The sequence below is a fragment of the Chenopodium quinoa genome, unplaced genomic scaffold (assembly GCF_001683475.1).
Source record: "Chenopodium quinoa cultivar QQ74 unplaced genomic scaffold, ASM168347v1, whole genome shotgun sequence".
In the NCBI taxonomy this organism is placed as follows: Eukaryota; Viridiplantae; Streptophyta; class Magnoliopsida; order Caryophyllales; family Amaranthaceae; genus Chenopodium; species Chenopodium quinoa.
In genome coordinates, this window is record NW_018743197.1 from 349,403 (window position 1) to 493,581 (window position 144,179).

The following is a 144,179-nucleotide window of genomic DNA, read 5'->3' on the forward strand; positions in this document are numbered from 1 at the left end:
AAGAATTTATCGATGTATTTGCTTGGTCATATGAAGATATGCCAGGCATTAATAGAGAAATAGCTCAACACACTATACCACTAATTCCAGGAATGAAACCTGTAAAACAAAAGTTACGTCGAATGAAACCCGACGTAGCTCTTAAAATAAAAGAAGAAGTTCAAAAACAAATAACTGCAGGTTTCATCAAGGTATCCAAATACCCCGAATGGGTCGCCAACGTCGTCCCAGTTCCGAAGAAAGACGGAAGGGTAAGAATGTGTGTCGACTATCGAGATCTAAATAAGGCAAGTCCAAAGGACGACTTCCCTTTTCCACACATCGATATTCTGGTAGATAACACGACGAATCACGCGCTTCTCTCGTTCATGGATGGGTACGCAGGTTACAACCAGATTCTCATGGAAGAAGAAGACATGGAGAAAACAACTTTTATAACACCATGGGGGACTTACTGCTACACGGTAATGCCATTCGGGTTGAAAAACGCGGGTGCTACTTACCAACGTGCAGCAACTGCTTTACTCCATGACATGATGCATAAAGAAGTCGAAGTATATGTCGACGACATGATTGTAAAATCAAAAGACCTTCTAGGCCATCAAGTAGCCTTAAGGAAATTTTTCGAAAGGCTAAGAAAATACAATATGAGGTTGAATCCATCTAAGTGTGCTTTTCGAGTCACTTCAGGCAAGCTTTTGGGTTATGTCATAAGCTCTAGAGGAATAGAGGTAGACCCAACCAAGATCAAAGCAATCATGTCAATGCCACCACCCAAGACTGAGAAACAGATTCGAGGATTTATTGGCCGGTTGCAATACATAAGTAGGTTCATATCAAAATTAACGACAATATGTGAACCAATCTTCAAAAAACTCAAGAAGAACGTAGCAGTAATATGGGATGACGAGTGTCAAAAAGCCTTTGAAAAGATCAAAGCCTATCTTGTAAATCCTCCCGTATTAGCACCAACACTTCCCGGAATACCTCTTAGGTTATATTTGACGGTTACCAAAGAGACAATGGGAGCTATGCTAGCACAAGAAGTAGAAGGCAAAGAGAACGCAATCTACTACCTAAGAAAAAAGATGCTTGAATACGAAGCACGTTATACACCGCTCGAGAAGTTGTGCCTCGCCTTGGTGTGGGCCACAACTAAGTTAAGACATTACATGATGGTGCATACCGTCTTCGTAGTCTCCCGATTAGATCCACTCAAGTATCTATTCGAGAAATCTACACTCAATGGACGAATATCAAGATGGATAGTCAATCTAGCCCAGTTTGATGTAAGGTTCATGCCACAAAAAGCTATCAAAGGATCCGTGGTGTCAAACTTTCTAGCAGATTTTCCAATAGAAGACTCGACGCCAATACAAGACAATGAATTTCCAGATGAAGACTTAATGGTCACTGAAGATGATACTTGGACCTTATACTTTGACGGAGCCTCAAACCAAAAGGGATGTGGCGTTGGAGTACTACTAGTATCACCTAAAGAAGAACATGTTCCAATCTCCATAAAGCTTGATTTCGACGTTACCAACAATGCTGCTGAATATGAAGCATGTGTGGTAGGCCTTGAAACAACTTTGGCATTGGGAGTAAAAAAGTTAAGGATATTCGGAGACTCTTCTTTAATTATCAATCAGATATTTAAAAGGTGGAAAGTAAGGAGCGAAAGTCTAGCCCCTTACCAAACCTATCTGGAAACTCTTACCGATCAATTAGACAAGATAGAATATACATATCTACCTAGAGAGGAAAATCAATTTGCTGATACCTTAGCAAGATTAGCCTCAATGGTTAGGATTCCCACGGAAATAGAGCAAATGCCTCTAACTATAGAAAAAAGACACAAACCAGCATACATCCAGGCTATAGAAGACGACGAAGTAGTCCAAGGCGAAGAAGAAGAAGAAGAAGAAGAAGAAGAAAAAAGAAGAAGAAGAAGAAGAAAGAAGAAAAGAAGAAGAAGAAGAAGAAGAAGAAGAAGAAGAAGAAGAAGAAGAAGAAGAAGAAGAAGAAGAAGAAGAAAGAAGAAGAAGAAGAAGAAGAAGAAGAAGAAGAAGAAGAAGAAGAAGAAGAAGAAAGAAGAAGAAGAAGAAGAAAGAAGAAGAAGAAGAAGAAGAAGAAGAAGAAGAAGAAGAAGAAGAAGAAGAAGAAGAAGAAGAAGAAGAAGAAGAAGAAAGAAGAAGAAGAAGAAGAAGAAGAAGAAGAAGAAGAAGAAGAAGAAAGAAGAAGAAGAAGAAGAAGAAGAAGAAGAAGAAGAAGAAGAAGAAGAAGAACCGTGGTACACAGACATACTCAATTATGTCACCAAAGGAGAATACCCTCCTCATGCTGACAAAAAAGCAAAACGAGCATTAAGGCTTTTGCCTTCCCAATATGTACTCATAGGCAACGAGCTACATAAAAGGGTACCTAAGGGTCGAGCTCTCCTATGTGTAGGAAAGAAGGATGCACAAAGAGCAATGAGAATAGTCCATGAAGGAATCTGTGGCACTCATATAAATGGAAAAATGCTAGTCCAAAAAATAATGCGAGAAGGATATTATTGGACTACAATGAATAGGGATTGCCATCAATACGTAAAAAGATGCCCTAAGTGCCAAATTTATGCCAATTTACAACATATCCCTCCATCCTTGCTCTATACCTACACATCGCCATGGCCATTCTCTACATGGGGAATTGACATCATTGGCAAAATCACTTTCCCAGGAACAGGAGGCCACGAATATATTCTAGTAGCAATTGATTACTTCACAAAGTGGGTCGAAGCGCAATCATACGCTAAACTCACTGCAAAACATGTAGCACTCTTTATCGAGAGAAATATTATTTGTCGATACGGAGTCCCACATGAAATGATAAGTGACAATGGAACTCACTTTCAAGCCGAATGTGAAGAATTGCTACAAAAATACGGCATTCAACATCATCATTCTTCCCCTTACAGACATCAAGAAAATGGAGCAGTCGAGGCAGCTAATAAAAACCTAAAAACTATCATTGAGAAATTGACAGAAAATTACAAGGATTGGCCTGACAAACTTCACTTCGCATTGTGGGGTTACCGCACGTCAATCCGTACATCAACAGGAAATACGCCATTTTCCTTGATATATGGAATGGATGTCGTACATCCTGTCAAACTAGAAATACCATCTCTACGCATTGCGTTGGAGAGTAAACTCGATGAAGTTGAATGGACTAGGGCAAGATATGAAGAATTAATTCTACTCGACGAGAAACGACTAGAAGCTCTACATCACACTCAGTGTTACCAGACTCGAATGGCTAGGCATTTTAATAAGAAGGTCAAGACAAGAAATATCAAAGTAGGAGACTTGGTGTTAAAAGCACTAAGGAAAAATGTTTTAGATCCAAGGGGTAAATTTAGACCTAATTGGTCTGGACCCTACATTGTCAAAACAATCCTGTCAGGAGGTGCGACAAAACTAACTGATATGGATGGCAATGAATTCTCGAACATGACAAATCTTGACCAACTTAAGAAATACTACCCATAATTACTTGAGTAGGATACTCAAGAGAGCTACATTCGGGCTGATTCCTTAAGAAAGGATACGTAGGCAACCCTTTACGGGTGCGGCCACCTTATTTTTCGACATCCCCATGTCTCAGAATTAATTAAAAATTCAACAGAAGATCGGCGAATTATCGGCGTCGCAGAGTAGAACCTGGCGTCAGCCAACAAACATCAGCGTCAGCCGATGAAATTGGTGCCTGGCGCCAGACTTCAATGACAGACGCCAATCACAAATAAGCGGCGTCAATTTCAAAATAAATTCTGGGCAAATTTCGGTGTTTTTCAGAAAATTTTCGACTTCCGTACTCGAAGAATTTCTGGAAAATTAATTTTTCGATTTTCATTGCTTTAATAAAATAAATTTAAAGTAAATAATTTAATTGAAAGCTGAAATTTCATTAATAAAATAAAATTACATTATTGGTGGAATTTAAATAAAGCTGAAAATAATTAACTTTAAATAAAAAGTAATAAACTAAGTCTAATAATTTGAAGCTAAGCAATGCTCCTAATCTTTCTTTTCCTTTCTAGCCCTTTTCCAATTTTTGTCTGCTTCCTCCTCCTCATCCATAACTTTAGCTAGTAGGCATCCTTTAGAGGACCTACATTCAATCTTAGAATAGATAGTCTCCCCTTCAGCTAGTACTCCATGTTTCTTTTCCACCCAACCCTTTTTATCTGTGGTGTTAGCTTTCCTTTTTCCTTTATCTTTGGTAGCACCTTTCTTCCTAGGCATTGCAGGTGTTTTGAATTCAATTCTTGCACCTAGACGTTCCTTGGCAGGAATCACCCTGTCACCCAGACGACTCTTCACATCAGTTTTACCCTAATCTTTCTTCGAATCCTTCGAAGGTTTCTTCATCAACCACTTCTTCACATCATTAGGCAAAGAAGGAGGAACATTTTGGGTAATCACTTCCCATAAAGGTCTAGCACTCCAGTAAGCATCAAATCTGTCTACTTCTTGGGAAACAGGGTACTCATAGGGAGGACAAAGATCCCCTGAAGGAATATTCTGAAGCAAGACATATTGTCTTTTTACCCTGCAGGGGTAATAATAAGTCACACGAGACAAGCTTGGAAGACGGCAGAAAGGTTGCTTGTTGACACCAACCATCCTTTCTATATTCCACCATGGGACGACCCTTTTGATAGCAAAATTGCGAGATTCGAAGACCTTTCTCCACCCATGGCGCCCAATCTTAGGGAAGCGTTTCTTCCTCCTCACGAAGCAATTGGGAGTATACTTCTCAATATCGTCTGGAGGGCTAATTAATTCTAGCCTTTCCATTAGCCACATCTGTAAAAAAAAATTGCAATGCAATTAAATATTATTACAATACAAAAATATATTTTTTTTTAATTTCTGTAATTAAAAATATTATTTTTCTACCTGTAATAAAATTGGAGAGCCGCGAAAAGGTGCTTTTGGGTCCCTTTTCAATTCATCAAGACTAATCATAGTCTCTCCAACTATCAATGGCATTGGATTTCTCCCTGATTCAATTTGTTCTAATACGGTGGTTATAATTGATTGGCCTTCATTATTTTTACCACTACTAAGAAAAAATTGATTAAGCATGCAAAATAAGAACGCCCTTCTTCTATATATATGAAAGGATTCAGAAAGAGGTTTATCAAAATAATGGCGTGCAAATTCTTTCAAATTCACTATGTTTCCATCTAATATTTTTTATAAATCCCTTTCTTTTAAATTAAAGAAGCGCTCAAAATCCTTATAATAATATGCATCTACTCTAGGGATCACTATGAGGTCTATTGCAGGGAAGCCTAAAATAGCACCAAATTGTTCTGGCAAAGGGCTAATCTCATCATACCCTATTCTAAAGCAATGAGTATTAACATTCCAAAATTCTAGAGCGGTATGTATGAAATCTCAGTCAAGATCTACCCCTTTGATGCCATAAATTCCCCCTAAGTGAAACAAATCTAATTCTTTTCTGTCTCTAGCATTAAGAGATCGACACCATTCATGAGTGTATTGGGTGAAGGTTTTGGTGACTAAAGACATGGTATTATTATTTTTTCTAAAGCAAAGAATTATTTTATTCGCTGGAATTATGAGAAGAATCGGCTAGGCAGGGGGCTATTTATACACAAATTGCGAGAAGTTTTAATCAGAATGAAATACGGCATCAACGTCACTTGGCGTCAAACTCCATAATTGGCGCCACACGCCAAGTGTAGCGCCTGGCGCCACACGCCATTTTGTGGCGCCAGCTGGCGCCAAGTTGCCACATCAGGCGCGCTTGCCTAAGTTGTGTTTCTATCTTAAACTCGAGTCGGCTAATGACTTTACGGCTTCGTTTATTCTTTCTAAAAAAAAATTTTATCCTTTTTTAAAATTAATTAAAATAGCTACTATATTGATTATATTATTCTTTTTTTGGACTTTATTTAAATTAATTTCCAAGTTTTTCTTTTTTTCTATACACCCGACATTTTATTTGACTTTTTCCATTTTTTTATTTTTTCTTTTTGGGGGAGAGAGTCGGATACCCTCCATCAATAATAAAAATGACGGAATTTTTGCGCAAAATTGTTTGTCACACTTCTCTTGCACACACAAACATACACATAATAATAACAAACAAATAAACTCATAGTAGCATAAATACAAAATATGTCTAAGAAAAATAGTGAGTCTAAGGCAAAGTTCTATGAAAAGTCAAAATAAAATATACACAGGAACAACCTGAGGCTGAGGCTGCGGAGGCTGCTGCGATGACGAGCCTACCTTGTACATCCCACCACCTCTGAAAGCCGAGGTAGCCTCTCCTACCGGTGCAGCATGAGCACCCTCAGAAGAAGATCCCGAGCCCTCTGCAACGTCAGCACGAGAAGCCTCAGAGCGACCACCTCTACCCCCTGACGAAGTACGACGACGTCTCGAGCTAGACCTTGCCGGATCCCTCCGCACCTCAGGTCTCGTGCGGGTGTGAGAAGCAATAGGCTGGCCCTCCAAAAAGAATTAAATCAGAAACAAGGCAAAATTGAAGCGGTAATGCACAAAATATATAAAGAAAGACTACCTCTCGGATGACATCGTCCCGACGGCAGGTGGCCGCATTCCTTATCCGGACGAGCTGGCTCCGGAAGGCATCTATACATCGTGCCATCGCCGAAACCACCTTGCGCGAAAACTGTCAGAGAAATAAGTCAGTAAACATGCATGATATATGAACAAAAAATTGTGAATAACTAGGCTTACTCGAGTCTGGTGCCGAGGAATCGACCGCTCTACGAAGCGCTCGCCCTCGGGAGCCGGAGGAATCTTCTCTTCAATCGGCCCATATGTCCCCTAGTAGTGGATAGGCATACGGGGTGGCACGAACTCAGTAGCACCGTCCTGATAAAGCAAAAAAAAAAAAAAAAGTCAGTAAAACATTACTTGGGGGCTACTTCATGGAAAGTAAAAGCTGAAAAATCTTACCCTCACATCCCCAACCGGTACGGGGGCTGGAGCTAGCAACGGTAGTAGCTCCTCAGCATAGCACCGCCCAAGGATCACGTAGGACCGCCAAGGGTTACCAGCTTTCTCAAACATGCTCAACAACCGCGCGTCGTCGAACATATGACGTGGTGGAGGAGCAGGAACGACAAAGACATCAGAGGAATGCGATCTAGCAACCCTCTCTCCTAAGTACGCGATCGCTCCATAAGTCCCCAGGAAATAGCGACGCTCAGCAGAATATTGTGCGGCTAACCCAGGACTGTCCAGCCGCCCCACGGACGGTATACCACCTCAGGCCCCTATAAAGAACATCAATCAGGCGAGAGTATACCTAAAGCATCACGAAAAAGCAAATAAATAATAAAAAGTCGTACCGCGATGATCCAGTTCCAGACATGTGTAGTAGACATATCCACATGGCGGCCACCCCAAGAAGCACTCACTGGAAATCCGCGCGGCGATGGTCTCGCTGGCGCAGCAGAGGGGAAGTGCTCGTAGAACCAGATTTATAAGGAGTTAAAATTGTGAGTAAATGCTAACTAAAATGTAGAGCTAAACTTTATAGGGAATAATGTTTATCTCTACGACCTTCCAAAAGGCAGACAAAGCGACATTCGTCCCAAAGGACCGGTGTCGACACGAGTCCTCAGTGCACGAACAAAGTCAGCATAGGCCAAGCTGGCCCTGTCATAAGTCCCGATCTGGTGAAGATCACGGATAACAGGAAGGTAGTAAAGCAATGCCCTACTACCTTTGTCAGGGGAGAACGTCCCTGGCAACAACATCAGCGCAAAGATGCGCACCCGCTGCTCTCGGGTGGTCGCATCGTCATCAAAAGCTGCTGCCAGCGTCGAGCAGCGAATTCCCCTAGCACTAAACTGAGTCGTCTCGACCTCAGCTCGGGCCCGAATAGCGATCGGCCCCAACAGCTCCTCGACCTCCGAAGAAAATACGTCGATTCCACTGTCGAACGGCAGTGGCACAAAGTTGAACTCCAGTCCTGTAATGAGACTGAAGTCCGTAGGGGTGACCATCATCTCGCCCTAGGGGAAATGGAAAGTGTTGGTGGTGTCCTAGAAGAACTCCACCAAAGCCCGCACTACATGATGACCCCCACTGGAGGCAACCATAGCCTCGGAGGTCTCGAACAGGGTAGTCAGTCCACAAGACTCCCATAGGAGTCTCGTCTCAAGATCCCCGGCGATGTACATCTTGTACAAATCGCCTGAACCATCACAGTCGGAACCGTGATAGCTCGTCCTCCCGACCGTGATGCCCCGTCTCACCCTCTCAGAAATGTGGTGGACGAGGGCAAAGAACAGGGTCCGCTCATCCCACTCGGGGAGTCGACCAAGCGAAGTGGAAGGTGTGACGTCATCCTCTACGGGCTCATGCTCCCGTCGAGTGTTTCGGGACCGTGAACCCGAGCCTCGCTGTCTAGCCATACTTCATTGTGCAAAAGCATCATAAATTAAGGTTCTATAGTATCTAAGGTTCGCCTAGCCGCATGATACTATGTTCGCAAAAAATAGAGTACGTAGTACTAAAACAGAGCACAAATTCAAATTGAGCATAACGGCATTTTTCAAGCAATCACATAATTTCTTGCAACACTATAGTAATTATTGTGACAAATTGGACAATAATTGCTAGCAAAAACATCAAGAACAAGTCACATTGTTCTTCACGACCCTAGGAGGTCCAACAATGGCAAATTGCTCATTTCTTCACCAAATTGAGTCAAACAAGTCTCAAATTATTCCCAAGGCAATATATAAACATAATCAAGCAATTTCATGGCATAAAACTTGACAAACAAAGCAAATTGAGCATAATAAATTTTGAATTTACATGAAATTCGTGAATAAACATGCCAAAAATTCATAAAAACCGATGAGAGTTTGAAGAAAACTTACATAGATCGGGAAAATAGATGAAAAGAGCTTTGATTTGCAACAAATTTGAGTGAACTTTGTTGAGAAACGAGCAAGAACCAAGCAATTGAAGTTTTCGGTTTTTTTCGAGCAGTTTCGCGACGAGCAAGCAGCGAAATGAAGAGGAAAGGGGTATTTAAGGAAATCCCCGTGCTGGCGCCAAGCCCTAAGCATTGGCGTCAAAAATTAGGCTTGGCGCCTGGCGCCAATCTCAGCGCCTGGCGCTAAGGCTAATTGTGTGGCGCTGATAACTTTTCAGCGGCGCCAGAACACCCGGCCACTTGGTGAGGTTGTTCTACCTTTTGCAACATATTTTTGGGTTCCTTGTACGCCAGTTAGCCCCTCTAAGCAATTTGACATGATTTAGTAATCGGCTTGATTACGTAAAGTGATCGACCTAATGAACGGTCGTCTCACTTAGCTTAAAGCGCCTAAGCATTGGCTCACTAACAAAAAGCACCGACATATAGGTTCAAAAGGAAAAAAGCACCAACGTACAGGTTCATTCGCAAAAAAGCACCGACGTACAGGTTCAAAGCAACAGAAGCGCCGACGTACAAGCATAGCGGAAGCAAAGTTTAGGCGAACTTTTAAAGATCGACAAGCGTGGGTCTTCGGTGTTTTCCTTTGGAAAATTATCGCATCGAATGAGGATGACTTCAAGCGAGGATATCTTCGACGGCATTCCCTAGCTTGCGGAGAGTTGTCACAAACAACTGGAGGTAATTTCAGGCGAAGTTGTCTTCGATCATGTTCCCTTAGGCATGGAAGATGGTCATAATGCGGATGGAGATTATTTCAAGAGAAATAATCTTCGATAGTATTCCCTTGGACGTGGAATATTATCAATGCGGATGAGGATTGTTTCGAGAGAAATAATCTTCGATGATGTTCCCTTGGACGTGGAATATTATCACAGCGGAAGAGGATCGTTTCAGGCGAAGCAATCTTCTAATTTGGAAGCAGTTACAGGCGTAGCGGTTTTCAGGCGGGATGGCATTCTCTAGCTTGTAGAAGGTCATCAAAACAGTAAATCGGTTACTTTCAGAGACGTGTGCTCGACGGTGCAAGATACGCGTTTCTTAACTCTTTTATCTGTTTAACTAACGCTAGTTTTGCAGGTATCGGCGTTACAAGAGTGATTTAGGATCGCAGAACGTTCTGAATCATTCTCCGTCCCTATCGATACTTTGACTTTTGTTTTCGAAACTTGCGTTTCTCCAAACTCAGTCAAAGTGGGGGCTTCTGTAGACACCCATTTGTGTCTCCCCAAAACCAAACCCAGTGATGAGTGCCTTTCACGTCGAATCATAATCGAATGAAACGAAAGTGTGGAAAGTCTGGTGTTGCGGAAAGTTTTAATTTGATTTCTCTTCTCTCTGTTTTTGAAAACTTATTTTAAGAAAATAGTCAATCCAGTTTGGTTGGTCCATGATATGGGTCCAATAATAGTGTAGTTGGATGGGGCTTGACAAGACCTTTCCGACGATATATTATAAGCCCAATTCCGATGAATATATATTAAGGAAGTTATGGCCAAATTACTAAACTGGGCCCGGTTTGAACCTTATATACGGCCCAATGATCTAGGGGAGGGCCTAATATGATTTATCATTCCTAATGCAATTAGGAATGGTTTAAGTCTTCTAGATTCTTCTAGAAGGTTCTTTTCATTCCTAATTCAATTAGCATTGATCAATTGACTTTTGTTGACTTTTCAGAGTTTTAATTAAAATCAAATAGCATTTTCGAGGAAATTATATGATTTTATCCTCCAGTACGATAAACTTATCTGATTTTCGAAAACGCGTTAAAACCAGGCTTGGCGCATGACTCCAGGCATTGGCGCCTGGAACCAGGCCTGGCGCTAGCCATTGGCGCCTGGCGCTAGTGTTGGTGCCTGGCGCCAAATAGCCAGGGTTTGCGCCAGCTCTGTTTTTTGCGCGTCAGACTCTGTTTGGTTTATTTTATCTTTTTGGCTGATTTTCTCTATAAATAACGTATTAAAAACTCCGTTTTCATTCACCAATTCTCATCATTCACGAGTTCTCATCTATAATCAGTTTTAATTAGCATTCGCCTACAATCATTCATTAATTCTCTCATTCTCTCATTCATTCATCTTTCTTTCTTTCTTTCTCTAAGCTTTGTTTTCATATACTAAATTCCGAATTCGCAAGATCTAGAAACACCTAGCATATTCGAAGTTGCCTTCGCCTAGACGTGAAAGGTTTAATTTCTGAGGGTTTTGTCCCAAATCTCTATTTCAATTATTTAATTTAATTGTTTGTTTATCATTTTCCTTGAAGTTACTAACGTGTGTATTTTGTTATTAGAAAGAGGTACGAGGCATCAAAGTAAGTACTTTAATGGTTTTTATTGATTTATTGATGTATAAATCATGTTTATATTGTTATTATGATATTCTTAGTATCATGTTTTGGGTAATTATAATATTAAATATGCTTATTATGATTCTTGCAATGCTTCCTATGCTCTTCCTAATATTTATGATTGTTAGTATCATGTTAGTGTTAAAGATTTGATTTTTATTGCTTAGTGACATGCTAGGGTTTGTTATTAATCTTGTTAGTATCATGCATAGGGTCTTGCTATTTTTATTATGCTTTAATATTAACATGAACATGATTATGATTATAATTGTTATGATTTATGAATATTATGAATACTATATTATTATTTTGATGATGATTATTTTATCTATGATGATATTATTATTATTATTATTATTATGATTATAATTATTCATGATTATTATTATGATTATTATGTTGCTTGATTTTTATTGTTATTACTTGATCACACCTTTATCGCATGTTTAAAGGGAATTTGTACTTGTAATCACTCTTAATAAGATATTTAATAATCTTGTTTAGGGTTAATTGTAATTATAATTCAAGTGATCACCAATAATAGTTTATTTGTGCATTAAATTCAACCAACATAGATAAACAGGTTTAAGGTTAATCCTATTGATTGCATGTTAATTAGAAAGCGCACATGAATACGATCAGAATAAAGTAGAGGCCTATTAGGGCAGGTTCAATCTCTTTTAGGTTGGATTTGTACCATCATCCCCGAACCCTTATTTGGTTCTAGACCTTATGGAGTTGACGATCTCTTGGATCGTTAAGGGGTGTAACCTTCATCCTATGAACGGTTTACAAGTTCCTAAAAACTTGTTGGCGACTCTTTTGCTCTATCTTCTTCCCTTTTGGACCCCACCGTACTTTAGTGTATGATCACAGTGGGGTTCAAGTTAGGGGTTAACGCTTGAAATATTCCCTACAAACGTTAATAATCCTGCAAAGAAAGCTAAGACTACACCGTCTAGTCAAACTTACTTGTGGCATTGTCGTCTTAGCCACATTAACATCAAACGCATCAAGAAGCTTCTTCAAGAAGGTATTCTTGACTCATTTGATTTAGAATCCTTTAAGAATTGCAAAGAATGTTTATTAGGCAAGACTATAAAGCAATCATTCTCCAAGTTGGGAGAAAGGGTCGGTGACTTGTTGGGACTAATACACACCGTTGTATGTGGGCCAATGAGTACACCCGCAAAGAGTGGTTATCAGTATTTCATAACCTTCACGGACGACTATAGTAGATATGGTTATGTCTATCTAATGTCGCACAAATCTGAATCGTTTGATAAACATAACGAAGTTGAAAACCAACTCGGCAAGAAAATCAAAGCGCTTCGATCGGATCGAAGTGGCAAATATTTGAGCCAAGAATTCGATGACCATCTGAAAGAACATGGAATACTTTCAGAGTTGATACCTCCGGGAACTCCTCAATGGAATGGAGTATCTAAAAGGAGGAATCGAAACCTGTTAGACATGGTCCGATCGACTATGGGTCTTAGTGAACTTCCAATCTCTTTCTGGGGACATGCACTTTTAACTGCGGCACTTACACTGAATCGTGCTCCGTCAAAGGCAGTGGAAAAGACTCCATATGAATTATGGACAAATAAACCTCCAAGGTTGTCTTTTCTCAAGATTTGGGGATGCGAAGCATATGCCTAGAAACTCATTTCTGACAAACTTCATCCGAAATCTGACAAGGTTTACTTTGTGGGTTATCCAAAAGAAACCTAAGGATATTAAATCAGAAAAAAGGCAAAATTGAAGCGGTAATGCACAAAATATATAAAGAAAGACTACCTCTCGGATGACATCGTCCCGACGGCAGGTGGCCGCATTCCTTATCCGGACGAGCTGGCTCCGGAAGGCATCTATACATCGTGCCATCGCCGAAACCACCTTGCGCGAAAACTGTCAGAGAAATAAGTCAGTAAACATGCATGATATATGAACAAAAAATTGTGAATAACTAAGCTTACTCGAGTCTGGTGCCGAGGAATCGACCGCTCTACGAAGCGCTCGCCCTCGGGAGCCGGAGGAATCTTCTCCTCAATCGGCCCATATGTCCCCTAGTAGTGGATAGGCATACGGGGTGGCACGAACTCAGTAGCACCGTCCTGATAAAGCAAAAAAAAAAAAAAAAAAAAGTCAGTAAAACATTACTTGGGGGCTACTTCATGGAAAGTAAAAGCTGAAAAATCTTACCCTCACATCCCCAACCGGTACGGGGGCTGGAGCTAGCAACGGTAGTAGCTCCTCAGCATAGCACCGCCCAAGGATCACGTAGGACCGCCAAGGGTTACCAGCTTTCTCAAACATGCTCAACAACCGCGCGTCGTCAAACATATGACGTGGTGGAGGAGCAGGAACGACAAAGACATCAGAGGAATGCGATCTAGCAACCCTCTCTCCTAAGTACGCGATCGCTCCATAAGTCCCCAGGAAATAGCGACGCTCAGCAGAATATTGTGCGGCTAACCCAGGACTGTCCAGCCGCCCCACGGACGGTATACCACCTCAGGCCCCTATAAAGAACATCAATCAGGCGAGAGTATACCTAAAGCATCACGAAAAAGCAAATAAATAATAAAAAGTCGTACCGCGATGATCCAGTTCCAGACATGTGTAGTAGACATATCCACATGGCGGCCACCCCAAGAAGCACTCACTGGAAATCCGCGCGGCGATGGTCTCGCTGGCGTAGCAGAGGGGAAGTGCTCGTAGAACCAGATTTATAAGGAGTTAAAATTGTGAGTAAATGCTAACTAAAATGTAGAGCTAAACTTTATAGGGAATAATGTTTATCTCTACGACCTTCCAAAAGGCAGACAAAGCGACATTCGTCCCAAAGGACCGGTGTCGACACGAGTCCTCAGTGCACGAACAAAGTCAGCATAGGCCAAGCTGGCCCTGTCATAAGTCCCGATCTGGTGAAGATCACGGATAACAGGAAGGTAGTAAAGCAATGCCCTACTACCTTTGTCAGGGGAGAACGTCCCTGGCAACAACATCAGCGCAAAGATGCGCACCCGCTGCTCTCGGGTGGTCGCATCGTCATCAAAAGCTGCTGCCAGCGTCGAGCAGCGAATTCCCCTAGCACTAAACTGAGTCGTCTCGACCTCAGCTCGGGCCCGAATAGCGATCGGCCCCAACAGCTCCTCGACCTCCGAAGAAAATACGTCGATTCCACTGTCGAACGGCAGTGGCACAAAGTTGAACTCCAGTCCTGTAATGAGACTGAAGTCCGTAGGGGTGACCATCATCTCGCCCTAGGGGAAATGGAAAGTGTTGGTGGTGTCCTAGAAGAACTCCACCAAAGCCCGCACTACATGATGACCCCCACTGGAGGCAACCATAGCCTCGGAGGTCTCGAACAGGGTAGTCAGTCCACAAGACTCCCATAGGAGTCTCGTCTCAAGATCCCCGGCGATGTACATCTTGTACAAATCGCCTGAACCATCACAGTCGGAACCGTGATAGCTCGTCCTCCCGACCGTGATGCCCCGTCTCACCCTCTCAGAAATGTGGTGGACGAGGGCAAAGAACAGGGTCCGCTCATCCCACTCGGGGAGTCGACCAAGCGAAGTGGAAGGTGTGACGTCATCCTCTACGGGCTCATGCTCCCGTCGAGTGTTTCGGGACCGTGAACCCGAGCCTCGCTGTCTAGCCATACTTCATTGTGCAAAAGCATCATAAATTAAGGTTCTATAGTATCTAAGGTTCGCCTAGCCGCATGATACTATGTTCGCAAAAAATAGAGTACGTAGTACTAAAACAGAGCACAAATTCAAATTGAGCATAACGGCATTTTTCAAGCAATCACATAATTTCTTGCAACACTATAGTAATTATTGTGACAAATTGGACAATAATTGCTAGCAAAAACATCAAGAACAAGTCACATTGTTCTTCACGACCCTAGGAGGTCCAACAATGGCAAATTGCTCATTTCTTCACCAAATTGAGTCAAACAAGTCTCAAATTATTCCCAAGGCAATATATAAACATAATCAAGCAATTTCATGGCATAAAACTTGACAAACAAAGCAAATTGAGCATAATAAATTTTGAATTTACATGAAATTCGTGAATAAACATGCCAAAAATTCATAAAAACCGATGAGAGTTTGAAGAAAACTTACATAGATCGGGAAAATAGATGAAAAGAGCTTTGATTTGCAACAAATTTGAGTGAACTTTGTTGAGAAACGAGCAAGAACCAAGCAATTGAAGTTTTCGGTTTTTTTCGAGCAGTTTCGCGACGAGCAAGCAGCGAAATGAAGAGGAAAGGGGTATTTAAGGAAATCCCCGTGCTGGCGCCAAGCCCTAAGCATTGGCGTCAAAAATTAGGCTTGGCGCCTGGCGCCAATCTCAGCGCCTGGCGCTAAGGCTAATTGTGTGGCGCTGATAACTTTTCAGCGGCGCCAGAACACCCGGCCACTTGGTGAGGTTGTTCTACCTTTTGCAACATATTTTTGGGTTCCTTGTACGCCAGTTAGCCCCTCTAAGCAATTTGACATGATTTAGTAATCGGCTTGATTACGTAAAGTGATCGACCTAATGAACGGTCGTCTCACTTAGCTTAAAGCGCCTAAGCATTGGCTCACTAACAAAAAGCACCGACATATAGGTTCAAAAGGAAAAAAGCACCAACGTATAGGTTCATTCGCAAAAAAGCACCGACGTACAGGTTCAAAGCAACAGAAGCGCCGACGTACAAGCATAGCGGAAGCAAAGTTTAGGCGAACTTTTAAAGATCGACAAGCGTGGGTCTTCGGTGTTTTCCTTTGGAAAATTATCGCATCGAATGAGGATGACTTCAAGCGAGGATATCTTCGACGGCATTCCCTAGCTTGCGGAGAGTTGTCACAAACAACTGGAGGTAATTTCAGGCGAAGTTGTCTTCGATCATGTTCCCTTAGGCATGGAAGATGGTCATAATGCGGATGGAGATTATTTCAAGAGAAATAATCTTCGATAGTATTCCCTTGGACGTGGAATATTATCAATGCGGATGAGGATTGTTTCGAGAGAAATAATCTTCGATGATGTTCCCTTGGACGTGGAATATTATCACAGCGGAAGAGGATCGTTTCAGGCGAAGCAATCTTCTAATTTGGAAGCAGTTACAGGCGTAGCGGTTTTCAGGCGGGATGGCATTCTCTAGCTTGTAGAAGGTCATCAAAACAGTAAATCGGTTACTTTCAGAGACGTGTGCTCGACGGTGCAAGATACGCGTTTCTTAACTCTTTTATCTGTTTAACTAACGCTAGTTTTGCAGGTATCGGCGTTACAAGAGTGATTTAGGATCGCAGAACGTTCTGAATCATTCTCCGTCCCTATCGATACTTTGACTTTTGTTTTCGAAACTTGCGTTTCTCCAAACTCAGTCAAAGTGGGGGCTTCTGTAGACACCCATTTGTGTCTCCCCAAAACCAAACCCAGTGATGAGTGCCTTTCACGTCGAATCATAATCGAATGAAACGAAAGTGTGGAAAGTCTGGTGTTGCGGAAAGTTTTAATTTGATTTCTCTTCTCTCTGTTTTTGAAAACTTATTTTAAGAAAATAGTCAATCCAGTTTGGTTGGTCCATGATATGGGTCCAATAATAGTGTAGTTGGATGGGGCTTGACAAGACCTTTCCGACGATATATTATAAGCCCAATTCCGATGAATATATATTAAGGAAGTTATGGCCAAATTACTAAACTGGGCCCGGTTTGAACCTTATATACGGCCCAATGATCTAGGGGAGGGCCTAATATGATTTATCATTCCTAATGCAATTAGGAATGGTTTAAGTCTTCTAGATTCTTCTAGAAGGTTCTTTTCATTCCTAATTCAATTAGCATTGATCAATTGACTTTTGTTGACTTTTCAGAGTTTTAATTAAAATCAAATAGCATTTTCGAGGAAATTATATGATTTTATCCTCCAGTACGATAAACTTATCTGATTTTCGAAAACGCGTTAAAACCAGGCTTGGCGCATGACTCCAGGCATTGGCGCCTGGAACCAGGCCTGGCGCTAGCCATTGGCGCCTGGCGCTAGTGTTGGTGCCTGGCGCCAAATAGCCAGGGTTTGCGCCAGCTCTGTTTTTTGCGCGTCAGACTCTGTTTGGTTTATTTTATCTTTTTGGCTGATTTTCTCTATAAATAACGTATTAAAAACTCCGTTTTCATTCACCAATTCTCATCATTCACGAGTTCTCATCTATAATCAGTTTTAATTAGCATTCGCCTACAATCATTCATTAATTCTCTCATTCTCTCATTCATTCATCTTTCTTTCTTTCTTTCTCTAAGCTTTGTTTTCATATACTAAATTCCGAATTCGCAAGATCTAGAAACACCTAGCATATTCGAAGTTGCCTTCGCCTAGACGTGAAAGGTTTAATTTCTGAGGGTTTTGTCCCAAATCTCTATTTCAATTATTTAATTTAATTGTTTGTTTATCATTTTCCTTGAAGTTACTAACGTGTGTATTTTGTTATTAGAAAGAGGTACGAGGCATCAAAGTAAGTACTTTAATGGTTTTTATTGATTTATTGATGTATAAATCATGTTTATATTGTTATTATGATATTCTTAGTATCATGTTTTGGGTAATTATAATATTAAATATGCTTATTATGATTCTTGCAATGCTTCCTATGCTCTTCCTAATATTTATGATTGTTAGTATCATGTTAGTGTTAAAGATTTGATTTTTATTGCTTAGTGACATGCTAGGGTTTGTTATTAATCTTGTTAGTATCATGCATAGGGTCTTGCTATTTTTATTATGCTTTAATATTAACATGAACATGATTATGATTATAATTGTTATGATTTATGAATATTATGAATAATATATTATTATTTTGATGATGATTATTTTATCTATGATGATATTATTATTATTATTATTATTATGATTATAATTATTCATGATTATTATTATGATTATTATGTTGCTTGATTTTTATTGTTATTACTTGATCACACCTTTATCGCATGTTTAAAGGGAATTTGTACTTGTAATCACGCTTAATAAGATATTTAATAATCTTGTTTAGGGTTAATTGTAATTATAATTCAAGTGATCACCAATAATAGTTTATTTGTGCATTAAATTCAACCAACATAGATAAACAGGTTTAAGGTTAATCCTATTGATTGCATGTTAATTAGAAAGCGCACATGAATACGATCAGAATAAAGTAGAGGCCTATTAGGGCAGGTTCAATCTCTTTTAGGTTGGATTTGTACCATCATCCCCGAACCCTTATTTGGTTCTAGACCTTATGGAGTTGACGATCTCTTGGATCGTTAAGGGGTGTAACCTTCATCCTATGAACGGTTTACAAGTTCCTAAAAACTTGTTGGCGACTCTTTTGCTCTATCTTCTTCCCTTTTGGACCCCACCGTACTTTAGTGTATGATCACAGTGGGGTTCAAGTTAGGGGTTAACGCTTGAAATATTCCCTACAAACGTTAATAATCCTGCAAAGAAAGCTAAGACTACACCGTCTAGTCAAACTTACTTGTGGCATTGTCGTCTTAGCCACATTAACATCAAACGCATCAAGAAGCTTCTTCAAGAAGGTATTCTTGACTCATTTGATTTAGAATCCTTTAAGAATTGCAAAGAATGTTTATTAGGCAAGACTATAAAGCAATCATTCTCCAAGTTGGGAGAAAGGGTCGGTGACTTGTTGGGACTAATACACACCGTTGTATGTGGGCCAATGAGTACACCCGCAAAGAGTGGTTATCAGTATTTCATAACCTTCACGGACGACTATAGTAGATATGGTTATGTCTATCTAATGTCGCACAAATCTGAATCGTTTGATAAACATAACGAAGTTGAAAACCAACTCGGCAAGAAAATCAAAGCGCTTCGATCGGATCGAAGTGGCAAATATTTGAGCCAAGAATTCGATGACCATCTGAAAGAACATGGAATACTTTCAGAGTTGATACCTCCGGGAACTCCTCAATGGAATGGAGTATCTAAAAGGAGGAATCGAAACCTGTTAGACATGGTCCGATCGACTATGGGTCTTAGTGAACTTCCAATCTCTTTCTGGGGACATGCACTTTTAACTGCGGCACTTACACTGAATCGTGCTCCGTCAAAGGCAGTGGAAAAGACTCCATATGAATTATGGACAAATAAACCTCCAAGGTTGTCTTTTCTCAAGATTTGGGGATGCGAAGCATATGCCTAGAAACTCATTTCTGACAAACTTCATCCGAAATCTGACAAGGTTTACTTTGTGGGTTATCCAAAAGAAACCTAAGGATATTACTTCTACAACAAATCCGAGAACAAAGTGTTTGTTGCTCGTGATGGTGTCTTTTTGGAGAATGAGCATCTCTCCAAAATGACAAGTGGGAGGAAAATCGAACTCGACGAAGTTCGAGAGGACGAGCAACAAGGACAAGTTGACAATCAAAGTGTTCACGAAGCATCTGTTGACATTGGTCAAAGTCAAAATATGCAAAGTCAAACCAACAATGAAAATGCTCAGTCTATTACCCTACGTAGGTCAACTCGGCCAAGATCTCAACCTGACAGATATCTCAGTGTTGTATTAACCGAAGATCAGGACATCCTAGTAGTGGATGGAGATGAGACGACAACCTACAAGCAAGCTATGACGAGCCTCGACTCTGCAAAATGGCAAGAGGTCATGAAATCCGAAATGGACTCCATGTTTGAAAATCAAGTATGGGACTTGGTTGATTTACCCGTAGGTTACACACCTATCGGATGTAAATGGATTTTCAAGATGAAAACCGACAAAGATGGAAATGTATTTCATTTACAAAGCAAGGCTGGTAGCAAAAGGTTACAGGCAAATTCACGGCGTTGATTATGATGAAACCTTTTCTCCAGTAGCTATGCTTAAGTCCGTTCGAATTCTTCTAGCGATTGTTGCATATTGCAATTATGAAATATGGCAGATGGACGTCAAAACCGCCTTCATCAATGGAAATTTGGAAGAAACTGTGTACATGACACATCCTGAAGGTTTTGTCGACCAGAACAATCCTAAGAAGGTATGCAAGCTTAAGAAGTCCATTTATGGATTAAAGCAAGCAAGCAGAAGTTGGAATCTGCGATTTGATGAAGCCATCAGTAAGTTTGGTTTTATTAAGAATCCAGATGAGTCTTGTGTTTACAAGAAGGTCAGTGGGAGTGACATCGTCTTCCTAGTCTTATATGTCAATGACATTTTGCTCATTGGAAATAGCATGCCGTTGTTAGAGTCTGTAAAGGCTTGGCTCGGGAAATGTTTTTCAATGAAAGACTTGGGAGAGGCTCAGTACATACTAGGCATCAAGATCTATAGGGATAGATCAAAGAGGATGATAGGAATGAGTCAAAGTACTTACAACGATAAGGTACTAGCTCGATTCCACATGGAAGGAGCCAAGAGAGGGCACCTACCCATGTCACATGGCATAACCTTAAGCAAGAAGCATTATCCAAAGACACCTGATGAGCGAGAAAAGATGAGTAGTATTCCATATGCTTCGCTTATTGGATCGATCATGTATGCCATGATATGTACTAGGCCGGATGTATCGTATGCCTTGAGTGCTACGAGCTGATACCAATCAGACCCAGGAGAGGCGCATTGGACTGCGGCCAAGAATATTCTGAAGTGCCTGAAAAGGAACAAGGATAAATTCCTGGTCTATGGCGGTAAAGATGAATTGGTTGTTGAGGGATATACCGACGCAAGCTTCCAGACAGAAAGAGACGACTCCAAGTCACAATCCGGATACATATTATGTCTCAATGGAAGAGCGTTTAGTTGGAAGAGTGCAAAGCAAAGCACAACCGCTGATTTTATAACTGAAGCCGAGTACTTGGCAGCGTCTGAGGCAGCCAAGGAGGCACTTTGAATTCGCAAGTTCATTGATGAACTTGGTGTTGTACCCTCCATCAAGGGTCCAATAGACCTCCATTGTGACAACAATGGAGCTATTGCTCAGGCTAGAGAGCCACGAGAACATCAGAAGGTCAAACATGACAAGAGGAGATTTCACATGTTTCGAGAATGGAAGACAGAGGGTGAAATCAGAATTTGCAAAGTGGGAACGGATGACAATGTAGCCGATCCACTTACTAAACCCTTGTCTCAAGTGAAGCACAACAAACACATTGAGGCAATGGGAATCAAGCATGTCGCGAACTGGCTTTGATTTCCATATTATAGTGTTTTAATTAAATTTTGGACAATGTTAATGTAAAGCACTATGATGAACCATTAAGTTTTTGGAGTAATTAAAATTTTTCATGCAATTTAATTCACTCCGTCTTTATTTAATTGTGGTATAGAATTAGATAATGAGTCCACTCGATTTTAATAAATATTCAAAATAGGGTATCAAGTCAATGGCTTGGATAAAGAAACACCTATTAAGTGAACATTGAATATTTTAATCGAAAATTATCCCTAATCAAGGTCATATTTTTTGTGGACGATCAATGACCATTAGAGATTAGTGTGTAGTATGATTTATAGCACCGTTTCTTGTGCTATGAGGAAATAAATCATTTGCACAGGTATTGGTTTAGAACCATACTGGATCGACCTATGAGAATACTTTAAGAGATTTAAAATCGTCATAAGTATTTTTCTCATTATTACTATCGGAACTCTTTTCCTTGACCATGAGTAGTGGGAGATCTCTTGTTTGAGTACTAGTCCTCTTAGTAAGAGAAGCTACATTACAAGACTGGAAATGTCCCCCTACTAACAATAGGGAAATTGTCTTGTTGTTTACAATGCCTCTCGAAGAGCGAGACTGTGAAAATGCATGGCCGTGCTCAGATGGATTTTAGAAATCATCTGCTTATTGACAGTCAAACTCGGATTTTGAGAAACACTTCTGGACGTAACAGAGATGGCGAGTAATCTTACTCTGTAGTTCATGAAGAGACATAGGAAAGGGGTTATACACTAAATGCACACTTGTCCGGAAGGACAAGTGGGAGATTAAAAGGAATGGTGTCCTTCGAACAAGTGTATTGTTCTTATAGCGGGTTCAGAATTATTAGAAACCTAATATATTAAGTAAGGTCAAGTGATCGGAATGCCTGGGTGGAGGCCGCTTCCGATCAGTAATATTAAAATAATTAATATTACAGCTTAATCTTGACTGAACCCTTCGGGTCACACCCAAGCAAAATATACGAACCGACTCGACGAATTAATTCGGAAGAAATTAATTCGTCGCCCGAGTGTTAAATATTTAGACGCCGGTAATTCGAGCTTGCAGCGTCGAAACCGATCGTCGGAAGTCGAGTTAAAAATAATAAAAAGACGAGACGCGCAAAATAATAATAAATCGACCATATTCCCAAAATACCCCTAGAATCGGAGTGCCCCGAGCATCCGAATGCTAGGGACAAAAAATGTCCAAGCATAGGTGGCTAGCAAGCGCACCAAGCCGAGCCTAGCATGGTTGGCTAGGTGCGTGCTAGCGCACCGTGCTAGCAGCCACGCACAGCAGCAGCTAGCAGCCGCGTGCACGTGGTGCGTGCAGCAGCTAGCTGCCGCAAGCTATGCGTGCTAGCAGCGCACGCACTAGCAGCCACGCTCAGCAGCAAGCCCGCACCAAGTGCGTGGCTTGCGCGCACAGCAGCAGCCCGCATCTTGGTGCGGGGCTGGGCTCGTGGCTGGGCCATAGGGCCGGTCACTATAGGGAAGCTTGAGGAATATGAGATAAAGTGGGTAAGGACATGTGGCACAAGGAGAGTATTGAGTGGGGAGCAAGTATGGTCCCCTACTCTCCATGTGGTCCTCACCAACCAATTTCACATGGTAATGCCACTTGTAGATTTATTATTAGTTTGCAATTTTAATTTAATTTAGCTTTAAATTAATTTGTGAAATTTCATGATCCCACATTGATGGGATAGAAATTCCCACTCATACTTTCCTCTATAAATACCAACCTTGGGATTTGGAGTAAAGTGCTTGAGTGGGAGTTAGAAAGAGCATTCCATATTTTGGAAAAACTCTTAAACTCCATTAACACTTGGGTTTTGGTCGGACCTTTCTAACTCCAAGGTAGCGGACCTAAAAAGTTGTGTTCGTCCTTTGTGGGTGGATACCGTTGGAGGCACGACATTTGCGGTGCACAAGGCTTTCAAGTAAGAGCTCGTTTTGAGAGGGCGAAGCTCGCTTCAAGGGTATGATTTGTTCTTCCTTTTCTTGTGCTTATTTATTTATGCTTTATGGTTTTATTAATTACGAGTGGTTCCTTGGGTCGGGGTTGTTTCCGCGGTGAATCGGACTCACCAAACCCCAACATGTTATACTTGTACACCATGCACTAAACATAATACATGTCTGCCGTGTGTATTATAAAACATTTTGGGTTTTAATACGCGTATGGATTCTTACCACATAATAAAAAGGATCACTACAAGATTCTTAAAGTACGCCTATAAATAGAAATAGAAATTGAGATTTTCTCTCACAACAATAACTAATGTAACTTAACTTCATACATAATAAGTTCCCCTTTCACATTAAAATATTAAGTCATAAACCAGCATACTAATGGAGGATCCGCGGAGAGTTCTGGAGACAAATATCAAAATAATTTTGCACGATATACTACTTCAAATAGGATTACCTCGAGCAGAATTTGGTATATATGTTGTCACCGACGATGAAATAAAAGCTTTCATAGATATACATGGTGTTCCTAATGTCCCATGTCCTGTGCGATTTATTGGGACACCAGCCACCCGAATTGGTCCATCACAGCAAAATACTGCTAGACAAACACTCAAATTTATGCAGCAAACTTACAATATAGATGTTGGCGACTATAACAACTTTTACAACAAATGTCAACAAATTTTACTAAACTCAAGCTTTAATTCACACACACACACACAAGGTTTTACAAAATTTAAATATTTGTTTTGCAACAAGCTTTACTTATGTAATACAATAATTGTATTGTAAAAATAAAATAATATATTCAGTTTGTACGTCTATACTATTGTTCTCACAGTTTTTTTATACTTTGTAAATATTTGTATAATACTTAAAAGGAAAATTTGTAAATATTAAGTCAACCTTTTGACTGTCCGCTTTTATTATGTCAACCTTTTGATTATTTCTAAACACGTCAACCTTGTATTAACATTAATTTTCATTATGTTTTTCTACCGGTAACCGAATAACAAGGTAAATCCTTTGTAATTTCTGATTTTGAGAAGAAAAATTGATTTTCCAGTCTGCTTGTCTCCATTGTTCCTTTCATCTTCATACTCTTAACTCCATTAAACATATCAATTTCTTCCTCTTACTCTAAAACCTACGGCCCAGCCTCCACCATTGCTTACTCGTTAGGGCTATTCACGGATCGGATATCCGATCCAAAATCACATTTCGGATCGGATCTTCGGATATCAGAAATTGATATCCGAATCCGATCCGAAAATTTTGGATATTTGATATCCGAAATCATTCGGATCGGATGTTTCGGATATCCATTATCCAATATTAATGAAAATTGATTAAAACTAGTTTATAAATCTCATTAATATTATTGCCTTTTTTTTATCGTTAAGAAACACTATGTACTTCAAATTTTAACAAGGTAGTAGTTAGTAGTCTTTTAAAAGACCATTTAATTTAATTTGTAAAAAACTAAAAAGACCATTTAATTGATATACATAATAAAGTCTATTCATCATTTAATTGCCACAAATACAAAAAACTAGCAGCTTCTTCGTTTGGCGAGAATACCCACAAATTGCCGAAATTGACGAGCAAACCCAACAACAGAGGAGACACGTACACAATTACACACATTGAAAATCAAAATTCCCAATAACAGATGAATCCTTTTATTAACCTTTATCAGAGAAAATTAATGAATGGCAATTCAGTGAATCGAACAAACCGGCAAACTAGCGATGACTAAGCGAAGAAGATCGAAAATAAAAAAGAAAATTAAGCCAACAACTAAATGAAGAAGAAGATCGGGGGGCAGGGGGTGTGAGGTGTGACTAGTAGCCACTGGTGGAGTAGGATCGGAGCAGCCGCGAGAGTGGGTGAGATGAGGGAAGCCGCCGTTAGAAGGAGAAGGAAGCCACGAGGCCCACGACCGTGAGATGACAGAAGAGGCAGTGAGGATGAGATAAAGGAGAAAGAAAGGGTGGTGAAGGGAGGTCTGAGAGAAGTTAGAGAGAAGATAGAGAGGCGGTGAGGTAATGGTCTTAGGGTTTGGGTTTTTGGGAGAATTGAATGAGGTAAATAGCGAGAGTAACTGAAAGTTTGAAACTCTAAAATAAAAATAAAATAATAATGCAAGTAATTTTTCCGGATATCGGATATCAATATCCGACTTTTTCGGATATCCAAAAAATTGAAAACCATTGTTCGAATCTGTATCCGATATCTGATTTTTTGGATCGGATATCCGATCTGAAATGAAAACTCGGATCGGATATCCTAAAATTCGGATCGGTTGCGGATTGGATTTTCGGATTCTCGGATAGTTTTGTACAGGCCTATTACTCGTTACCACATATGCTCACACTTCACACTAGCAGAATCAAAACCACATGTCGCACCGTCACCACACATCCTCCTACTAACTTACCACAACCAATTCACCTCTTTTCTCATCATCTTTTTCTTCGAATCACATGCATTTGAATATTCTAAATTGAATTATTATTATTATTTTATTATTATTATTATTATTATTATTATTATTATTATTATTATTATTTATGTTTAAGGGAGGGTAGAATATTAAACAACAAATTGTGGCTTCATTTTAGCCTAAAATTGAAATAAGAAAAATAAGGAAGAAGAAGATCGAATGGAGAAGAAAAGGTAAGAATGAGGATTAAATTGAACTTATCAAGTTATCATTGTAAATAATTGTGGAATAAGTATTGGGAAAAAAAAATTTCAAGTTTTTGTTACTTTCATCTAATAGTCTACATAAGCATTTAACTTGTTTTTATAGGTCATTTTTAATTTTAACGTAATAAAAATTAATGCGTTTACAAGGTTGACGTGTTCAAAGTTAATCAAAAGGTTAACATAATAAAAACGTATTGCCAAAAGGTTGACTTAATATATATAAATTTTCCTACTTAGGCGTTGTTCTCTTCACCTTAAAAAAATAATATTAAGTAAAAATAATTTCAGTTCAGTAAAAATAAGTCCTGTTTAGGGTAATTTTACCCTGCCACATGGTCCAATCAGAAGGTGACACGTGTTAGCCCCGGATTGGTTTAAAATGGACCAATCCCTGCTCGACACGTGTCATTCCCAAAATCAAGGGAAAAGGCGGCCTTCAGGCCCAAATCCCGAGAATGCCGCCAAACGGCGCAGCCCACCAATGATTAGGGTTCAATAACCTAATCAGGGGCACAATTCCCAAAGACCTTATAAATAGGGAGATGTCCCTCATTTTGAGGACACGTTTTATCATTTATTACACATTTTACTCTTTGATAGAGACATCCTGATCTTGAAATCCGAGCAGATCCCTACCTAAATTTCCGCACCTTTTTTCTCCCTTCAAGTTTCTAACTTGTGCGTCGGAGGCGGAGCACCACCCAACTGGTGTCTCCGTTTGTTTTGCAGGTACAGCTCACCCGGATCAGTCTTCGTGTTGTAACTCTCCCGAGCGACAAAAACACCCAAAACATTTGGCGCCGTCTGTGGGGAGAGTACCTCGAAGATGGTTCAAGAGTTTGTACCCCCTAACCGTCTGGGCGAAGACCCAGAAGTCTTTACAGACCACGAGGAGGATGAGGATCCTCAGGTCGAAACCTCCACAGCCGAAGACGGCTCTCTCAGAGTCAAGCGCATCCGGCCCAGAGAGACTCTAGAGCGGGGCGCCTCCTAGGCGGGTCCGAGCAGACCCACTGGGCAGCCGAAAGGGGCAACCCAAACGGCAGTTGGATCAGCCCCTATCACCCGAGACGAACTCATGAGGTTCATGACGAGTTTCAAGGGTGAAATTACAGAGCTGATCACCAAAAGCAGGGCTGGCCCAAGTAAAGGTCAGTCGGCGAAGAAGACTCCTCCAGAGAAGGGGAAGTCAGTCAGAAACCGGCAGCCCACTCCCCATCCAAAGGAGAAGGCAGCCGGGACCATTGATTGGTAAAAAATTCTCCTTCCTGGGGGGAACACCAATAATACTCGCCGGCCTCATCAGCCGGTGAGAAGTAAAAAATCAACTCTTGATGCCCGGGAGATTATTAACCGGAAGAGAAACCAATCGTTGTCTGAGTCGGCTTAAACGTCGAACTTTCCAGACAGCTTCAACAACATCTCTGCAGGGAGTGCACCCTCCTTGCATGAGAGCCAGACAGGCGGTAATACCGTCCATTCTGGCCCCCATATGATTGGAGCCATCCCGTATGTGCCTACTCAGGCTTACGGGCAGTATCCTCCTCACTTCATGCAGCCGGCCTTCTTTGGGGGTCAGGCGGCATATCCAAATGTCCAGCCATTGGACTGGCAGCTTCGTCTGCTGCGCCTGGGTGAACAACCTTCTGCGTTCACTCGGGAGATAACCGAGGCGGCACACCCGGCCAAGGTTAAGAATGTGTTGGTTGGTACCTATGATGGTACCACCAATCCGGAAGATCACCTCATGGCTTACACCAACCTCATGTATCTGCAGGGGTTGGACGATGCCACTTGGTGTCGATGCTTCCCGGCTACATTGAAGGGCATTGCCCAACAATGGTTTGGCAATCTGCCAGCCAGGTCCATAGATAGCTTTAGGAAGCTTGCCTTCCTGTTTGCTTCCAACTTCTCAACGAACATCCCTGCTAAGAAAACAAGCCTTGATTTGAGCATTGTTAAGCAGGGAGAGAGAGAAGGGTTGCACTCATATGTCAGGCGGTTCAACCTGATCAGAATTTAGATTCAGGGGCTGTCTGATGAGGTAGCCTTTACAGACTTTTTTAAAGGTCTGAGAGACGGGTCAACCTTTAAGTTCGACCTAGTCAGAAAAGGGGCTTTCACCCTACAGGCGGCCCTAAGGGAGGCGAAAAGCTACATTCAAGCTACCGACCTCTGCTTGCCTGGTAGCCAGTCAGACTCCAAGAAGTCTGACAAACAGAAAGACAGCCGGTCAGCTCAGCCGGCTAAAAACAAAGAAGAGAGCAAGAAAAGAAAAGAAGTCTGGGCGGTTACTGACTCTGACCAACGTCCCAGAAGAAAAAGAAAGAATTTAAACCGTACGTCCCCAAGTACGAATTTAATAAAGACTGCAACTCCATCCTCATGGAGGTAAAGGACCGGATGTCCATTGAGAAGCCGAATCCTATGAAGAGTTCTGTCCAGTCACGGAACAAGAATAAATTCTGTCAGTTCCATGAGGAGGTCGGACATGACACCAACGACTGCTTCAGTTTTCAGCGTACGTTGGACCGTCTGGCTGACAAAGGGCTGTTGAATTCCTACATTTCCAAGTCCCCAGCCGGGGCAAAAAAGAAAAACAAGGGTCAGTCCTCCAAGACTACCCCCCAGCCTGCTAGTAGTTCGGATACCGATAAGGAGTCGGTCTACACTATAGCAGGAGGATTCTCATGTGGTGGCCCTACCATCCGGGGCACCAAGAGCCATCTTCGAAAGATAGACAAAGATGATGATGAGAGGGATGACGGCTCTGTTGGTTCCTTGAATGGGGATCAGAAGACGGCCCGAGAGTGTTATCTCTCAGCCGTCCGAGATACCGTGGCCCCAGGCGGTCAGGAACCAATAGACATTGACAAAGTAAAGGATGCCGACCCAGCTCCTGCCCCATCAGCAGCCGGAAAGAAAAGATAGGCTCCTCTGCCGGTGGAGGTGAAAAAAGAGAAAAAATAGCAATCACTGACCGGTGAACGGTCAGATGAGCTCCGTCCCCAACCGGCTGACGAAAGCATTGATCTCCTTCTGGACGACAGCCGTCCAGAACACACTGTTAAGGTTGGGACGGTTGCTCATGCTACCTTGGGTGCAAGCTTGCACCTTCTGCTGAAAGAATTTAAAGACATTTTTGCCTTTGAAGTGGAAGAGATGCCAGGCGTCAGCCCGGATCTTGCTGTCCACAAACTCGCCGTGGACCCCAAAAAGAAGCCCATCCGGCAAAAGAAAAGAAACCACGGCGAGGAAAGAAGTCAGGCGGCAGCTGCCGAAGTCAAAAAGCTGCTAGACGCCAGGTTCATTCGGCCTTGTAATTTTTCCGACTGGGTGGCCAATGTGGTCCTTGTTAAGAAACCGAATGGGACCTGGCGCATGTGTGTTGATTACACAGACCTCGAAAAGGCGTGTCCAAAGGACAGTTACCCGCTTCCAAAGATCGACAGTCTGGTCGATTCTACAGCCGGCCACGCCTTGATGAGTTTTATGGATGCCTACTCCGGCTTCCATCAGATACCCCTGTGGAAAAAGGATCAAGAGAAGACGACCTTCGTCACTGATCAGGGGTTATTCTGTTATACGGTGATGCTGTTTGGCTTGAAAAATGCGCCTGCCACTTTCCAACGGATGATTAATACGGTCTTCATCAATCAGATTGGGAGGAATGTGGAGGCGTACATTGATGACATGATAGTCAAATCCAAGCTACGGACGGATCACCTGGCTGATCTCCGAGAAACATTCACCACCCTCAGGCGGCATAAGGTTATGTTAAATCCTAAGAAATGCGTCTTTGGTGTTGAGTCTGGGAAGTTTCTCGGATTCCTAATTGATCAAAGAGGGATAGAGGCTAACCCCGAAAAGATACAGGCGGTGATTGACATGAAGTCACCCCGCTCTTTCAAGGAAGTTTAGAGACTCACTGGTTGTCTGGCCGCGCTGGGGAGGTTCCTCAGCCGGTCAGGTGACAAATGCCTCTACTTCTTCCAAGCAATCAGGAAGAAGACCAGATTTGAATGGGGGGATGATGCTGAGGCGGCGTTCCAGAGGTTGAAAGAGCATTTACATTCTCTGCCTAGGTTGGTCAGTCCTTTCCTAGGGAGACGTTGTACATGTATTTAGCCGTCTCAGACCATGCCCTCAGTGCCGTTCTCCTTGCTGAGCGAGACGGCGTGCAGCTCCCGGTTTACTTCATTAGCCATGTTCTTAAAAATGTTGAACCCCGGTACCCCATGGTTGAAAAATTTGGCATTGCTTTGTATATGGCATTTAAAAAATTGAAGCCTTACTTTTTGGCACATTCGATGGTGATCTACACGGACCAGCCACTCAAGCGGCCAATGTCTACCTTGGACTCATCCGGGAGAATGTTGAAATGGGCTATTGAAATGCAGAGCCTTGAAATCACTTACGAACTAAGAAAGGCAGTGAAAGGTCAGGCATTTGCCGACTTCATTGTTAAAATGACTCGTCCGGTGGCTCCGGATAACCTTGATTAGGTTTGGAAAGTGTACGTAGACGGGAGCTCTACAAAGAACGGCTGTGGTGCCGGCGTAATTTATGAGTCTCCTGAAGGAGAAAAATTTGAATATGCACTACGCTTCAAGTTTCAAGCCTCTAACAATGAGGCGGAATATGAAGCCCTGCTAGCCGGCATACGCATGTGTAAGGCGACAGGGGCCATGAAATTGACGCCTACTCTGATTCTCAATTGGTTGTTAGCCAATATGAGGGAAGTTATGAGGCTACCCATCCGGCTATGATTAAATATCTTCAGGCAGTCAAAGAAGAGACCAAGGCACTTGAGGAATTCCGGCTGAATCAGGTGCCTAGGTCGGAAAACAACCAGGCGGATGCATTGTCAAAGCTGACATCTTCAGCCTGCCATGATACGCCTCGGTCAGTCTTCTAGGAAGTTCTTGAAAAGAGAAGCATCTATGAAGATCCCGTTGGAATTCTGGACCGAAGCTCTACCTGGATGGATGGCATCCGGGCCTATCTCTCAGACGACACACTTCCTGATTCGCCACAGGAAGCAGTCGTCCTGAAAAAGCGAGCTGCAAGATTCGAGTTGAAAAATGGAGAACTCTTCAAGGCGGGGTTTCTGAAGCCTTTGTTGAAGTGTGTCATCCCAGAAAAGGGAAAAGAAGTTCTCGAAGACTTGCACTCGAGATTCTGCGCCTCTCACATAGGCGGCAGGTCCCTAGCCGTCAGAGCCAGACGAAATTACTTTTGGCCCACTCTTGAGGCAGACGCCAAGGAGTTGGTGAAGAAATGTGACAAGTGCCAAAAATTTGGCAAACTCATTCACCGTCCGGGTACTGATCTGACGGCCATCCACAGCCCAATCCCGTTTGCAAAATGGGGCATGGACATTCTAGGTCCTTACACGCCTGCTCCAGGCGGAAAGCGCTACATCTTGGTGGCTGTGGATTACTTCACCAAGTGGGTGGAGGCTGAGGCGGTTAAAAACATCAAGACCTCAGACGTAATTTCCTTCATCTGGAAGAATGTTATCACCCGGTACGGGGTACCCATGTCTATGGTGTTTGATAATGGTCCTCAGTTTGAGACGCCTCAGCTAAAAACTTGGTTGGGAGATCAGGGGATCTCAAGCTATTTCGCATCTATTGGCCGGCCCCAAGCAAACGGCCAAGTTGAAGCTTTCAACAAACTGATCTCAGACGACATTAAAAAGAAAATAAAAAGAATCGGAGGCTTATGGGCAGAAGAATTAATCCATGTCCTGTGGGCCATCCGGACAACAGCAAAAGGGGCAACCGGTGAAACCCCATTTCTCATGGTTTACGGTGCTGAAGCCGTCTTGCCCATCGAACATTACGAGCCGACTCTCAGAGTCATGCTGTATGATGAAGAGGCAAACTAGGAAGCAATGCGCCTGACATTGGATTCACTCCCATAACGCAGGGGCAATGCCGCCTTGCGTCATGAGATTTACCGTCTGAGAATGACGAGAGCCTACAACAAAAAAGTACACAAGCGTCCTTTGAAAGTTGACGACTTAGTGTTACGAAAAATGAAGGCAACCGGTAGGGACAATGAGCTGGGAAAGCTAACCCCAAATTAGGAAGGCCCCTACCGGTTCTATGAAGAAGTAAGGGACGGCACCTACCGCCTGAAAACTCCAGACGGCAGGCGCCTGCCTAGAACTTGGAATGTAGACAATCTAAAAAAGTACTACTTCTGAGAATGTAAACTTTTTTTAAACAGTGAGTCAGTTAATGAAGATTCAGACTTTGTTTGCAAAATTATCGTTTGATTATCCATCCGGGTAATATCCAGGCGGATTCCCCATTTACCTAACTAAGTTCGATACTTAGTGAAGGTTACATTTGTTTGGCCGCCTGGGTAATACTCGGATCTCTTGTTTATTTAAGTTTGATACTTTGTTTATTCAACTGTTTGACTATCCGCCTGGGTAATACTCAGACGGATTCTCCATTTATCTAACTAAGTTTGATACTTAGTATGATCAAATATTTGCCTGTCTGGATAATATCCAGACAGACTCGTTTGTTTAAAAAACTGAGTTCGATACTTAGTGTAAATTCAATATTTTGACTAAAAACTAAGCACAAAAACGTTTAGTGGCTATACAACCGGTCTCAAACAAGACCAGAGGCTAAAATGGCCGGATCTCATTTTATAAAATCGCATGTCCCAACATGGACAAAGGCGTCCGGCAACACCCCTCCGAGTGCAATCGTCGCAGAGAACAGACTATTTGTCGGTTCTATGTACTCATGCAGACGGCAAAGACTGAACGACCTAATTGGTCAACTCATAGCCGTCTGACCAAAATAACCTACGAAGAACGAATAAGTTCCTAAATACCGGATGCCCATAGGCGTCATTCGGTCACCGGCTGAAGTTCTCACAGGTTATTTATTTTAAAATTGCACCTCACCTCAATTGGGGCAAGAGTTCAATGGCTATGAAATCTCTACCAAGACGGGCATAAGCCGTCTGGGTAGTGACCGAAACGCCTGTTGGTGTACGGCTGTGCACTTGGTTTGGGGCAATCACTACTGTGATTGATTGACTTACAATCATATCATGCTCTTTGCAGCATCAAACGTTTTTAAGTCAATCAACCAGCTCCAATTGAAACCAATCACACAGCCGTCCAGGGGCAAGGACAGCCAGACTATTGACTAGTTAGGCAAAAAATCGCCGCATGCTTTTCATAAGATAGGCAAAAATTCAAATGCAAAATGATCAAAAATGACTCAGTCGGTGCAATTCATAAAAGTCCATCCAACCAAACGGTTGTAATGGATCAAATGTTAACCGGACCTCGTCCGGGAGAAAGAAATTGTTAATTAACCCGGCTCCATAGCCGGTAAAAACACAAATACTCGGCACGCAGGCCGGAAAAAGCAAGTTTTGGCATACAGCCGCTGAATAAAAAGGAATTAAAAAAGCAAAGACTGGCATACTGCCGCTGAGGGGTCACTTCTGACTTGCAGACGGAGCCTCTTGGTTCTCCCCCTTCTCCTCATCATCTGAGGGAATTTGGTGCGCTTCGCCGGGACCAGGAAGCTTAGGCGCGGTTGGCTCATTGTTGCTGAGCCAAGCTTCAAAGGAGGCAGGCTCTAGCTCACCTTGCTCTCTCAAGTACACCACGTACTCGGCATAGCTATGTGCCATTGCCCAGATGCTATAATCAGCGTCTGGGTACAAGGCAGCCCAATCAATCTTCATACGGGCGTCGTTGTCAGCATCACTCTCTGCAACAAGGCGGTTTTACTCCGCCTCCAGGGTTGCTGCAAAGTTTTTCTGAGCTTGAGCAGCATCCTTCTCCAGCCTCTCAACCTTGGATTTCAGTTTGCCAAGGTCAGCCTAGGTCTTCTTGAGCGCCTCTTCAGCCTGTTTGGCGCTCTCGTCTGCTTTCTTCTGGGCCTCCTCCGCCCCCTTCTTGGCCGTCTTAGCATCCGTTACCCGCTGTTCGGCCGCCTTCAGATCTAGCTCCAGCTGCTGGATTTTAGACGCCTGTGTCATAATTATTGCTTTAGTTTCAAGTTCATTTACGATAGTTGAGTGGAAAGCAATATTATCAGCGTCTATGGCGGACTTCTTGGCCTTTTTACCTCTTCCCGTTTGCGGGAATAAGGACGTTTGAGCCCGTCCACCCGCAGCATGGCCTGTAAAAAGCAGGCGGTATAAGAATTACAGGCGGGATAATTACTTGGAAAAAATAACATTAAATTGACAAGTTTCTTACCTCAGCCAGAAGGGATAGAATGCGTTCAAGATTGAACGTCTCTATCCCAGGGATATTGTCCTTATCCCTCTTCCGGACGGCATCTAGCATGGCCTTGGCGTGCTTCTGGACGTCTGGCCAGCGGGGAGATTGATCTACACCACAATCAATACGTGATGAGTGCAAAACTAAGGCAACACCTATCTGTTGTCGACCGTCTGAGGATGACGTCTGTTGGGAGTGGGATTTCACCCGTAAAGGCCACCCCAGCTCAAGCGGGGATTCAAAAGGGTTCTTACCTTCTGAGCCGGCCAAGCGAGAAACGCTTGCAGGCGTGGTAAACCCCGCGGCTGCTGAGGGGTTGGCAAGATCAAGGCACAGGTTGCCGCCTACCTTCTCGAGTCGCCCCGCTATCCGCATCGTCTTAGCCCCGGCTGAGGCGCCAGGAGTTGACGCAGAGACAGACTTTTTTATTTTATTGAGAACGGCTGGGGCCTCCTCTCTAGCCCGTTTGAGATTCTTCTCAAACGATTTCCCAACTTCTCCCCCCTGTGAAAATAAAAAAGTAAAGGTTAGTATCCGGGCAAGACAGTTTATAAAATAAACTTAAGAAAGGGTCAGGCGCTCAATACCTTGGCCCTGAGCTCGGCCGCAACTTTCTCCGCAAGATCTTTGCGGATGGTCGCAGAAGACCGCTTGGGAGTTTTCTCCGACTGCAACATGTTTAGCGCTTCTTCTGCAAAAAGAAAGAAATTGATCAGAATCATAAATCAATTCCGATAGAAAAATACTACAGGCGGTGTGAACCCAGGCGCATACGTTTATTAAACATGTGCCCTAGCCCGCAGGCGGCTAGGAAACATTCATCCCTGAACCAGGCGCTCTTGGGAATCCAATTCTTAGGGACTTTTATTGTTTCCCCGGTTGACAGAGTTGCGTATGTGAGGCCGAAAAATTCTGCCTCGATTATTTTGTCAAAGTCTTCCTCTGAGATCCGGGGAAGAGCGCACTTCCTGCCCAACAAGTCGGGCTTCTTATTGTACAGACGGAATTCATAATTTTCCCGTCTGGTTGGGGCTGACATCAGGTAGAACCTGTGCTTCAAGCCATCGAACTTGGAGACCTTGTCCAAGGTCATCATGTATTGCGGCTGTGTGGTTAGAGTATACCACGCCCTCCAGCCGCCTGGGCTTCTGCTGAGGTAATGCATGCTTGCAAAGGCCTCCCAGCCGGGGTTAAGCCCTTGGAACTCGCAGGCGGCAACATACCCCAGAATGTTGGTCCAGGTGTTGGGGGTAAGTTGCCAGACCCCAAGGTCGTAGCCTCTCAAAATTGCCTTCACCGCCTAGTGAAGGGGGAAGCGAAGGCCGGCTATGAACGCCGCCTCATAACAACAAAAATAGCTGTTGGCGTTCTCTTGATCATTCCCCCAAGCGATGGTGCCCATCTCAGGCGGCACCCGGATCTTATACCCGTCTCCAAGCGGGTGCATTTTCTTAAAGTTCTCTAAGTTCTCCCCCATCTGGATTCGGTCCTTGGAGGAGACGTGGATGCTGAAGGGATCGTCCTTCTCACTCCACTTTTTCCTTTCTTCCTCCTCGCTATCCGGAAGAGGGGGCAAGTCATTGCTGCTCTCGGAGGTAGAGGCGGAGCTGTCGCTCTCCGTCTCCCCCTCTCTTTGGTCCATGGGGGCAGAGGCGGCCTCGTCGCCGCCTTGGTCACACTCTTCCAAGAAAGAGTCAGCAGGGGTTGAAGGGGCGCGCGGAGGGGACCTCTCCAAAGCCGTCTTGTCTCCCTGACCAGACGATTCTCCCTCAGGCGTTTGGCCGCCTGAGCCTTCGCTTCTATAATTTGGATCAGTGGCCGTCTGCATTGTCCGAGCCATGGTGTCCTGCACATACACATAACTGGTCGGAATCCATGGCAAAGGGTGGTCCCAACACCCCGAGCCGGCACTCCCAGTCCTAGACTCAGCCGTCCCTGGTGACCGGTTGGACTCTAACCTAGGCTGTGCCGTGTGTGTTGGTGATGCATCCATTTATTGCAAGAAATATGTACAAGCGGTGAAAAAAGAAAAGAGCTGAGAGAGACAGAGACGGTACCTTTTGATTTGGTATCTGAACGTAGGCGGGACCGGCTGTATTGCCGAAGAACAAACTTTCTTGCTCACGTCTGACTCAAACAAGTGACTTCTGCTCTCTCAAAGTTTTTCTCTCTAAGAAATTTTTGTAAACGTACAAAATTATGAGGGTAAAACGGCTATATATAGAGGGTAAATTTGGGGGCATTTCCGTAATTTACCCGGAAGGTGAACGGTTACTCTGTAACGGTAAAATTACCGCCAACCGGAGCGTGACAAGTGTCACAGATGCCACGCGGCGTGCCACGTCACATCTGTGAGGGGCAAATATTTAGGGTAATTTTACCCTGCCACGTGGTCCAATCAGAAGGTGACACGTGTCAGCCCCAGATTGGTTTAAAATGGACCAATCCCTGCTCGACACGTGTCATTCCCGAAATCAAGGGAAAAGGCGGCCTTCAGGCCCAAATCCCGAGAATGCCGCCAAACGGCGCAGCCCACCAATGATTAGGGTTCAATAACCTAATCAGGGGCACAATTCCCAAAGACCCTATAAATAGGGAGATGTCCCTCATTTTGAGGACACGTTTTATCATTTATTACACATTTTACTCTTTGATAGAGACATCCTGAGCTTGGAATCCGAGCAGATCCCTACCTAAATTTCCGCACCTTTTTTCTCCCTTCAAGTTTCTAACTTGTGCGTCGGAGGCGGAGCACCACCCAACTGGTGTCTCCGTTTGTTTTGCAGGTACAGCTCACCCCGGATCAGTCTTCGTGTTGTAACTCTCCCGAGGAACAAAAACACCCAAAACAAGTCCAGTTCAGTAAAATTAATTTTAGTTCAGTAAAAATAAGTTCAGTTCAGTAAAAATAAGTTCAGTTCAATAAAATTCAGTTTTCTTAAAGAAGAATTATAATAGAAAATCAGTAAAAAATAAGTCCAGTTCAGCAAAATTAAAGTGAATCAGGCCTTAATATTTACTTCCTCCGTTTTCTTTTAGATGCAACACACCCTTTAGCGCGGTAATTAAGAAAGGTGGGGTTTACATGATATAATAAACTTTAAAATAGGATGAGTGGTTGTTAGAAGTGTAATTTAGTGGGCCATGTGTTTTGAATAAGGAAAATAGTATAGTTTTTTCCTAAAATAACTTTCATTTTATAACGTGTTGCAAGTATTGTGACATTTCATTTTTAGAAAAGTGTTACAAGTAAAAGAAAACGGAGAAAGTATAAAATAACAATACTTATATACACTAATTAAGTGCACGTACGCGGTACCACAACTAGTTTTAACAAAAGAAATCTGAAATATTAAACTCTTATCCACTTCGTCTCTCTTGCCACATTTGGCCACTGAACATTCTGGTCTCCATACCAAGTAATTGAGCTTCCGGCGACAACGCTAAAGCATTAAAAATACAGTAGCAGCGATAATCAAAGTAATTAAGATGGAATCCTGCGCAAGAAGTGCGTTACAATTGTCATCTTTGTATGCTTCTTCATGCTGTTCTTCTTCATTCAATCACAACCAATTCAGCTACGTTTGGATTAGTACTCGTCGTCGAATTGATCATGAAAGAGGAAGAACAAGAAAAAATGGGGAATTGCCGCATTTTCAAGTTAGAGCGTCGGCACAAGGCGGACTACTACACCTGGGAAACATGTTGTTCAACCTTAAGGGTGGCGATCCTGCTGAATCCACCAGACAGCAGTATGCAGCCACCGTCTCGCTTATCAATCAGTTAGAACCCCAGATATCCAGTTTATCAGATGCTCAGCTCAAAGACCGCACCTCTGTACTTAGGCAGCGCGCTCTTTCCGGAGAATCTCTTGATTCTCTTCTTCCTGTAAATTTATGCACCTCTATTCCTCGTTTTTTTTTTTTTACTGTACTTTCTAATTCAATCTGTGATGAGAATGGATGTCAGGATCATCTGGAACTGGAGGGAAGCTTTAACCACTCGAGTTAACCTCACTAAATCAATCTTGCTTTTTAATTGCTGCTTTTTTCTGTATATATAGGAAGCTTTTGCTGTTGTTAGGGAGGCTTCCAAGAGGGTTTTAGGCCTTCGTCCATTTGATGTCCAACTTATTGGTATTATGAAGCAACTTGTGCTAGGATTATTGTTTTATTTTTAGAAGTGCTCGAATTTACGATACAATAATGTGGAAAAAATCGATACGCAGGAGGCATGGTGTTACATAAAGGAGAAATAGCAGAAATGCGAACTGGAGAAGGGAAGACATTAGTTGCCATATTACCAGCATATCTCAATGCTTTGATGGGTAAAGGGGTTCATGTTGTTACTGTTAATGATTATTTAGCTCGCCGTGATTGTGAATGGGTTGGTCAAGTAGCTCGATTTCTTGGTCTCAAGGTTGGCCTTGTTCAGCGTATGTGCTACTCCCTTTTTGTCAAATTTATTGTCCATATCTATTTATGTATGCTTAATGTTTGTTTAGGGACTTTGAATTATTTAGTCGGAGTTTGTAATGTGACTGACTAAGTTTGTACACGTTCACATCAGTTGGGGTTCATTAATTCATTGCAAAATGCAAATAGACAATCCAATTTACAGCATAGTCTGTCATAAGCATAATGAGCTATGTGTCCTGATTAATTTGCTCTTTGTCCTGCTACAATTTGCCTGTTTCGCCCAAATGTCTGCATGTTATCAACTTTTCAGCAATTATCTGACAATTGACGATTTTTTGTGTTACAGAGAACATGACAAGTGAAGTGAGGAGGGAAAATTACTTATGTGACATCACCTACGTCACTAACAGTGAGCTTGGATTTGATTTTTTGAGAGATAATCTTTCCACGGAAAGTAGCTTCTATGGTTACCAATTTCACGAGTTATTGCGTTCATTTTGGCCTTTTCATACTTGCAAAACAACTCTCTCGTAGGTAGGATGATCTAGCTAAATGCCTAAATGTACTCTTGGATGCTGCAGAGTGTTGATGAGCTCGTACTGAGGGCTTTCAATTTCTGCGTAATTGATGAGGTTGATTCTATACTAATTGATGAGGCAAGAACTCCTTTGATCATATCTGGACCTGCTGAGAAGCCTAGTGAGCGATACTACAAAGCTGCCAAAATAGCTTCTGCCTTCGAACGGGACATACACTATACGGTAGGAAATTAGACATAGTGAGTCAGTGGCACTATATATTGCTCACTTCTGTTTTCCGGAGCAAATTGCAATCTTCAAGAAATACAAGGATAGTGTTTATCATGTAGGATACTTTAACTGTGACACAGGTGTGCTTGATTTATATTATTCATGGCAACATTTTAGGTTGATGAGAAGCAAAAATCAGTTTTACTCATGGAACAAGGGTATCAAGATGCTGAAGAGATTCTAGATGTAAAGGATTTATACGACCCTCGAGAGCAATGGGCACTATACATTTTGAATGCAATCAAGGCAAAAGAGCTCTTTTTAAAAGACGTAAACTACATAATTCGAGGCAAGGAGATCCTTATAGTGGATGAGTTTACTGGCCGTGTAATGCAGGTTAGCCTAACATCTTGATTTTGGAGTAACTGACTTTGCAAATTGATTCATGGTTCTGTTTATCCATATTCTTTTTTTTTACCCTCCCCCAAGGGCCCTAATCACAGAGCTTCTGTAGTGATATTTTAGGAGTTGCTTCGGGGGGGTGGGGGGGGGGGGTGGGGGAATAATTATATAATATATGGATAATTGGTTGTCGGTTGTGCTTGGCTGGTTTGCATTGATGTTTTGCAAAAGTAAATGCAGGAAGACCTCAAAGGACATTAATATACTTTAGGGAAATTCTATGTGGTGGCCTTGTACTTTTGCAAAATGACCTTGATGTTACCTTTTGCTGATAATGGAAGTAGCTTCAGTATTCAATATATTTATGATTTTTTGTTAGGGGAGGCGTTGGAGTGATGGGCTTCACCAGGCTGTTGAAGCAAAAGAAGGCCTGCCTATACAAAATGAAACAATAACATTGGCTTCAATTAGCTATCAGAACTTTTTTCTTCAGGTCCCTGCTTCACATTCTTGAGATTTTCATTAATGCTGCACGATTTTAAACTCTAAGGTATCTTACTGTGATCTTTTCCCTTGTGCAGTTCCCCAAACTCTGTGGGATGACCGGCACAGCAGCTACTGAGAGTGCAGAATTTGAGAGTATATACAAGCTTAAAGTTACAATTGTTCCCACAAACAAACCCATGCTACGAAAGGTCTCTTCAATCTCCTCTTCCTTAATCATTTGGTTTTGTTTTGTTTACATTTACAGTGATGTCTGAGAGAGGAGAGCAGCAACAAGTCAACAACAAGAAAACCTTAGTTCCAAAATGATTTGGAGCCAGCTAATATAATCGTCCACAGTAATGAAACGAAGAAGTGAGAGTGATAAAATGAAAGTGGATGACAAGACTAGAAAAATATAGTGAAAAAACTAGGTTAGTGTAAAGTGAAAACCCAAATGAGGATATAATATAAAATCTGAGAAAGTTTTATTAAAGAGGATTAAGGTGTAACACCCCCGATTTACTAACCAATAATAAATAAGAATTAAAGGAAAAATAAACAACCTTTGAACAAAATAGCGGAAGCATACACTTAAATCAGAGGTATTACCGCCACACTCGACAACCTGTTAAGTGTTAAGGCTTACAAAATCCCAATAATTACAACCCAATAAACTAGGTGAGCTATTTATACAACTTTACAAACTTGTTATAGCAAACTAATCGAAACACTTGAGCTCCTTAGCTACTTGATAAACCTGCTTAGAAAATCTTGACTGCTCACTATTAAGGACAAATTCCAAAATAGATCGTCGCAGGGCCACCATAAGAAAAGTCATGGCCGCAAACACAAATAGCACAACAAAGTAACACACACGTCAGCTGAGTAATCACCACATATCAGAATACAAAAGATAATATAATAATTAACATTACTAGTTCAATTAAACAATGTAGCTCAAAACTACATTACACATTGTAGTCTGAAAAAAATAACCTTTATCAACTCAACTTCGAATAATAATACGAACTTTTACTCAATTAACTCATATAACCCATAAGAGTGCCATGCTCTTTGTTTTATACCTAGTCTTGGACATGGGTAATTCGAATAAAACCATCAAGTATAAAAATTTGAATACTCATAATAACTAGAAAACACCTTGAACCAGACAACATACGGGCCAATTCCCACTGTAGGGGACCATAGAAAAATAAATAATAAAGATTGTACCTCATTCTTAACTCATGATTATTACCCTCTTACCAACAAGCCAAGGACTAAGTTATATAACGCCGAGCCTCAAACCAAGAACAAAATAAATAATTCTCAACCTTTTGATCTCATACATCGATCAAATAAGCATTCACAACTAATAAATAGTATCTCAATAATGGCACATGTTCCCAATTAACATGACAATTCGATTCATAATATCTCAACTCTTAAAACACATACTAATAACCCAAATATAATCATATCTCAACCCAAAAATAATACTCTGCATTAATAACACTAAAACCTCAAAAACAATATTCCCTATAGCAACAACATGAAAAACCCTAGAAATAAAACACAATCAATCCTATACAACAATAACAAGACAATTAAATCTGATCAAATCATAAAATTATATACATAAATCATACATATGAATAGCAAATCATACAATAATTATATAAAACAATTATACCCTAGATCGTGTGATTACCTTTAACTACGGCAAGAAATAGCGCTGGGAAACACTGCAGTTCGTAAGCTTTGATTTTACGAAGAAAAATAAATTCTTGAGGCTTCTCTATTGATGACAACGTGATGTAATCATCATATGAAACATTAGATATGATGATGGAGATTGGTTAATCAAAAACAAATTAAAGAGAACAAAAGTTAGTTTTGGTAAAGAATAAAACGCATAAAAAAAAAAAAAAAAAAAACGGCCAGCTGCTTTTTTTTTTTAATCAATATTTTTTTAAGGGTTAACAATACTTATAGGGTTTAAAATAGCTTATATACGTTTTGAATTGTACAGTGCTATTTAAACAAGATAGGGTTTTAAAACTTTACAAACTCTAAATAAAATTATTATATTAGAAAAGTTATATAATAAATAAAAATAATTTTTCTTTTTTATAAAATATATTATATAAAATCATAAAATATTCGGGTATTACATAAGGGGAGTTAAAAGAGAGGAAGAACAAGCGAGTATGAACTTAGAAAAAGTTTGAAATAACTGTGACATATGAAAATAAATAGAGTTTGGAAAATACAATGAGTTTAGGTAAAAGAAAAATAGAAAAAGTATATAAATTTAGATTTTCTCCATCCATTCCGCCCTTTCCAATACCATATTTCCTCATTCACCCTCCAAGGTTTCTTTGGTCTGCCACCCCTACACATCACGACTCCTTAACTTTGTCACTCTTCAAGCATCTTTATAGGAGCATCATTCAATCCCCATCTTAGATTGTGAAACCACCTCAGGCGATCTCCTTCGTCCTGTTCGCAGTAGATTTAACCCTTACTTTCTTCCTAATTATCTCATTCCTTAACCAATCCTTTCTTGTATGAGAGAGGAGAGCAATGGGCAAAAATTGTTAAGTGTTGACCTTAATGGCTTTATTTTATTAGCATGTTTGTACAAATTACATGCTACTTTTCTAGCATATGAAGTTCATGACATCTAGTTGATAATCTTGATATACGAGCTGACCACTATATACTTCTTTCATCAAAACATAATATTCTCTTCATTTGAATATATAAACCTCCATATGGTGATAAAAAAAAAGGGAAATTCTCAATGGTGACCCCCTAGTTTTGCTATGCACCAACGGTGAGTCGGTGACCTCCCCTTTTTTTCTATTATACAAAATGACCTCAATTGTAGAATTTATCTCACTTATGACATTAATGATAGTTAATTAATTAAAAAAAACTAACTATGGTTAGCTTTGAAAAAAAAAAAAACTAAAAAAAAAAACCACCAACCCAACCACCACTTCCACCCTCATCCCCACCAGATCTAGCCAGCACCACCTCCACTTTCACCAGAGCCACCAAACCCCCTTCGCCTATACCCGAACCCTAACCTCACAACTCTCTCTCCTCTGACCTTCGATTCTCGCCGCCTCGCCGTGGGTTGGTTTTGATCGAGGTCGCAGGAGGGGTGGTGGGTTTAGAGTTTGAGATTTTGATTCTGGGTGGAGATCGAGAAGATAAGGAGATCGAGAGAGGGTGGAGGAGAAGGTGGATAAGAAAGAGATCTAGATAGATCCGTAGTCGGTTCGGGGGGTGGTCGTGGTTTGGGTTTGGCGGTCTGGGGGTGGTCGGGGTTCTTAGTTTGGCAATGGTCATGGTTTGGGTTCTAGTGGTGGTGACGTTGAGAAGGAGAAGAGAGAGGAAAGGTTGTGGGCGGGAATTTGAGAACCTGACTTGGCGGTGGTCGAGGGAGTCTGGCAGCGTTACTGGCGGTCGTTGGGCGACTCTGGGTAGCGTTGCCGGCGTTCGGACGAACATGGGTAGTGTTGTCGGAAAAGGAGATGGTGGCTGGCAGGTGGTGGCTGGTTTTTGGTGGTTTGGTTGATTGTTTTAGTTTTTTTTCTTTTTTAAAAAAATATAAATCTAACCATAGTTGGTATTTAATGGAATAAGGTTATGATTGAGATGAATTTTTTGACTAAGGTCATTTTTTATAATAAATCTTCAAGAGGGTCACCATACGTGCGTAGCAGAAGTTGAGGGTCACCGTTGAGAAATTCCCTAAAAAAAATGTAGCATTACATATGCTAAAATGTCATGTTTGGGTTTAGAACAAAGTTCAACTTTACAGCCTTTAGTCCTTTGCTCTCACTGAAGCCCAAGAAGGTGAAGTGCTTCTTCTTGACTAAGACCTTGAACTTTGTAAATGGGACCTCATCTTGCTGTGGACTGGTAAATCACAATATGTCTCTCTTTAGTCGTTAATTACTTGAATATCCTAATTCATCCATCCTTAGGGATTCTCGTCTGTAAGGTAACTCTTTTTAGGGGTTGACTCTATTGTATAGCACTTTGCTTTCTCTAAGGGGAGAGAGATGGCTGGTACGATTACATATCTATAATTATAAAATTGTGCCCTGCCTATCGATTTGCTGGATACTTCTGAGCAGATTTCATCTCCTATACCTTGTCATACCAAAATCAATGGCAGATGGGCCTGACATTAACTTGACAGGTTGTTAAACCTGTTCAGTCCTTGTCAAATCAAAGAAAAAAATTCGCAGTCGTTGTGATTGTTAATCTCTCAAAAGTGACAGGTTGCAGATGTTGTGACATGCTTTGCAGCCTTGCAATGAATTGACAAATTGAAAAAGTCCACTTTATCATTATAATTTCAAGAGTTTAGGAAATCGTGTTTTAGCGTATAGCATAATTAATTTTATACAGTGAGAGCATGATAATTTCCACGAGTTTAGGGCTGTTTCCATCACTTTCTTCCTGTGAGAGCCACCTAGTATTGGAATATTTGCTGCATCTCAGAAAATTTAAAACAATCACCCAAAAACACAAAAGGTGTGTCCCCTACTTTTTTAGACTAGGGTAATGTCATAGCTAACTTCCTGACATTGGCTAAGGAAAAACTTAAGTTGCAAGTGATTATTGTTGCATAGTACTACACTAATTAGTTTGTTTGTTCAGGTTTCTTTTATTATTATTTTTTAGTAAGAAGTTTGCTCAACTTTATTGAGAGCAAGCAACACCATGTGGGTAACAGATTTTCGTTTGATTCTGCAATATAAAGCCTTTTTTCGAAATTGTTGAACTTCAAAGTTTAAATTATTATATTAGAAGAGACATTCTAGGAGTCCTAATTTCATGACTTTCATCAGTAATAGGATCAGAATCATCAAGATGAACTTAGGTCTTTCTCTCCAACAAATTCTTCTTGTGCTAACTAATCTGAAATTCTGTTTTTGTAGGATGAATCCGATGTTGTTTTTAGGGCAACTGCAGGCAAATGGCGGGCAGTTGTAGTAGAAATTTCAAGAATGCATAAGACGGGCCGGCCCGTGCTTGTAGGAACAACAAGTGTTGAGCAGAGTGAGTCACTGTCTGAGCAATTACAACAAGCTGGTATCCCTCACGAGGTAAGGTAAATCAAATTGGATGAAATTAAGAATATTTTTACTATTGTAATGACCTTATAATAATTTAAAAAAAAAAAAAAAATTGATAGATGGATGGTGACATTAATTGATTGTTGTTTTATGTGGAGGTTCTGAATGCTAAACCTGAGAATGTTGAAAGAGAGGCAGAGATTGTGGCCCAAAGTGGTCGCGTTGGAGCTGTTACTATTGCTACAAATATGGCTGGTCGTGGAACAGACATCATTCTTGGGGGTAATGCTGAATTTATGGCAAGGCTGAAAATTCGTGAGATGCTTATGCCAAGGTACTGCTGTGAAGTCTCTCAAATTGTTCAACTTTCAAGCAGTGTCTGAAATTGATGGTGTCATACTATGAAGAAGGTTTCTAAGATGTAACTACCATGCTGTGATTAACTATATTGCGTATCCGGGGTCAAAGCTATAGACTTTAAATTTTAACTTTGCAACAATGTACTTCCTCAGGTTTTTATTTTAGTTCTACCACGACTTCATAGTTTCATGTTTGCCAATACACAACTTTGACTATTAGTATATTTAACTATCTACTAGTATTAGTAAAAGTTATAAAAAGTTCAAAATTCGCTCCATTAACATTCAAGTTCATCCTGTTGAGATAAGATCACTTGATTTGTAATACTTTGCACTTGTCATTTTTGTATTATTGTTATCCATTCTTCCATTAATATTTTGCAACTGCAGGGTAGTTAGGCCAGGTGATGGAGGATTTGTTTCCATGAAGAACCCACCTCCTATGAAAACGTGGAAGGTGTGCTCTTAATTTTGTATACTATTGATGTTGGTAGAGTTCATTATATCTTGCTTCTATAATCCATGGTATGGACTTGTCTTTTCATTTAGGTTAAAGAAACTTTGTTTCCATGCAAACTATCACAAAAAAATGCCAAATTGGTTGACGAAGCAGTACAGTTGGCTGTCAAAACTTGGGGGCGGAAATCATTAAGTGAGCTTGAAGCAGAGGAGCGTCTCTCTTATTCATGTGAAAAGGTAAGGAGTTTGAAATTGTTAATATATACTTTAAACCCCTCCCCCTCTCCTTCCCTCTTCAGTCGTTATCCTGTGCACCCGTTGTTACGCTCCTGGTTAATTTTCATTTATTATACCTGCATGTTTCATTATACATAGGTCTGATCAAGTGGGCCTAGTTGATATATTTTGAGTGGGTTAAGTAAGAGCGTTTGTGTCATTTCACCAAAAAAAATTTAAAAAGCGAAACAATGCATCTATTGTGAAACATCCAAAAAAGGAATGCAGTGCACATAATGGCCCAAAAAGGTAAGAGCTGTAAGAGTGTAAGACAGTCATTGTTTATACTGCTGAAAAATATGTGTGTGGGTGGGGGGGGGGGTGGGATGGATATGCAGGCCATGTGGCAGTTTATCAGTGGTTTTCTCATTCTAGTCACTCATATATATAATCAATAATTGGGTTTGCAAAAGATCAATCACATGCAAATACCAAATGAGATGCCACAAGCTGTTGCGATTGTGGCATTGAGCCTCTCCTATCCAACAATTCTGTATAAGTTTCCATATTAACCAAGCGACTGAAGGATGCGGTCACAAGGTTATATTATAACAAAGATGGGATCATCTCCTAATAGCCTCCTGGCAAAATATATTTCTCATCTGCTTTAGAGATATATGGGACATTTCAAAGAAACATGATACACCTATATATCCAACACCTCCCATTGAGTTACAGTGAATAAAAGCAAATTCTAGGCAATGAAGCTATCTACTGGGCCTCTACTAAGTTACAGAACTCTGTATCTGTAGCTGCTTGTTGTCATATCAAATGTACACTTGATAACACCTCAAGTTCCAAGTTGAAGAGAGCTAGGGAAGTGATTAGAGAGTATTTGGGGTAACTTGTTAAAATCCCTGAAAGTGTTCCTCCCAATAAATGGGAAGAGGATGAAATGTTCAACTTTAAAGCACTAAACTACTCCATGCTAGACGAAGTGATTCATTTAAGAAATTCAATGATCGATGAAGTTGAAATACTCTGAATATTATTGTGCCTGATTATGATTGTGGGTAAATGTCAGGGTCCTGCTCAGGATGAAGTCATTGCAAAGCTCCGACATGCGTTTTTGGAAATTGCAGAAGAGTATAAGACTTATACTAATGAAGAGAAAAACACGGTATGCAATCTTATGTTTGACCTACAAGCCATTGATGTATATTGCATTTCCTTATGTAATTTTCTGTGACAGGTGGTATTAGCTGGTGGTCTTCATGTCATTGGAACTGAACGCCATGAATCACGTCGTATTGACAATCAGGTGACTTCAAATCAATTTATGATAAAGTTTTTATCTTTGTTTTTCTTTGCTTGGTTTTCTATGCTGCAAAAATGTGGAATGTTAGCTGAATTAATTATCTTTACGTCATTTAGTTACGTGGTAGAAGTGGCAGGCAGGGGGATCCAGGAAGTTCCCGCTTTTTCCTTAGCCTTGAAGATAACATCTTTCGAATATTTGGTGGTGACCGCATTCAAGTATATCCTTTCTTGTATCCCTACTTTTTGTTTGAAAACTCTTTATCATGAATGTAGTATCCAACACTCTTCATTGTTACCACTAGGGTCTAATGAGAGCTTTCAGAGTTGAAGACTTGCCCATTGAGTCTAAGATGCTGACTAGAGCACTAGATGAAGCTCAAAGGAAAGTGGAAAATTATTTTTTTGATATAAGGAAGCAGTTATTTGAGTATGATGAAGTCTTGAACAGCCAAAGAGACCGAGTTTATGCAGAGAGAAGGCGAGCCCTGGAGTCAGACAATCTTGAATCTCTTCTTATTGAGTACGCTGAATTAACGATGGATGATATACTAGAGGTGATCTCAGTTGAATTTTGTACAGAATGAATGATTTCTCCATCTCCTTTCCTTTTTTTTTCTCTTCTAATGTTTGATTGCCCTCTGTAAATGTACAGGCAAATATTGGTTCTGAGTCCCCACAGGAAAGTTGGGATCTTGAAAAGCTCATCGCTAAAATTCAACAGTGAGATAAACTATGTCGACTTCATTTTTGAAATTGATCTTTGTAACAATAATGCAAAAATGTGTGTGTGTGCGCGCGCGCGCGTGTGTGTCACTGTGTGTGTGAGAGAGAGTGATTGTGTGTGTGTCACTGGCTTTGAGCTTTACAGATGTGCTTCCAGTCACCACAGTGTGTCGCTTTGATTGTTTTTTAGTTTCACAATTCAGGCAGTACTACTCTCCCAAATATGGAGACATCAAAATTGCGGATCCTTGCCTAGATAGTTTAGATTGACTTTTCATAAATTAGCATCACACTTGATCTTTCAAGCAATGATTGTGCATGTTAACAAAAGTTTCTGATATGATAGTTGCAATCCTCAGTGATTTGTCATATCTACTTATTGACAAGTTAAATTTTGGAATAGTTTTTTAGGGGGTGTGGTTACTTTTCTATTTTTGCTGCTTCTACTTATTGCTTCTTTAGCAAGAAAGGCAGCTGGTTGTACCAAGCTCTGTGACACTCTTGGCATCTGTAAGTCGTTTTTATCTATTTGACAGTTATTTGTTTTTTCTAGGTATTGCTATCTGCTGAATGACTTAACCCCACAGTTGCTCTCAAACAACTGCTCAACTTATGAAGATCTGCAAGATTACCTTCGTCGTTGTGGTCGTGAGGCATATTTGCAGAAAAAGGTTTTGTTGCTTTCTTGCCATTAAAATATCCCCTACTTTTTTTTCCCTTTGTGTAATCGTTATGCACCCATTAAAGTACTCTTTGTATGTTGGTGTCTTCCCCATGTTCTCTCTATCTGTGTTGCTTGATTTTCTGTTCACTTTGTCCTTCCTGTTGGCTGTATAAATAGTTGCTAAAGCATTTCATCATGTGTGGCATTTGGTCAGTAAAGTTATTAATTGCCATCTACCTCTCTCCAAACAAAAATAGGGATTACTGGGATATGCACTTATGCTTGGATTCTTATTAATGTCATTATGGGGTTCTCTGATAGGCAGAAACACACTTCCAATTAGTGTAGAGGGAGGTGATTTTGCAGCATTAGTTTGTTTGACTTTTGGCTATAGCCCATAAATTTCTATGGGAGTGTTGAAGGCTAATGGTCTATTCCATTGCTTAACATTTATAAAGCTACCATGATAAATTTAACCATAATGCCTCACCTTGTTTCATAATTTCCATCTACTTTTCCATGGAAACTGTGTGTCTTGGTGGCTTTGGCTGCATGGCTGTTCTGACCTTTTGAGCTGGCTTGAACAATGATTCCATTGAGCTAAATAGAAAGATTAGGGTGGAATTTTTCTGTTGTTCCAGAATATTTTTCTTAGTCACCTGTTATATCTGTAGAGGAATGTGGATACAACATTGTAATATAAATCTTTCAGCATTTTCATGTATCTTTTGTACAGATGTAGATAATGTTTCAATTTGCTTCAGGACATGGTGGAGAAACAGGCACCAGGCCTGATGAAGGAAGCAGAGCGATTTCTTATCTTGAGCAACATTGATCGCCTTTGGAAGGAACATTTGCAGGCTATCAAATTTGTTCAGCAAGCAGTAGGCCTGCGTGGATATGCACAAAGAGATCCACTCATAGAATACAAACTCGAGGGCTACAACCTTTTCCTAGAAATGATGGCTCAGATAAGAAGAAATGTTATCTACTCTGTATACCAGGTCCTTATCAGAACTGATATTTGGTCAATTGTGTGCTTACAGAATGTTATGTGTCCACATTGTGTTTCTTCTTGAGTTTTTCTAAACATTTTAACCACCTCTTTAAAACTTTCTTGACTTTTATTTTTTGTTCTCTTTTAAAACTCCCTTTATTTTTCTTGGATTCTGTTTCTTTTATTATTATTATTATTATTATTATTATTATTATTATTATTATTATTATTATTATTATTATTATTAATAATATTTTTTTTTATTCACTTTACTCACCTTTTTTCAAACTCATTCAACTGATTACCTTGTTATGTCTCTATTCATATCGTACGGTTCCTTTTGATGATTCATGTTAGCCGACCCCAAATCATTTTGGGAATAAAGCTTTTGTTGTATGTTTTTTCACATTATTTGGGGGGTGGGAGGGGGAGGAGTTGGGGGTGGGGGAGTTCCTTAAAGTACTCTCCATACTTGTTTTATAGATATAATAATTAATAAGTCTGGTTTAGGCTCTACTAGATGAAGTGTTCTTTATCATGGATATCTTAAAAGATTTTTGCTCATCTTTTGCAGTTTCAACCTGTCCTGGTGAAGGATCAGGAGCAGCAGCAAAAGGGAAAATTAGATAGCAGTGTGGAGAATAAAAGAATTGGTGATGCAAATCCTAATCCAGTCAGTGCTATGGAATCCTCTTCATCTGCTAGTCCTCGGAATACATAGAAGTCTTTGAGAAAGTATATATGCAACAATTTGGCCCTTGGACTAAATCACTCCTCACAGCTTATAGTTTTCCTTACATATGATTGCTTGATGTTCTTTGTAAATTAGGGCTACTGGAAATTGTAAAGATCTGCTGGATTTCAATTTATTCAGAAGAACAACCATTTGATGTGCTGTGATATACTGATATACTACTATGCAAAAGCTATACAGATTTCAGTCTTAGTTGTCAGCTATTCAAATAGTTCAATAAGCTGTACACTGGTAGCTTGTCTTATTTTCCCAGTCCACACTTTTTCATACACTGGTTTGAGGTGAAACGAATCAAGCAGAGGGAAGCAATGAAAAGTGTGTTTCTTGAGCATCCATACTTTACCGCCAAAATACACTATCAGCAGTGAGATGCAGGAATAACAGGTGCAGCGTGCAACACAGTCAGGTTGAATTCTTCCGTGTTGTATAATATTGCCTAAAAGTTATGGAATTGGAATCCTTTCCAAGTTTATTTAAAGTGGAGGTTTCTTCCTTGGACAATGTACCAGCCAGCTGGTGATTAGCTTGTTTTAGAAGAGTTACTTGATGCCTCAAGGACTACTGGAAATTGATGGGGTTTTATTCCTTGACAATGTAGCCATTGAAAATATATTACCAAGCGTCAAAGCTAGATGCTTTTGTAATTTGGAAAGATGCTTCTGCATCTCCAAAAAATTTATCTTTTTGGCAACACACCCACGATGGTGGAAAGCCCCAATAAGCGGAGAGAGTATTTTCCTCTTCATATGCCATGGTTGGCCTTCTTGTCCTCTTAATCCTTGCATCACATAGACATTGCTAGAGGCGACTCAAACATTGGCCTCAATGCAACCCGTTATAGCAAAACATCAAAGCAAGCACCACCCACAAGACCAAGCTAGAATTGAACTCGCCTAGGTGTTAATGCTCTTCAATTGAAGTGTATTGTTGACAAGATGGTATAAAGAATGTGTACTATTATCAAAGGTCAATATTCATTAGGTTTAAAAAAAAATATTCTTTAATAAAACTTTGGAAAATTTGACACATTTAATCTCAACTTTGCTCCATCCGCCGATATTAATATCAAATTCGGTATATTCACTATCATTACCAACTTTGTACCCTATTAATTTTTATCACCTAAGTGACTTGAAACTGGTTGAAGAGATAAACCTTGTTGACTTGGGATTACTTGTGTACTCATGTTGTGACCTAATTGGTTAAAAAGTAAAAAAAAAAAAAAAATTAAATTAAAAATTAAAAAACAAAAAACAAAAAAAAATCCAAAACCACCCAACGACAACCCGCAGCCTAGCCAACTCCTTCCCCCGGAGCGCCAGCCACCACCAAGACCCCCTTTTCCTGCCTGGTGTCGTTGTTGCCTCGGCCACCGCAGACCTACCCCACCTACCCATCCCTAAACCACAGTTTCCCCACCCAAAACAACCCCTCCCCCCTAAGAATGACAAAATTGGCCACAAACAGCCAAAATTGGCGGGTTTTGGGGCTGATTTCGTGGCCAATGGTTGGGATTTGGGGGATTTTGGCTGGTTTGCGTGGTGAAGGGGAAAGGAAAGGTGGTAAGGGCAGCACCAGCACCGGGGTATAGGCAGGGGAAATGGTCGACGACCGGAGGTCCGGGAGGAAGGGGGTAGACTTGGCTGGCCGTGGGTGGCAGTGGCTAGTTATTGGTGGTTTTGGATTTTTATTTTTTATTTTTTATTTTAGACTTTTATTTTTTAAAAACATTTCAAACCTACCACGCATTGACACTTGTTTAATAACCTTCTACATCAAGTTGGATGACTGGTTGGAGGTGATGAAAATTAATAGGGTATGAAGTTGGGAGCGATGATGAATAAACTAAAGTTGGGATTAATATTGGCGGATGAAGCAAAGTTGAGATTAATTGTGGCAATTTTTCGTAAAATTTTTACTTGTGGAAATTTTCATTCACAAATTCTAATAAAAATTCTCAATCCTCATCCCGAACTCCAATTTTTATACAACGTACACCTGATATATATACGTGATAAGGGTAAATATTTAAGACTTCAGGTTATGATGAGGTCATTTCATGAAACTTTATTCAATTCAAAAATAACTAGCAAATGTTGTACATAGTCTAGAGACGCTAATAATGAGAACAAGTAAAAGGTGACAAAAGAATTCCTAGCTCAACCACTCTCTAACTTAGGCTTCATCCGCGGCTCTACTAGCTTAATTAGGTAAAAGGAAAATGAAACAGGTTACCTAACTTAAAAGGCTTAAAGAACAACTCATTTACAACAATTAATCATAAATATAGTTACAAAGAACTCAACAAGCATACTCAAACTAACTTGTGTAGCTTGCTTTACGTTTTTGGTCTACAAATTAAGGACGGAATTTATCCTTAAGTTTTCAGTATGCCTTCAGATCGGATACCGGTGAATCCGAGAATCTATCCAACTTCCATTGTCATAGACCAGGCAACAAAACCTACAGTTCCTTTAGTTCCTAGAAACAGTTCGATTTCATCAGATAAAGGGCACACAATGGGCAACAATCCACCCCCTTATCCACAGTCATTACCGCCTTTTCGTTCTCTTGCCAGACAGCCAAAGGGCCGAAGCTGCTGTTGCAGAGTCATCTGTTGCATATTTTCTTTACTGGCTACCTTCTTACTTGTCGTTGGGATTCTTGCCCTCGTTTTCTTCTTGGTTTTTCATCCTAAAGTTCCTAGCTACTCGGTTGACAGGCTAAGAATAACCGACTTCAGGCTCAATCTGGACCTTAGCCTGTATGCTAGGTTCAACGTGAGGGTAACAGCAAAGAATCCGAATAAAAAGATTGGTATATACTATGAAAAAGGAGGTAAAATGAGTGTTTGGTACAAGAAAACTAACCTGTGTCAAGGGTCTTTTCCAGCATTCTATCAGAGTCCGCTTAATACAACAGCAACTGATGTCTCCCTTTCGGGGCAAAACCAGTATGGGAACACGTTGATGCAAGCGTTGCAGCAGCAACAGCAGACGGGAAACATTCCTTTGGAGCTTAAAGTGGATCAACCTGTTTCGATTAAAGTCCAGAGTATGAAGCTTGGGAAAGTGAGGTTTTTGGTTAACTGCCAGTTGACAGTGGATAGCTTGAGCTCCAATAATGCCATTAGTATTAAAGCTAGCAATTGCAAAATCAGGGTGAAACTTTGAATCGATTCATTTTCCTAGATTTCAGCAATTAAGAAATAATGAATTAATCTATATCTTCAATTGTTTGACTATTTGTCGTTTTTGTTCATGTATATCTCAGCTTTATTTTCTTTCTTTGTTTTTTTCTACCCAGATTAACGTCTCTTTATTTGTATTTGTATACTATAAAAGCTTTTTCTCAACTTAGTATAAACTAGTGTCTTTTGTTTACGTAACTGGAGATTTTACTATAGTCTACGATAACCAAATAAATTCTCGTGTTTTATCTTCCCTGTAAATCTGTAATTACTAGACTACACGTTCAAATTGCAAATGAGTTGGCTAGACCGTGGCTAATTGTCTGAATGCACAACATATATTCGAGCTCGACTCAAGGGCATAAACCCAGAATCTCCATGCAAGATCCACATTCCTCCTCACACCACCCCTTGGGTCCCCAAACAACCCTATTAAGGCCTAAAATGCACATCATAAATAATTAAATATATAAATTTGGCAACACTGCTACCCGACCATGTTCAGCTCTTTTAAAATTGACCAAAACTTTACTGAAGTTGATGAAATTACTTAATGGTTCATACTATATGGTAGACATTGATTATCTTCTTCTACGGAGAGTAGTTTTATTTTAAAATTTACAGTAGTAATTTCAGCATCTATAATATATATTAAAATATTAAATTCCACTGTATTTCTAGCCAAATAGGGTTTTTTTTGCTCTCAGGGAAAAGTTAGTGAATATAACGCTCAAGTAATTTAATAAAGTGTCCATTAGAACATAAGATGAAACTTCTTTGGAGCGATGCAATTCTCAATGTTGTTTTGACACTAGCGTAGCTAGGTACTTTTTGTTAAACTGTATAGTACTTCAAGTAAAGCAAGACTAAATGTTACAGCTTACCTTGATTTTGTCAAATTTATCAGCTTTGTCAACTCACCAACATATTTTTCAGCAAGGCAACGATATGCCACAAGAAGTATTGTTGGAGGCCACACCAACTGGCGTTAGTGTTCAAGAATTAATAACTTCCCTCTAAAGTTTGCAGTTCTTAAGTGCCAAGCATTTGATTGTTACAACCTACAGGAGTGTTGATATAAAAACTCATATGACCAGGTGACCAGGCTTTTGATAACAGATGGTCATTATAAACATGATCTAGCAACTTTCTATAAGTTATTTTGAAAATTCTAGTCACCAACAAGAGCCCGTGGTCTATGTTCAAAAGTGAATAAAGACATTCCAGTTTGGGAGACAGCTCTCACATATCCCATGTTTGCCGTCAAAGTTGGAACACCCCAATAATCTCCAGTGCCAAAAGTAACCTTATTCTTCATGGCTAGCTTCCTGGTGACTGGGAGGGCCATCATGCGTGGTGATGGAGTATCAGGGACAACCCTGTGAGATTATTACCAGTTATCAATAAAAGCACGATAAAATAGATGTATTCAGATGTTTAAATCACAGGGCTAAGGAGTTTCAGCTATATATTGATTGAAGTTCACACTTCACACAATTACCCCAAAACCACTTAGTGATTGCATTCATCTCACCCTAAACTGGACTAAAACCATCTGACATTAAGATCTGGGTCTAACAGTTATCTGAACTAGTTAGAACTTATCTAAATTTATTTTAGTTGTCAATACAACTCATTAGCCTTAATCTCATCTAATTTAAATGAACTTACTAAATTAATTCTGTTGCCTAATTGCTTACAAATGTAATAGTACTCTACTATGACATCATTAAGTAACCGATGGAGAATCTTACAAGTCTAAAACTATTACTATGGAATTTCTTACCTCACAAATATGGACTTTAACATTAATCAATTGTCCACCAACACCCCCCCCCCCCTCTTCAAACTTTTTTCCTTACCTGTTTTGATCTCTAAGAACAAAAAAATTCCCGCTAGACCTTAAAATGGTTCCCCAAGATGCCAAAACTGTAAAAGCAGTAACTATGACTGGCTTAGCTCAGTAAACAATCTAAATTCAACTGGCCAATTTACATACACCCTGACCCCAACTGTCATTTGCATAGTTCTCTTGAATACCAACTTTCTGCAGGGATGTCTAGGGGTGTCTTGACCTGTGGAACAAGTATTTGTAAACATCTCCGGGTCCTTGAGAAAAGACTGGCTGGGTCCACTTCTTCCAATAACAGCTAAGAAACGGGTTTAGGAAAGATAGCAAAAACATGATTTTGAATTCTCGTCACCTCCTTGCTTCTGTCATCGTACAATCCTCTTCCCGACGAGCCCGCCTTCTCCTCGATCCAAGAGACAAAATGTGGGGAAAATAACATGTGGAGCTTATGCATTGGAAGGCCAAGTATCCCCCAAAACTCCCCTAATTATCCTTTTTTTTTTACTCCCTCCGTTCTAAATTGTTTACCCCATAGCCATAGTTTACTTTATTACATTCTGGTTGAGTGAAATGGATGAGAAATATTGGCAGGATCTTCAATGATTTTGGTGAAGATACAGTTGTATTCCCTTGTGGACATTTATGGTGTGAGGAAATCTTTTAGGGATGGCCTTAAAAGGAAAGTGGGGCAAACTTCAAGGAATGGAGGGAGAAGTAAACTGTGCATTGCTTTTCGCAGGACTTTGCCTAAGTAACAAAGTTAACCAAAAAAGAAAAAGAAAAAGTAAAAGAAAAGGAAGATTTTAAAGAAAGCCAAAGTACTCTCACAGTCATACAAAAATAAAAAGCAATAAGATTGAAAAAAAAATCTCTTGATTCAACCGAAAAGGCAGAAGTATCAAACAATAAAATCAATAAAAACAAAGAATTATTGTAATGAAAGTCTCAGTAAGCAAAGTACTAGGCTTGTTTGTTGCCTTTTGGTTCAAGGGTTTACTAGAAATAATCTACTCAAAATGGTAAAGTGGAGCTAAATAAAAGCTTAGTGCAATGCAAGGGTGAAGGGTATGCAGCATAAATGCCTTCCTCCCCCCCCCCCCCCCAACCAAAAAAAAAAGTCAATGGTATGGCATGGCACTAAACAAAAATGTGATCATGAAGTAGATAAAAGTATAAGGGCAATTTAGAGCAGATAACCAAAAGCATAACAGAAAATCAACAAATCCAAGATTTTGATATATTGCACAGGAGGGAGAAGAGCATAGGTAAGGAAAAAGCTTACTTGAGAAGCTTGACCAATTGAGTGGCTCTTGTCTTCTCATTAGGGCCTCCAAACATAGAAACCAACTCCATAAATTCTATATGAACACTTTTACATACAATGCCCTTTTCGCCAGATAATGCAGAATACATTTCCTCATGGATTGGACTCTCAATTTCAGACTTTGCCTGGGTATTAAAAGACATTTTTCAGCACCATTAGGAGAAACTTTATCAGTGAAAACCCATAGTACATCACCGATGCTAATGAAGTCTTCAATTCAATTGTGCCAGAAAGGCCTAAAGTAAATGCAGGAATATTTTCACATTAAAAGTTCAGCCAATCAGTAAGCTTCTGGATATTATCAATCATGCTACCCAATGTTACACGGAACGTGGTACGTTTTGGAATGTGGTACGGGAACGGGAATGGGGTATGTGGGGTCTGAAGTTCCCAGAACGTTAGGTTATTTTTTGAGTTGACTTTTAATTTTATAATTAGTAAATTTTATAAGAGTAACGTTTACTAGAACCAATATTAATATGTGATTTCCTTAAAAAAAAAAAAAAGGAATTAATCTAATATATATAAATAAAGTAGGCATTTTTGAAGAGAATTCGGCACGCCACATAAGAAAGGGTATTATTTTGACCAATAAAAAATTAGATTAATAATTTATTTTAGAATTAAAAAATTCACTTGCCACCTAAGTAAAAGTGACGAATAAGATTTTAAAATTTTGCTACATATGTAAAAACAACGAATAGTAAATAATTAAAATTTAAACTATTAAAAAAAAATAATAATTATCTTTTTTTACATATATCAATGCAAATCTTTGATCGCAAATATATTTAATCGTTCCCTAGCAAATATTACAAAAATTAGATATTAATAATGTAGTCATCGAGACGAATAAAACTAAATCTCATAGGACTATGTTTGTCCTTATATAGAGGGAGAAATTTAGAAAATTCTCTCTAATTTTTAATAATTAAAAGATTCTAAACGAGAATAACATTTTGAAACAAAACGAGCATATAAAAAAACGCATAAGCAAAGGGCTTATTTTAATCAATAAAAAAAGATGTCATTTAGGGCCTGTTCACTTCAGCTTAATTTCAGTTCAGTTTAGTTTAGTTCGTCTTCAATCAGTTCAATTCAGTTCAGCTCTTAATTTCCATCTCTCATAAATTAATCATTTCAGCTCTACTAAGTTCAGTTCAGTAAATATGAACAGACCCTTATTTTTGAATGAAAAATTTAAATTGTCACCTAAAGCAATATTAATGGCATGTACAATAAATTTATTATTTAATGTATATTTAATTACATATTTGGGATTTTAAATTCAAGCACCACGTAAAATAAATAAAATAACGAAATATATATCTTTAGTGTTAAATTAACAAAAAATATCTTATGATATTAGGAATTTTATCCAAATATTTCATGAATGATCTTCATAAATGTACAAAATCTTATATTAAATAAAATAATTTACTAGAACCGTGCATCGCACGGGCTTACATCTATTTTGTATTATGACTTGTAGACTACACAATTATCCATGCCATTCTTCCCAATGAGACAGCCAAATTTTAACAAAGTAACATTATAGCTGTACACACTAATAGATGCCAACTTGCCTATAAACATTATAAAAAATTTAAAATAATAATTAAAAAAAAAAGATAAAAAGAAAGGGTCCACAACTTCTTTTTTTCATTAGGTTAGGTTTGCATGTGACTTGTCCGTCATCTTCTTCCCTTTATCAATTCTTCATCTCCCTCCATTAATGTAAGTATGTATCTATTAAAAACTTCCAATAAACTTGAAATTTCAAACAAAATACAGTTGTTGCGCAAGAAAATAGAAGGTTGTTACACCCATAAATGGGTACTCCATCAATGACGTTCCAGATTGCGAACCACCACGAACCGGAACGAGTCCGTTCCGCGTTTCGGGACACACGACCTGGTGCGCGGATCGCGCTGCCGTCCCGCGTTCCGTGTATCTTTGATGCTACTTATGAAAGTCTTAGTAAGAAAGAGATTATGTAATGCACCACCCTAGGCCACCCATTGTTCGTACCTACAGCAGAAGGAAGCAGCAACAACAGGGCACAAACAACCCACAACAACAGGGCACAAACAACCCACAACAACATGTGGTAGTAGCAGACAACTAAAGCAACAACGCAGAATATGGTTTGGCTTTTCAGAGTTCTATTTTGGCCTATTGCGGAAGAAGACAAATTAGTTATAGTAGCAATTAAAGCTTTGTCACATGAGTAGATAGTGTATGGAGTTAAATAGCAGCAAGTGAAGGGAGAGGGGAATCATTTAGAGAATTGTAATAGCCTAGTTTATTAGCTAGTTGTAAACCTTAAAGCCTTTGGCTAATTTTCAATCTATCAATCAATTGTCTTCTTCCTATCTACCTTCTATTTCACTCTCTAAGTACTAACCCGAGCGCAGTCTGTTGCAAGTGGTATCAGAGCAGGCATGGCTCCGGCGACAGGAACCAACACGCAGCGAATTGAGGCTCTTAAGGGGCACGTGTTAGAGGTGGTGTCGAAGGTGAACAACGGAAAGAACTCCATTCAGGCCATTCTGACCAATACTATCATTGCTCTCCGGAGATCCCTCACGGAGCAATTTACCAAGCAGCAAGACACCGAGGCGCAACGACTTGAGGGGCAGATCAACCATTTCCGGGATGACCACACCCAACAAGCCGCCTTAGTAAGGCGCAACCAGGACAAATTCTTCGAGGAGATGCGTGAAGTGATGACGTCTCTACGTGATAGACAGAAACAACCTATCCCAGTGGAGCAGACGAGGGTGAGGTCTCCGGCGCCGGCGGCGGTGGTGTTCCTCAAAGACCGTTCGAACTGGATAATGGAGGCGGGCCATAACCTTTTCAACCAATCAGGGGGATGGAGAGTGGTGAGAGGTATGGCGGCTAAAACAACTGGAAATATTGGAAGCTCGATTTACCGATATTTTCGGGCTCCGACCTGGACTGTTGCTGTTGAGGGCGGAATAATACTTCCAATTCTACAAGAGTAGTTACAGGCGGCGATGGTAACGATGGAAAGCGACGCCCTAAGGTGGTATCAATGGGAAAGCCGTCGGCGACCCTTGCGTGGGTGGGAGGACCTAAAACAGAGGAATGTCACTCAATTCCGACCCACCAACGCTGGTACTCTAAATGAGCAGTGGTTGGCCTTGACTCAGACCACCATGGTGGCCGAGTACCGCCGTGAGTTTCTTGACAAGGCCGTGAGTTTCGGAGAGCCTAATGAAGGGTAAATTCGTCAACATTTTGAAGGAAGATATAGGAAGATATAAGAGCCGAGATCCGGATGCTCAACCCGTTTACCCTTGAGCAAGCCATGGATTTGGCAACTCGAGTTGAGGAGAGGAGCCAGATCCATAGGTTGAAGAAATCGGGTGGAGCTTTTAGCAAACCCGGTCCGTACTCGTTTTTTGATAGAAGCCCAGCCAATACTATCCTTTTGATGAAATGGGTCGGCCAGTCCACACCTTATAACTCCCGAGCATCATCCAACAAATTTACCCAGAGCTTCTTTTTACATTAAGTCCACTAGAAGCACATCTTGTTTTAATGGGGAAGTAAAGAGATTGACTAGGAAGGAAATTCAAGAGAAGAGGGCAAAGAACTAGTGTTTTAAATGTGATGGGAGGTGGGGACCGAATCATGTTTGTAGAGCCAAGGAACTCAGTATTTTGTTGGTACAGGATGAAGAGGAGGGAGTTAAGGAAGGTGAGTTTTCCACTTTAGAAGGACCAACTCTAGAAGAGGAATTGGGGCCAGTCAATGAATTACACAGTGGGGATTTCGAATCTGAAGACTATGAAGCTTTAAGGGAAAACTAGGTGAAGAAGTAGTGATAATGATCGATCCGGGTGCGACTCATAATTTCATTTCCTTGAGTACGGAGGAGAAGTTAGGAATTTTGGTTGTGGGAAGTGGTTCATTTGGGGTTTCGTTGGGGAACGGAGAGACGGTTAAGGGGCAGGAGCTGTGCTCCGGGGTACGGCTCGAACTAGAAGGGGGAGTAGTGGTGGTAGAAGATTTTCTCCCTCTCCATTTGGGAAATTCCGACGTCATATTGGGAGTGCAATGGCTTGAGAAGCTTGGGGCCGTGCTCACCAATTGCTAGAAGGAAAAACCGTAAGCCTCAAAGGTGAATCTTCCTTGTGCCGCACCATGGTAACCTTGCGCAAGGAGAAAGAGCAATTGTTAGTTGAGCTCAACCGAATTGAAGAGGAGATAGAGGAGCTTGATGGAGGGGACCCTGAATTCTTGAAGGAAGCTCTCATGAAATTTCCGGAAGTTTTCAAGAGTCCACAAGGATACCTCCTAGTAGAGGACATGAGCACGCCATAGTGCTTAAAGAAGGTAGTGACCCGGTGAGTGTTCAATCGTACCGATATCCACAATTTCAAAAGGATGAAATTGAGAAACTTATCCGGGAAATGCTTGAAGCGTGGATAATTCGGCCCTCTACTAGTCCTTTCTTGAGCCTGGTCCTCTTGATCAAAAAGAAAGATGGGTCTTGGCGTTTTTGTGTGGACTATCGAGCTCTCAACAAGGAAACCCTCAAGGACAAGTACCTCACTCCGGTGATTGATGAGTTACTTGATGAGTTACATGGTGCTCAAGTTTTCTCCAAACTCAATCTTAAGGCCGACTATCAACAAATATTGGTGAAACCTGAGGAAACTCACAAAACGACTTTTCGTACTCATGAGGGCCACTATGAATTTTTGGTTATGTCGTTCGATCTAACTAATGCTCCGGCAACTTTGCAATCACTCATGAACAAGGTATTTCGGGCCTATCTTCGTAAATTTGTACTCGCTTTCTTTGATGATATCCTTGTATATAGTAGTAGTCAAGATGAGCATATGAAACATTTACAAATTGTGTTAGCCACGTTGAAAGATCACAAGTTGTTTGCAAATAGGAAGAAATGTGAATTTGGTAAGCATGAAGTTGCATACTTAGGCCATGTAATTTCGAAACATGGGGTTGCTGTGGACCAAAGTACGGTGGAGTCCATGTTAATTTGGCCCATTCCAAAAACACTAAGTGAGCTTAGAGGCTTTTTGGGCCTAACGGGCTACTATAGGAAATTTATCTCTCACCATGCCCATATTGCTCACCCTGGTCAACTTAAAAAGGATTTTAAGTGGTCAGAGGAGGCAACTCAAGCATTTGAGAAATTGAAGCACGTAATGACAGTAGCTCCGGTATTAGCGATGGCCAATTTCCACAGAGAGTTTGTGGTGGAAACCGATGCATCGGGGTTCGGATTGGGCGCATTCTTGATGCAAAGGGGAAGACCGATAACTTTAAAAGTGTTGGGCCTCGGAGGTAAGTCGGTGTATGAGAAAGAGTTAATGGCAGTGTGCTTGGCGGTGCAATGGTGGAAACACTATTTGTTAGGCCGAAAATTCGTGGTGAGAAGTGATCAACAAAGCCTACGACACATCACCCAAAGCACCGTGAGTTTGGAATGGTGTATCAAAAATGGATTCACAAAATGATCGGGTTTGATTTCGATCTCCAATATAAACCGGGTTCTTCAAATCGAGTCGCGGACGCTTTGTCCCATAGAGGTGAAGAGAGGCCAAAATTGGGGGCGTTAGTGACTACTCAAGGGGTCGATTGGGAATTGTTGGAACAAGAAATCACCAATGATGGACTATTAGGAACGTTAAAGAAGGAGATCTTGGAAGGAAAAGATATGCGCGGCTATGTGATTGAAGGCGATAGGCTGCTGTACAAGGGGAGGGTGGTAATCCCACGAAATTCGAGTATGAAGGCAACCTTGCTAAGTGCTTATCACAATTCACCGGCGGAGGTCATCCGGAAGAAACAAAAACTTATTAAAAATGGCCGGAGAATGGTTTTGGCAAGGGATGCGGCGTGACGTGGCTGACCATGTGAAGGCGTGTATAGTTTGCCAGAAACATTCTCAACAAAGTCCAACGAGTTTTTTGCAACCGCTACCAATACCGGAGAGCGTTTAGGAGGATATCACCATGGATTTCGTTGAAGGGCTGCCCGTGTAATACCTGAATATTTTATGATTTTATATAATATATTTTAATAAAAATATAGTTTATTTTTATTTTTTATATAACTTTTCTAAGCTCATATTTTTATTTAGAGTTCGTAAAGTTTTAAAACTCTATCTTGTTTAAATAGCACTGTACAATTCAAAACGTATATAAACTATTTTAAACCCTAAAATTATTCTTAACTCTCAAAAGATATTTTATTTAAGAAAAAAAAAAAAACCTTGCCGTACGAATCTCTTTTTGTGCGTGATGACTTCCATGATCCAACCCCAAAACTTGATTTTCCATTAAAGTTTTTCTTTCATTAGTATTCTCTAATCTCCATTCAATATTTACTTCTCCAAACTCCATTGGATTTCCAAAATCAAAGCCCACAAATTGCAATGTTAGTGCACATACTTTGTCTTGAATGTTGTGGTCCGATTGTAACTAGTCGGAAGGTAATCACACGAATCTTAATCCTTGGAGTTGTTTATTTGATAATTGATTATTGTTTGCATTGATTATATTTTGTATTATTATTTGTAAATTTTATTATTTATTTGTATGATCAAGATTTATATATATGTGATTAAAGTGTTGTATTATATGATTTGATTGTCGTATTAATTGATTGTGTTATTTTTCTAGGGTTTTTAATGTTGTTTCTATAGGGAGCATTGTTTTATCGAGGTTTTAGGGTTGTTAATACAGAGTATTATTTTGAGTTGAGAATTAAATTTTGGGTACTAGTATTAGCCCTATAAGAGTTGAGACATTTATAAACCAAATATGTCGTCATATATAAATTGGGAACCTGTGCCAATATTGAGATATTATTTTTTATCATGTGAATGATTATTTGATAGATGTATGAGATCAAAAGGTTAAGAATTATTATTTTGTTCTTGGTTTGAGGATCGGCGTTAAAGACCTTAGTCCTTGGCATGTTGGTAATGAGATAATGATCATAAGTTAAGAATGAGGTACAATCTTTATTATTTATTTTTCTATGGTCCCCTACACTGGAAATTGGCACGTATGTGGTCTGGTTCAAGGTATTCTCTAGTTATTGGGAGTATTCAAGTTTTTATACTTGTTGGTTTTATTCGAATTACCCATGTCCAAAGCTAAGTATAGAACAACGAGCATGGCACACTTATTGGTTACGAGTTAATTGAGTGAAAGATTGTATTATTCGAGATTGAGTTGATAAAGATTATTTTTCAAAGTACAATGTGTAATGTAGTTTCGAACTACATTGTTTAACTGAGCTAGTATTGTCAATTATTCAATTATACCCTATATTCTGATATGTGGTGATTACTCAGCTTTTGCTGACATGTGTGTTATTTTGTTTTGCTAGTTGTGTTTGCGGCCATGTCTTTTCTTATGGTGGCCCTGCGACGATCTATTTTGGAATTTGTCCTTAATGGTGAGCAGTCAAGATTTTTTTAAGCAGGTTGATCAAGTGGTCGTAGCTAATGGAGCTCAAGTGTTTCGATTAGTATGATGTCATGAGTTTATAAAGTTATATAAATAGCTCACCTAGTTTATTGGGTTGTAATTATTGGGATTTTGTAAGCCTTAACACTCGACAGGTTGTTGAGTGTGGCGGTAATACCTCCGATTTAGGTGTATTCTTCCGTAAATTGTATTTAAAGGTCGTTTATTTTCCTTTAATTCTGGTTTATTATTAATTAGTAAATCGGGGGTGTTACAACCCGTTCTAAAGGGATTGATACAATCTTAGTTGTGGATCGATTATCGAAATATGCGCATTTGGTATCCATTCTCGGCAATCACAGTGGCTAAAGCGTTTGTGAGAGAAGTAGTCAGGTTACACGGGTTCCCTCACCGGGATAGGGTATTTTTGAGTATATTTTGGAAAGAGATGTTCCGCTTACGGGGGACTGCTTGAAGCGCAACACGTCTTATCATCCTCAGACCGATGGTCGAGGTCGTGAACAAAGGGCTCGAAACTTATCTTCGATGTTTTGCGGGAGACCAACCCAAATCATGGGCCAAATGGCTGCCGTGGTTTTCCTATAATTTAGTTGTGCATTCCTCTACTAATATGTCACCATTTCGCGCATTATACAGCACAGAACCGCCTAAATTGATAAAATTAGGGGTGGGGGCACTCAAGTGGAGTCGTTAGAAGAGGCATTGCAGGAGAGAGATATAATGCTAGATGAGTTAAAGCTTAATTTTAACTCGAGCTCAGCAAGTTATGTAACAAAATGCAAATACAAGGAGGGAGGATGAATTCCGAGTTGGGGACTATGTTTTTCTCAAATTACAACTGTATCGGCAACGATCCCTAGCTAAGAGGGATAGACGCCTTTTGAGAAACTGTGAGCACGTTTTTATGGGCCATTCGAAGTCATTCAGCGTGTGGGCAAGGTGGCTTACAAGCTGAACCTGCCGGATAATTGTCCTGTCATTCATGTCTCACAATTGAAGAGAGCAATCGGTAATCTACCACACTCACTCACTATCCCTGACCAAATCACACCGGAGATGGAATTAGTGGTAGAACCAAAGGAAATCAGAGACAGCCAAATGCGGCAAGGGAAAGAAGTAGTCCGAAAGGTGTTGGTTAAATGGAAGGGCTTACGGATTTTGAGGCTAAATGGAAGGAGACAAATACGATTCTTAAGCGCTTTCCCGACTTCCACCTTGAGGACAAGGTGGTGCTTTGGGGGGGAGTAATGCAATGCACCACCCTAGGCCACCCATTGTCTGTACCTACAGCAGAAGGAAGCAGCAACAACAGGGCACAAACAACCCACAACAACATGCGCAGCAGCAGACAACTAAAGCAACAAGACAGAATATGGTTTGGCTTTTCAGAGTTCTATTTTGGCCTATTGCGGAATAAGACAAATTAGTTAGAGTAGCAATTAAAGCTTTGTCACATGAGTAGTTAGTGTATGGAGTTAAATAGCAGCAAGTGAAGGGATAGGGGATTCATTCAGAGAATTGTAATAGCTTGGTTTATTAGTTAGTTGTAAACCTTAAAGCCTTTGGCAAACTTTCAATCTATCAATCAAATGTCTTCTTCCTATCTATCTTCTATTTCACTCTCTAAGTACTAACCCGAGAGCGCAGCTAGTTGCAGATTAGCGCCAAGAACACAAAATATGCCCAATTACTTTTTGAACCTAATTGAAAAGGACTCAAAATGCAAGGCCATAAATGTATCATACTATAGAAATATTAGAAAAACAAAAACATAATATTAATTTTCTAAACAAATACAATGTTATTCTAATCAGAAATAATCCTCAACTTATGATGATATATCAAGAGCTCCAAGTCCACAGCATTTACGACAAAATATTCTTGTACTTTGGTTGGCCATGGCTGTCAGAACATTCTATCTAAGCTAGTCATTAGATAATAGATATTTAAAAAAAAAATTATCTAAATCCAATGGAAGAAGAAAAATTAGTATCAAAGATATCAAACTGTAATACTATATTGATAAAGAGGGTGATAATACCAAATACTGGTAGTGCAGTCAGCAAATAATTGACTAATAATATAGCTCACACTGATTAAATTAATATATAAATAAAAATTTAAAATAAAAATATAATAAATAATAAAAGGAAAAAAAATCTCTCTCGAGACTTGACACATAGTATCAAGTAAATCCTATATCCCCCACAGAATCTTACGGTTTCCTGTTTCATTTTCCATAGCATATCCACTATCACAGATAAATTGTAATGGCATCTGCAATATTCTGGAAAAAAAATAGAAAAAGGAAAATTTTGACTAAGTCATCCTCAGACTGAAATCTGTTACGAGAGAAAGCCAACATATATCTGTGCCTCGGTGTAACAGAAAAAAGGAATCAAGTTTCCACCGTAAGTTCCAGCTTTTATATGCCTGATCAATTACAAATTTACGAGAAACAGTAGAATAGAAAACCAAAATTTGAAACAGAAACCTCTCAAAACCCACAATAGAATCCAATGATTCCAATCATCCCACTCATATAAGTTTTAGACATTCAACAAAGACCAGAAAGTTGTATATGATTTTTTTTCTTTCCCATTACCTGAGTACCTATATAGCAAAGTGATTGACAAAAACATAACCGCTGAAAATGTGTATTCAAAACTTTTAGCTCCACTAGGGCACTAAATCAAGAATTATCCTAGGCTAACCAGCTGCAGATCCAAGACCATGCAGGTTTGCCAGAAAAGTAAAATGCTTACCTTAAGAAAAGAAACATGTGGCACAGCTTGGGCATGGTTATGCTACTCATCTTTAGTCCATTCTTGTTCAGTAACTACCCCTTTTAGAAACAATAAGAGGCAAAATAAAGAACCCAAGCCCTAAGCGTAACTGTTGTGTATTGTGATTTTGTCAACCTCATCAACAAAAATTGCTGAGTTTTCAGAAGCTACAATAGGCTAATAGAAAATAAAAAAAATCCTTGCTTGTGTATTGAGCCTAATTGAATATTTCCTGACCACGTGAATTTAACAATCAATTTTGAATTTCAGGTTCTCATTTCAAAAGTGTATCTAGTTCTTAATTAATTTGTACTCCCAAATAAGTAGTTTAAGCCAATCAAATTCACTCAATAAATATAAGAATTATGGCAAAAGCTGTTTAGGGTATTTTTACCCTAGACACGTGGACCAATGAGAGGTCGCCACGTGTCGAGCTCAGGATGGCCCATGTGGCTCAACATCCTCTTGACACTTGGCGCCCTCAGATACAAATAACGGCTTTCAAAGGCCCAAACTCTTAGGAGCGCCGTAAAACGGCGCAGCCCACTAAACCCTAGGTCAAGTGACCTAGGTAGGGGCACATTTTCCAACGAGCCTATAAATAGGGAGATATTTCCCCATTTTGGGGACACATTCAATCATTTATTACACCCTTATTCTCTTACATCAGAGAAAGACCTGAGCTTGGAATCCAAGCAGATACCCACCTAGTTTCCGTTCTTTTTATTCCGTTTCAAGTTACTAACTTGTGCGTCGGAGGCGGAGCACCACCCAACCGGTGTCTCCGTTTGTTTTGCAGGTACAGCTCACTGCGGATCAGTCTTCGTGTTGTAACTCTCCCAAGGGACAAAAACACCCAAAACATTTGGCGCCGTATGTGGGGAGAGTACCTCGAAGATGGTTCAAGAGTCTGTACCACCCTCTAACCGTCTGGGCGATGACCCAGAAGTTTTTACAGACCAGGAGGATGAAGATCTTTACAGCCGAAGACGGCTCTCTCAGAATCAAGCGCATCCGGCCCAGAGAGACTCTGGAGCGGGGTGCCTCCCAGGCGGGTCCAAGCAGATCCACTGGCAGCCGGAAGGGGAAACCCAAACGGAAGCCGGATCAGCCCCTGTCACCCGAGACGAACTCATGAGATTCATGACAAGTTTCAAGGGTGAAATTAAAGAGCTGATCACCAAAAGCCGGGCTGGCCCAAGTAAAGGTTAGTCGGCGAAGAAGACTCCTCCAGAGAAGGGGAAGTCAGTCAGAAACCAGCAGCCCACTCCTCATCCAAAGGAGAAGGCAGCCGGGACCATTGATTGGTCAAGGATTCTCCTTCCTGGGAAGAATACCAACAACACTCGCCGGACTAAACAGCCGGTGAGAAGTAAAAAAATCAACTCTTGATGCCCGGAAGATCATTAACCGGAAGAGAAACCAGTCGCTGTCTGAGTCGGCTTCAACGTCGAACTTTCCAGACAGCTTCAACAATACCTCAGCCGGGAATGCATCTTCCTTGCATGAGAGTCAGACGGGCGGTAATACTGTCCATTCTGGTCCTCATATGATTGGAGTTGTCCCGTATGTGCCTACTCAGGCTTACAGACAGTATCCCCCTCACTTCATGCAGCCGACCTTCTTTGGGGGTCAGGCGGCATATCCAAATGTCCAGCCATTGGACTGGCAGCTTCGTCTGCTATGCCTGGGTGAACAACCTTCTGCGTTCTGCGTTCACCCGGGAGATAACCGAGACGACTCAGGCCAAGGTTAAGAACGTGTTGGTTGGTACCTATGATGGTACCACCAATCCGGAAGACCACCTCATGGCTTACACCAACCTCATGTATCTGCAGGGGTTGGATGATGCCACTTGGTGTCGATGCTTCCCGGCTACATTGAAGGGCATTGCCCAACAATGGTTTGGCAATCTGCCAGCCGGGTCCATCGATAGTTTCAGGAAGCTTGCCTTCCTGTTTGCTTCCAACTTCTCAATGAACATCCCTGCTAAGAAAACAAGCCTTGATTTGAGCACTGTTAAGCAGGGAGAGAGAGAAGGGCTGCGCTCATATGTCAGGCGGTTCAACCTGATTAGAATTCAGATTCAGGGGTTGTCTGATGAGGTAGCTTTTACAGACTTTTTTCAAAGGTCTGAGAGACGGGTCGACCTTTAAGTTCGACCTAGTCAGAAAAGGGGCTTTCACCCTGCAGGCGGCCGAGGGAGGCGGAAAGCTACATTCAAGCTACCGACCTTTGCTCGCCTGGAGGCCAGTCGGACTCTAAGAAGTCTGACAAGCAGAAAGACAACCGGCCTGCTCAGCCAGCCAAAAGGAAAGAAGAGAGCAAGAAGAGGAAAGAGGTCTGGGCGGTTGGTGACTCTGATCAGCCGTCCTAGAAGAAGAAGAAAGAATTTAAACCGTACGCCCCAAAGTACGAGTTTAATAAGGACTGCAACTCCATCCTCATGGAGATAAAGGACCGGCTGTCCCTAGAGAAGCCGAATCCAATGAAAAGTTCCTTTCAATCCAGGAACAAAAATAAATTTTGTCAATACCATGAGGAAGTTGGCCATGACACCAACGACTGCTTCAGTCTTCAGCGGGCATTGGACCGTCTGACAAAGGGCTGTTGAAGTCCTACATTTCCAAGTCCCCAGCCGGGGCAAAAAAGAAAAACAAGGGTCAGTCCTCCAAGACTACCCCCCAGCCTGCTAGTAGCTCGGATACCGACAAGGAGCCGGTCTACACTATAGCAGGCGGGTTCTCATGTGGTGGCCCTACCATCCGGGGCACCAAGAGCCATCTTCGAAAGATGGACAAAGAAGATGATGAGCAGGCGTCTGCTAGCTCTTCCTTCCCAGACGTCTTGATCACTGAGAAGGATAGGGGCAGCGTCCGCTGCCCTCATGATGACCCGGTGGTCATTGAATGTAAGGTTGCCAACCAGCTGGTTGGACGGATCCTTATAGACACCGGTAGCTCATCAGACATCATCAGCCTCCGGTGCCTGCAAAAGCTGAAATACAATGTCAGCAGCATGCATCCGGTCACACACCCCTCCGGCTGGGGGAGAAAGGCCAGGGACGACATATTGTCGTCAGATTCTTGGTCGTTGAGGAGTTGACTGCCTACAACATCATCCTTGGCCGGCCAACTCTCAACGTAGCCAAGGCAGTAATCATCCCATCTCTCATGCTCATCAAGTATGAGAGGGATGACGGCACTGTGGGTTCCCTGAATGGGGATCAGAAGACGGCCCGGGAGTGTTATCTCTCAGCCGTCCGAGATACCGTGGCCCCAAGCGGTCAAGAACCCATAGACCTTGACAATGTCAAGGATGCCGACCCAGCTCCTGCCCCACCAGCAGCCGAAAAGAAAAGAAAAGCACCTCTGCTGGTGGAGGTGAAGAAAGAGAAAAAATAGCAATCATTGGCCGGTGAACGGTCAGATGAGCTCCGTCCCCAACCGGCTGGTGCAAGCATTGATCTTGTTCTGGATGACGGCCGTCCGGAACGTACTGTAAAGGTTGGGACGGTTGCTCATGCTACTTTGGGTGCAGACTTGCACCTTGTGCTGAAAGAATTCAAAGACATTTTTGCCTTTGAAGTGGAAGAGATGCCAGGCGTCAGCCCGGATCTTGCTGTCCACAAGCTCGCCGTGGATCCTAAAAAGAAGCCCATCCGACAAAAGAAAAGAAACCACGGCGAGGAAAGAAGTCAGGCGGCAGCTGCCGAAGTCAAAAAGCTCTTAGACGCCAGGTTCATTCGGCCTTGTAATTTTCTCGACTGGGTGGCCAATGTGGTCCTTGTTAAGAAACCGAATGGGACCTGACGCATGTGTGTTGATTACACGGACCTCAACAAGGCGTGTCCAAAGGAAGTTATCCGCTTCCAAAGATCGACAGTCTGGTCGACTCTACAGCCGGTCACGCCTTGATGAGTTTTATGGATGCCTACTCCGGCTTCCATCAGATACCCCTGTGGAAGAAAGATCAAGAAAAGACGACCTTCGTCACTAATCAGGGGCTATTCTGTTACACGGTGATGCCGTTTGGCTTGAAAAATGCGCCGGCTATATTCTAACGGATGATTAACACTGTCTTTGTTAATCAAATAGGGAGGAATGAAGAGGCATACATTGATGACATGATAGTCAAATCCAAACGGCAGACGGATCACCTTGCTAATCTCCGAGAAACCTTCACCACACTCAGGCGGCATAAGGTCATGTTAAATCCTAAGAAATGCGTCTTTGGTGTTGAGTCTGGGAAGTTTCTCGGATTCCTGATTGATCAAAGGGGGATAGAGGCTAACCCTGAGAAGATACAGGCGGTGATTGACATGAAGTCACCCCGCACTGTCAAGGAAGCATAGAGACTAACCGGTTGCCTGGTTGCTCTGGGGAGGTTCCTCGCCGGTTAGGTGACAAATGCCTTTACTTCTTCCAAGCAATCAGGAAGAAGACCAGATTTGAATGGGGAGATGAGGCTGAGGCGGCCTTTCAACGGCTGAAAGAACACCTCCACTCTTTGCCAAGACTTGTTAGTCCATTGCCTAGGGAGGTGTTATATATGTACTTAGCCGTCTCAAATCATGCTCTCAGTGTCGTGTCGTTCTCCTTGCTGAGAGAGACGGTGTTCAGCTTCCGGTCTATTTCATTAGCCATGTCTTAAAAAATGCTGAGCTCCGGTACCCCATGGTAGAAAAATTTAGACTGGCTCTGTATATGGTTTTCAAGAAATTGAAGTCATATTTCTTGGCTCATCCGGTGGTAATCTACACCGACCAGCCCCTCAAGCGGCCAATGTCTACTTTGGAGTCATCCGGAAGAATGTTGAAATGGGCTATTGAAACGGCACACTTCCTGATTCACCACAGGAAGCAGCCGTCCTGAAGAAGCGAGCCGCAAGCTTCGAGTTGAAAAATGGAGAACTCTTCTAGGCAGGATTTCTTAAGCCCCTGTTGAAGTGTGTCACCCCAGAAAAGGGGAAGGAAGTTCTCGGAGACTTGCACTCGGGATTCTGCGCCTCTCATATAGGCTTACTTTTAGCCCACTCTTGAGGCAGACGCCAAGGAATTGGTGAAGAAATGTGACAAGTGCCAAAAGTTTGGTAAACTCATTCACCGTCCGGCTACTGATCTGACGGCCATCCACAGCCCAATCCCGTTTGCAAAATGGGGCATGGAGATTCTAGGTCCTTACACACCTGCTCCAAGCGGAAAGCGTTACATCTTGGTGGCTGTGGATTATTTCACCAAGTGGGTGGAGGCTGAGGCGGTTAAAAACATCAACACCTCAGACGTAATTTCCTTCATTTGGAAGAGCATCATCACCCGGTATGGGGTACCTATGTCTATGGTGTTTGATAATGGTCCTCAGTTTGAGACGCCTCAGCTAAAAACTTGGTTGGGGGATCAGGGGATCTCAAGCTATTTTGCATCTGTTGGCCGGCCCCAAGCAAACGGCCAAGTTGAAGCCTTCAACAAACTCATCTCAGACGGCATTAAAAAGAAAATAGAAAGAGCCGGTGGCTTATGGGCAGAAGAATTAATCCATGTCCTATGGGCCATCCGGACAACAGCCAAAGGGGCAACCGGTGAAACCTCATTTCTCATGGTTTACGGTGCTGAAGCCGTCTTGCCCATCAAACATTACAAGCCGACTCTCACAGTCATGCTGTATGATGAAGAGGCAAACTGGGAAGCAATGCGCCTGGCATTGGATTCACTCCCAGAGCGCAGGGGCAATGCCGCCTTGCGTCATGAGATTTACCGTCTGAAAATGACTAGAGCCTACAACAAAAAAGTACACAAGCGTCCTTTGAAAGTTGACGACTTAGTGTTACGGAAAATGGAGGCAACCGGTAGGGCCAATGAGCTGGGAAAGCTAACTCCAAATTGGGAAGGCCCCTACCGGATCTATGAAGAAGTAAGGGATGGCACCTACCGCCTGGAAACTCCAGAAGGCAGGCGTCTGCCTAGAACTTGGAATGTAGACAATCTAAAAAAGTACTACCTCTGAGAATGTAAACTTTTTGTAAACAGTGAGTCAATTAATGAAGATTCAGACTTTGTTTGCAAAATTGAGTTATCGTTTGATTATCCATCCGGGTAATATCCAGGCGGATTCCCCATTTGCCTAACTAAGTTCGATACTTAGTGAAGGTTACATTTGTTTATCCGCCTGGGTAATACTCGGATCTCTTGTTTATTTAAGTTTGATACTTTGTTTATTCAACTGCTTGACTATCCGCCTGGGTAATACTCAGACGGATCCTCCACTTATCTAACTAAGATTGATACTTAGTATGATCAAATATTTGCCTGTCCGTCTGGGTAATACCCAGACAGACTCGTTTGCTTAAAAAACTAAGTTCAATACTTAGTGTAAATTCAATACTCCGACTAAAAACTAAGCGCAAAAACGTTTAGTGGCTATACAACCGGTCTCAAACAAGGCCAGAGGCTAAGATGGCCGGATGGTTGCTCATTTTATAAAATCGCCTGTCCCAACATGGACAAAGGCGTCCGGCGACACCCCTCCGGGTGCAATCGTCGCAGAGAACAGACTATTTGTCGGTTCTACCCATGCAGACGACAAAAATTGAACGACCAAATTGGTCAAATCATAGCCGTCTGACCAAAATAACCTAGGAAGAACGAATAAGTTTCCAGATACCGGATGCCCATAGGCATCAGTCGGTCATTGATAAAGATTCTTGGGTTATTTATTCCAAAGTTGCACTCACTTCCCTATTGGGGCAAAGGATTGTGTAATGGCTACGCGTTAACCCCAGATGGAATATAACCGCCTAGGTAAGAAGCTCAAAGCACCCGCTTTTATGGCCGGCTGTGCACTTGGTTTGGGGCAATCACCATTGTGATTGATTGGCCTAAAAACACTCCATACTTCTCCAAGTATCAAGTGTTTTCAAGCCAATCAATCAGCCTGACATAAAACCAACCACACAGCCGCCCAGGGGCAAGAGCACCCGGATTGCAAATTGCCGCATGCTTTTTTAAGTTAGGCAAAATACTAAAGAATTGCATACACATAAAAAATTCAAATTGAAAAAACTCAAAACAGACATATATAAAATCCGACTGTGTCGGAATACTTCATTTATATTTGAAATGGCATAAAGGCCAGAATAATTGTTAACCGGACACATCTGGTGAAGAAAGAAAGTGGAAATGTTAATCCAACCCCATGGTTGGTAAAAAGATAAAACAAAACACGGCATGCAAGCCGGTAAACAACATTGATTGGCATATTGCTGCAGAAAGGTGGGAGGCTCGCCTAAGGCTGAGGCGGAGTCTTCTCTGGCTGAGTTTGGCTGGCTTGGCCCTCTTGATGATCATCCGCCGGCTCCTCATCATCCGAGACTTCATATCCCTCCTCAGCAGCCCAGTCTTGGAAGCGAGGCGGAGGAGCATCACCCAGTTGCTGGGCATCATACACCTCAGTGGCATAATCATACCTCAGCTTATAGACCTCAAAGTCTATTTCTAGGTAGAGGAGGCCCCTCTTCAGCCGGGCCAAGTTGTCCCGTTCATTCTCCTCAGTCAGCCGGGTCTGCTCCTGGGCCAGCTCATCCGACTGCTTGTTGCGCAAGGTCATGAGCTCAAGCTTTAGGCGGTCATTGTCAATCCGGAGTTGGGGATTCTCCTTGTCAGCATCTTCTAATGCCTTGAGATTAGATTTGGCATCTTTCAGCTGCTTATCAAGGTCATCAGCCCGGTTGTTAGCTTCATCGTTTGCAGCCGTCAAACTCCGGATCAGCTCCTCCTGTTTCAACTCTACTGCTTTAATCTTTAAATTACACATATAATCAGAATGTTCAGCAAAGTTGAGGTTTTCTAGGGCCCTCCGTTTGGCGTCATTTACCTCTTCTTGCTTCCGCCTAAGGGACCCGGAGATTGTCCACTCTCACCATAGCCTGAATCAATAACAGCCGGTTTATGAGTTACTTAGTCAGAATAAAGATTAAAGACATCAAGATAGAGGAATCTTGTACCTCAGCCAGAGAGCCCATTATCCGGTCAAAGTCCACGACCTGCAGATCAGGTACGGAGGCCTTCTCAGACCGGGTGAGGGTCCTCACCATCCGCTTCGCGAAGCCGGCGAGATCCGGCGGGTTAGGAAGCAGATCTGCATCAAAAGTAGTTCTTTGTGAGATAGAAGCAGCGTAGCTGGCATTCATTCGTTGCCGGCTGACCCTTTTGAAGAATCAACCTTAGTCTTAATTCTCATAAAATTAAGTGGCCAAGGTATTTCAGTTCGTTCCTTACCGTAAACTTCCGGATGGGTCTCCGGCTTGTCCTCCCCCCAGCGGTTGCCGCACCGCCTGCAACCTTAGGTGGCTCGCCACCCTTCGAAGCCGTAGAGGCCTCCGGCGCTTTCTGCTGTTCTGAGCTTTCACTCAGTTTCTTCAGAACAGCAGGGGGATTTGCCCCCAGTCGTTGGACGACCAGATTGGGCAGAACTTTGCTTCTGGGGGGGATCCTTCCTTGTGGCTTTGGCAGCCGGAGCCTTCTCCAGATCATCTCCCTGCCTTTTGAGAAGCTTGGAGAATGATCGAGGGATTCTTTTGGCGGACTCCTGAGAAAGAAGCAAAATATAAGTATACCCAACCGGTATGTTAAAAAAAAAAAAAAAAAATGCAAACATAAAGTCAGGCGGTCTTACCCCGCCTTTCTTCGTAGCCTCGACGGCTGCCTTTTTGACAAGGGTCGCCTCCTTGCGCAGTTGCGCCGCAGATTTAGCAGGAGTCTTATCCTGGTCAACCATCCTCAGGGCTTCTTCTGCAAAAACAAGAATGTCAAGTTAGAAAGAATTAAGGCAAGTTTGCAATAAAAATAAAATGACAATCATTCCGGATGAGAAGTATTCTACCCCTGGAAAACATCGTACTCAGTCCGCAGGCGGACAAGAAGCACTCATCTTTGAAGAAGTCCGAATGGGGGATCCAGTTCTTGGGAACTATGATGTGAGTCCCATCCCCCATGGGCTCAGTGTTGTCTCAAAAAATCCCGGCTCCATGATTTGCTCCCGGGCTTTAGTAGATAGTGCCGGGAGAGGGCATTTACGTCCAAGAAGAGCCGACTCAGTGTTATACCGGCGTAGTGTCCGGTTGTGTCTTAGGGTTGGAGAGGAAATCAAATAGAACTTGTCCTTCCACTCGGACCACTTGGACACTTTGTCCAAAGTCATCAGATATTGGGGCAGGGTAGTCAGCGTATACCATGCCCCATGGCCGCCTGGAGCCTTGCTCAAGTAGTGCATGTGAGCGAAGGCAGAGAAGCTGGGGTTCAAGTTTTGGAACTCGCAGGCGGCAATGTAACTTAATATGTTCACCCACGAATTAGGGGTGAGCTGCCAAACCCCCAGATCATACCCCTTAAGGATTTTCCTAATCCCGAGGTGGAGGGGGAACCGGAGGCCGACTTCTATTACCGCCTCATAGCAGATGAAGTAGTCATCTGCATGGTCAATGTCATCCCCCAAGGCCATCACAACATCAGCCGGAGGGACAATAACCTCCCAACCCTTTCCAAATGGATGTTTCTCTTTAAAAGCCCTGAACCCGCTATTAAGAAGGGCAATGTTACTCGGCAGCATCCAGGTTCTTTTGGGGTTGGGATAGTCAGCAACTTTGGGCGGCTGCTGATAGTCAGCCGCAAAATCTCCTTGGTCAGAGCCGGAGGATTCCGCTCTTGGTCCCTGGCCGGCTTCAGCGTCGCCAGCTTCATTTGAGGAGGCGGCTCCTTCGCCGTCCACCTCTCTTAATCCCGAGCTCCCGGAGGTAGAGGGAGCCTCTTCGTCAGATCCGCTCTCCTCCAAATTCCTCGGATCCCCTTCCGGGAAAACCTCATCGGCTGGCACTCTCATGGTGCGCCGGCTTTTAGTCCGCTTGGCCGTTTGTTTCGTTTTGGCCATTGTGTCCTGCACAGACACAGAGAGGGAGGAATTCGGAGATGAGCATATTGGTTCCGGGGGATCGGCTGAGTGTCCTAGGCAGTGCCGAGTGGTTGGATTGGGAACTCATTTATATTTTCTATTTTCTAAAGAAAGCCGGGCATACAGGCGAAAAAAAGAAAAATGGTATGTAAATTGAAGGGGAGGAAAGCTAAAATGGTACAGGCGGTTACCTTGCTTTGACTCTGGAAAATCTGAAAACCGCTACAGCCGGTGAACCGGGTGATGTACTGCTAGCACTCGGAAGCTTGAAACTTGTTGTTATGCAGGTGGGAGCAGAGAAAACTCTCTCTAGAAATCTCTCTTTCTCTCTCAAAAAAGTCAATATGAGCGTAAAGTGTGAAAAGGAGGGGGGGTAACTTTCTATTTATAGAAAGTAAAAGCGGGGGGAAAATTTTGATTTGAAATTCAAAATTTTACCCGTTACTGTTCACCTATGAAAGGTGGATACGTGTCACAGGCCCCACGTGACATGCACGTGCGACCTGTGAGGGGCAAATGTTTAAGGTATTTTTACCCTAGACACGTGGACCAATGAGAGGTCGCCACGTGTCGAGCTCAGGATGGCCCATGTGGCTCAACATCTTCTTGACACTTGGCGCCTTCAGATATGTCTCTGAAATAACGGCTTTCAAAGGCCCAAACTCTTAGGAGCGCCGTAAAACGGCGCAGCCCACTAAACCCTAGGTCAAGTGACGTAGGTAGGGGCACATTTTCCAACGACCCTATAAATAGGGAGATATTTCCCCATTTTGGGGACACATTCAATCATTTATTACACCCTTATTCTCTTACATCAGAGAAAGACCTGAGCTTGGAATCCAATCAGATACCCACCTAGTTTCCGTTCTTTTTATTCCGTTTCAAGTTACTAACTTGTGCGTCGGAGGCGGAGCACCACCCAACCGGTGTCTCCGTTTGTTTTGCAGGTACAGCTCACTGCGGATCAGTCTTCGTGTTGTAACTCTCCTAAGGGACAAAAACACCCAAAACAAAAGCCATCCATGGATTCAACACTAAATCCATTACAAGTAGCAACTTCACCCAATTGGTTATCCTCTTACAAAAGGTTTAAAAGAGATTTTTCTCAGGTAAAAAAAAGTTTTCCACTAAGTGAAAAGGAAGATCTACAAGGATGGGGACCAAGATCAACCAAATCAAGCTAAAAGGTTAAAAGAACTCCTACAGCAATTCAAGGAAAGCCAAGTGTTCCCTAATGAGCAAAAAGAAATGTATATACACAAACTGTCTCACAAAGATGGTAGAGAAGACATTTGACCCCAAATAGCATAAAAATGCAAAACCAAGTTCCATAGCCAAAAAATGTACTTCACCACACTCCTTAAAGGTGCAACACAAACTACCCCAGCTACACTGGAAAAGCCTGTGGTAAATACTACATTGATACTACAACGACACTTAAAACAATTAATCACTACAGGTGCTTTCATTAAAAAAAAAAAATGACTGCTGTCACCCATGACGGTGAGAGGGAAGAAAAAAAAAATAGGGCTGAAAGATAAGATCTAGTCAGTCTATCCTATGGCAACTGAGATAGAATATTAAAAAAAAAAAAAAAAAAAAAAAAAAAAAAAAAAAAAAAAAAGGACTGCAGTCACCCAGCAAGTACAGAAAATATCAAGGAAAGTAACCAAAAAGGAATTGAAATATATCAAGGAAAACATAAAAGATGAGACATAAGAATATACCCTCTGGAATGGAACATTTAAGGATATAAAGAGTATCCATTCAGCAAGAAAAAATGACAATTTTAGAGAAAGTAACAAGGTACAAAATGAAAATGAAACAAATATATACCTGAGAAATCACAAACTCAGTGTTGTTTTTAAATCGGTGTTTTAGTTCATGCTCCGGTTTTTCCAAAAGCTTTTCAGCACCACCGTTACTTATGCCCGATATAATAGCAATTAATGCTGTTGCATCAAAATTGACTATGTCATAATCTCCTAAGGGGTCTTCTCTTCTGCAAGATGGCAAATCTTCATCATCCAAAGGCCAAGCTTTCATGTTCAGAATTAGATAAAGGAATGAAGATCCCAATTCCAACTCATTGTATGTCTCTGCAAACTCTTCATGAACATTACTAGTACTCAACTCTGCTACACTATCAATGCTTTGACAAGGCGTTGCACATTGATCAACATCCATTATCAGAATGCATGCCCCTTGATATGATTTTCCAAGAACATTGACCCATTCACCTTCTAATGCATCAGAGAAAACAAAGTCAAAATGTGAAAAATCCAAGTTGACTTCTCTAAATCCAAAATTCATCAACAGCTTCTCACGAATTGTAACGTCTAGTCCATTTGCGAAGAAGAGAACAATAGAAACAGGCTTCAGTACCAAGGAAACCTGAGCAGTGCTAACTATTTGTTCAATCCGCATTTTCAGACCCTTGTTTCTCTCTGAACTATCCCAAGTAATGTACTTTGGGTTCCGATCAGATACAATAAACCAGGTGGGATTATTATGGAGACTGCAAACAATATCAACATGTACAGCTTCACATTGTGAATTGGTTTTCTCCCTATGGCCAGTTGTAGGTGACAAAGGAATAGGTTTGCACACACGTGACACTCCCATTATGTATGGCTGCTAAAGTATGTGAACAATGGCCTCAAAATAGCCCACATTACAACTGCAAAAAGAATGCATAAACCTTCCACTTAATAATGACAACATGAAGCTGCTCATCCAAAAGCATTATAATATATTGTATATAATTGTGTGGGTAGAATGCATATAAGATGATGGATGGATGTAAAAGAAAAGGTGTAAGTGATGCCAAACAGTTGACAAAAGACATCTCAGCCTTGAAATTACAATGACATTGACATCTTACACTGATTACTCAATCCATTTGACATTTTAACGGTTCTAAAAATGTAAAAAGGATTAAAGGAAGTTTAGTTTAATGTTGAAATCAATGAATGAAATAAGTCCAAGGTGCACTGAAGCAATTAAAATCCGTGAAAAAACAATTGTGAAAATAAAAAATAAAAAATTGTGCACCTAGCCCTATGCATGTGGTGTTAAAATCGCCTCACCTAGAAGAAAAAAATAATTAAAAATTAAAAAAAAAAAAAAAAAAGGATAATCCCGGTGCTTACTCAAAGCACATCATATCCAATTATCCATAGTATCCTTAGTAATGTATCACTACAAGCTTCATTCATGTTGAAATCCACTAAAACTCAACCTTCTTAGCTTTATATATTACAGAAAGTACAGTATTACAATCCTCTCCATTGTCAAGTTAGCACCACGCCACCACCACCCATATTGTTCCCATATGCCCCACTTTAGCCAGTTTAAGACATATACAGTCTTATTCTCACAAATAATGAGGCAATTTCGGATATACCCGCCTTTTACAACCAACTACTTCTCTTTTTTCCACATATTTATTGGTAAAACCTCCTCATTAATGTAATTTTGCACAGCCTTTCCTAACAAATATTTGTAAATCAACATATTGCAAAAGTACAACAATTAATTATTGCATTCTAACAGCCCATTTGGTGTTGATTATAAATAATGTGATGTTAAGTACAATTTAGCAACTAAAGTAGCATCTTAATGCCAATACTAATGCAATCCCATCTCCAACTTGTAATTTTTTTCACATATCTCCATTAACATCTAACACCCACCAATGGCAAGCAATAATAATTAAAATTTGTGAAGAATAACATTGATTTTTCTTATAAATTTATAATTATATAAATCTCACATCACCGTAGTTTATTACTGCTTACAAAAAAAAAGGGTCCTTATTAAAATTCATAACGCGCATCATGCTCACGAAAGAACATACATACATGTACTTCGTATACTTTTCCAATCAAATTAGATAGTTCGAATGTATTATCAAATGGAATTGACGGAATAATAATGATTACATATGCTAAACAAATAAATAAGAAAATACAAAACCCAAAGCAAAAACATTAAATAAAGTTGTATAAAAGAAGGAAAAGAGAAGAAGAAAACCTGAATGATGAAGAAGGGGTTGAAGTAGAAAGAGAAAGACGACAAAGAAATCTGAGCTCAGAATTGACGAGACGAAGAAGAGTGCCCTTGCAAGAGGTAGTGATTTTGGAGAGTGGCAAGCGCTGGATTCTGTCCAACACTGCTTCGCATCTTCTGGTTGCTTCCATTGATTTGTTTTCGGTCAAGCCTCCCACCATTGACCATACTGGGTTCAACGGAAACATGTTCATAATCGCAAGGGTAAATTTACGGTTTTTTCAGCACATATCCTTGATTTTTTTTTTATTCACCATACCCACCAAAATTTTCAAATTCACCTAAGTTGTTACAAAAATTCACTATATACCCCTAATAAAAATAAGATGAGTTGAATTTTGTTAATTATACCTCGAAACCACCTTAACATCTCTCCCCCTCATCTCTGAAACCAATTCTCTCCTTTTTCCAGCCCCTAAAATCACTCCAAATCTCCATAACCATATTTGTATGAATGTTTTTGAGGATGAGAAAAGAAAATTTAGGTGGTTTTGGTGGTGGAAAAAAAGGAATGTGGGCAGGGATGGCAATGGATCTGGACCCGACCCGGATCCGTGGATCCAGATCCGTTTTTCACGGATCTGGGTCTTCAAATTTTGGACCCGGCGGATTCGGGTCGGATCCGGGTCCTGCTGACAAAAACGGATCTGGATCTGGGTCTGGGCCCTAGACCCGGATCCAGATCCGTAGACCCGTTTTTTTAATTTTTCCTATTAAAAAAACTAAAATTGTTTGTTTCTTTATTAAAAATGTTGATAATGTTAGTAATGATAAAGATTAACCCTTTCAAGAGATGAATTTTGGATGCTCATATTATATACAGCATCGTTGTTTTTTCACTAGCTTATATGTAACATCGTATTTTTTTTTTATGTTTATAATTTTTATTCAAAATATGAGTGTATAAGTTGGTTAATTTGGGGTTGAACTTAATTAATAACCAACAACGTAAGTTTGAAATAATTTTTTTGACCCGAACATTACATTTATTGCAAAAAATTAGGCAAAATATATTGGACCCTTTTTGGACCCGGATCCGTTGGACCCGATGGATCCGGATCCGGGTCGGATCTGGATCCTATATACCAAAACGGATTTGGATTCGGGTCCATCCGGACCCGGTCCAGATCCGACCCGTTGTCATCCCTAAATGTGGGTGGTTTTTGGGTGATGGAATGTATTTAGGATGGTTTTAATTCATAATTAACTTTAATGATTGACAAAATTAACAATCATTAATCATCAATGGTATATGTTTATATTTGTGAAAACTTGAGGGTATATGATGAATTTAAAAAAGTTCAGGGGTATACAGTAAATAAAAGAAAAACTCAGGGGCATATGATGAAAAATCCGGTAAATTTATATACTACATCCGTTACAGGTTATATAAATTTATCGCAAGGGTAAACTTATCGTTGCACCTAATCTGTAACGCATGTAGTACTATCTTGTTTCACATTAATTGCAATTTTTATCAAAATATCCACTACTCCCTCCGTCCTTTATTTACTACTTTATTTTCCATTTATTTCCGGGAATTAACTTAGAGATTTCTTAACATGATTTATACTCCCACTGTGTTTTAATAAGTGTTAAAGTTTGACTTTTTCACTATTCACATAATAGTTTTAACTTAATTAATTGATAATACATGGTTGGATACGTCATAATTGTATACTTTCATATTATAAAATTTCCTATGATTTTATTAACATATAATTAGATAAATTAATGGTCAAAGTAGTGTTTCGACATGTGATAAGTGTCATTTATGTCGCTATTTTTAGGAGTTTTCTAGTTAGTTTTTCATAGTTTTTCTATCTTTTTACTTGGTTTTAATAACGTTTTACTACATTTGTCATGTTTATGTGTGAAATGTCGTTATTGCTCAATTTTGGCTTTTCTTGCATATTTTGGTGGCTTATGACATTAGATTAAACTTTATTGGTTTACTCTTATGTTTAGGAACACTTGGATAAGTTCATTGCTCAAGATTGAAGAAATATAAAGCATAAAAGAACAAGTAATGAAGAAATGTGCACTTGATTTGCAAAGATCATACTTCAAACTCCTATATCTTTTGATCTACAAAACATTTTGGGGCGATTCCAATTGGAGATGAAAGCTTATCTTGAGAGCTTTCCAACGACAGGTCATATGCTCAATTCCGATGTAAAACGTGGGAGATATGCTCATTTGAAGCTGAGCAGTTTGCCCAGTCCGCAGCCAGGAGCGCCCGCTCCTCAAGGCTGCACGCCCGCTCCTCACAGGGTGTGCAATTTTGAAGTTTGGCAGAAGGTTTGGAGCGCCCGCTCCTGAGGGGTGCACGCCCGCTCCTCTACGCGCTGCTCGACTTTTTGCGGAGCTTCCTAGGCAATTTAGTAAGGGCTATAAATAGATTTTTTGCTCATTTTAGAAGAGAAAATTCATATTTTCAGTAGTTTTAGGTTAGTTTTAGGTTTTTAGAGAGAGAAACTCTCAAGTTTTGGAGAGAGAAAGTGAGAGAAACAATGGTTTTCATGGATTTTGGATAATCAAAGGAGGAATTTGATGATTTAAAGATCTCCATTTTATATCAATGAGCATTTCTTACTCTCTTCTCTCTTTATGCTTTATTAATTGCTTTGTTAATCATGTTTGAGTAGATTTCCTTCTACTAGGTGTTGAGTGAAGCTTTGTTATGGTTAATTGAGTTATTTGAGATAAATTTGATGATAATTGTGTGATTAAATTGATTGAGTTGATGATGGCATGTTGTTTGTTTTAGATTGGATTGATCTCCCAAGATAGCAAACTTAATTGCATGTTAGTTCTAGTTTGACAAGGGATTGTGAATTAGAATTTATATATTTGATTGCATTTTGGGTAAATTTCTTCTATGCACCTAGTCAATGAGGGATCTAGGCTAGGAATTTGAGAGATTGCTCTTGATGGTAATTAATTCCCATTTTAATTCTTTCTTTGCATGATTGATTATCAAATCGATTCCCATTAACTTGTTAATTGTTCAAAGTGGATCTTTGCCCCTAGTAGACTTTGTAATATCTTGATCTTTATATGTGTGTTAGTGTAGTTGTAGTGTCCACTATCCATAAACCGACTTCGGCGTAGCTTAAGCATTAGATCGAGAACAATCCAACATTACCGTTCCTTGTGGTTCGACTCCGAACTTACCACTAGACTTGTTTAGGGGTTAGTTTAGGATTATAATAATTTTGTTTGGCCGTGAGGAGGTTAGTCAACGACATAATTTCCCCGCGCTCAAAATGGCGCCGTTGCCGGGGAACGGTGTCAATGCTTGATTGTTTTTTATTGCTTGAGTCTAGGTCTTTGTGTATACTTTTCTTTTTATTTTATTTTTTCAATTTTTGCTTGTTTTGGTAAAAAAAATGGCAAGTAACTCGTTTCCTCAATATGACAATGAACCTTTTTGTGAATATTTCAATAGACTTGAGGGATATTTGGATTTTGATTGTTGTAGTCTTTGGGAGGCTTGTGAGATTTGTTATTTTGGTTTGAATGAGCAAACTAGGGATGAAGTTGAATGCATGCATAATGGTGAATTTAGAGCATTATCAATTGATGATGCTTAGGATTTTTATGTTTGGTTTGCTTGGGATGTCTATAATAAGGGTAATCATGATTCTATTATTGATATGCAATGTGTTGATACTTCTAATATTAGTATGAATTCCCATGATTTGTTACATGATCCCTTAAGTGAACCTAAAACACATGATTTCAACTCTATTTCCTCTTTTGTTCATGATGATGAGGTACATGCTCAAGTTATTGCTAATGGTGTGTTTCAATATTCTTCATTATTTACCATGCCTTCTTGTGATGTGCTTCGTTCCCTTAATGATGAATCTCATGTGTTTGATTGTGCCCCCACTCCCCAATGTGATGTATATGCTCATGATCTTAATGTTGATTTTTCCAATCTTGGTTGTACTTCTTCTTCTCTTGTTGAGCCTCAACCTTCAACACCTTTTGAATCCCTTATTGCTACTTTTGAATCTCAAATTAGGTGCATTGAGCTTGATAATGAGCTTGGGCCTAGTAAGGAAATGATTCTTAATTCTATGAGAGGTCAATTAGAGATAATGAAAAAGAATGAGGAGCGTCTTGAGGAGGGAAGGAGAAGAAAAGAAGAGTTAGAAAGCCAATTGTCACCCTTGATGCTTGTTTGTGAAAAATCCCAATTTAATGTGTGTGTTGAGGATGATGATGATGATTTTGAGCAACCAAGAGAGTGTGAGGATCCCATTGGTGAGCATATGAGTGATGGTGAAGGAGTTGAGAATGAAGAGAGTGTTGATTTTGAAAATCCTAACCCTTTTTCCCATCTTGATGAGTCTCAAGTGCATGATTGTGATCCTTTTATCCATGAGTATTTGGATTCATTTAAGGTTATGTCTAATGTGTTTATTGAGTGTCAAATGAAAACCCATAGCCTTTTGAGTGAGTTCATTAAGAATGCTTTATGGGAGAGAGATGATTTTGAAATGAATTTGCATCCATTCATGCATGACTTTGAGATTTTAGGCTTTAAGGAAGTTGAGGGAGTTGTTGTTCATGATTGTAGTGAAGGGGATTATGTAGTTCCTCTTGGAAGTTGGATGTTTGAGGGAGATCATGATCATGAGTGTTCTTCTTTTGAGGATTCTATGATTGATTTTCATGCTCAAATTGGTGATTTGAGGAATGGTGGTGAAGAAGAGACCATTTGTAAGACCATTGCTCCTATCCCCTTCTCTCATGTCCCTTTTTCAAGGAATTTCAACCATATTTCCTACACTCCTATATCCCTTCCTTCCTTTGTTAATGAGCCTATTGGGGACCCCCTTGCCTATGAAGATTTTTATGTCCCTCATTCGTCTTCAATTGAGGAAAAGGGTGATTTTGCCACCCAAAAAGATTTTTGTGAAGAGAGTTTGCCTTTCTATTCTTTTTCTGATTTTCTTGAATTTTCTTTTGATTCTTCTTCTTCTTGGAAACTCCCTCTTCACCTTCTTTTGCGTGCACTAATCTTGGTGCATGCCCTTCTTATATCATTTGCTTACTTGTTATCTTATGAGATGTGTAGTAGTGCATTTGACAAGCTCTTGCGATCGTTGCAATATTATTTACTAGAGCGGTCAAGCTTGGACCTTAAGCAAGCCTTTCTCGGGAAGTAACCCGTGTTTTATTGCTTTCATTTTCTTTTCTTTTTAGAATAGATTTTCTCTCATGGAAATGTTTGTGTGCCTTTTTCTAGGTACATAACTTGATATACTTTGGTGCATGATTTGGATCAAGAATCAAGGAAGTTTGGCACCACAATTGCTATCATATGGAAAACAAGATTCAATTCTTGAGAAGAGTGGCTTTGAAAATTTTAATTGGGTCATTTGCGGGTATATACACCCACCTAAAATCCGGTAATATCTTTCCTTGCTCTTTCTCCATTGGTTGATACCTAAAGTGGCTTTGAAACAAGAGATATGTTGGGTTGTTGGATTGATCTCCTTGTTTTCCCCTCCCATGGATTATTTGATTTATGTTTGAGCATGTTGTCTCATTCAAGCTTGGGGGAGGGTATTCTATCATATTTGTTAGATTTTGATTCATATATATTCCATGCACATTTGTATATGCTTTTCCATTTTCTATGTCTTGAAAATCACAAAAAGATTTTTGTTTCTATCAAGGCAAATTTGCAATGTATTTTCTTTTGTTCTTGCTTTGGACATAATACTTTTGGACTTGTATTCTTGAATGTCTTTCTTCCTAAATTTTAGAGGTGTGCACGGTTTGAGAATGTGTTAGGTTGACTCTAGGATATGGTATGCTAAGGTAGTTGGCTAAGAACTTTGGGACCATGAAGCTCTAGTTCACTTGCTTGTGGTAAGATGGAGTTGCTCTCTATAGTGGATATGAAATCAAGAGTTAGTTATTGCTATCCCTAGTGATGTATAATTGTTCTAGCCTTCATCATACTTTGTTGAGCGGCATATTTGGATCCTTGGCTATTACATTCTCATATCTAAAACTTGACTTTTAGCTCCCAAGATCGCGACTGAGCCACTTTAGGGGATGACAAAGACATTTCTCTTTTTATAGGATTAATTTTCAATTTTGGATTTGGTTTGCAATTGCCCCTATTACTAGCCCATTTGAGCCATATACATTCTTTTCTCTAACCTTAATACAAGCCTTCCAGCCTTGGTTTCACTTTAAATCCTACCTTTAGTTTGTGAATCAATTTTGTTTTGGAGCTTGTTTTATTGTTTATGGTGCAAGTTTAGAATTATAAGTTCATTTGCAAAGCAAGTATGTGTTGTATATAATTTTTTGCATAAAACCAAATACATTTTGAGAAAAAGCCGTCCAAAGTTAAAAGAGGCAAGGACATTTAAAAAAAAAAAAAAAAGCTTGGAAAAAGGAATTATTGAAAAAAAAAAGTAAAGAAGAATGTAAAGCACAAAAAAAAAGGGTTTTGTTATTGTTGTTCTCCCTGTTTTTGTTATTTTGTGTTAAATAAGCTTGGGGGAAAGTTATTTAATAAGCATACTTGGCACTTTTGTTTTGGAATCGTTTGGATCTTGTGGAAGAAGTTCCACCCGTGCTTCACATAGGTTTACCACCAATTTCAAGAGTTCTCCACACCTTTACTCTCCTAGATTATATGTTAATACCTTGAAAGTCCTTTTGATCCTAGAGGGTTAAGTCATTCAATGATGGCGGGAAATAGGAATCAAGCCTATAGAGCGAGTTTGCATAGCCAAGATGTCGGGTAACCTTCTCAATGTTTTTAATTTCTTATTTATTTTCCGGTTTCTTCGTGGAATCATGAGAAGCTAACTTGAAAGTGGATTTGAAACTAGTAGAGAGAACGTGGTTTGATTGGTTGAAACAAAAGGTGGAATGTGTTTCCTTTAGTTCTCTATGCTTAGCATATGTTATGTTTCAATCAACCTTGGACATCTTAGAACGTGCATACCTTTATTATTTTAGAAAGATTGACATTCATTAGTGTTTGTTCCATCATAAAAGTCCACTCTAGAACGCTTGTAACTTTTCTCTTACTTCGATTTATTTTATTTTATTTATTTATTGCCTTGCCTTGATTTTTGTCAAGAGTTATGGGTTAAACTCTTAGGACACCCTTACGAGAGCTTACTCGTCCTCTAGAGCAATCTAAGGGTTTAAAGTGCTTGATGCATACGCTAAATGTATTCGTGATTCCTACGAAAGTGAGTTAGTGTATATTCTTTCCCTTCTAGTTTTCTTTGTATAAAATGCATCACATTCCCTTGTGTTTCTTTTGTTTTGCTCGAGGGCGAGCAAAAGTTAAGCTTGGGGGAATTTTATAAGTGTCATTTATGTCGCTATTTTTAGGAGTTTTCTAGTTAGTTTTTCATAGTTTTTCTATCTTTTTACTTGGTTTTAATAACGTTTTACTACATTTGTCATGTTTATGTGTGAAATGTCGTTATTGCTCAATTTTGGCTTTTCTTGCATATTTTGGTGGCTTATGACATTAGATTAAACTTTATTGGTTTACTCTTATGTTTAGAAACACTTGGATAAGTTCATTGCTCAAGATTGAAGAAATATAAAGCATAAAAGAACAAGTAATGAAGAAATGTGCACTTGATTTGCAAAGATCATACTTCAAACGCCTGTATCTTTTGATCTACAAAACATTTTGGGGCGATTCTAATTGGAGATGAAAGCTTATCTTGAGAGCTTTCCAACGACAGGTCATATGCTCAATTCCGATGTAAAACGTGGGAGATATGCTCATTTGAAGCTGAGCAGTTTGCCCAGTCCGCAGCCAGGAGCGCCCGCTCCTCAAGGCTGCACGCCCGCTCCTCACAGGGTGTGCAATTTTGAAGTTTGGCAGAAGGTTTGGAGCGCCCGCTCCTGAGGGGTGCACGCCCGCTCCTCTACGCGCTGCTCGACTTTTTGCGGAGCTTCCTAGGCAATTTAGTAAGGGCTATAAATAGATTTTTTGCTCATTTTAGAAGAGAAAATTATATTTTCAGTAGTTTTAGGTTAGTTTTAGGTTTTTAGAGCGAGAAACTCTCAAGTTTTGGAGAGAGAAAGTGAGAGAAACAATGGTTTTCATGGATTTTGGATAATCAAAGGAGGAATTTGATGATTTAAAGATCTCCATTTTATATCAATGAGCATTTCTTACTCTCTTCTCTCTTTATGCTTTATTAATTGCTTTGTTAATCATGTTTGAGTAGATTTCCTTCTACTAGGTGTTGAGTGAAGCTTTGTTATGGTTAATTGAGTTATTTGAGATAAATTTGATGATAATTGTGTGATTAAATTGATTGAGTTGATGATGGCATGTTGTTTGTTTTAGATTGGATTGATCTCCCAAGATAGCAAACTTAATTGCATGTTAGTTCTAGTTTGACAAGGGATTGTGAATTAGAATTTATATATTTGATTGCATTTTGGGTAAATTTCTTCTATGCACCTAGTCAATGAGGGATCTAGGCTAGGAATTTGAGAGATTGCTCTTGATGGTAATTAATTCCCATTTTAATTCTTTCTTTGCATGATTGATTATCAAATCGATTCCCATTAACTTGTTAATTGTTCAAAGTGGATCTTTGCCCCTAGTAGACTTTGTAATATCTTGATCTTTATATGTGTGTTAGTGTAGTTGTAGTGTCCACTATCCATAAACCGACTTCGGCGTAGCTTAAGCATTAGATCGAGAACAATCCAACATTACCGTTCCTTGTGGTTCGACTCCGAACTTACCACTAGACTTGTTTAGGGGTTAGTTTAGGATTATAATAATTTTGTTTGGCCGTGAGGAGGTTAGTCAACGACATAATTTCCCCGCGCTCAAAATGACATTTTGATGGGCGTTGGAACGGTCGTACATTCCACACTCAATCAAACACATTTATTAACAAACACCTTACAAACCAAGCATAATGACAAGTAAGAGTTCGGTCCACAAGGAACGGGATATGATTGCCAAAGATCTTTACACTTAAGCTAACTCGAAGTCAATTGGTGAATTGGGGTTCGTCTAGAAGACAAACAAACTATGGTTCTAAATCAATGAATTAAAGATACTAGGGAATGAGATCCACTCAACCAAGGCAAATAGGCAAACGGGGAGTAAAATAGACAAGATATAGCAAGGACTATATGTAAAATCAACCTCATGCAATTAGAAAACAACTCACACTACTAAACTTAGATTCCTCATTAGTTTAGCAATAGATGATACATAATCAAATTACAATAAGTAATGACGTACTCAATTTACACTTCCATGTCAAATTAGGCATATCATACTATCAAGCTCCTTAGTCAAGGGTAGCTAAACCTATCATGAGGAACTAACAAGCAATCTTATATAATCAATTTAATTGCAATTCAAACATCAATGCTTCTCCCACATTTGCATAGTTAACCCAAAAGGTCGAGCTTCACCCAACCCCTAGCAAGAAGACTATTCACAACTCATGTTTATCAACATGCAATCAAGAATTAGGGTTCTAAATACTTCAATAATTGGGGAAAAGTGGTTAACAATTGAAATAACTATCATCCAATAACAAATTACCAAGAACTAGGAAGATTTAAATAACATGCAAATACCAAATAAAATCTGAAATTAAAAGGAAGAAGGTTGGAGAAATTACTAATTGAAGCTTCAAATGTTGAATACAAATTGCCAAACTTTGAGAATAATTCTTGAATTTCACTAATACAATGATTTGATTTGATGAAAACTAAGCTAAATTAATCCTAAGGAATGTTTCAAACTAAGAGAGGTTTTTGAAAACTAGGCTACTGTCCCCCCCCTTTCTAAATGAGCTAAAGGGGAAGTATTTATACTCCCCGAAACACATAGGGAAATCCGTCAAAAGAAAACGGATTCCCAGCGAGGAGCGCCCGCTCCACAATGAGGAGCGCCCGCTCCTAAGCTGGGAGCGCCCGCTCCTTTCGGCTGCACGCCCTCTCCAGAATGCTTCAATGAAGGATCAGATTTGAAAGTGTCAGGGAGGAGCGCCCGCTCCTCACATGATGCACGCCCGCTCCTAACAGCACCTGAACTTGGGCAGAATGTGGCTAGAGTCGAGGAGCTCCCGCTCCATGAGAGGTGCACGCCCGCTCCTAACAGCACCTGAACTTGGGCAGAATGTGGCTAGAGTCGAGGAGCGCCCGCTCCATGAGAGGGGCACGCCCGCTCCCCTGGAGCGCCCTCTCCAATCTTCAATCCTCTTGTCTTAAACACGATTCATGCACCGAAAGCCTGCCTAATTGAGCTCATAGACTTGCAAAACATGGACAAACACAAACCAAGAGGGGGGGAAAGCCGAGAAAAAACATTTTCATTCAAAATTGGGTTAGAAGGAGGGGAAATGATCGCAAAATCGGGTTTAAATTTACACAATAAGTGGTCAAATAAACCACTTATCAAATCCCCCCAAGCTAGCCAAATGCTTGTCCTCAAGTAATTCACATTGCCCAAAAACAAACCCAAAGATCAATTTGCTCAAAGAAAAGCACATGCATAGATATGAGAATCCTTAAGCAATAAAACTCGAGCATGAGGTATATGCCTAAGATCAACCACGGTCATGACTAGCCGAGGCCTAGCTAACCTTCCCGAATGTACTCAACTTTGGTCCATTCAACCAATCTTACCGCGTCCCCAACACAAAGTTCAAATTCCCCCTAATGGTAATGTCTCATGACTCCTCGAAGGAGCCGAAAGAAAAATAGACCCAAGAAGGTTTAGAGCACTCGACATCTCAATGATAAATACCCTCTCCATATGCTTGTGAACCAACTCCCTCCACCGTCTATGGCTTCAACTATTCTACTAACATTACAAGACTCAAGGAATACGGCACAAAGTTAAGGCATAGAGAAAACTAGAAGTGCTTTGCAATTAAAGTCAAGCTAAGATATATAGCACTAAGAGCAAACCTAAAGAGGTTTCTAACTTTGACCCAAAATACAAACTATGAATAAACTTGAAACAAAAACGCACCCCCAAGCTTGTTTCATCGCTAGGGTGGTGGCTATTCATTACTTCTTTTTATTTTTTTTTATTTTTTTTTTCAAACTTGGGTATTTACATCACAAACTATTATTTATAACAACTTAAAGATTGAACTAAGGAAACAAGAATGACATGCCTTAACTTTGTGCGAATGAACAATACATAACAACTTCATATTACTAAGAGTAGTTTAGGCCGCGATCTTGGGAGTCAGGACTCAAGTTCTCGATCTAGGTACTAAATCAAAGAGGATCCTTGCCACTCATTCAAATGTAGTAGGCTTGAAAAAATAATATTACACCCTCACTTTTGGGAACAATGTGGGATCAATTACTACCTTTCGGGGTTCAAATTCCTTTGATATGGGCGACCCCATCTTACCACAAACCTAGACTTTAAGTTTCGCACATTCGGGAAAGTTATTCTCACACTAGCCTAAACTAACCAATTCTATGTTCCACCAAGGGCATCTAAACCATGCTCGAAATTTTATTACGAAAAGAAAACAAACATCCACCACATACAATTCAATATCATCATTGCAAACCGATCAAAGGCAAACAAAATCCTTTTTAAATTTTTTTTTTTTTTTTTTTGAATAAAGGTTGAAAATGGGGGAAAGAGAAACTAATTAAAGAATTTGGATATTAGGGATTTGGATATTAGGGAATTTGGATGTTAGAGGGGTTAGAGGATAAGAAAAAGAAATTTGGATATTAAGGGAAATCATCATCAAAATTCACCATCAAGCAAGACCAAGAACAATGCCAATCAACCATGATACCAACCAACAATCAAACCAACCAAAGCATGATCATATCAAAGCCATAGATAAGATGCTCCAAATAGCACATACATAAAGAGAAGTGAGACAAAAACATCAATATGCAATTGTTCTAGCCTAGGCATGCCATAAAAACGTGAAAAGGGGTAACAACCAACCTAATATAGGCATGCAAACTAGAACATAATACCTTATGAATCCTACCACAAGTCCCAAAGGCTAGACTAAGCCTTTCATGCCAAACATTCCACATACAATCTCAAATTTCTCCATACATAACACAAAAGGCATCACAAGAAAGCACATTTCCTACCAAAACCGAAAACTACCCTAGACACAAAGACCCCAAGACTTCCCCCAAGCTAGACATTTGATTACCGTTCCCACGATAGATGGACACAATGAGAAACATCTCCCCCCCAAGCTAGAACTCGACACCGGCCTCGGTGTTACACATGATGGGAAAAGAAGAGAAGGGAACGGTAAAAACAAATGTCTAAAGGCTACTCCCGATCATCCTCCCTAGGCGGTGATGGCATGTAGTTATAGTTGAGGTCTACATCGCCGGAAAAGGAAGGTTGATCCACGTATGGAGGAAGATCATAGCTGGGGCTACTACGATAGTGACCGTAGTCCGGTGCATTACTAGTGCCCCACCCACCATCATACCCGGGTGGAAACCCGAAGTATCCCCTTAAGGGGTGGTTATCGATTTCCTCGGTAGTCATATTACCACATGTCTCGGGGACGTGGTAATAAGATGGGTCCCCCCTAAAATCACAACCCCCGGGTTGTGTATAATCGTAGGGAGGAAAGGATCGTAGCTCCGAAACGGAGCTACGAGGTCCTTGCCAATAAGAGTAGGTGGGTTGGTTGTTGTTCCAACCCGCAACCGGCCCCTCTTGAACGGGGCGGTTAGGATAGTTGACATAGGGGAGAAAGTCTCCCCTCTCAACTTGGCTTTGATATGTCATTTGAGACACATAACTTTGATATTCATTTTCTTGGAGGATTCTTTGGCTGGAAAGATTTAGGCGGTGAAAAGCCGATTCAAGGTCGAAGGAGGAAGAAGGAGAAGAAGAGGAGCCGCCGAAAAACCTAGGAGCAGTAGAAATACTATGGCGACGAGGTTGAGATGGTTGGTCAGGGATGGGAACATTCGCGGGGAGTGGCTCAAATGGCACTTGCCAAGTGTTCCCCACGGTGTTCATTACCGCCGCATTAGGGAGAAAGCAACGGTGCTTACCCTTGACCAACCAAGAGTATGTGGTGACATTGCCATGGATCTCCACAAGCATTTGCATTGAGGCAAGTCCGGCAAGGTCAAGGACATTGGACCCGTTCACCGGGGTTAATTGCTCAACCCAATTAGTGAAACCCAAAGCCTTGGCAATTATTGTGATCATGCCACCACATTTTATCTCCCCTATAAACTCCGTACTCCTCTTAATCTCAAGGCACCTTTGGATAAACAAGTATCCCATGTTCACATTACCCTCAAGGTCCCCCTCAAATCGGGAAGCTATAAAGAGGCATTTGATCTCCTCTTTTGTTAGCTTCCCGAGATCTTGTTTCGAGAAACAAGCGTACCCCATAATTCTCATGAATATACGGAGTACGAGGTGGACAATGTGGCTAGCGTGGCTAGACCGGGTGGTGAAATTAGGATACTCCGCGATAGTATTCCACCAATTTCGCTCTTCGTAGCTAGAAAGGTAGAAACTATCGGGGTTGTCTATTTGATTATACACGGGCCACTCAAATATTTCATTGAGGCGAGTTAAGGTTAGAGTCTTTTCTTGATTGAAAAGTCTAAACTTAATTTCGCACTCAAGAGGCTCTCCCTCACCATTGATTCGGCGCATCGTTAAGGTTGAAAGGAACTCGAGAGTGATCGATTCGTAGGTTAGCTCCCTCTTCTTGAGGTAGTTTAACCATCCGAAATTATCGGCCACTCGCCGAATTCCTTCATCTATCCCTAAAAGATGGCAAGTTGATTGGTCGTAAAATCTTGTTGGAAGGATTTTTCGTTTTGAAAGCTCGGAGTGATACTTTTTAAATTTTTCGGGGATTCTAATGGGAGGAGGAGCATTGTCTTGGTTTTGAGTTTGGTTTTGGTTTTGGTTTTCGGATATTTGGATGCTAGAAGTCTTTCTTTTCTTTCCTCCCACACCTCCAAATAATCTTATCACCATCTTGACAAAATTTGGAAAAAGGAGTAAAAAGGGTTCACTCAAAACTCCTCACACAAGCACCAAAATTCAACAAACACAACCTCCTTAACTTCAAATTCCCCAAATTAAACCAAGGTACCTGCTCACAATTCAATAATAATTCCACACAACCAACCAACAATCTTAACACAACAATTCTCACACAAAAATTCACAAATTCACAAATTATAATTAATTTTTCATGCACAAGCCATTCCCTTACTCCACAATTATCCACAAAAACCAACAATTTAATTATCGAAGGCAAGAAAATTTGTTTAAATCACCTAATCATGCAACTAATTACACAACAATCATGAAATAAACAAATTGAGAGAAATATTGAAGAAAAACCCTTAGGTTTAAGAGGGAAAGTGAAGTAAGGAAAAAAATTATACCACTTTGAGTATGAAAATACTCTAAAATCCTCCAATTTCCTCAAATTCCTCCTTTACTAGCAAGCTTGCCCCTTTCCCTATTGATTTTCTTCAATTCCCACTTGTGGGCCTTCGAAATTTTTGCCCAAATTTTTGTAAAATTATGGTTTTTGGAGAGAGAATTTGATGTAGATTAAGAATTTGTGAATTTCGGTTGAAGAAAGTTGAGATTTGATAATGAAAATGAAGAGAGAAGTTGGAGAATATGAGGTTTTTAGAGAGGGAAGTAGATGGGAAGGAGGAGAGAGAGTATGAATGTTTGAATGAGTGGTGAGAAATGATGGGTAAAGTGATTAAAAGAGAGATAAGTTCCTCTTTTTTTTTTACCCGGACAGGTAGGAGCGGGCGTGCAGAAGGGTAGGAGCGCCCGCTCCTAACTGAGAAAGAGTTTCTGCCCGTTTTAAATTCATTTTGGAGCGGGCGTGCAGAGATGTTGGAGCACCCGCTCCAAGCCGTAGTTGAGAAATTGACTTTCTGACCCAGCAAGGAGCGGGCGTGCAGTTGAGTTGGAGCGCCCGCTCCTTAAATCAATTTTGGCTACGACATTTGACAGAAGCGGGCGTGCAATGATGTTGGAGCGCCCGCTCTAATGCTATGATTGAAACCTGTTTGCTTACCCAGACAGGAGCGGGCGTGCAGTTGAGTTGGAGCGCCCGCTCCTACCAGTCTTGAAGCCTACTGTTTCGTACATTGAGCTTGGAGCGGGCTTGCAGTTGTGTTGGAGCGCCCGCTCCTAGTTGTTGACAGCTTCCTGTTTTGTTTTCTTCGGCTCTTTTTGCTTCAAGTACCTATATCAAAACCACAAGAACAAAATTCAACAATTTTGGCCAAAATCAGATATTCCCAACACTCATATTCTTTTCTTCTCTCATTCATTGTTTTATTTTTCACTCCTTTTATTTTCTTGACTCTCTCTTCTCTCTCTTTTTTTTCTTTTTTTTTACTCGGGTTGCCTCCCGGAAGCGCTTCTTTAACGTCAATAGCTTGACGACCTCCACACTCAGTAGGTAAGATTACATTGAGTTGATTCTAAAACACCCACATGAGCACCCTCGTAGTAAAGCTTGAGGTGATGCCCATTCACCTTGAAAGATCTCTTGCCGTCCATATCCCAAACTTCCACGGCTCCATGAGGAAACACTTCCTTGACAACAAAAGGTCCACTCCACCTTGATAAAAGTTTCCCGGGAAACAATTTCATCCTAGAATTGTAGAGGAGTACCTTATCGCCTTTTAGAAATGCTTTCTTTTCAATGTTCCGGTCGTGGCAATCCTTAGTGCGATTCTTATAGTTGCTAGCACACTCATAGGCTTCCAACCTTAGCTCTTCAAGCTCATGCAAATCAAGCCATCTTTGCTCTCCCGCGCTAGCCAAGTCGAAATTAATCTTCTTGATCGCCCATTGGGTCCGGTGCTCAAGCTCCACCGGTAGATGACAAGATTTTCCATACACTAGACGATATGGAGTTGTGCCTATTGGGGTCTTGTACGCCGTTCTATATGCCCATAGAGCGTCATCAAGCTTTTCTGACCAATCCTTCCTGTTCTTAGAAACCGTCTTCTCGAGGATTAGCTTTATTTGACGGTTAGACACTTCCGCTTGTCCACTTGTTTGTGGATGATAGGTAAGGCCGAATCTTTGGTGGACCCCGTGCTTTCTTAGCATCTTTTGAAAAGCACTATGAACAAAATGTGAACCATTGTCACTCACCACCGCCCTTGGAATACCGAATCTTGGAAATATGACTTTTTTGAACATCTTCATGACAACCTTGTGGTCATTAGTTGGGGAGGCAATGGCTTCCACCCATTTTGATACATAGTCGACCGCCACAAGGATGTATTGATTCCCATGAGAATTTGGGAATGGCCCCATGAAATCCATACCCCATACATCAAATACCTCAAGCTCAAGAATCGGTTGTTGGGGCATCTCATTGCGTTTGGATATGTTGCCGGTTCGTTGACACCAGTCACAAGTCTTCACAAATCCCCAAGCGTCCTTGAAGATGTGAGGCCACCACAAACCGCTATGCAAGATTTTCAATGCAGTTTTGTTGGCTCCCATATGCCCTCCACATGGATCGGAATGGCACATCTTGAGCACTCCTTGCACTTGTTCATCCGGGACACACCTACGGAGCAAACCGTCTACTCCTCGTTTGTAGAGAATGGGATCATCCCATACATAATGTCTTGCTTCCCTTTTTAGCTTCTTCCTTTGATTCTTGGAGAAATCGGGTGGGCATTCTCCACAGGCCAAGTAGTTTACCAAGTCGGCGAACCAAGGAAGCTCCTTTTCATTCAAGATGTAAAGCATATCATCTCTCAATTCATCACATATAGGGATTTCATCATCACTAGCTTGCACATTCTCTAGTCGGGAAAGATGGTCCGCAACCACATTATCGGCCCCCTTTTTATCACGGATTTCAACATCAAATTGTTGGAGAGATAGGACCCACCGAGAAGACGTGGCTTGGATTCTTTCTTTGCAATAAGGTACCTAATGGCTGCGTGATCGGTATAAACAATAGTTTTGGAACCAATGAGGTAGTTCCAAAACTTCTCAAAAGCATGAACCACGGCAAGAAACTCTTTCTCCGTTGTGGTGTAGTTCCGTTGAGCTTCATTCAAAGTCTTAGACATGTAGTAAATCACGTGAAGCCTCTTCTCTATCCTTTGCCCCAATACTCCTCCAATCGCAACATCACTTGCATCGCACATAAGTTCAAATGGCAAATCCCATCTTGGCCCTTGCACAATTGGAGTTGAGATTAAAGCCTCCTTTAATTTGTTGAAAGCTTGGAGACACTCTTCATCAAAAATAAAGATGGCATCTTTTTGAAGAAGAGCATTTAGGGGTCTAGAAATTTGTGAGAAATCCTTGATGAATCTCCTATAGAACCCGACATGCCCCAAAAATGACCTTACTCCTCTCACATTGATTGGTGGCGGAAGCTTTTCTATCACTTCAACCTTGGCCTTGTCAACCTCAATCCCTTTGCTTGAAATCTTATGACCAAGGACAATTCCCTCTTCCACCATAAAGTGGAATTTCTCCCAATTCAAAACCAAATTGACCTTCTCACATCTTGTCAAGCACTTACCCAAGTTGGACAAACAATCCTCGAACGAAAGGCCCCCTACCGAGAAATCATCCATGAAAACTTCCATTTCGGCTTCAAGCATGTCCCCAAAAATACTCATCATGCATCTTTGGAAGGTTTCCGGTGCGTTGCAAAGCCCGAAGGGCATCCTCCTATATGCAAAAGTTCCATAGGGACAAGTAAAAGTTGTTTTCTCTTGGTCATCCGGGTTTATAGGGATTTGAAAGAAACCCGAATAACCATCAAGAAAGCAATAATACTTGTGCTTGGTTAGTCTTTCAAGCATTTGGTCGATAAAAGGGAGAGGAAAATGATCCTTGTTGGTGGATGCATTTAGACGTCTATAGTCTATGCACATCCTCCAACCGGTCACCGTTCTAGTTGAAATGAGATTACCATTCTCATTTTCAACTACGGTCATTCCTCCCTTTTTAGGGACCACATGAACGGGGGAAACCCATCTAGAACTCGAAATGGGGAAGATGATGTCGGCATCAAGGAGTTTGGTGATTTCTTTCTTCACCACCTCCCCCATTTGAGGATTGAGTTTCCTTTGCCTCTCAATGGAAGGCTTAGCACCCTCCTCAAGTGTTATGTGGTGCATACATAAAGCGGGGCTAATACCTTTGAGGTTATCTATGGTATAGCCTAAAGCACCTTGGTGATCTCTCAAAACACCACATAACATTTGAGTTTGGATCTCGTTCAAAGAAGAATTCACAATAACCGGAAAAGTTGAATTGAGGCCCAAAAACTCATACCTTAGGTGTGATGGTAGAGGTTTCAACTCTACCATTGGAACACCCTTACCTTCTCTTGAGGTAGCTACTTCTAATGCATCATGTGTTGTGATTCCCATGCACACTTACTCATTGCTTGGTTCCGTACTTCCTTCAAGCATCTCTTCATACAATGCCATCTCTTTGCTTTGGTCACCTATCTTTTCCTTGTTCAAAAGGACATTCTCAAGGGCATCGTTAGTAGTGAGCAAGTGCTCATGCATAGAAGTTACAATAGAATCAATAGTATCAATTATCATGCAATTATCAAGACTAGAGCTTGGATATTTCATGCTCTCATTCAAATCAAATTATATCACCTCATCTCCTACTTTTAGTGAAATTTTAGCACTTTGAACATCTATTAAAGCACCCGAAGTAGCAAGAAAAGGTCTTCCTAGAATTATTGGAATGTTAACATCTTCATCCATCTCTAACACAACAAAATCCACCGGGATTACAAACTTCCCCACCCTTAGAGGAACATCCTCTACCTTACCCTTTGGGAATTTAATAGAGCGATCGGCCAATTATAGGGTGATGTTGGTGGGTAGAAGTTCCCCTACCCCAAGTCTTTGGTATACCGAGTATGGCATTAGGCTAACACTAGCCCCTAGGTCACACAAAGCATTATCAATTTGCATCTTGTATATTGCACATGGGATAGAAAAGTTACCGGGGTCTTTTAATTTGGGTGGCATCTTGTTCATGATAATTGCACTACAATTCTCGGTGAGACTCACCGTTTCAACCAATTCACACTTTCTCCTTCCACTCAAAATATCTTTCAAAAACCTAGCATAGTTAGGCATTTGCTTAATAGCATCGGTAAAAGGAATTGAAAGGTGAATTTGTTTCAATGTTTCAAGAAATTTTCCAAATTGCACATCTAATTTGTTTCTAACAAATTTGTGAGGATATGGTAGTTTTTGCAATTGTTTTGTTTCTCTCTCTTTTTCTCTTCTCTCTTCACTCTCTTTTTCAAAATCTTTCTCTTTCTCAAATTCTTTTTCTTTCTCACATTCTTTCTCCTTTTCATTCTCATGGTTTTGCTCTCTCTCTTGTTTAAAATCACTTTTAAAGGGAGGCTCACTCATGTTCATTCTCTCATTGCCTTTTTTAGGAACACTTTCTTCCAAAACTTTACCACTCCTTGTTGATATAACATTTACAGGCCTCTTAGGATCTAGTCCTTGGGGTGGTAGTTTAGAAGTGCTAGTCCCTTCCTTCAAAGCATTGGCCAATTGTGAAATTTGTGTCTCTAGCATTTTATTATGGGTCATCACTTCACTAAATTTCTTTTCACTTGAGGCCATGAAAGAATTGAACATTTTAGTTTGATTTTCCATCATTTCCTCCAAGCTAGACCTACTATGTGGTGCTTGTGCATAGTGGTTGTCTTGGGAAGCCCTATTACCTCTAACATTCGAATTGGACGCATTTTGATTTGAAGAACCTCTATTATTATTGTTGTTCCAATTGTTCCGATTATTAGAGTTTCCTCCTTGGTGAAATTGCCCTTGATTCCCATAGTTTCCTTGATTATTATGATTATGGTTACCATAACCACCTTTTTGGTTGTAGTTACCTTGGGGATTTTGGTCCCTTTGGTTCCTATTTCCCCATTGATTTTGATTATGGTAATCGTAATCATTTCCTCTTTGGTTATAGGAATTCCCCCCTTGTTCTCTTCTATTTGGTGGTAAGTATCTTTGATTATCATTCCTATGTCTATTATCATAAGACAAGGCATTGACTTGTTCATTTTCATTTTCATTACCATCTTTGTATTGGGGTTGGGGTTGGAAATCATAATTACAAGAAGAGGTATCATGGTCATAAGACCCACAATTTTCACAAAACAAACATCCATGAGGCATGTTATTAGAAGTAGAGGGAGAAGAGTTAGAATTCATACCTCTCCCCTTAGATTGGGAGGGATGCTCTTGTGTTGAACTAGAGGTCTCTAGTTTTGCCTTAATGGACGTCATCTCCTTTCCAAGGTTGGCGATTTGGGAGGTCAAATTGTTGATGGCATTAAGGTGATCAACGGAGTAAACCGCATTTCCTCCCTTGTTTAGAGAATCTCTCTCTCCTTCTTGCCAATCCATGTGGTGCCTCACCACATCCTCAATTATCTCTATGACTTGCTCCTCCGTCTTGTTCATAATCGGGCCACCCGCTCCTGCATCCAAGCTAGTCTTTCCTTGTGGGCTCAAGCCCCCATAGAAAATTTGAAGCACTTGATATGACGGAATGCCATGATGAGGGCACTCCCTTTGATATTCCTTGTATCGTTCCCATGCTTCATAAATGGTTTCACTAGCTTTTTGACGGAAACCTTGGATCAAAGCTCTTGCCTCGGCCGTCTTCTTTTGGGAATAGAATCTTCCTAAGAAAGCCGTGGTGACCTCGTCCCAAGTTCTCAAGGAGTTAGGCCTCACCTCCTTCTCAAGCCATTCAAGAGCCCTTCCTATCAAAGAAAAAGGAAACAACTTTAGTCTCACAAACTCTTGAGTTACCCCATTTACCTTGATCGTGTTGCAATATTTTTCGAACTCGTTCAAGTGTGCAAGAGGGCTCTCATGTTTTGCTCCACTATATTGCCTCCTTTCAATCAAATTAATCATTGCGGGCCGAATCTCGAAGTCATTGGCTTGAGTAACGGGTGGAGCAATGCCGCTTGAAGCTCTATAAGCTCCCGGAGTTCCCAACTCCTTTAAAGGTCTTTGAGGTGGTGGTTCCGCGTCACCCATTTGATCTCGATCCTCCTCGAAATTGGTCTCTCTAGCTGGGGGAGTAGTAAACGGCCTAGAACCGGCTCTTTTTCTCCTTCTATAAGTTTGCTCAATCTCGGGATCGTAAGGTACCAAGATCCTGTTATGAGTTCTGCGCATACACTCTCAACAAACGCAATTAGTACCAAGGCTACAAGTGTAGCCAAAAAGAAACAATCTTTTTGAAATTTTTTTATGGTGAACTAGACTCAAGTAATCAATTAGCTATCAACAACACCGTTCCCCGGCAACGGCGCCATTTTGATGGGCGTTGGAACGGTCGTACATTCCACACTCAATCAAACACATTTATTAACAAACACCTTACAAACCAAGCATAATGACAAGTAAGAGTTCGGTCCACAAGGAACGGGATATGATTGCCAAAGATCTTTACACTTAAGCTAACTCGAAGTCAATTGGTGAATTGGGGTTCGTCTAGAAGACAAACAAACTATGGTTCTAAATCAATGAATTAAAGATACTAGGGAATGAGATCCACTCAACCAAGGCAAATAGGCAAACGGGAAGTAAAATAGACAAGATATAGCAAGGACTATATGTAAAATAAACCTCATGCAATTAGAAAACAACTCACACTACTAAACTTAGATTCCTCATTAGTTTAGCAATAGATGATACATAATCAAATTACAATAAGTAATGACGTACTCAATTTACACTTCCATGTCAAATTAGGCATATCATACTATCAAGCTCCTTAGTCAAGGGTAGCTAAACCTATCATGAGGAACTAACAAGCAATCTCATATAATCAATTTAATTGCAATTCAAACATCAATGCTTCTCCCACATTTGCATAGTTAACCCAAAAGGTCGAGCTTCACCCAACCCCTAGCAAGAAGACTATTCACAACTCATGTTTATCAACATGCAATCAAGAATTAGGGTTCTAAATACTTCAATAATTGGGGAAAAGTGGTTAACAATTGAAATAACTATCATCCAATAACAAATTACCAAGAACTAGGAAGATTTAAATAACATGCAAATACCAAATAAAATCTGAAATTAAAAGGAAGAAGGTTGGAGAAATTACTAATTGAAGCTTCAAATGTTGAATACAAATTGCCAAACTTTGAGAATAATTCTTTAATTTCACTAATACAATGATTTGATTTGATGAAAACTAAGATAAATTAATCCTAAGGAATGTTTCAAACTAAGAGAGGTTTTTGAAAACTAGGCTACTGTCCCCCCCTTTCTAAATGAGCTAAAGGGGAAGTATTTATACTCCCCGAAACACATAGGGAAATCCGTCAAAAGAAAACGGATTCCCAGCGAGGAGCGCCCGCTCCACAATGAGGAGCGCCCGCTCCTAAGCTGGGAGCGCCCGCTCCTTTCGGCTGCACGCCCTCTCCAGAATGCTTCAATGAAGGATCAGATTTGAAAGTGTCAGGGAGGAGCGCCCGCTCCTCACATGATGCACGCCCGCTCCTAACAGCACCTGAACTTGGGCAGAATGTGGCTAGAGTCGAGGAGCTCCCGCTCCATGAGAGGTGCACGCCCGCTCCTAACAGCACCTGAACTTGGGCAGAATGTGGCTAGAGTCGAGGAGCGCCCGCTCCATGAGAGGGGCACGCCCGCTCCCCTGGAGCGCCCTCTCCAATCTTCAATCCTCTTGTCTTAAACACGATTCATGCACCGAAAGCCTGCCTAATTGAGCTCATAGACCTGCAAAACATGGACAAACACAAACCAAGAGGGGGGGAAAGCCGAGAAAAAACATTTTCATTCAAAATTGGGTTAGAAGGAGGGGAAATGATCGCAAAATCGGGTTTAAATTTACACAATAAGTGGTCAAATAAACCACTTATCAACATGCGTGTTTAGTCAAACTGTAACACTTATTAAAACACGGAGGGAGTAACAAAAATATGCTTATAATCGAGGAAGTCTTTGACAAAAGTAAAAAGGGTCCAATTTGACCAGCGCACAATTAAAAAATTAATATCTCGAAAAAATAAATAAATTCAATTCCTTCCGTTTGGTTAGAAAAACGAGAAAGGGGTATTGTAATACCCGTATATTTATTAAATAATTATTTTGATAAATTTTTTGAAGTATAATTTTGTAAATGATAAAACATTGGTAACCCTATTTTATTTTAAGTAGAACTCTAATATTTAGAGGTATACATAAACCCTAAAATATGCTATTTTTTTATCAAATTCTTTACAGAGTATCGAGTGCAACCGTGAGCTAGATATACCTTTTATTCTTCTTATTGATTTGTTTGGGTTTATGTGTGAATCAAGCAAGCTACACTTGATCTTTCCTTTCCACCTCATCATGAATTCATGCCCATGCATACTTAAAACTCCAAGTATCATTTATTCATTCTCATGACTTTGGTAATATGTATATATGTTCGTATTTTATATTGTTTCGTCCATCAACACACCATGTTTTGGCTTTTCGAAAGGTAATCACACGAAACTTTGAACATGTTTGATATTTCGTATTATTATGTGTGATATGATTTATTATTTGCACTCTATATTATTATTATGTGTAAATTTTATAATTGTAATTTGTGTGATCAAGTTCGTATATATATGTGATTGATTATTGGTATTATATGATTTGATTGGATATGAGTATCATATTACTTTTATTGTTTATGATTGATTATGTTTTATTCTAGGGTTCTAATGTTGTTTCTATAGGGAGTATTTTATCTAGGTTTTAGGGTTATTAATGCAGAGTATTATTTTAGGTTGAGAATTAATTATTTTTGGGTGCTAGTATTATTTCCCTAAGAGTTGAGATTTTTTGAATCGAATTGTTACATTATTTGAGAACATGTGTCATTATTGAGATATTATAAATTATTTGTGAATGATTATTTGATCGAGTTTGAGATTAAAAGGTTGAGGATTATTATTTTGTTATTGGTTTGAGGCTCGGCGTTATAGACCTTAGTCCTTGGCATGTTGGTAATGAGATAATGATCATGAGTTAAGAATGAGGTACAATCTTTATTATTTGTTTTTCTATGGTCCCCTATAGTGGGAATTGGCCCGTATGTGGTCTGGTTCAAGGTGTTTTCTAATTATTGGGAGTATTCAAGTTTTTATATTTGTTGGTTTGTTATTCGAATTACCCATATCCAAGGCTAGGTATAGAACAAAGAACATGACACACTATTGGTTATGAGTTGAGTAAAGGTTCGTATTATTATTCGAGGTTGAGTTGTTAAAGGTTATTTCAGAGTACAATGTGTAATGTAGTTTCGAACTACATTGTTTAATTGATCTAGTAATTTTAATTATTATATTATACTCTATATTCTGATATGTGGCGATTACTCATCTTTTGCTGACGTGTGTGTTGTTTTGTTGTGCTACTTGTGTTTGCGGCCATGTCTTTTTCTCATGGTGGCCCTGCGACGATCTATTTTGGAATTTATCCTTAATGGTGAGCAGTCAAGTTTGTCTAAGCAGGTTGATCAAGTGGTCGTAGCTAAAGGCGCTCAAGTGTTTCGATTAGTTTGTTATAACAAGTTTGTAAAGTTGTATAAATAGCTCACTTAGATTTATTGGGTTGTAATTATTGGGATTTTTGTAAGCCTTAACACTTGACAGGTTGTTAAGTGTGGCGGTAATACCTCCGATTTAGGTGTATGCTTCCGCAATTTTATTTAAATGTTGTCTATTTTTCATTTATTTATTGTTTATTATTAGCTAGTATATCGGGGGTGTTACAGGTATCTTCTAGTGGGGGAATTTATCGTCAAAATGCAGTTGATTGCTGCTAATGCCAATGCTTTCCAAAAATTGATAGAAAAAGGAAGAAAGAGAAAGCCTGAAACTTCAACCAAAACTTCAACAAAAATACAAAGAACGGTGAACAACTAAATCTAATCTAAGTTAGTATAATTTAGAAAATAAACTCGAAAACGACAAACAAAATTAGGTGACTACACTTTAATTTTAAGTAGTGCTTTTATTTTAATTAGTGTTTTTGTTCTTTACAATTTTATTTACTAATGTATTAAACTAAAATTCTAGGGTTTCTGAATTGGATTTCGTGAACTCTTTACTAAACTCAACAAAGACCAACAAATTTAGGTACTATACTGTTTATGCTAATTTTTGTCAAGTGGGGTTGAATAACAAAATCTAGGCTACGGATCAACTAAATAAAACCGTGAATGAAAGTATATGCAAAAATAATGAAAGGACACAAGGAATTGGTGACGCTGAAAACCCAATGGAGGTAAAACCCGCATGTAGAATGAGGATTTACCAAATTTTCACTATGGAAAAATATCAAAGGAATTGAGTTACAATGTATGCTTAGGGTATTTTAGAGGCTAAGTTGCAGTGTGTCCTTCGTTTGATGATGCTCTCCCTTTATATAGATGATGCCTAGGGTTAATCCCTAGCCGTTGCAAGGTGATAAGCTTCCTCCCATGATTCTCGGAGTTAGCTCCTCAATATCTTCACTCCAGTTCAGCACACTAACGAATGTATGTATTTAGAAGGGCAGAGACTTAGTCTCCCACGATTATCACTTCCTAGAATATAGGAGAACAGTTGATGTGTCTTTTGTGCATCGAAACTGGCTCCTCTTCGTCAAGGTTTACTCTTCGTCGAAGCTTGATCTCGTCGTTGACATTGGTTGAATTTCATTGACTTTAACTTGTAGAATTTTACCCATAACAATTTGCCGCTAATTGCTAATCATGGAGAGCTATGTATTTTTGGAAATTATTTTAACAAAAATAACTTAAAGGAAGAAAATTAAAAAAATTACAAAATTTAAAAAGCTACTTTCTTAAGGGCAGAATCGTCCTTACACCTTGGCGCACTTATCTTGAGAATTTAATCCAACTTCCCACTCTTCAATTAACCGTCATTTCATAGCCTTTATTACTGCCACACGCTTCCCGCTTCCCTAGAATTACTGCAGTCTCTCTCTCTCTTATTTCTCCCTCTCTCTTGCTGAAGTTCTCTAGTGATTGCGGAGGCGGTGCTGATAAGTGGTTTATTTGACCACTTATAGTGTTGATTTAAACCCGATTTTGTAATCTTTTCCCCTCTTTCTAACCCGTTTTTGAATGAAAATGTTGTATCTTGGCCTCTCCCCTTCTTTGCTTGTGTTTGTCCATGTTTTACAGGTATTATATTTCAATTTAACAAGCACTCAAATCATGGAGTAAATTTCAATTGCTCGAACACAAAGAAGGGAGAGCCCGCTCCAGTGGGAGCGGGCATGCACCTCCCCTAGAGCGGGTGCTCCCCAACTTCAACAACATTCTGCCCAAATGCAGAGTATGTGAGGAGCGGGCGTGCACCTATCTAGGAGCGGGCGCTCCTTCCTTTGAACTTGAAGACTGCCTATGCTGGAGAACAGGGGAGCCGGCGTGCACTGAACCAGGAGCGGGCGCTCCTCCTTGTTACTTTCAAGTCTAACTTCCCACTGAAGTAAGATGAGCGGGCGTGCATTAGAACGGAGCGGGCGCTCCAAGCCTTGGAGCGGGCGCTCCTCGCTGGGAATCCGTTTTCTTTTGACGGATTTCCCTATGTTTTTCGGGGAGTATAAATACTTCCCCTTTAGCTCATTTGAGGGTAGCGAATAGTAGCCTAATTTTCAGATATCTCTCTTAGTTTGAAACATTCCTTTTAATTAATTTATCTTAGTTTTCGTCAAATTAATCATTGTAATAGTTGGTTTCAAGATTCATCCTCAAGAATTGACACTTTGTATTCAACATCTCCAAGCTACAATTAGTAACTTCCTTCTACTTTTCTCCATTCAAATTCTAGTTTTATTTGTTCTTGCATGATATTTAAATCTTCTTAGTTCTCGATAATTTGTTATTGGATGATAGTTATTTCAATTGTTAATCACTTTTCCCCGATTATTGAAGAAGTTAGAACCCTAATACTTGTTTTCATGTTGATAAACATGAGTTGTGAGTAGTCTTCTTGCTAGGGGTTGGGTGAAGCTCAACCTTTTGGGTTAGTTACGCAAATGTGGGATCGGAGAAGCATTGATGTTTGTATTGTAATTAAATTGATTATATGAGATTGCTTGTTAGTTCTTTTTGATAGGATTAGCTACCCTTGACTTAAGAGCTTGATAGCATGATATGCTTAGTTTGACATAGGAATGTGTAGGGAATATTTCAAGCATTATCCCTAACTTGAACCCCATTGTGATCATACACTAAAGCATTGTGGCATCCAAAGGGAAAGAAGATAGAGCAAAAGAGTCGCCAACAAGTTTTAGGAACTTATAAACCGTTCACGAGGTGAAGGTTACACCCCTTAACGATCCAGGAGATCGTCAACTCCAATAGGTCTGGAACCATGACTGGTAGTTCAGGGATGAAGGTACAAATCCAACCTAAAAGAGATTGAACCTGCCCTAATAATAAGCCTTTACTTTATTCTGATCGTATTCATGTGCGCTTTCTGACTAACATGCAATCGATAGGTTTACCCTAAACTTGTTTATCTATGTTGGTTGAATATTAATGCACAAATAAACCTATTATTGGCGATCACTTGAATTATAATCAAATTAACCCTAAACAAGATTATTAATTATCTTATTAAGCGTGATTACAAGTACCAAATTTTCTTTAAACATGCATAAAATGTGTGATCAAGTAAATATATATCAAGCAACATAATCATAAACAATAATCATAATAACAAATTATAATTAAAATAATCATGATAATAATTATAACAATTATAAAAATAATCATAATAATAATAATAATCATGCTTAAGTATAATAATAGCAAGATCCTAGGCATGATACTAACAAGATTAATAACAAACCCTAGCATGTCACTAAGCAATAAAAATCAAAGCTTTATCCTAACATGATACTAACATGAACATTAGGAAGAAAATAGGAAGCATCGCAGGAAACACAATTGTCAGATTTGATAATAGAAATTATAGTTGTTACCCTAAACATGATACTAGGAAGATCAAAACGCCCTAACATGACACTAGGAATCATAATAACAATCTAGACATGATTTCTAAATCATAATAACAATGTAAACAATTAAAGCACTTACTTGGATGCCTCGTACCTCTTTCTAATAACAAAATACACACGTTAGTAACTTCAAGGAAAATAATAAATAAAATAATTAAATTAAATCATAATTGAAATAGAAATTAAGAAAGTTTAGACTAGATTTGGGACCAAACCCTTAGAAATCAAACCTTTCACGTATAGGGCGAAGACAACTTTGAACTTGGCTAGGTATGTCTAGTGCTAATGTATGAGGAATTGTGTTAGTAAAAGGCTAAGCTAGAAAGAGAGAGAGAATCAAGAAATTCTTGATGAGAGTTAATGAGAAGAAAGAATTAGAAAGAATAAGAATTGATGAGAATTGATGATTGAAAACAGAATTTTAAGAGGCTACTTATAGAGAAAATCAGTCGGATGGATAAAAAATGAATCAGAGTTTCAACGAGAATAAAAAAATGATTAGAGCTAGGCGCTGGTCATTAGCGCCAGGCACTGAAGGTTAGCGCCAGGTGCCAAGCCTTAGCGCCAGGCGCTAATGCTTGTCGTCGGGCGCTAATAATCAGTTTCACGCGTTTTTTGTTTTTATCATATCTTTTGATCCAGAAGTCCAAATAAGGCATATGATATGTCGTTGGAAAGATCTTGAAATCTAATTTATAACCCAATTAGAATCTGATAAAAATATTTTTTAGATAAAAAGATATGGCCGAAATAGTGGGGCGGTGTCAGTTATGGATAAAGTTTCATATCTCATGCATATCTTTTTCGTTATAGCTCGGATTTAATATTATAATATATCATCGGAAAGATAATTTCAAGATTATCCAACCATATAAAATTTGGATAAAGATTATGAGGCACAAAAATAAGATCTGAATATATTCCACTTCGTACAAAACAAGGATTCTAAAAAGGAGTAGTTTTATTTAATTTCAAACTCTTTGAAACATAATTATCAATCCTAACTTCATTAGGATTTAAAAGAACTTCTAGAGTATTCTAGAAGACTATAATCAATCCTAATAGCTTTAGGAATGATAATTAACAATAGGCCCTCCTCTAGATCATTGGGCCGCATATAAAAACCAAATCGGGCCCAATTTAGTATTTTGGTTATAACTTCCTCATTATTCATCGGAATTGAGCTTATAATATGTCGTTGGAAAGGTCTTTTAAAGCCCTATCCAACTACACTATTATTGGACCCATATCATGGACCAAAATAAACTGGAATTCTCATTTTTTATAAATAAGGTAAGAAAAGAAATATTTTCAAAAACAGAAAGAAGAGATATTTTATTAAAAACATCTTCATCACTAGACTTTTCACACTTTTGCTTTGTTCGATAATCAAATGACATGAAAGGTATTCATCACTGGGTTTGGTTTTGGGGAGACACATTTGGGTGTCTACAGAATGTAAATTGAGTATGTCTTTACTTATTGCAATTTGATTATGTATCATCTATTGCTAGACTAATGAGGAATCTAAGTTTAGTGTGAGTTGTTTTCTCATTGCATGAGGTTGATTTTACATATTGTCCTTGCTATACCTTGTCTATTTTACTTCCCTTTTGCCTAATTGCCTTGGTTGAGTGGATCCAATTCCCTAGTGTCTTTAATCCATCGATTTAGAATCATAGTTTGTTTGTCTACTTGACGAACCCCAATTGACATAGACTTTGAATTAGCTTAAGTGTTAAGATCTTTAACAACCATATCCCGTTCCTTGTGGACTGAACTCTTACTTATCATTATGCTTGGTGGTGTAAGGTGTTTGTTAATAAATGTGTTTGATTGAGTGTGGAATGTGCGACCGTTCTAACGCCCATCAAACACGCCCGCTCCGACCTGTCCGGGTAAAAAAAAAGAGGAGATTTTTCCTTTCTTTTTATCCTCCTTCCTCCTTTTTCACCACTCATTTCCCCTATTCATATTCTCTCTCCTCTTTACACATCCCTTTCTCACTCTAAAAACCATCTTATTCTCCAAATTCTCTCTTAAATCTCATCATCAAAACCCATTTTTCTTCACTAAAAATTCATAAATTCTTAATCTCCATCAAATTCTCTCTCCAAAAATCAAAATTTCTATCAAATTTGAGCAAAACTAAGAAGACTCACAAATTCAAAATTGAAGAACAAGCAACCAAAAGGGTGAAAATTGGTAGAAAAGAAGCTAATTTGGGAAAACTTTAAGGAATTTAGAGTATTTTCATACTCTAGTGGGTATACTCCTCTTCTCTACTTCATTTTTTCTCTTATACCTTAGGGTTTGTGTTCAATCTTCTTAAATTTGTTTATTTCATGAATGTTATGTGATTATTTGCATGATTAGGTGATTTATACAAATTAGTTGCTCTTAAAAAATAATTGGTGCAATTTTGTGAATGATTGTTGGAGTAGGAGTTGTGATTGATTTCTTGTACAAGTTTGGTGAAATTGTGCTTAAATTTGTGTGAATTATAATAGAATTGTGAATTAGTTGTGTTGGAATTGTTTGTTGGTTGTATTGGAATTATATCGAATTGTGGAAACAGGTACTTGGATTAAATCGGGGGTTTGAAGTTTCGGAGATTGTTTGTGGTGTCTTGTGAGTTTGTTTGTGGAGTTCTGAGTTAACTTCTTAATCCAAACCTTAATACAAAATGGTTCTTCGTTTATTTGGAGGTGCGGGAAGGAAGAAAAGGAAGACTACTTCCGGCATCCAAATAAATGAAAATCGTTCTTCCGAAAGCCCAACTCAAACACCTACCCAAACAACAAACCAAACCAATCCTCCCCTTTCAATAAGAATTCCTGACAAATTCAAGGGGTACCACAAAAAGCTTTCCTCACGAAAAATTCTACCAACTCGATTTTACGACCAAGAAACTTGCCAAATCCTAGGTGTAGACAATGGAATTCGACAAGTGGCCGAAAATTTCGGATGGTTAGACTTCCTCAAAATAAGGGAGCTAACCTACGAATCGCTCATTCTCGAATTCGTTTCTACCTTAACCATGCGAAAGGTTAGTGGTGAGGGTGAGCCTATTGAGTGCGGGCTTAAGTTGAATATGTTCAACCAACAAAAAACATTAAGCTTAACTCGCCTTAATCAGATTTTTGGATGGCCCGTTAACAACCAAATAATCGATCCCGATAATTTCTACCTCAACAATTATGATGAGTACAATTGGTGGAATACTATCGCGGAATACCCCAAATTCACTACCCGGTCTAGCCATGCTAGCCACATTTTCCACCCCGTACTCCATATATTCATGAGAATTATGGGGTACGCCTACTTCTCAAAGCAAGATCTCGGGAAGCTAACTAAAGAGGAGATAAAATGCCTCTTTATAGCTTCCTGATTTAAGGGGGACCTTGAGGGTAATGTGAATATGGGGTACTTATTTGTTAAACGGTGCCTCGATATTAAGAAGAGTGTGGAGTTGACGGGTGAGATCAAGTGCGGTGGGATGATCACTATCATTGCCAAGGCATTGAATTTCACCAATTGGGTTGAGCAATTAACCCCGGTGAATGGTTCCAATGCCCTTGACCTTGCCGGACTTGCCTCAATGCATATGCTTGTGGAAATCCGAGGAAATGTGACCACCTCTTCTTGGTTGGTCAAGGGGAAGCACCGTTGCATTCTCCCTAATGCAGCGGTGTTGAACACCGTGAGGAACACTTGGCAAGTGCCAAATGAACCACCCCCCGGGAACATTCCCGATCTTGACCAACCATCTCAACCCCGCTGCCATAGCGTATCTACCATTCCTACTTTTATGGGCGGCCAATCCTCCTCATCTTCCTCCTCCTTTGGTCTTGAGTCGGCCTTTCACCACCTCAACCTTACCAACCAAAGAATTCTCCAAGAAAATGAATATCAAAGCTATGTGTCTCAAATGTCCTATCAAAACGAAGTTGAGAGGGGAGACTTCCTCCCCTATGTCAACTATCCTCACCGCCCTGTGCAAGAGGGGCCGGTTCCGGGTTGGAACAACAACCAACCCAAGTATTCCTATTGGCAAGGACCCCGTAGCTCCATTTCAGAGCTACAATCCTTCCCTCCCTACGATTATACACAACCCGGAGGTTGTGATTTTAGGGGGGACCCCTCTTATTACCACGTGCCCGAGACATGTGGTAAGATGTCTCCCGAGGAGATCGATAACCACCCCTTAAGGGGATACTTCGGGTTTCCACCCGGGTATGAGACGGTGGTTGGGGTACTAGTAGTGCACCGGACTACGGTCACTACCGTAGTAGCCCCAACTATGATCTTCCACCATACGTGGATCAACCTTCTTTTCCCGGCGATGTAGACATCAACTATAACTACATGCCATCGTCGCCTAGAGAGGATGATCGGGAGTAGCTTTTAGACACTGATTTTTACCGTTCCCTTCTATTCTTTTTCATCATGTAAAACACCAAGGCCGGTGTCGAGTTCTAGCTTGGGGAGAGATGTTTCTCATTGTGTCCATCTATCGTGGGAACGGTAATCACATGTCTAGCTTGGGGGAAGTCTTGGGGTCTTTGTACATAGGGTAGTTTTGGTTTTAGTAGGACTTGTGCTTTCATGTGATGATCTTTTGCAATATAAAGAGAAGTTTGAGTTTGTATGCGGAATGTTTGGCATGAAAGGCTTAGCTTAGCCTTCGGGACTTGTGTTAGGATTCATGTGTTATTATGTTCTAGATGGCATGCCTATTTAAGGTTGGTTGTGCTCTTTTCTCGATTTAATGGCATGCCTAGGCTAGAGCAATTGCATGTTGATGTGTTTGTCTCACTTCTCCTTATTATATATGTGATTTTGAGCATCTTATCCTTATCAATGGCTTTGATATGTTCATGTTTTGGTTGGTATCATGGTATGGTTGGTATTGTTCTTGGTCTTTCTTGATGATGATTACTAATGATGATTTATGTGGATTAATGATGATGGTTTTCCTTAACATCCAAATTTCTTTCTCTTGTCCTCTAACCCCCCTAACATCCAAATTCCCTAATATCCAAAACCCTAATATCCAAATTCTTTAATTTGTTCTCTTTTTTCCCTCATATTCAAAAAAATAAAAAAATTGTTTGCCTTTGATTGGTTTGCAATGATGATATTGGAATGCATGTGGTGGATGCTTGTTTTCTTCTTGTAATAAAATTTAAAGCATGGTTTAGATGCCTTTGGTTGAACATAGAATTGGCCAGTTTATGCTAGTGTGAGAGTAACTTTCCCGAATGTACGAGACTTAAAGTCTAGGTTTGTGGTAAGATGGTGTCGTTTATCTCAAAGGAATCTGATCCCCGAAGGGTAGTATTTGATCCCACATTGTTAAAAAAAAAAAGCGAGGTTTTAATATTTTTCAAGCCTACTACATTTTGCATGAGTGGCAAGGATCCTCTTTGATTTAGTACCTAGATCGAGAACTTGAGTCTCAACTCCCAAGACCGTGGCCAAAACTACTCTTAGTGTTGATAAAAGGTGTCATGTATTGCTTATTCACAAAAGGTTAAGGCATATTATTTTTCCTTATTTCTATTATTACCATCTCCATAGTTTAATTTTTTTTTAGTTCATTGTAATTAGTAGTTAGTAATGTAAATACCCTAGTTTTGTAAAAAAAAAAAAAATTAAAAAAAAAAAAAATAAAAGGGGTGAAAGAAGGAAAAGAAGTGACGTAATGTCACCACCCTAGCAACTAAACAAGCTTGGGGGTGTATTTTGAAAAGTTCATTCATGGTTGTAACTCGGGTCAAGGTTAAGAACCACTTAAGGCTTGCTCTCAATGATATACATCTTAGTTTGGCTCACTTTGCAATGCACTTCTAGTTCTATTTATGCCTTAACTTTGTGTTGAAATCATTGAGTTTTGTAATGATTAGGAGAGTAGTGGTAGCCTTTGTCGGTGGATGGAGTTGATTCACAAGCATATGGAGAGGGTACTTGTTCATTGAGATGTCGTGTGTTTTGAAACCCACTTTATCTATGTTTTTTCGGCTCCTTCGAGGAGTCACGAGACACTACCATTAGGGGGGACTTGAACTTTTTGATAGGGACGTGGTAAGATGTGTTGCATAGGCTTGAGTTGAGTATTTTCGGGAAGGTTAGCTAGGCCTTGGCTAGTCATGACCGTGGTTGATCTTAGGCATATACCTCATGCTCGAGTTTTATTGCTTAAAGATTCTTATATCTATGCATGTGCTTTTCTTTGAGCAAATTGATATTTTGGTTTGTTTTTGGGCAATGTAAATTGCTTGAGGACAAGCATTTTGCTAGCTTGGGGGATTTGATAAGTGGTTTATTTGACCACTTATAGTGTTGATTTAAACCCGATTTTGTAATCTTTTCCCCTCTTTCTCCCGTTTTTGAATGAAAATGTTGTATCTTGGCCTCGCCCCTTCTTTGCTTGTGTTTCTCCATGTTTTGCAGGTATTATATTTCAATTTAACAAGCGCTCAAATCATGGAGTAAATTTCATTTGCTCAAAGACAAAGAAGGGAGAGCCCGCTCCAGTGGGAGCGGGCGCTCCCCAACTTCAGCAACATTATGCCCAAATGCAGAGTCTGTGAGGAGCGGGCGTGCACCTATCTAGGAGTGGGCGCTCCTTCCTTTAAACTTGAAGACTGCCTATGTTGGAGAACAGGGGAGTCGGCGTGCACTAAACTAGGAGCGGGCGCTCCTCCTTGTTACTTTCAAGTCTAACTTCCCACTGAAGCAGGAGGAGCGGGCGTGCATCAGAACGGAGCGGGCGCTCCAAGCCTTGGAGAGGGAGATCCTCTTATTGGAGCGGGCGCTCCTTGGTGGGAATCCGTTTTCTTTTGACGGATTTCCCTTCGTTTTTCGGGGAGTATAAATACTTCCCCTTTAGCTCATTTGAGGGTAGCGAACAGTAGCCTAGTTTTCAGATATCTCTCTTAGTTTGAAACATTCCTTTTAATTAATTTAGCTTAGTTTTCGTCAAATTAATCATTGTAATAGTTGGTTTCAAGATTCATCCTCAAGAATTGACACTTTGTATTCAACATCTCCAAGCTTCAATTAGTAACTTCCTTCTACTTTTCTCCATTCAAATTCTAGTTTTATTTGTTCTTGCATGATATTTAAATCTTCTTAGTTCTCGATAATTTGTTATTGGATGATAGTTATTTCAATTGTTAATCACTTTTCCCCAATTATTGAAGAAGTTAGAACCCTAATACTTGTTTGCATGTTGATAAACATGAGTTGTGAGTAGTCTTCTTTCTAGGGGTTGGGTGAAGCTCAACCTTTTGGGTTAATTATGCAAATGTGGGAGAAGCATTGATGTTTGTATTGTAATTAAATTGATTATATGAGATTGCTTGTTAGTTCTTCATGATAGGATTAGCTACCCTTGACTTAGGAGCTTGATAGCATGATATGCTTAGTTTGACATGGGAATGTAAATTGAGTATGTCTTTACTTATTGCAATTTGATTATGTATCATCTATTGCTAGACTAATGAGGAATCTAAGTTTAGTAGTGTGAGTTGTTTTCTCATTGCATGAGGTTGATTTTACATATTATCCTTTCTACACCTTGTCTATTTTACTCCCCGTTTGCCTAATTGCCTTGGTTGAGTGGATCCAATTCCCTAGTGTCTTTAATCCATCGATTTAGAATCATAGTTTGTTTGTCTACTTGACGAACCCCAATTGACATAGACTTCGAATTAGTGTAAGTGTTAAGATCTTTAGCAACCATATCCTGTTCCTTGTGGACTGAACTCTTACTTATAATTATGCTTGGCGTGTAAGGTGTTTGTTAATAAATTTTTTTGATTGAGTGTTGAATGTGCGACCGTTCGAACGCCCATCAGGTGCACGGCGGCGATTCTTGCTTCTGTGCTCTTGTTTAACTTCAATTGACAAGTAAACTTCAATTTTATATTTCGTAGTTCAATTCAGCGAATGTCAAGTAAAATTTCCAAAACTAGGTCTAGGTTTTCACTTCGAATTGTTGAAAAAAGAGGGTCGATTGTTTTAGAAAGAAAAATGGTGACTAAAGTGGAGTCATTAGTGACGCCTGTTCTAAAGGATGAGATAGTGAAGATGGCTTGATTTCCTGAGAGTGTGGCAAGGGTAAGAAGGTAGAACATTGCCCCAAGGGTTTTGTTGTATTCTTTAGATACCTATTCTTTGAGACTGAGGCTACGTTTCCATTCAAACCCCTAACCCAATCCTTCTTTGAATTGTTGGAGCTAAATCTTGGGCAGCTTATGCCATCTAGGTGGAGAATTTTTCAGTTGTGGAGGAGGTTACCAAGGATTGGGAAGATCCATTTACTTTGGAAGATTTGGTGGAAGCTTATGATGTCAAGATGAGGAAGGACCGTTTTGTGAGTTTGTTTAAGAATGGGGAACCTCTGGTGTAGAATACTGAATGTAATGACATAGGTTGGGATAATTACTTTGTCTATGTTAAAAAAGCTACCCTAGGTTTTTACGGAACATGGCTGACAGAAGGATGGGCGGAGGATGGTAAGTGAATTCTTTGGTACTTCTATTTCTTAGAACTGAAGTTTTCTGAATGTTAGATATTGTTTTCGATTGTGCAGAGCTCAATCATGATTTTCTTGAATTGTCGGTCAAATCGTCGGCCAAGGTTCGGCAATTCCTCGAAGTCAAAAGCGCAAAGAGGACCTTTGAGAGGACGAAGCACCCTCTTGGTGAGTCATCGAGACAAAAGCACAGAGGTTCACCAAACGTGTCTCAGAAAGACGAAGATTTGGAGGAAACGATGTCTAATCATAAGTTCTGACTTACTTTTGTCAGTTATGTTATCGTTATCGTTATCCGCTTTGCTTACTCGTTATTCGTTGTCTTAGAATCTGCATCGCAGGGTCTTCGTCGGGGGCGAAGTATTTCTCAGGCGGAACAGGACACTCGGATGAGGAGGAAATGAGGGCTTCCAGCGGAGGCTTCGTCCCCACTGTCGGTGCTCGATAGGACGGAGTAGCTTCATGCCTTATCGCCGCAGAAAAACAAGTAACATGCCTAAAACGATATTATTGTCGTCATTCCCTCCGTCGAAGCAACAGAAAGTCGATGACGCTCCGGCGAGAGCATTTTTCTGCTGATTTTCTTCACCTTGGCAAGACAAACCGTCCACCTATGTTTTCTCATCTTAACCAGTTGCTATTCCCTGGTTCCCGAGAACATGTGGCTGGGACGTCTACTCTAGAAATTGCATCGGAAGCTGTCTTTGTTCATCTTTACGTGAGCTTTTTCTTCCCTTTTCTTTTTTATTGTTGTCACACGAGTCAATTTATGATCCGTGTTGGTATTTTTTTGTTTTAGGCATTGTTTTCATAACTCTTTTGTTTTTAGGGCTAAGGTGATAGGGATGGCTAAGGAGAATTGGACGATGTTACATACAAAGAATCAGGAGGCTAAGACGAAGACTGCGACGAGGCAGTTCATCACTGTGAAAAAGGAGTTGGACGAAATGAAGCTAAAGGTGGAGCATTTGGAGAGTATACTAGAGGGACAAGATAGTAAAGTGGAGGAGCAGTCCCAACAAATGTTGAACCAAGTTAACCAGTTGAAGGAACAGGCCCAGCAATTGGAGGACAAGGTCGAAGTTATTCGAAGTAAAGAGGAGGCTTTGTCGAAGTTACGAGATGATTTGTATTCGGTTAAGAAGAAGTTGGAAGATGCTTTGGATGAGGTTACAGAGTTAGATATAATGCTCAAGGCTAAGCTGATGAAGGAATATCTTGAAGGAAAAGCTACAGAGTGGTGACCTCAAGAGGCGATCAATCGTTTTCTGGCTAATGGTGGGATACTTGCTGAGCTTGGAGAGGACGCTACAATAGCTTTGACGTACTACGGATTTGGAACCGTCTCTATCGGTCGTTTTTCCTTCCATCGTCCTTGTTGGGGTGTCGTTGGCTGTCTATGAAGGTTCTCTTTAGCCTACTAAGGGTACCGAGGTGCCGCCTCCAACAGACGAAGGTATCAACGACAATGCTAGAGCTGACGAGGCTATTAAGGATGTTGTCGACAATCTGGATGTCGACGAGGTCGGTACTGATGCTTGAAGGCCATCGCTTATGATGGTTTATGTTTCTGCTTATGTATTATTGAACACCTTTTCTTTTGTGTGAAGACTTTGCTTTGTTTTTTGCTTTTTTTTTGTGTGTTTTGTTCCACTTGAAGGTAAGTGGTTCTATTATGGTACTTTACTTTCTGCTTTTGTTTGCTCATCGCATGTACTTTCTGCATATTATGTGTGTAATGTGAACCAAAAGCTTTTTGCAAAAAACAACTAAGTAAAAAATTTTCATAAAACGACTAAGTTAAAACTATAATAAAACAACTAAGTTAAAATTACAGTTAAGGTAAGCAAAACAAAAATAATTGGCGTTATTAATTTCGAAATGCACTTAGACACAAAAAAAGATAGGAAACTTGAACAAAGATTTTTTCTGACTGTTCACTTTAATTACACAATGCGTTCGTCGAGGACTTTGTACTTTTGTATTTTAGGCCTTTCGTTGTTTTCCAATGCCCCTTGTCTCCCAACGTCGACGCTGGATGGATTAAGTTTGTTGTTCAGGTATCGGGTGTTTGGCGTCGGACACTAAGATCAGTGTAACACCCCAATAATTCTCCCTTTTTCCAAACCACTTACTTTAAATAAAAATAGAGGAGAACCATTGGCATGTTACCGCCACGTGTTAAAACGTTAAGGCTTTATCAAAGTATTGCAGCGGAAATCCAACTTAAATATTAAAATAATATAATTTAGAAAACCAATAAGTCAAAGCTTACAAATTGGAACCATAAAGACCCTTATTTAAAAACCAATAATCAAAATCCCAAAACATAATTAGAATAGTAAAACATAAATAAGTTTAACACAAAGAACGAATACTCTCAATCACACCAATCCCTTGACAATGCGTATGTCAAATCCTCGAACTTCACATCATCAAGCTAACCTGTGCAATATTGCTCCCCAATAATACAAGTGTAATAATTGGATCATCACAGGGTCATCGAAAGGCGAAGGCCATGACCAAACGAAAACACACAAAAGCACGCAATCAGCAAAGCTGAGTACATACAAGCTACAACGCACAAAATCTAGCATGCTCAACTAGTTAAAGTAAATAAATATACAACTCGAATTCATTAATCAAGACTCTACACTTAAACAATTCAATCGACTCAACATACTTGCTAATAAATTCCAAACACTTGACTCTTTATACATAATTCAATTAATTTAGTTTGGAGTAAGCAATAGACGAGGTTGTCCAATCCACCAAATCATTTTGGTCCCAAATGACCATTTAAAATAAAAGTTTAGCGCGATGCAAGAATGGGCGCGACTCCATTCTCACAAAGTTAGTCTAGGATCCCATCTAACTTTCATTATAAAATAAAAATGTAAATACCAAAAGAAAAGAGGACATTTTGATCAAACAAGCCTCCAAAAGCCACGAGCTACCACCGTGTACCCCAACCCATAATTGTCAATACTCTAGAAGTGCACACTTTCCAGAGTTTTATTGCTCATCCTTGTTTCACTTTACGTGATTACAATTTTAATTAATAGCCGACTCATTCAAGTAGACCATACATAACAATCATACATCAATTCACTTTTAATCTTATTTAGGATAATGGTGATCACATCACAAATTGACCTTTAATTCCTTTGAACTTCCAAATTTTCCAAAATTGTTGAACATAGTCAACCCACCTAGCCATTTCGGCTTAGTTTATACAAGGCTAAGATAGACTGTGAGATGCAGAGGGTACAACTGAGTGATCCTTTGGGTAAGAAAGTGTCCTATAGATGGTTAGGGAAGCCTAAAGGTTTTGGGATCATTTCTGCGATGAAGGTGAAGAAGCTAGTGAATAAGGGATGTCCATTGTACCTTTGTTGTGTTCAAGATTTGAGTATGAGTGAGAATAGGCGGATGGAGGATGTGCCCATTGTGAATGAGTTTTTAGATGTCTTTCCATAAGAGATTTCGGAAATGCCACCTAAGAGGGAAGTTAAGTTTACCATTGACTTAGTTCCAGGAGCTGCACCTATCTCCAAAGCACCATATAGAATGGCACCGGCTGAGATGAGTGAACTAAAGGCTCAATTGCAGGAGTTGTTAGACAAGGGGTTCATTAGGCCCAGTGCATCACCTTGGGGAGCACCTGTGCTATTTGTGAAAAAGAAGGATGGAAGTTTGAGGCTATGTATTGATTATAGAGAGTTGAATAATGTGACTGTAAAGAATGAGTACCCTCTACCTAGGATAGATGACTTGTTTGACCAACTGAAGGGGGAGAGCGTGTTTTCAAAGATTGACTTGAGGTCGGGGTACCATCAGTTGAAGGTTGCAGATAAAGACATTCTAAAAACAGCCTTTAGAACTCGGTATGGACATTACGAGTTTACAGTCATGCCTTTTGGGTTAACCAATGCACCAGCCATATTTATGGACTTGATGAACCGATGTTTCATGAGTATTTGGATAAGTTTGTAGTTGTGTTTATTGATGACATTTTGGTGTATTCAAAGAATGAGGAAGAACATGCTGAGCACTTGAGAACTACCCTTGAAACTCTTAGAAAGAACAAAATGTATGCTAAGTTTTCCAAGTGTGAGTTCTGGTTGGAGAAAGTGGCATTTTTGGGGCATTACATTTCGAAGGAGGGTGTATCCGTAGATCCTGCGAAGATCAAGGTGGTGAGTGAGTGGCCTACACCTAAGAATGTGACTGATGTTCGTAGTTTTTTGGATTAGCTGGATATTATAGAAGGTTTGTCTAGGATTTTTCGAGGTAGCCAGACCCATGACTACTCTTATGAAGAAGCAGAGAAAGTTTGAGTGGAACGAGAGTTGTAAGTCAGCTTTTCAAACCCTCAAAGAGCGATTAACGACTGCACCAATGCTGGTATTAACTGATGGGATAGAAGGATTCGAAGTGTATAGTGATGGCTCGAAGCATGATCTGGGATGTGTCCTACAGCAGAATGGAAGGGTGATCGCATACGCATCGAGACAACTGAAGAAGCATGAAGTCAACTACCCTACCCATGACTTGGAACTTGCAGCTGTTGTATTCGCTTTGAAGATTTGGAGTCACTACCTTTACAGGGTTTCTTGTAAGATCTTCACGGACCATAAAAGTCTAAAGTACATATTTACCCAAGATCACTTGAACATGCGGCAACGTAGATGGTTGGAATATCTTACAGACTACCATGTCCACATCAGTATCACGAGGGAAAGGCGAATGTAGTTGCGGATGACCTTAGCAGAAAGTCGAGTCATAATGTCAATGCTTTGATTGTGGCCAATGAATTGTGTGAAGATATGAGGAGATTGAACCTTGAGGTTATTAACAAAGGAGAGTTAGAGGGATTACTGGGTGCTTTAACCATCCAACCTTCCATATTTGAGGATATTAAAGAAAAGCAACTGGAGGATGAGTCGTTTCAGAAGATTAGAGATCGTGTGACTAGTGGTGTGGAGACTGAATTCAAGTTTCATGAGGATGGGAGCTTGAGATACAAGGAGAGATGGTGCATACCACAGAAGTGTGAGGATATCAAAAGGAAAATCATGGAGGAGTGCCATAATACACCATATTCAGTTCACCCTGGAGGTGATAAGTTGTATAAGGATTTGAAGGAGTTCTATTGGTGGCCGAATATGAAGAGAGAAGTGGCTGAGTTTGTGTCTAAATGTCTGACGAGCTAGAAAGTGAAGATAGACCACAAAAGACCCATGGGAAAGGTACAACCATTAGAAATCCAGGTTGGAAGTGGGATTCCATATCCATGGACTTTGTGACAGGCTTACCAAAGACTTGTACTGGGAATGACACGATTTGGGTGATTGTAGACAGACTTACTAAGTCAGCGATGTTCATTCCTATCAAAGAAACCTGGAAAAAGAAGCAGCTAGCAAGCGTCTATGTGAAGAATGTCGTTCGATTGCATGGAGTTCCCAAGGACATAGTGTCAGATAGAGACTCGAGGTTTCTATCAAAATTTTGGCAAAAAGTGCAAGAGAACCTTGGGACAACATTGAAGATGAGTACTGCCTTTCACCCTGCAACCGATGGTCAGACTGAGAGAACAAACCAAACCATGGAGGACATGTTGCGAGCTTGTGCTTTAGATTTCCAAGGAAATGGGAGGATCACCTACCCTTGATCGATTTCTCTTACAATAACAGTTACCATGCAAGCATCAAGATGGCACCTTTTGAAGCATTGTATGGAAGGAAGTGCATATCCCAGTTTTCTGGAATGATTACAGTGAACGGGTTACTTTGGGTACATATTTCATTGAGGATATGGAGGGCAAGGTGAGACTAATCCAGTCGCGTATCAAGGCAGCACAAGATAGATAGAAGAGTTATGCCGACTTGAAGAGGAGAGATAATGAGTTTAATGTTGGGGACAAAGTATTTCTAAAGGTTTCTCCAACAAAAGGTGTGATGCGATTCGGCAAGAAAGGGAAGCTTAGTGCAAAAATATGTGGGTCCGTATGAAATTCTCCAACGTGTGGGGAAAGTGGCTTACAAATTGGCCTTACTAATGGAGTTCGAGAAAATGCATGATGTATTCCACATTTCCCAACTGAAAAAGTATGTGCCTAGTGAAACCCATGTTTTGCAGCCGGAGACTATTCAACTAGATGAATCTCTAACTTATGAAGAAAGACCAGTCAAGATACTAGACCACAAGGTGCGTAGTACTAGAAACAAAGATGTGAAGATAGTGAAAGTCCTTTGGTCAAACCAGGAGTACGAAGAGGCTACTTGGGAGGCCGAGGAAGAGATGAAAAACAAATATCCCGAGTTGTTTGACGAGGTGAGTTACGAGGGCGTAACTCTTTTCTTTTGAGGGGGGAAGAATGCGATGTAATTTCGCGCGCTTTTACCTCCATTATACCATTTATTGCTTGATTTTGCACGTTTTTGCATGTTTTGGTTATCATTATGCATCATTAGTGCGTTTACATACAATAAAAGTATGTAAACTCTGGCCAAATATGAGTTAATTGAGTACAAAGTTCGATTTGTTAAGTGTGTTTGTTGAGAAGCAAGAAATTTACAACAATACAAAACGCATAGGTTTGAATACTTTTGAGGAACTATGGATTTTAGGTAAAGTATCGAGGGAGAAATTTCTTTTAAGAGGGGTAGATTGTAATCCCCTATGATTTTGTAATTATAATAATTATATTTTATTATTAGTTATATGATTATTTTACGATAATTGTATAATTTTATAAATATTGCGAAAATAATAAATTAGTTTTAAGCTATTTAGCCACTACTAACTATTGACAATAATCCTTTTACCCATACAAACTAAGAGCCTAGTCCAAGTTACCTCAAAGCCCAACCTTACACCACATGCTTTTTTTAAGCTTTGGTATATATTTGGGCCTAAACAAGTTATCCTAATTATATTTGGATTAGGATACCCTCAAACCCAATTCTTATTAATCATACCCACCTTATTTTCCCCACACTTCTCCTCCTCCTCACGTAAGAAAAAAAAAAAGAAAACTCACTCCTTGCTTCCTCCCTCTTCACGACATTCAGCAAGAAGAAAAGAAAAAAAAAACCCTTGCACCGCTGCCCAGCCACCAGCACTGCCGCGCCATCGACTGACCGCCACCCCTCTGACCGTCGCGCCGCCCAGCAGCCGACCTCCCTCCCTGTAGTTCGCCTTCCTCCCTTCTTCTTCCCCCTATTTCTCTTCCTCTTATTTCTTCTTATTTTGATTAAAGATTCAATTTTTATTTGTTTTCAATTATAAAATTATTGTTATTAGGCCTTAATAGTATGTATAAATTACAAAATATTATAAATTTTATGGATTTTGTATGTCTAAATTATTAAATAAAATTTCAGATTATGTATTTTGCATATTTTAGGGTTTAAAACATTGATTTTTCATGTTTTAAAGCTTGATTACGTGTTAAACAAACTATCTAATCATACTATGTTTAAATTACATTAAAATATAATTATCTTAATCATAAATAAATTTTCAAATTTATTAAAGTTTCAATTTTTATGAACAAGTAGTGTTAATTTCGTGTTTTTATGCTTCTAAACCTACAAAATAAACATTGTGAGTATTTTGTGATTGAAAAAGCTTTGAACTTTATATTCCAACTTTAAAAATAATTTCCAGATTTCATACCTTTTATTTTGAAGCCTCTAATTTCATTGAATTGATATATTCTTGGGTTTTTTAACACACTAACTTGCTATATAATGACTAATTCAAGTAATTATGCTTATGGGGTTATTTTATATATTTAAAACAAAATTCCAGATTTATTTACCCACTTTAAAGTTGCTGTAATTTGATATAAAACACTATATTTTCATAATTCTAACATGTAAACTTAAAGTTGGGATGTTATATTACTAACTTTGATTTTTGGGGACAATCTAAAGACTTTATTTTGGTGATTTAAGAGGTTTTAAAGTAGTTTAGTATTGCTGTAATTTTAATTGCTTTGGTATTGATTTATTTCTAATTGTTTGGGTTAGGAGAGGACTTTGTAGAAGGCGACTTCTAGTTTTAAAGTGGCCAACCGGATTGTTTACACAAGGTACGTACAAGATACCAAACCTTGCTTGTAGGTGCATGTTTAAGGACGAATCGAGAACTTAGTATCATGTATAGGATTGACTGGGTTAAATTGTCTGGTTATACATTGTGAATTTCAAATTATGTGCACTAGTTTATAATGCAAGTATTATTTGTGCTTTAATTATGCAAGGTGCACTTAAAGGCAAAGGTATGTGATTGGTGTAAAGATCATATTATTACTCGTTCATGATTATGTAAACAGGATGAGTAAAGGAGAAATTCAAGTCTTGTAAGACGAGGTTAAGGTTTTGAGGTGCCTTATGCACTCAAGATGTTTATACACCGAGGTAGTAATGGAATAATTAATAAATGTTGTTTGTCACTAATAAATTAAGAATCTAAATTGAGAATTTGCCATGTTTGATTGAATTGCTTTTGGGATGTTTGTATTGATATGTATAAGAGTCATCACTAAGTCTAAACCTGTAAATCACGTAAAGTGCAAGATGGATGAGCAATAAAACTCTGGAATGGTGCACATCTGGAGTAATGACAATCAGGGGTTGGGGTACATGGGGTATTAGCCGTGTACTTTTATCGAGACCGTCTGATCTACGAGTCTCTTCTTTCAAATATTATTTTTCTAAAACTAGGAGTTAGGTGAGATCTCATACTAACTACGGTCACGGAGTCGCGCCCGTGGTCGTTGGATGTTTATTGATGTTTCCGAAAGGAGGCATGGGGTTTTTCTTTATTGATGTTCCAAATAGGACATGGGTTGGACAACCTTGTCTATTGCTAAATCCAATGAAATAAATAAACGAGTCAGTTAATATTAATTAGTGAGGTCTTAATAAATTTGATAATTGAGTCGTGAATTGAGTCTATATTTAATGATGCTTGTGCTTGAATATTAGTAGCATGTTAGGTATTTTCTCAATTTGTTTTCGCAGCTTGTATGTACTCAGCTTTGCTGACTGCGTGCTTTTGTGTGTGTCTTTCTTTGGTCATGGCCTTCGCCTTTCAATGACCCTGTGACGATCCAATTTTTACACTTGTAATATTGGGGAGCAGAATAACCACAGGTTCTTACACATGCAGCATTCATCAGGGTTGGGGGATCTTGAGTAGAGAGTTGGTTGTTTCCATATTAGTTATTTTGCAAAGTTTGAATTTATTTTAATTCGTTTTTAGTTGACACTAATTCTTTTGAGTTTGAAATTATTGGAACTCTGAATTTAATCACTTACTACTTTTATTGGGTTTTGAATAAGGGCCTTAATGGTTCCAACTTGTAATACTTATTTTGATTTAATTCCTTTGTTTTGAAGTTTATTTAAAACTTTTTTGGTTTTCCGCTGCAAATTTCTGAGATAGCCTTAACGTTTGAACACGTGGCGGTAGCACACTAGTAATTCTCTTGAAATTGTTCAGGTTATATACAGGTTTCTCACAAGTTTTTAAGAGAGAATTATTGGGGTGTTACAAAGTGGTATCTGGGAGTTTAGGTTCGATTTAATTACAACTGAAGTCAATTTAAAGTTTTTGGGCGCCTATTGTTTTTAAATCTAACGATTTTGGATTTAAGTACTTGATTTAAAGTTAAAATGTTGTTTTTGAAAATTATTTTATTTAAAATAAATTAATTTAGCATTTTATTTAAAATAATAAGTATGTATTTATACATATAATTAAATTAGTGTGTTGTATAAATATTTTAAAATAAAATGAATTTGAATATTCATTATACTCTTTTAACTTGGTCACTATTTGTATCATTTTATCGGTGAGTTTTGGGTAGTCTTAGGATGGACATATAAGTTGATGAATTCTTTTTTATGTGCATTGTATTTAATTTTTGTGTTATTTAATGTTAAATGAAGTGATTTATGCAAGGGATTTAAATTATATATGTGTTATGTGGGATGATTTGTGCGATGTAATATCTATGAGTGATCATTATAGAGGATGTGAAGCATGTAGTTATGTGAGTTTGATTTATGATTATTTAATGATGCTATTTATTGTTTGGCGGGTTACACCCAATGAGAGTTTATTTTACTTGAAGAATGGATGAAACATGTTGTGATAATGAAATACTGAATTGAGAATTGAATTATGACTTTCTTGTTTTTTGTAAAAGGTTATTACTTGGGAATTTTTGAGAATAAGCTTATGATTTGAAGGAATTGAGTAAGTTTAATTGGGAAATTAGAAGAGCACTAGTGAGCTAGTTAATAAGTATTAAAGTGTGAATACGTGAGTTAAACTACGAGTGTTTTGTAGAGGATTGGGAGATGATTGAAAGGAGAACTATGATCTACGAGATTATAATGAAATGCTTGGTGATGTTTTTATTGAGGTGAGTTACGGGGGCGTAACTCTTTTCTTTTAAGGGGGGTAGAATGTGATGTAATTTCGCGTTTTTTACCTCAATTATGCTATTTATTGCTTGAATTTGCATGGTTTTGCTTATTATTGAACAATATTGTTGTGTTTGCATGCAATTAAAGCATGTAAAATTTGGTCAAGTACGAGTTTATAAAGCATAAAGTTCAGTTTGTTGAGTGTGCATGTTGAGGATTAAGCAATTTACAGCAATACAAAACACAAAAGTTTGAATGGTTTTGGAAAATTATGGTTTTGGGTTAAGTTTCGAGGGCGAAACTTCTTTTAAGAGGGGTAGATTGTAATCCCCCGTATTTTTAAATATTTTATAAATGAAATTTTATTTTATTTATAATATTTATTTGTACTTTTCCGGAATTTAATTACAAAAGTTTCAAATTATTAATATTGGTCGAAAATTATTTTAGCACAAACTATTTTATGAACCTATGTTCTAAAATTCATGATCAAACAAACAAAGCCTAGTCCATTTCATTTACCTAATTGGCCCATTAATTTTATGAGGCTCAATCCTCTTACTTACCCTACAACATTCTCTCCTATAAATACTCCATGAATCCCCAAAAAATTTCCCACACAAAAAGGTTAGTCTTATTTTCTTTCTCCTTAGTTTTATTAATTTGTGTAATTATAATTATTGATTTATGGGTTTTGATTTTATTGTTTGAAATTAATTTAATTAGTATCAAATTGTATTTTGATGATTAAAATTTATAATTTTAGATTTTATAAGTGTCATAATTTCCAGATTATGTAAATTTTATAACCTAGGGTTTTTAATTATTGAAAATCATGATTTTAGGGTTTTTATGAACAATTGATTTAGGGCTTTTATAGTAATTATGTTTTGAAATTTTGGTTATTATAACTAATGATTAGTTTAACTTAATTCCATATTATTTTGAACATGTAAATTCGTGTTTTAATTTTTAGATTTACGTTCGTTAATATTAATCCCGTTTTAATCCCGATCAGGTTCTAAACTCATCCAATTTTGACAAAAAGGTAGTTCTTTCCATGTGGAAACCAGTTATCCATGGTAGTGAGTACCACCATCTGGTGGCCAAATTCAGCCTCTAAATATGATTTACGGGCAGTTTTTGATTTTAACGAAGTTTTTTTATACTTAAAATATTATCCTTGAGTTTGATTAATAAAATTAATTGTGTTTAAAGTTAATTAAGCATAAATATATGTTTTTATTGAATTTTTAAGTGTTGGAAATAGTTTCTAAGTACTATTTTTGATGTTTTATAAAGAGGGTTTAATCACCCATTAAAAAGGGAGATTATTAGGGGTTTTAAAATAATTTTCAGATTTTTATTAGACTTTAAACTTGCTGTAATTTCATGTATAAGAGTGTATTTTAAGGTTTTTATGAATAAAATTTAAAGAACTATATATAAGCCTTTAATTTTAAACTAAAGGGAAGGTTTTAAAGTGTTGTTTGATTTGGATTTTGAAGGTTTTAAAGTAAGTTAGTATTGCTGTAAATTTGATTGATTGGGTATTGATTGAGATGTTATTGTTTGGTTTAGGAGAGGAGTTTATTGAAGGTGATTTCTAGTTTTTAGGTGGCCAACCGAATTGTTTACACGAGGTACATACATGTCTACTTCGTTGTAAGTAGTATCATGTTTAGGTACCAAAGAAAAGAACTTAGTTTCATGATTAGAGAACACTTGGATGAAAATTGTTTGGTTATACATTTAATTAACTCATGTGCTTATGTTTATGAGACATGTTTTGGTGAATTGATTATGTTTGTATGGAATTATGGATGCAAACATGTTGAATTATATTGGATTAATTGTTTGTATGGAATGTTGATACAAGCATAATTTTATTGGATTGGTTGGATTATTAAAGGATTGGAATTGAATGGTTTAAGTGGAATGAATTTATTAATTATTCCACAAGGTTGTTATTTATTTTATTTATTAATCAAGCATGACTTTTTAGTATGTTGAGTAAAAGTGGATTAAGCCGAAATGGCTAGGTGGGTTGACTATGTTCAACAATTTTGGAAAATTTGGAAGTTTAAAGGAATTAAAGGTCAATTTGTGATGTGATCACCATTGTCCTAAATAAGATTAAAAGTGAATTGATGTATGATTGTTATGTATGGTCTACTTTAATGAGTCAGCTATTAATTAAAATTGTAATCATGTAAAGTGAAACAAGGATGAGCAATAAAACACTGGAAAGTGTGCACTTCTAGAGTATTGACAATTATGGGTTGGGGTACACGGTGGTAGCCCGTGGCTTTCCGAGGCTTGTTTGATCAACATGTCCTCTTTTCTTTTGGTATTTACATTTTTATTTTATAATGAAAGTTAGATGGGATCCTAGACTAACTTTGTGAGAATGGAGTCGCGCCCATTCTTGCATCGCGCTAAACTTTTATTTTAAATGGTCATTTGGGACCAAAATGATTTGGTGGATTGGACGACCTCGTCTATTGCTTACTCCAAACTAAATTAATTAAATTAAGTATAAAGAGTCAAGTGTTTGGAATTTATTAGCAAGTATGTTGAGTCGATTGAATTGTTTAAGTGTAGAGTCTTGATTAATGAATTCGATTGTATATTTATTTACTTTAACTAGTTGAGCATGCTAGATTTTGTGCGTTGTAGCTTGTATGTACTCAGCTTTGCTGATTGCGTGCTTTTGTGTGTTTTATTTTGGTCATGGCCTTCACCTTTCAATGACCCTGTGATGATCCAATTATTACACTTGTATTATTGGGGAGCAATATTGCACAGGTTAGCTTGATGATGTGAAGTTCGGGGATTTGACATACGCATTGTCAAGGGATTGGTGCGATTGAGAGTATTCGTTCTTTGTGTTAAACTTATTTATGTTTTACTATTCTAATTATGTTTTGGGATTTTGATTATTGGTTTTTAAATAAGGGTCTTTATGGTTCCAATTTGTAAGCTTTGACTTATTGGTTTTCTAAATTATATTATTTTAATATTTAAGTTGGATTTCCGCTGCAATACTTTGATAAAGCCTTAACGTTTTAATACGTGGCGGTAACATGGCAATGGTTCTCCTCTATTTTTATTTAAAGTAAGTGGTTTGGAAAAAGGGAGAATTATTGGGGTGTTACAATCAGATTTGCACTAGGCTTCGTTTTGCTTCGATGTTTTCGTTTGAATGCTGGCTTTCCTCACCCTTTTAAAGGATGTTAGTGTAGCCAACGTCGATTGTTCTCTTTTATCATTTACTTGGATTGTGGGTCATGACCAAAGCTTCTTGTGTTTGTCACTGTGCGTTTCGTCGATCAATGTTCTGCAAGACCAACACGGTTAGAGCACTGTTGGCCGTTGGCACGGCCAACGGTCCTCTGATACTTAAGTCAGAACTCGTAATGAGAAATAAATAATTAAATGAAAGAGATCAAATTGTAAGGACGGGGGTATTACCTTTTCGTCGACGAACACTTTTTGGCATTAGCTAGAAGTAATATTTTCTGAGATGAGTTGCGTTCCAACTTCTTGGAACGGGTTTACCTTGTCGGTCAGCTAGTCGATAGGTGTAGACACCCATTTGTGTCTCCCCAAAACCAAACCCGGTGATGAGTACCTTTCACGTCGAATCATAATCGAATGAAGTGAAAGTGTGGAAATTTAGTGTTGCGGATAATTTTAATTTCTTTTCTCTTCTCTCTGTTTTTTGAAAACTTATTTTAAGAAAACAGCCAATCCAGTTTGGTTGGTCCATGATATGGGTCCAATAGTAGTGTAGTTGGATAGGGCTTGACAAGAGCTTTCCAACGATATATTATAAGCCCAATTCCGATGAATATTGAGGAAGTTATGGCGAAATTACTGAACTAGGCCCATTTTGAGCCTTATATGCGGCCCAATGATCTAGGAGAGGGCCTAACAGATTTATCATTCCTAATGCAATTAGGAATGGTTTTTGATTAGGGGATTTTGCTCCCACCAATCGGAATGCGCCATGTGGGCCAATCAGGTCCTGCCAAGTGTCCCCCAGTTGGAACTGTCAGGGCTTGCCACGTGGCACGCGCTTATTCGTCCACCTTGGACCTATTATGTCATGACATGTGGCATACTCCATGCCTAATGGAGAAACCGGCCACCCAGGCCCAACTTCCGAGGGAAGCCCAATCGGTCCTAGGTTAACCTAAACCTAGGATGGGCACGTTTCCCAAGGTTATAAATACCTCCCTTAATCCTCATTAAGGGGGATTACGAAAAAAACACATTAATTACACACAGTAATAACCGGCTGATCTCGCTAACAAAGCAGATTACCTACATTAAACACTCTCACCTAGAGAGACCCAATCACTTTAATTTCCGCATTAATTACTCCTTAATCAAGTACTAACTTGACCGTTGGAGGCGGAGCTCCCACCACCAGGAGTCTCCGTTATTTTGCAGGTACAGGCGTCCGGTTCCAGTCTCGGAATTGTAACTCTCCCGCAGGACATCAGAAAACCCCGAAACATTTGGCGCCGTCTGTGGGGAGAGTACTTCTGAGATGACATCCAAGTCTGTACCGACTCATGAAGAGAGGCGTCCCCTAGACGACCCTCAAGTTCAGTCGGACCATGATACCGAGAGTGAATTTGAAGTTGAAGCTCACACAGCTTCAGACGGGACCCTAAGGGCCCGACGTACCCGTCATACCGAAAGGAGGGAACGGGAACATCTTCAAACTGGAAGTGAGCCAGCAGGCGCACCGCCTGTTCGGCAACAGCCGACTGATGGGTCTGCTCCCATCACAAGGAACGAACTCATGACCTTCATGAGGGACTTCAAGGGAGATATTCAAGAGTTGATCAACAAGAAGCCGCCTGCTCCAGTCAAGGAGCAGTCGGCTAAGAAACCCTCCACTTCACTGAAGAGGAAGCCAATTCAAGGGCGAGAGGAGACTCCTCATCCTAAATCTAGGAAGCGGGAGCCGCCTGCCCTTGATTTCACAAAATTCCGTTTTCCTACAGGAAATAGGAAACCTGTTCGTCATATTCAGGCGGACGGGTCGAAGCACACATTCACAGACGCTCGGCTACTGCTAGAGCAGAAGAAGAGTGACCGATTGTCAGAGTCGGCCTCTACTTCAAACTTTCAAGACAGTCTGCGAAATGCCTCGATGAGGCATACTCAGTCGTATCATGAGAGTCAGTCAGGCGGCACCTCCCGTCAGTCCGGCTTTCATAGCGACCAGGCGGTACCAAACTTACCATTTGTGCCGCAACAACAATATTTTTTGCAGCCACCTCCGTTTGGTGGACCTGCAGCAAAAAACGTCCAACCTATGGACTGGCAGCTACGGTTGCTTAGACTTGGTGAACAGCCGTCGGCCTTCTCCAAGGAAATTACTGAAGCCGCTCAGCCAGCCAAAGTGAAAAATGTACTAGTAGGCGCCTATGACGGCACTACTAACCCAGAAGACCATCTGATGGCATTCACCAACCTGATGTACCTTCAAGGGTTGGATGATCCCACTTGGTGCAAGTGTTTCCCAGCGACTCTCAAAGGAATCGCACAACAATGGTTCGGCAACCTGCCGACTGGTTGTGTAAATAGCTTCAGGACGCTTGCTTACTTATTCACCTCCAACTTCGCTATGAACATCCCTGCGAAGAAAACGACCCTTGATATAGGAACAATTCAGCAGGGCGAGAAGGAGGGGCTTCGTTCTTACATCAGGCGGTTTAACCTGATGAGAATACAGATTCAAGGGTTACCGGATGAGGTAGCCTATACTGACTTTTTCAGAGGTCTCAAAGACGGGTCTACCTTCAAATTTGATTTGGTTCGAAAGAGGGTGGAGACTCTTCAAGAGGCCTTGATTGAAGGAGAAGCCTATATACAGGCGACTGGTCTATGTACGGTAAAACAGTCGGACGGGAAAAGGTTCGACAAAAGAGAAGGACGACATAAACAGTCGTCAAACAAAGATGAGAAGAGAAAAGAGGTCTGGGCGGCTGATTCCTCTAAACAGCCGGCCCAGAAAAAGAAAAAAGAATTCAAACCATACTCCCCAAAGTATGCGTTTAACAAAGATAACCAGTTTATCCTAAAAGAAATCAAGGGACGGATCTCAATTGAGAAGCCGGTCCCCATGAAGGGTTCTGCAAACAACCGGAACCAAGATAAATTCTGTGCTTATCATGATGATGTTGGTCATCACACCAATGACTGCATCAGTCTCATGCGGAATCTGGACAGCCTGGCTGAGCAAGGTGATCTTGACACTTATGTCAAGAAATCTACGGGGAACACTTCCTCAAAAAAGCAGTCGGCCAAAAAGAATCAACAGGCCGACAGCTCCGATACAGATGATGCAGTCGTCTACACCATTGCAGGCGGCTTCTCAGGAGGCGGCCCCACTATTAGGGGCAAGAAAGACAATATCAGGCGGTTAGATGTAAATTCCGTTCACCAAGAACGACCGTCCAAATATTCATTTCCTGAGATTGTCATCATCAGTAGCAAATGTCTGTCGAAACTAAAATATCAGACTGATTGCATACATCCGGCCTCCCACCCTTTAGTAGGGTTTGGAGGAGGAGTCGTCCACCCACTGGGACGAGTGGATTTACCCATCCGCCTGGGCGAAAAAGGGGAAGGACGACACATGGTAGTCCGGCTCCTGGTAGTAGAAGAACTCTCGGCCTACAACATGATTCTGGGTCGACCCACCCTGAATAATTCCAAGGCTGTTATAATCCCATCTCTTATGTTGCTCAAGTTTGAGAGGGATAATGGAACAGTCAGCTCCCTAAGGGGAGATCAGAGGATGGCCCGAGAGTGCTATCTCTCGGATGTCAAGCCCACTGTTATGGCCACTGGGTCAAGCGGTGAAAAAACAGACCTTGACAATGTCAAGGAGAGTGCGCCTGTTCAAGAAGCAGGCGGCAAGAAAAGAAAGGCATCCCAGACAGGGGCCGCAAGAAAAGAAAGAAAATAGCAATCATTGGCAGAGGAGCGGTCGCATGAGTTCCGCCCTCAGCCGGCTGGTGAACATGCGGACCTGATCTTAGACGACTCACGTCCTGACCGAACAGTCAAAGTTGGGACGACTGCTCTGAGAGACCTTGGTGACGACTTTCACAAACTATTGAAAGAATACAAGGACATCTTTGCATTCGAAGTCCATGAAATGCCAGGCATTAGTCCTGAACTGGCGGTACATAAACTGGCCGTAGATCCGAAAAAGAAGCCGGTACGGCAAAAGAAGCGGAACCATGGCGAAGAAAGAAGTCAGGCGGTTGCCGCCAAAGTTAAAAAATTACTTGATGCAGGGTTCATTCGGCAATGTTACTTCCCAGACTGGGTTGCAAATGTGGTGCTTGTTAAAAAGCCGAATGGCACCTGGCGAATGTGTGTAGACTACACAGACTTAAACAAGGCGTGCCCCAAAGACAGTTACCCTCTGCCTAAAATTGATAACCTGGTCGACTCAACAGCCGGCCATGCTTTGATGAGCTTTATGGACGCCTATTCTGGTTTCCATCAAATTCCTTTATGGAAGAAAGATCAGGAGAAGACGGCCTTCGTCACTGATCAGGGGTTATACTGTTACACGGTCATGCCGTTTGGTCATAAGAATGCCCCGGCTACCTTCCAGCGAATGATAAACACTGTGTTCTTTGATCAGATTGGGAGAAACGTCGAGGCATACATTGATGATATGATTGTAAAGACTAAACTTCAGAAAGATCATCTGTCGGAACTCCGAGAAACTTTCGCCACACTCAGGCGGCACCATGTCATGCTCAATCCCAAGAAATGTGTATTTGGAGTTTAGTCTGGGAAATTTCTCGGATTCCTTATCAATCAGAGAGGAATAGAGGCGAACCCTGAGAAGGTGCAGGCGGTCATTGACATGCAGTCGCCTCGTACCATCCGAGAGGTTCAGAAGTTAACAGGTTGTCTGGCGGCCTTGGGAAGATTTCTAAGCCGATCAGGCGACAAATGCCTATACTTTTTCCAGGCAATTAAGAAAAAGGCAAGGTTTGAATGGGGGCCGGATGCTGAGGCCGCCTTCCAGAAATTGAAAGTTCACTTGCATTCCTTGCCAAGGCTGGTCAGCCCTTTGCCCAAAGAAGTACTCTACATGTACCTGGCCGTCTCTGATCATGCGTTAAGCGCTGTTCTCCTTGCTGAAAGAGACGGCTGTAAGCTCTCGGTCTACTTTGTCAGTCACGTACTGAAAAATGCCGAGTTGAGGTATCCCCTAGTGGAGAAATTTGGTCTTGCACTCTTCATGGCTGTTAAAAAATTGAAGTCCTACTTTTTGGCACATGCAGTCGTCGTGTATACAGACCAACCTATCAAGCGGCCACTTACCATCATAGAGTCGTCAGGCCGAATGATCAAATGGGCCATAGAAATACAGAGCCTCGAAGTTACTTTCGAGCCTAAAAAAGCAGTGAAGGGGCAAGCCTTTGCTGACTTTATTGTAGAGATGACTCGTCCTCCTGACTCTCAAGTTCCAGACCAAGTATGGAAGGTATATGTGGACGGAAGCTCTACTTCAAATGGTTGTGGAGCAGGCGTCATATGTCAGTCGCCAGAGGGCGACTGGTACGAGTATGCTCTACGCTTCAGTTTTCAGGCTTCAAACAATGAGGCAGAATATGAAGCTTTACTAGCCGGGATCCGCATGTGCAAGGCGGCAGGGGCAAGAAAAATAGACGCCTGTTTCGATTCACAATTGATAGTGAGTCAGTACAATGGCGAATACGAAGCAACCCATCCGTCCATGATCAAGTATTTACAGGCGGTCCGACAAGCAGTCGGCTCCCTTGAGGATTTCCATCTGATCCAAGTGCCGAGATCAGAAAACAACCAGGCAGATGCACTGTCAAAATTAGCATCATCCGCCTGCTCTGATACTCCTCGAACTGTTTTTTGGGAAGTAATGGAGAAGAGAAGCATCGAGGAAAACCCTATTGGAATCCTAGACAGAAGCTCAACTTGGATGGATTCAATCAGGGCATATCTGACAAACGGTACACTACCGGATGATCCCCAACAGGCGGCAACACTGAAAAAACGAGCCACCTGTTTTGAAATGATAAAGGGAGAACTTCACAAAAGGAGGTACCTTCAACCCTTCTTAAAGTGTGTTACTCCAGAAAAGGGACGAGAGATACTAGACGATCTTCACTCTGGTTACTGTGCTTCTCATATAGGCGGTAGGACGCTTGCTCAAAGGAAAAGGCGGCAGGGCTACTTTTGGCCTACTTTAGAAGAAGATGCAATAGAGATGGTGAAAAAATGTGACAAGTGCCAAAGGTTTGGCAAACTAATTGACCGTCCGGCTACTGACCTCACTACCATTCATATCCCACTACCGTTTGCTAAGTGGGGCATGGACATTCTGGGTCCATATACGCCTGCTACAGGCGGAAGGAGGTACATACTTGTTGCCGTTGACTACTTCACTAAATGGGTAGAGGCGGAGGCTGTAAAGGGAATCAAGACGAAAGATGTAATTTCATTCATTTGGAAAAATGACATCACTCGGTTCGGGGTTCCCATGTCTATGGTTTTTGATAATGGTCCCCAATTTGAGACGCCTGTTCTCAAAAGCTGGTTGGGTGACCAAGGAATTGCAAACTACTTTGCATCTGTCGGCCGTCCACAAGAAAACGGCCAGGTAGAAGCCTTTAATAAAATCATCTCGGACGGTCTCAAGAAAAAGATTGAACGAGCAGGCGGCCTATGGGCGGATGAACTACCACATGTTCTCTGGGCCATTAGGACGACTGAAAAAGGGGCGACTGGAGAAACTCCATTCCTCCTAACTTACGGTGCGGAAGCTGTTCTTCCAATAGAACACTACGAGCCGACTCTTCGAGTAATGCTATATGACGAAGAGGCAAACTGGGAAGCCATGCGCCTGGCATTAGACTCACTTCCTGAAAAGAGGGGCAATGCTGTCTTGCGCCATGAAATCTATCGCCTGAGAATGACTAGATCATACAACAAAAAAGTACACAGGCGTCCACTCAAAGTAGGGGACATTGTACTTAGAAAAATGGAAGCAGTTGGTAGGGCTAATGAGTCTGGCAAACTAACTCCCAACTGGGAAGGACCCTACCGAATCTGTGAGGAAGTTAGGGACGGTACCTACCGTCTGGAAACACCAGACGGACAACCGTTGCCTCGAACTTGGAATGTAGATAATCTTAAGAAATATTTCTTTTGAATGATGTAAATAGTCAAGAGCTACTTAATAAAAATTTGCACTTTCAATTTTGTACTAAGAGGGGCACGCCTACTAACAAACAGTCGGCTACTCTCCATTGAGTATTTTTACTCTCTTCAGAGGGGCATGCCGTCTGTACCTTTACAGTCGGCTACTCTCCATTGAGTTTTTCACTCTATCTTCAGAGGGGCATGCCTTCTGTACCTTTATAGTCGGCTACTCTCCATTGAGTATTTTACTCACAATAGGGGCATGTCGTCTGGACATATAGTCGGCTACTCTCCATAAGAAGATGTCCGACTGGTTCCAAACACATAGCCACCCCCCTAATACTTAGCTAAAAAGATTAGGGCCTGGCCGACCCTGTTCCTAACAGGCGGCTACCCTCCTCTTACTTAGCACCTACGTTCACCAAGAACTAACTAAGGCCACAGGCCGAATGATCAGACCAGGCGCCAAGCCAACTGATCAAATCTACAAAACTAATACGACCTGTCCCAACATCATAGCAGGCGTCCGACGGCATCCCTCCGGATGAAATTCGTCGCAGAGAGCAGCTCCCTTTTGGGTGGAACATTGTTCTATAAATTAATTACACGACACCTATACGACTGTCCCCAAGGGCAACCACGTAGCCGTTTTTGAGACAAGGATAACTCTATCACTAACCAAACCAGTGGTAGCAGTTGACATCTGAGTCAGATGACCGCCTGTATTACTTGGGATAAATGCAGGGGGTACCTCTTGAGTTAATAGCCAACAAACATTGGCGAATCAAGGGGTCTAGCCGGCCTCCGCCGCTTGGTACCTCTACTACTCAATCTAGAGTGTGACGGAGACTAAGTAACTCCTATGTTAACTTATAGTCACTCCATCAAACTTAGTATGGAGCCTAAAAGGTATGAGTCGTCCGCCTGTTTTTAGCAAACAGGGGCTCTCAATCACTACTCCTGCTAGGTTAACAAATTATGAGTTAAAAGCCAACAAACATTAGCGAATAAAGGGAAACAACCGGTACCCGCCGCCTGTTATCTCTACTACTCAGTTCCTTGGCGACTAGGTAACACTCATGTTTACTTGGTCAGACCACTTTCCTACTTGGTTAAATTTACAAATGACAGGACCGCCTGCCTAAAAAGGATCCAGACAAAATAGTTCGAATACCGATTGGATAAATGGCCGACTGATCGTCTATCCTGGAAACAGACAACCAGTCGTCCAGGGGCATAGGCGGCGTGACTAACTATCCGTACCTGTCTGCAACTATCGGCGATGTAAAACAGTCGGTCTAGTGAACAATTGGATATTAGAATATGGAATACTTAGACAAATTTGAGGCAAAACAAAAATTCATTAAAAAGAAGCCGGTCATTAAAGACCGGCAAAATATTCAAAGCCCCGGCCCCCTGGCCGGGTAAATACAAAACAAACGGCACGCAGGCCGTGGAAAGAATACATAAAGCTTAAGAAGGGGGCAGATCTTCAATATTAGCAGCTGCCGCCTGGTCAGCACTCTTCTTGCTGGACCCGGCTTCAGCTGCATCCTTTTTTGATGCCTTACCCCCAAGCGGCACAAGCGCCACTACCGGCTCCTCCTCCTCCAACGCTTCCTCCAACGCCTCTTCCTCAGCAGCCGCCAGGATCTCTTGATTATATGTATCAGAACACTGGCGGTACGTTTTTTCCCAAGAGGCAAAGTCGGCATTGGGGAAGAGGCGGCCCCAAATCATGCGCTGGATTTGAGCGGAGTCTTCCATCATCTCCCGGACCAGCTCTTTCTTCTCTTGCTCGGCCTTTTCCGAGAGCTCTTGGGTAAGACTCTTCTCTTGGGTCACCAGGCGTTCTTTTACGCTGGCCAAGGATTTCTCCAAGGCTTCGTATGAGTACATCTTTAGGCGAAGAGGTTTCAGCTCGGCCTTGAGATTGGTGATGGTCGCCTCCAGCTCGCCATTCCTCTTCTGGGCCGCCTCTAACTGAGCCCGAACAGCGGCGGTAGCCTGCGCCTGATAATAAAGAATATCAATGGTCAAAACTTCATTTTGGGCAATTTGAAACATTGCCTTATCACAGTCAGAGGCGGCCATAACTTTTGCAGCCTTTACCTCTTTGTTCTTCCGATCAAGCGGCTTGCGAAGGCCGTTCACTCGGAGCAGGGCCTAAGTACAAAGGAACAGGCGTCAGTTTCCAAACAAAAAGAAAACAGGCGTCCAGAAATTCAAATACTAAAAAATATGCTAAGTATACCTCAGCAAGGACCCCTGCAATCCCGTCTAGGTCAAGGGTGCCGACACCTCTGACCGCCTCCCTTTCAGCTGGAGGAACTGCCCTGATCATAGACTTGGCCATCTCTACCAAGTCAGGCTCCTGAGGGCCGGCTGCATCAAGCATAAACAAACGGATTAGACCTAGTAAAAAAGGGAGCAAGTCTAAAATTTACAAGGACAACTTCATACTTCTAGGCGGCCCAGTTGGAGTTTTAGAAGAAGTGGCCGGCTGTTTCTCAGCCGCCACCTGTTTCCTGGCAGAACCAGGAGAGCTCGCAACAGTCGTCCTCCGGGCCTTGGGGTCCGGCTGTTGGGAAGATGAAGCTCTTGGAGCACCCGTCTAAAAAAGAAGAAAAAAGTCAGTATATGCATAAACACAACTCCAAAAAGAGGGTGAAAGGTTCGGAGCTCACTAAGGGTGCCCCCTTCTTGGGGGAGTCGGTTGAAGCTTGTTGCATGATGGAGGCCCGCAACATGACCGCCGCAGTCTTGGAGGCGGTGATTTTGCTCATGGCGTCAGCTACAAAAACAAACAACAAAGTTAATAAAAGTCATAACAAGAAATGTATGGAACAACAGAGCATTCGACAGGCCGACTACCTCTTGAGCACCGACTGCTGAGGCCACAGGCGGCCAAAAAGTACTCGTCGTAGAGCCATTTGAAGCTCGGGACGCAGTGCAGGGGTACTTGCTCTCGTACCCCTGAAGTAGAGTCGACCCTCGACTCTACTTTAAAGAGTCCTTTATCAAGGATCTCTTTCCTAGCCTTAGGGGGAACAGGCGGCATGCTACGGCCGCCTGCAAGAAGGGGCGGATTCCTGTTCCACCTATTGAAGCGCTTGTTCAGCTCAATGTCTGAACTCTCAATGATGAGGAAGGTGCTCCGCCAGTCCTTCCACTTGTTTTCTTTACCTCTCGTCATGAGGTAGCCCCTGTGGCTTGTCAATTGATACCAGCCGGTACCGCCTGTCTTAGGGGTCCAGCTGAGATAGTTCATATGGGCGAAAGCCTCGAAGCTCGGCTCCACCCGTGCAGTTCGCACCCGGCCACATAGCCGAGTACGTTGACCCAGGAGTTTGGGGCTAACTGCCATAACCCCAACTCATACCCATCCAAGATCCGCTGAACAACCGGATGTAATGGGAAGCGAAGCCCTGCCTTGATGGCCGCCTCGTAGCAGCCAAAACAGGCGCTATCATAACTGGAACCAGCCGGCCAGACGACTGTGTCTTCTGGATCCGGCACAAACACTAGAAAGTCGGGGCCCATGGTGTGGTTTGCAATAAAGCTCTCCACTTTCTCTAGCATGGCTGTGATCCGGCCCCGAGGTACCGTGCAGTAGTAGGGGGTATTTAGCTCTCGGTAAGAGGTGGATGGCTCCGCCCAATTGTCCCCCTTCTCAACTGCGTGACAAAGTCTCGCCTCTTGCAGGCGGCTGTTTTTCTCTTCTGTGTCCAAAGAAGCATGGCCAGAAGAGCTTGACTCGGAATCGTCCTCTGACGAGTCCGAAGAGGACGACTCCTCCCCTCTCCCGGAGGGGCCCGCCTCCTCTCTTTGAAAAGGAGCAGAATTGTTAACTGTTAAATGGGAAGGGGTCACTATGACTCCTCCCTCAGAATTGCCGGCTTTCAAGCCGCCTTGTTTCACTTCTACATCTGGCGCCTGGTCAGATGTTTCACTAAGCGGCACCCTGTGGGAGGAGCCGTCTGAATTTGAGATCCTAGCAGTCTTTTTCGTTCTGGCCATCCTGCTCTGCATAGACACAGATACAGTCGGACTTTGTATAAAGGGCAAAGATGGGTCCGGAAAAGGGCAGGCGACACTCCTAGTCCTAGATTCAGCCGTCCCCGGTGACCGGCTGATCACTAACCTAGGTCGTGTCGTGTGCTTCCGTGGTGCCATTTCAAAAAATAAAAAGAAAATTAAGAGTAAGAGAACTGACAGTTACCTGAACGAGTGACGGTTGATGAAGTTCTGAAAATCCTGTGCAGTCGGCTTGTCAGAACAGGCGGAAGGCAGAAAAGGTCCAAAATGTCAGAGCAAGTTCAGGGGTTCGAATGTTCTCAAAAAGTTCTCAAAGTGTGAAAATGACTCAAGACAATCCTCCCTTATATAGGCGAAGTGAGAAGGCGAAGGGTCACTTTCAGAATTCAAAATTTGGGCGGGAAAATCTCTTGTCCTTTCGCCGACTGACACTTGTAGAAGGTCGCCGCCTGTTACAGTGCGACACCTGTCACAGGTAACACGTGACCAATCACGTGCCACCTGTGAGGGGCAAATGATTAGGGGATTTTGCTCCCACCAATCGGAATGCGCCACGTGGGCCAATCAGGTCCTGCCAAGTGTCCCCCAGTTGGAACTGTCAGGGCTTGCCACGTGGCACGCGCTTATTCGTCCACCTTGGACCTATTATGTCATGACATGTGGCATACTCCATGCCTAATGGAGAAACCGGCCACCCAGGCCCAACTTCTGAGGGAAGCCCAATCGGTCCTAGGTTAACCTAAACCTAGGATGGGCACGTTTCCCAAGGTTATAAATACCTCCCTTAATCCTCATTAAGGGGGATTACGAAAAAAAACACATTAATTACACACAGTAATAACCGGCTGATCTCGCTAACAAAGCAGATTACCTACATTAAACACTCTCACCTAGAGAGACCCAATCACTTTAATTTCCGCATTAATTACTC

At 40.5% G+C, this 144,179-nt stretch overlaps 4 protein-coding genes across 9 annotated transcripts; 2 read left to right on the forward strand and 2 right to left on the reverse strand.

Annotated features, from left to right (window-relative positions):
* Positions 1–37,862: 37,862 nt before the first annotated feature.
* LOC110733187 (protein translocase subunit SecA, chloroplastic) lies at positions 37,863–51,404 on the forward strand. The gene is made up of 20 exons (XM_021913196.1): positions 37,863–38,426; positions 38,602–38,674; positions 38,767–38,973; positions 39,303–39,406; positions 39,538–39,717; positions 39,883–40,101; positions 40,487–40,600; positions 40,689–40,802; positions 45,558–45,725; positions 45,854–46,029; positions 46,445–46,511; positions 46,604–46,750; positions 47,814–47,909; positions 47,982–48,050; positions 48,164–48,265; positions 48,352–48,603; positions 48,702–48,769; positions 49,326–49,443; positions 50,201–50,440; positions 51,008–51,404. The coding sequence occupies exons 1-20, from the start codon at positions 38,028–38,030 to the stop codon at positions 51,152–51,154; spliced, it is 3,060 nt and encodes a 1,019-aa protein (XP_021768888.1). The 5' UTR covers positions 37,863–38,027; the 3' UTR covers positions 51,155–51,404.
* A 1,233-nt stretch (positions 51,405–52,637) lies between these two features.
* LOC110733190 (NDR1/HIN1-like protein 6) lies at positions 52,638–54,575 on the forward strand. Its single transcript, XM_021913199.1, has one exon. The coding sequence runs from the start codon at positions 53,578–53,580 to the stop codon at positions 54,358–54,360; it is 783 nt and encodes a 260-aa protein (XP_021768891.1). The 5' UTR covers positions 52,638–53,577; the 3' UTR covers positions 54,361–54,575.
* Positions 54,576–54,853: 278 nt separating this feature from the next.
* LOC110733191 (UPF0415 protein C7orf25-like) lies at positions 54,854–58,165 on the reverse strand. Its single transcript, XM_021913201.1, has 2 exons — positions 57,512–58,165; positions 54,854–55,756 (listed from the first exon to the last, which is right to left on the reverse strand). The coding sequence occupies exons 1-2, from the start codon at positions 57,694–57,696 to the stop codon at positions 55,549–55,551; spliced, it is 393 nt and encodes a 130-aa protein (XP_021768893.1). The 5' UTR covers positions 57,697–58,165; the 3' UTR covers positions 54,854–55,548.
* An 8,557-nt stretch (positions 58,166–66,722) lies between these two features.
* On the reverse strand, positions 66,723–82,231 carry LOC110733188. Of its 6 annotated transcripts, XR_002513574.1 has the most exons (5): positions 81,818–82,231; positions 79,619–80,462; positions 76,114–76,626; positions 75,840–75,973; positions 74,856–75,761 (listed from the first exon to the last, which is right to left on the reverse strand). XR_002513574.1 is itself a non-coding variant. In XM_021913198.1 (3 exons), the coding sequence occupies exons 2-3, from the start codon at positions 80,405–80,407 to the stop codon at positions 67,310–67,312; spliced, it is 822 nt and encodes a 273-aa protein (XP_021768890.1). In that variant the 5' UTR covers positions 80,408–80,462; positions 81,818–82,231; the 3' UTR covers positions 66,723–67,309. The 6 variants fall into 6 exon arrangements, 2 of the variants coding, with proteins under 2 accessions (XP_021768890.1, XP_021768889.1); XR_002513572.1 differs by lacking the exons at positions 79,619–80,462; positions 81,818–82,231 and having other exon boundaries at positions 76,114–76,423; positions 76,511–78,324; XR_002513573.1 differs by lacking the exons at positions 79,619–80,462; positions 81,818–82,231 and having other exon boundaries at positions 74,856–75,610; positions 75,710–75,761; positions 76,114–78,324.
* Between the last annotated feature and the right edge of the window lie 61,948 nt (positions 82,232–144,179).

What these genes read in the sequence shown, in the direction of transcription:
- LOC110733191 (XM_021913201.1), bottom strand. Translation starts at nt 57,696, where the DNA reads ATGTCTTTTAATACCCAGGCAAAGTCTGAAATTGAGAGTCCAATCCAT. An exon ending in CAATTGGTCAAGCTTCTCAA is followed by an intron (nt 55,757 to 57,511) that starts GTAAGCTTTTTC and finishes ATAATCTCACAG; the next exon opens with GGTTGTCCCTGATACTCCAT.
- LOC110733187 (XM_021913196.1), top strand. Translation starts at nt 38,028, where the DNA reads ATGGAATCCTGCGCAAGAAGTGCGTTACAATTGTCATCTTTGTATGCT. An exon ending in CTCTTGATTCTCTTCTTCCT is followed by an intron (nt 38,427 to 38,601) that starts GTAAATTTATGC and finishes CTGTATATATAG; the next exon opens with GAAGCTTTTGCTGTTGTTAG. An exon ending in ACAAACCCATGCTACGAAAG is followed by an intron (nt 40,803 to 45,557) that starts GTCTCTTCAATC and finishes CTGTTTTTGTAG; the next exon opens with GATGAATCCGATGTTGTTTT.
- LOC110733190 (XM_021913199.1), top strand. Translation starts at nt 53,578, where the DNA reads ATGCCTTCAGATCGGATACCGGTGAATCCGAGAATCTATCCAACTTCC.
- LOC110733188 (XM_021913197.1), bottom strand. Translation starts at nt 80,407, where the DNA reads ATGGGAGTGTCACGTGTGTGCAAACCTATTCCTTTGTCACCTACAACT.